General features: G+C 44.0%; 4 protein-coding genes and 2 long non-coding RNA genes across 13 annotated transcripts in view; 4 read left to right on the plus strand and 2 right to left on the minus strand.

Moving 5' to 3' along the window:
• Positions 1–1,068: 1,068 nt before the first annotated feature.
• LOC118084005 (solute carrier family 2, facilitated glucose transporter member 3) lies at positions 1,069–21,014 on the plus strand. Its single transcript, XM_035113214.3, has 10 exons — positions 1,069–1,439; positions 4,657–4,752; positions 8,467–8,627; positions 9,142–9,382; positions 10,728–10,890; positions 12,664–12,851; positions 13,533–13,637; positions 15,241–15,342; positions 16,670–16,873; positions 17,804–21,014. Exons 1-10 carry the CDS (start codon positions 1,425–1,427, stop codon positions 18,029–18,031), a joined length of 1,503 nt encoding a protein of 500 aa, XP_034969105.2. The 5' UTR covers positions 1,069–1,424; the 3' UTR covers positions 18,032–21,014.
• A 3,168-nt stretch (positions 21,015–24,182) lies between these two features.
• Positions 24,183–80,052, minus strand: ABLIM2 (actin binding LIM protein family member 2). Of its 6 annotated transcripts, none has more exons than XM_035112289.3 (21): positions 79,855–80,052; positions 75,630–75,773; positions 69,824–70,007; positions 66,728–66,837; positions 64,064–64,190; positions 61,813–61,906; positions 61,213–61,300; positions 60,292–60,350; positions 57,763–57,855; positions 56,523–56,669; positions 55,253–55,373; positions 53,517–53,615; positions 45,025–45,126; positions 43,815–43,868; positions 37,605–37,657; positions 34,419–34,563; positions 30,489–30,547; positions 27,991–28,045; positions 26,192–26,199; positions 25,914–25,994; positions 24,183–25,257 (listed from the first exon to the last, which is right to left on the minus strand). In XM_035112289.3, exons 1-21 carry the CDS (start codon positions 79,868–79,870, stop codon positions 25,144–25,146), a joined length of 1,953 nt encoding a protein of 650 aa, XP_034968180.3. In that variant the 5' UTR covers positions 79,871–80,052; the 3' UTR covers positions 24,183–25,143. The 6 variants fall into 6 exon arrangements, 1 of the variants encoding a protein (XP_034968180.3); XR_009558199.2 differs by having other exon boundaries at positions 25,118–25,257; positions 26,137–26,199; XR_015946960.1 differs by lacking the exon at positions 75,630–75,773 and having other exon boundaries at positions 25,118–25,257; positions 26,137–26,199.
• On the plus strand, positions 26,575–35,633 carry LOC148687262 (uncharacterized). The gene is made up of 3 exons (XR_015946963.1): positions 26,575–26,630; positions 30,764–30,807; positions 35,521–35,633. It is a non-coding gene; the product is annotated as an uncharacterized LOC148687262 (long non-coding RNA).
• Positions 80,053–98,430: 18,378 nt separating the features above from the next.
• SH3TC1 (SH3 domain and tetratricopeptide repeats 1) lies at positions 98,431–131,907 on the plus strand. Of its 2 annotated transcripts, XM_088657616.1 has the most exons (17): positions 98,431–98,562; positions 102,643–102,895; positions 104,468–104,595; positions 107,238–107,343; positions 109,153–109,293; positions 110,171–110,333; positions 112,129–112,202; positions 113,734–113,944; positions 116,722–116,852; positions 117,570–117,611; positions 119,412–121,103; positions 122,767–122,947; positions 124,774–124,924; positions 126,092–126,214; positions 126,753–126,903; positions 129,536–129,732; positions 131,318–131,907. In XM_088657616.1, exons 2-17 carry the CDS (start codon positions 102,664–102,666, stop codon positions 131,570–131,572), a joined length of 3,978 nt encoding a protein of 1,325 aa, XP_088513742.1. In that variant the 5' UTR covers positions 98,431–98,562; positions 102,643–102,663; the 3' UTR covers positions 131,573–131,907. The 2 variants fall into 2 exon arrangements, with proteins under 2 accessions (XP_088513742.1, XP_088513744.1); XM_088657618.1 differs by lacking the exons at positions 98,431–98,562; positions 102,643–102,895; positions 104,468–104,595 and having other exon boundaries at positions 107,247–107,320.
• Positions 131,908–136,316: 4,409 nt separating this feature from the next.
• Positions 136,317–138,817, minus strand: LOC148687263 (uncharacterized). The gene is made up of 3 exons (XR_015946975.1): positions 138,679–138,817; positions 138,510–138,603; positions 136,317–136,451 (listed from the first exon to the last, which is right to left on the minus strand). It is a non-coding gene; the product is annotated as an uncharacterized LOC148687263 (long non-coding RNA).
• A 4,026-nt stretch (positions 138,818–142,843) lies between these two features.
• HTRA3 (HtrA serine peptidase 3) overlaps positions 142,844–143,857 on the plus strand; it is a 33,215-nt gene continuing 32,201 nt past the window's right edge. For both annotated transcript variants that reach the window (XM_035113591.3, XM_060279055.2), the window contains exon 1: positions 142,844–143,857. This exon is cut by the window's right edge and continues 1,854 nt beyond it. The gene's annotated coding sequence lies outside the window, so the exon portion shown is untranslated.

The following is a 143,857-nucleotide window of genomic DNA, read 5'->3' on the forward strand; positions in this document are numbered from 1 at the left end:
ACACTACCTCAGGCTTTGTGGATCTTTGAAGTGGATCACTGTGGCGCAATCCCTAACAATAAAATTTTTGTCCTCCCACTGCATGCCTTAGAAGCAAAGTCAGAGCTATTTTCAGGAATGCTATTTGGAAAGCTGTTGAATGGGAGGGGAATCATTAGACTTTTGAAATTGAGTTTCCAAATGTCGCTGGATGTGGTATTTCTCTCAAGTGTTCAGAAGCAATCAGTCTGCATAGACTACAATAATTCTATAGTGTATCTAGAACATTATTGAATGTTTTCTCTCAATCAGTTCCAGCCATTAGGAAGATGAAGGAGGCTTCCTCAGGCAGCAGCTTCTGGTCCAGTTAAAGCCCGTAAGTTTAGTTATTGAATACTTTTATAGCTTGGCTGGGGATTTTATTTTGAATTGCATAGGCCGAAATGCCTTAGCTTGCCTCTGCTAGAGATGAGCTCAAACAAAATATTCCTGCACTGCGGGAGGTTGGATTAGATGTTCCTGGGGTCCCTTCCAACCCTACAAATCTAGGATTCCGTGCCAGAAAGAATACGATATATGAATGATGTAGACTGCAGAATCAAAGCAGCTGCAAATTTGCTGGTTTCATCTCCCCTTAGTTTTAACAATCTTTGATTAATCATCCTTTATCTCTTTTATGGTGGCCCCAATGCCAAAAGAATGACGAAATTAGGATGACCAAAATTGCACAAAACAGGGAGCAACCTTTGAGTTTTCCAGGGGCAAAAAAAAAAAAATGAATGAAAATGGATTCAGGCTAAATCTGAGGCTGAGACCATTTTAATAGTATCAGTTCCGAAATAGCAATTCCTTAGTGCTCAGGAACTGTGGGAAGAGTGGCCAGGCATAATTGTAGAACGTTTTAATTTCTTCACGGGTTTTTTTTTCTTCTGTCTCTGATTCTCTCCCCCCACCCCATTTGTTGCAGAAGCCCAGAATGAGAACGCCTAACAATTTCTTGAGCGTTTTCGCATTCCCTGAGAAAGACAAGCGGGCCGAATAATTCACCCTCCTGGCCGATATTTCTGGGCTTTGGGGCGTCTCTGAAACAGAGAAAGGAAAGTCTTCTGCCGTGATGCACACGCACGGAGAAGAAGGGGAGCGTCAGCAGCGCCCCGACGCCGCTCCAGCGAGACTGGACCAGGGCGGGGGCTCGCCGCCCCGTCACCGCCGGCTGCCCCGCCCCCTCCAGGCAGAAGCTTGAAATAGACCCGCGCCGCCTGCCAACCCCAAAAGAGAGCGAGTGCGAGCGAGCGAGGCGGGCGGGTTTTGCGCAGCAGCAGGAAACGACGTGCAGAGGCGTCGCCGCAGCAGGCGAGGCGCGTGGCGGTTGCGCATCCTCGGAGCAGCGCTGCGCCGGCACTTTCTTCTTTGACGGGCGCGGGAGCGGAGGCAGTTTGGCGGGCATGGAGAGCAAGAAGGTGAGGGCGATGGCTCGCTCGGGGCCGCTCGGCAGCGGTGGCGGCGGCGCCTCGGGAACGCGCTCGCGGGCGCACCGGGCGCGACTCCTCGCAAGGCGAGGGACGGGCCCTCTCTCTGCGCATCTCTCGGGGGTCTGAACGGTGGGCTTCGGATTCTGGCAGCAGGAAAGGGGCAGGAGGCAAGCGAGGGAAAGGGCCGCTTGGCTGCAGGCCGGCGGGCCGGAAGGGCCCTAGAAACTGGAGAGGAGGATGGCCCTGCAATTGGTAAATGGGAGCTGGTACTTCGCATGCTTTGGGGATGGAGTGGTCTAGGAAGACGCGCAGAAGAGCCGTTCCTCCACGCCTCTTGCAATACAAATGAATGAATGAATAAGCCTGTGCCTGTTCTGATTATAAAAATAATAAGCATTCTCAATATCTCCCGGTGCTGAGTGTTCGGCGCAGAATATTTTGGGTCCCCGTTATGTGCTGGTTGCCCGACTGGTGTGTGGCGTGTGGGCTTGGGTGAGGATAGGCTTCCAGGAACGCGCCCGGCAGCACAACTGGATGCTTCCCTTTAGCGTTCAGTAAAGATGCCTGGCGGTTATTTGCTTTCGTCAGAGCATTTGGGATGCTCGGGATGCACGCGATGGCTGCTGACTGCTGCCCTGATTCAGGAGGGTGTTCTTACGGAGAGTCTCTGTCAACTTGCATAGCTGCCAAGTTCTCCCCTTTTTTTAAGAGAGAAATTCCCTTATGCTGAATAGGCTTCCTCGCGAGAAAACTTGGCAGCTGTGCTGTCAAGGTCATTCAGAGGATGGCAAAGACATGCCCCACTTGGATGCAACAAGTGATGCCGCTCGGAATAACTGCTCATTGCCCGAGGCGAGTTTTAAAGCCTTTAGTAAAATGTGGAGGCGGAAGCATGTGGAAGGGAGAAAGCATGCATGTGCGAGGGACCAAGCTTGGAGTTACTGTGGGTTCCACCGTGAGGCTGCCAGGCCTCCCCCCCCCGCCCCCCACTGCCTTCTGGACAGACATTGCAGAGGGCAAATACTGTTAGATAGTAGCAACAAAATTATGCTGGATATGGACAGCAGCGGAGATGCTTTTTAGACAAATGTTTCTCATGGAATTGCCAAGGCCTCTGCTGTCCTATGACTTTGCAGTAAGATAAGGAAGCAGCAGAAATCCCACAGTGAAGCAATCTAGATTGTTGCATTTAGGGGTTGCCACAGAAAACTCTGAGGTGCCAGGCAATTCGGAGGAGTCTACAGGAAAGCAGAGCTGTAGGAGGAGAAACCCGGGTGCCTAAGGGAGCCTGGCCTGTAAGGGGGGGGAGTGCACGTGCAAACACTCACGTACATACATGCATGCTAGACATGGTTGAACAGAGGACTGGAAGCGGAAGCCTCTGCCCCTTACAGCTACTCTGTCTTGTGGGTAGTCTAGGCTGATGTAGTCCTGTGATTCAGTGTGGGCTGGTAGACAGGAAGTCCTTGATTCAAATCTCACGTCAGCTATGAAACCAGGGAGTTGGCCTTAGGCAAGCTGGAGCTTCCCATCCGCAACAGAGAGGTAGTAATGACACAGCTTACATTTCTAAGGGTGATGGTTGCAGAGACGGGAAGGGCTTTCAACACTGGAAAAAGTGCCATAATCATTTGACTGCTGGGAGATCTTAACCCTTCACAGCCAGCTTTGGGGTACTGTATTTACATTCTGTAAATGTTTTTGTGTCTCCTTTCCCTTTGCATTAAAGGGGCTGCTGAGAGGCTAAATGGCAGCAGACCTGTGTGCCAGGATCCCATCACTACCAAAATTTGTGGAAAACAGGGTGGAGAGATTTAAAGCACAGAAGCTGTAGACGGGTGGGGCCAGGGTGGGGTTTTTTTTTGGTGGAGATGCTGGGGGGGGTATGAAGTGGGTCAAGGGTTGTTGAATCCCTTTGCCACCTTCACTATTTCCTCCAGAGCAAACCTCTCCCCAAAATGGGGGTGGGGGTGCCTGACCCATGACAGATTCAGGAAATCTGTTTTAGGAGCACAGGAAGTGATGATGTTTATTGCAAGGTGGGAGGCAGGTATATTTGGGTGGGATTTACAGGTTTCAGGAGCTCCCACTGGAGACTGGGCCCACACATGCTGCTGTGCTGTGTCTCACCTGGCGGCACAAAAGAGGGCCCATGCAGTACCTGTAAGTAGATGGGCACAGTTTAAAGGCCTGTGCCCACATAGATATACAAATATGCAGGCCTGCACCACCACTGTCCGTCTGCAGCAACCAATCTTATCTTCTCAGATTTCAGCCCCAGAGAGCCTGGGAGAGTTCTCCAGTGCTCTCAAGAGGTTGCTGTGCTCTTGTCATGTGGCCTGGATCAGAATCCATGCCTTAATAAAAAAACGGTCACAAATAGCAAATCACACATCAAATTAAAACAGCCCTTGGAGGGATTGTGCAAGTTGTAGAAGCTTGACAGTAACAGGGAGGGACAGCCAGGTCATCTTTTTATATCTTTTTCAGTAACTATCCCTCTCCCCCCCCCCAAAAAAAACGGCCTGGGGCCCTACCTGTGGCAATTCCAGTGCATGGGCTGGAGGAAGGGCTAAATTGTCTGATCTGTGAGAGATTATTGTTTTAATTTTCTTCCAATCCTGGATAAGGTAAGGAAGAAAGGTTCACAAAGCATGTACAGTATTGGGCTCCAATAGCCTGCTTTCCTTTGTCCTTCAGCACAAGCGTATTCAGGAAATCCTCAAGGAAGAATGTGTGTGTTGTGTGTCTGATTTGATTTTTACCCTTTAAGTGCTTGAATGTTTTCTCCCAGACACAAGCTTTACCAGCTGTTGCCTAGGGAGGGAGCCAGCCATTTTGAGAAGTTAACATTTGCAGACAGCCATCAATTCAACAATTTCCCACAAGTGTCTTTATTATTATTCTTTAAAAAAAACTTTTGTGGTGACTTAGCAGTGTGTGATGAAGAGCTGAACGAGAAATATAAATGCTCTTGGATTAGAATTTTTCCGTTGGGGCAATGGTTCTCTGTATTTCCTGCACTTTTTTGTAGTGTCTACAAGTTGCATTCTTTCCCAAGGAGAATGGATTAACTTGGAAAGCATTTCTCATTTTTACTCATTGATTTCTAAGAGACTTTGGATTAAGATTGCTGCTTGTTTGCATGGGAAGCCAATTGGGGGGAAAATGTGAATTAATTTTCTCTCCTTCCCTTCTATTGCAGAAGATAACGTGCCCGCTTGTCACTGCTGTGTTTGTGGCTGTCATTGGATCTCTCCAGTTTGGGTACAACACGGGAGTCATCAATGCTCCTGCAATGGTAAGACAATGGCACATGTGCTGCGGGCTTTTAGGGGCTCCATCGCTATCCTTACCTGGAGTGGTGACCAGGAAGTTGAGGAAGCCATGAAGGGTACAAGAAGCAGAGGGGAAATGAATCAAATTGTGGGGCACAGAAATGTAGTGGTCATGGAGACAGGGGAAATGAAACTCAAGAACAATTGCCACCTGATGTATCCTTAACTATTGTGTGTGTGAGGAAGAAATAAAAGTACCGGTAGGATACAGTCTCTCCTGGAAGGAAGAGGGGTCCGAATCCTCATGCCTAAATTCCAACAGCCACACAGGGATTCCTGGCTTGATATCTGGTAGTCCAGACAAACAAAGACTGCAACCAAAGCCCATGTTTTGAGGTATTTCTGGTTCAAATTCATCTGTAGCTGTTAACACCTTTCCAGAAAATGGACTTCTCGTGTGATAAATGTAATGGTCCTTCTTTTTGGTTGGATGGGATGCAAAGGTTTCCCTTCAAGAAAGCAGTTCTGTTAGGGGGATATCAATTTTCCTAGCAACCTATTCTTGCTGACCATTGCCTGAAAGTGGTCTCATAAGTACCAGTCATGCCCATGGAATCCGCATGGCTCATCCTGTAAGGAGGGGAAGAACTGCGAAGAAAAGCTGGGGAAAACTACAGATAAAAACTCATTGTCTGTTTTCCAACCTGACCTTGAGGAAGGGGAAAATTCACAACCTACAAGGGGCATCCTATATAATAAAGTCCCTGTGTCTCTGCATCCAGTCCCTGTGTCCCTGGGTTTGCGCTACTGCGCATGTGCCCCACGGACACAGGGATTGGACGCACACACGCGCGCACTCTCCCCACCGATGAAGAGAACCAGAACCCAGTAAACGAGCCATTGGCAGCTTCTCCTCATGCCTCCCGCTCGAGAGCGGCTGCTGCTGCTGCGGGACAGCCATCTTCCTGCACCCCATTCTCCCGCCTGCTCAGCGCTCGGCCTTTTCAGCTGCTCGGTGGTCTGTCGGGGAATGCGGCGGCGGCGGCGGCAGCCCCGGCTTCTCCTATAGCCGAGCGCCGGGGTTGCGATCCGGCCTTGCCGCTTACGCGGCCGCTGCCGAGACATGCGCTCTAGCACCCGTTATTTTAACGGGCTTCAAGATACTAGTCATAATATAAAAACTGGGTAAGCTCCATTGGTAGAGCATGAGAATCTTAAACTCGGGGTTGTGGGTTCGAGGCCCACATAGGGCAAAAGATTCCTGCATTTCAGGGGGTTCGACTAGATGACCCTCATGGTCCCTCCCAAACTTATATTGCACACATGTGCACGCATACACACACACACACACACACACACACACGTTAGGTGTTTCTGCCCTGCCCTTCAAACAGATTCCCAGGACAGCTTCCAAGAAAATTGGCAAAACTATCAAAAATACACGGAGACAATATACTAAACGCAGCAAAAGCAGCAATATCCCTGCTCTAGGATGGCCAAAACATAAAAACGGCCATACTAGGATTGTTAGTGCTCTAAAGAGAGTTTTGTGGCAGTTGGATGACTGAGGTGGGGGCAGTGGGAGAAGAGCAGATTTGATGCTTCGAATTAAATGATTAACCTCCCGGGGACACACACATCTTTGGGGATTTTTATTTACAGTATTCCATTCATATCCCACCTCTCCTTCCAAGGAGTTCAAGGGGCATAAATGGTTCTCCCTCCTCATTTAATCCTCACAACAACTCTGTGAGGTAGGTTAGATAGAGGCAGTGGCTGGCATCCAAGGTCACTCAGTGAGCTTCATGGCCTAGTGGTGATTTGAATCTGGGTCTCCCAGGTCCAAGTCCCTAGCATTCCACTGGTTGGAGGGGGAAGGTAGCTGTAATAAATGGAGGAGAGCCAGCTGCTGACTCACAGTGAGGGCACATCTGCTTGAAGGGGAAAAAAGCGGGGAGGGAGGGAGGGAGTGCCTGGTGCACAGTGCAGAGCTAAGAGATGCTCTGGTTTCCCTTAAGATTCTCTTCTCCTTCAGCCCCCACCTCTGGCTCCTATCCTGTAACTATCACCCCCCTTCCTCTTACCCATCTTTTATCAATGTTCATATTTTTAATCATAGAATCATAGAGTTGGAAGAGACCAAAAGGGCCATCCAGTCCAACCCCCTGCCAAGCAGGAAACACCATCAAAGCATTCTTGACATATGCCTGTCAAGCCTCTGCTTAAAGACCTCCAAAGAAGGAGACTCCACCACACTCCTTGGCAACAAATTCCACTGCCGAACAGCTCTTACTGTCAGGAAGTTCTTCCTAATGTTTAATCTTCATGCAGTAGCAGAGCAATAGGGGAAGTTCCAAGTAAGACACTTCGGAATTGCGCCATTAGATTAAGAGAGAGAACCAGGGAAGTGTGTGGGTTTGGGTTTTTACAAAACGAATGACTCACTTGTACTGTACCACGTGCACCCGAAATCTTCAAATGCAGAAACCACAGGCAGCTGTTCTTGCACTGTTGCTAAAGGTCCTGCTGCCATCTTGTGGTTTTAATAGTTGTGAGTGCAGAAGATTGAATTTCAGCAGACACAGCTACGGTGTCCTTTCAATGTCTGACTGTATCAGCCAAAAACCTCTTCTCTTTACAGGAGCTGTGCATGTATCAGAATGTAGTTTTGTATGACACTGTTAATTATTAAACGTCTGTTTAATTCAGTGGATTGAAAGATAAGGTCCAATATTACGTGATAAAATATACCTGTTTAAAGCTATAAGCCAATGCACTCTTACCTTTGAGAAGCATTTGAGAACTGCTTGCTTGGGATTTGCCATGCCTAAAAAGGAGGCGGTGTCTCCACTTCCCATTTCTTAACTTTTCTAGACTAGTTTTCACTCTTTGTACCTCCAGGGGACATTTTATACATTGAATTACCTGCAACAGATAAATATTATTATTTTAAAAAAAGAATTACTGTACCTGCAACAGATTTCCTGTATATTGCAGACATTAGAATGCACACTCCGTATTCGCCTGACATATGGCAGGGGTACGGGGCTTTCAGGAAAGCTTGTCTGCCATTGTGTATATTCTCACTGAGTAATTCCTGATTTAAACTTCCAATAAGGCAAGGGTTCCTTCCTCACTTACTGTTGGAAAACTACTGCCTGCCCTAGAACCGTAAAAGGATTTCTCCTGTCTTGAACCAGATTCACTTAAACATTTTTAGAAAAGTATTTAACTTTTATACCAATCTACATATCAGGTGGCGCTGTGGTTAAACCACTGAGCCTAGGGCTTGCTGATCAGAAGGTCGGCGGTTCGAATCCCTGTGACTGGGTGAGCTCCCATTGCTTGGTCCCAGCTCCTGCCAACCTAGCAGTTCGAAAGCACGTCAAAATGCAAGTAGATAAATAGGAACCGCTACAGCGGGAAGGTAAATGGCGTTTCCATGTGCTGCTCTGGTTTGCCAGAAGTGGCTTTGTCATGCTGGCCACATGACCTGGAAGCTATACGCCGGCTCCCTCGGCCAATAATGCGAGATGAGCGCGCAACCCCAGAGTCGGTCACGACTGGACCTAATGGTCAGGGGTCCCTTTACCTTTACATATCAAGAAGCTTTTCTTTTTATTTCTGTGCTCACCTCATTGCTTTAGTACAATTCCAAAGTTTTCTTAACACAATACCCCTGGTATGTGGTTGTAACTCAATACCTATGGAGTGTTTTTTTCTTCTCTCACACACAGATTATCAAGGGCTTTTTTAATGAATCCTGGGTAGAGCGGTCAGGCGCCCCAATGTCCAACACGCTGCTCACCTCGCTATGGGCCCTCTCTGTGTCCATTTTCTCAGTAGGTGGCATGATTGGCTCTTTTTCTGTTGGACTTTTCGTCAACCGATTTGGCAGGTACGTTGGGGGGGGGGAATATTCTGGACTACAGAGCAGTCTCCGCCTCCATTTTGAGGAACAAGGAGGGATAAGAGGAAATGATCTCCATTACAGAATGGACAGAGAATTCAATTCTATAATGATCATTGTGTCACACTTTTGGGGGAATGCCCAGTATGGAAGTACATACTAAGAAGGCAACTTGCCCTCGCTACCAAAAAGCAAATGGGCAGCATATTTTGGGTGCCATTAAGGACAACAAATGGCACAGGCAGAGGGGAACAATGGAGCACAATCCACCAGGAAGAGCTGCTGCACAAGCTCCCTCGAAACGAGTCTGCTTTGTTCTTCAGTGAGGTTTCTTTGCACATGAGAATGTCCCAGTGATGGATTATGACCCATATTAATTAGGGGTGGGTCGTTCCACTTGGATTTTCTGTTTAAATAAGTCACACCATTTTGGGCATATTTATATGGAAAAGCGGTATATAAATTGAAATAATGATAAGATTTTTTTCCCCCTCCTGTGCAGGCGAAACTCTATGTTGCTGGTGAATATTTTGCCCATTTCAGGTGGCATTTTGATGGGCTTCTCCCAAATGGCAAACGCTTTGGAAATGTTTATTGCTGGCCGGCTTGTTATTGGTATCTACTGTGGCCTCTGCACTGGCATTGTGCCCATGTATATCAGTGAGGTCTCCCCCACTGCCTTGCGAGGAGCTTTTGGCACTCTGAATCAGCTGGGCATTGTCGTGGGCATCCTGGTGGCACAGGTAAGACTTTTCCTGGAATGATTACAAAGCCACGCAGCTAAGTGGTGCATTGGTATTGCTGGAAGGGAGTTCATGACCAGGTCCCAACTGTGCACCTGGGAGTAATCCCTGTTGAGGACCATGGACTTAATTATAAATTGAACATGCATAAGATTGGGTTCAAGTTGGCTACTTGGGAAATAGAATCATAGAGTTGGAAGAGACCACAAGGGCCATCCAGTCTAACCCCCTGCCAAGCAGGAGACACCATCAAAGCATTCCTGACAGATGGCTGTCAAGCCTCTGCTTAAAGACCTCCAAAAAAGGAGACTCCACCACACACCTTGGCAGCAAATTCCACTGTCGAACAGCTCTTACTGTCAGGAAGTTCTTCCTAATGTTTAGGTGGAATCTTCTTTCTTGTAGCTTGAATCCATTGGTCCGTGTCTGCTTCTCTGGAGCAGCAGAAAACAACCTTTCACCCTCTTCTATATGAATAGTTTATGGCTAGTTGATAAGGCTGCTGGCAGGGACTGTCTTGTTTTGTTATTGACCACATGTAAGTTACTCTGGGGGGATGCAGGTGGCGCTGTGGGTTAAACCACAGAGCCCCTAGGCCTTGCCAATCAGATGGTCGGTGGTTCGAATCCCTGCAATGGGGTGAGCTCCCATTGCTCGGTCCCAGCTCCTGCCAACCTAGCAGTTCGAAAGCACGTCAAAGTGCAAGTAGATAAATAGGTACCGCTCCGGCGGGAAGGTAAACGGCGTTTCCATGTGCTGCTCTGGTTCGCCAGAAGCGGCTTTGTCATGCTGGTCACATGACCTGGAAGCTGTACATCTGCTTCCTCGGCCAATAACGTGAGATGAGCGCCGCAACCCCAGAGTTGGTCACGACTGGACCTAATGGTCAGGGGTCCCTTTACCTTTACCTAACACCTTGTATTAATTTCTCTCTATATTCCGTTCACCTGAAGGCCACCAGTTAGCAGTCTGAAAGCACGTCAAAGTACAAGTAGACTGGACTTAATTGTCAGGGGTCCTTTACCTTTTTAAAGTTACTCTGGGAGCTTTTTTCAGATTAAAGCTGAATGTGCTTAAAATAAATGAATGAGGATTCATTCAGGAAAGGGGACGCTACATTACAAAGAATCACTCCTTATCATTGCAACCTGGGTGGAGTTCTGTAGAGGTGGGCTAGGGATCATCAACAAACTGTAATTCCTCGTGGGAAGAATCCATGGTTCTTTATGGGAAGCCATAGATTGTTATAAAACGTTTAGTTATGCTGCATGTAACTTTCAGTTTATGGGAACATAGTTCACAAGCGTTTTGTCTTGTCTTTCTCTCCACCAACTGCTACAATCAGGTCTTTGGCCTAGATGTCATTCTGGGAAGTAGAACTCTCTGGCCACTGCTGGTGGGACTCACCGTCGTCCCAGCCGTCTTCCAGTGTGTAGCACTGCCATTCTGTCCTGAGAGCCCACGATTCCTGCTGATCAACAGGATGGAGGAAGAGAAAGCACATGCAGGTAAACACAAAGTAATGAAGGGATCCAGCGTAGCCTCTTCATTATCCTTATGCGTAGCTCATAGGACAATATTCGCTGTCAGAAGCTATAAGCGGAATTGCAACTTAACAGGCCGCACGCTACCACCACCTTTCTTGTGTACATGATGTTCTGTCCACACTATTGGCCATGCATAGCTATGAAGTATAGATGAAGGTACCGCCCACTTCAGCAGCCATTTTTTAAAAGTGGCATTTTGTTGCTTAAATGCTGGCTACTGAGGCAGCATGATTTTAAAACTGATTTTCAAAATCAGCACTCTGATGTTTTTTCATCTGAGCGCTACTGCATAAATAATTGTAATTTTTTAAAGAATTGGTCAAAAAGATTAGTAAAACATTAAAATGGGAGCCATTGGAAAGATAACCGGCAATAGGTTCACCTGCCAAACTGTCACTACCCACATCAAAACCACACCTCTAGGAAAAGGTAGCCTCAAGACACCGACACCTTCCGTGATTGCTGTATTGTTAGAGTCTTTTCTCTAATTATCATATTTTCTGAGAAAAATCTGATTGTCTGAGAAAACAGCACAACGAAAACATAGAAGCATGGAAAGCCTGGCTGCCCCTTCCAATTCCTCTTTGTCTTGTCTTCTCCAAAACTTGAACTGGACTCAATCAAGTTGTCTTGTGGGTTGTGTGAATGGTTTCTGTTTCACAGAGGGACATGAAACCCAGAATATTCCTGGGTCTTGCCCATAAGGTTTGCTTCTGTGCCAGGACCTGCCTGCAATGGGAAAATGCAGAAACTTTACTAGAAAGGGGAAAGTGTGAGTGTTACCCACAGGATTTCTTTGGGAAGGGGAATCTTCCTGAGCATTCCTTCCTGGATCTGTGAGGGTATCAACTTGCCTCAAATATGAATGGAAGCATCTCCAGGTGTGGGAGATCTCGGCCTAATTACAGTCGTTGACGTGTTATAGCAGGCATGGCCAAACCTAGCCCTCCAGCTGTTTTGGGACTCCCATCATCCCTAGCTAACATGATCCCTAGCTGACCAGTGGTCAGGGATGATGGGAATTGTAGTCCCAAAACAGCTGGAGGCCAAGTTTGGCCTTGCCTGTGTTATATCTCTCTCAATGTGCATGAGAGAACAATGTCATAAGCAAGAGAAACTGTCCCCTTATTTAGCCAGTGGGAAAAGCAACAAGGAAAAGTGGAGAGAGAGTCAAGAGGCAGCAAGAGATTTGTATTTGTTAAAGTTGGTAATGAGGATTAATGGGTTAGACCAGGCACGTCCAACAGGTAGATTGTGATCTACCAGTAGATCACTGGACGCCTGTGGTAGATCACTGGCAGATCACTGGCTCCCCCTAAAGAAGCTCAACAACTTTGGTTCCCATAAAAAAGCTCATTTTTTTTTGCCCTGCACCCCCCAAAATGGCACTTTCCTTCTTCCTAAAAAAAAGCTCAACAACAACTTTGATCTGAATGCCTAAAAATGGGCCTTCCTCCTCCCCAAAAAAGCTCAACAACTTGGACCTGAACCCCCCCCAAAAGGGGGTAGATCACTGCAAGTTTTTAACTCTTTAAGTAGATCGCAGTCTCTTGGGAGTTGGCCACCCCTGGGTTAGACCAAAGGCCGGTTAACCTCATGAGTTGAGCAGAAGAATAGAATAGGGAGCTGGCTTCATTGTCATGAAGAAATGAACCCTCAGGGTAGGGACTCAACAGTTTGTGGACTGATGTCGTGTTGTGTGTAATTCAGATGTTTGATTCCTCCTCCTGCCAGTTCTCCAAAAGCTCCGTGGCACCCAAGATGTGTCCAGTGATATTGATGAGATGAAAGAAGAGAGTGCCAAGATGTCTCAAGAGAAGAAAGTGACAATTCCTGAGCTCTTCCGTTCCCCCAGCTACCGCCAGGCCATCATCGTTGCCATTGCGCTGCAGCTCTCCCAGCAGCTCTCTGGCATCAATGCAGTAGGTGACTTTCCTCTTTTATTCCCTGAGCGCTTTTCTCTTGCAGCCAAATACTTCTGACATGCAGAAGGAGGAGGGGGCCATGTTTTAAATTGCTGGCTGTGTGGATGGGCCAGTTCCTGTTGGAACTCTTATTTGAAGCAGAGAATAGTGATTATGGGCTCACGGGAGAACCTTAGTCACAGTAACTCAGGCCCCAGTCCCTAGATATAAAAATAGGAACAGCTGCAATCCACATGAACGGGCTGTTACGAGGCTTAAAGATAGCAGGGAATTTTGTTACCTGCCCTCAGTCTTAGCAACAGTTAAGCAAGGCAGTGGGTGGTCAATCCTGTACACACTTATCTGGGCAGTATTCCCATTATACTCGGTGAGATTTGCTTCTGAGTCAATAGGCACCAGGCAAAAACGTTCCTTTATAACCAGGCCTTTGGTTGACATCCTATGCCCTTTTAAAATGTGTGGGGGGTGTTATTGGGTTGTTGTTTTATTTTTATTATATTGTGGTTTTTATGTTGACCTTTTCTATGAACCGCCATGAGACCTCTGGGTACAGGGCGGCATATAAGTTGAATAAATAATAATTAATAATAGTAAGGTAGACGTTGTATTTCCCTGCTTAGCATTAAGAACAAGGTGAGCTCCAGACACCAGCAGTGACAAATATTTATCTGCCTGTAGGTCTTTTACTATTCTACTGAGGTTTTTGAAGATGCTGGAGTGAAAGAGCCAGTGTACGCTACCATTGGTGCCGGTGTGGTCAACACCATCTTTACAGTTGTATCGGTAAGTAGTCTTTAGCAACATGGCATTCATGTACTTTATAGCTGAGTCAAAGTCTCCCCTCTCCTTTATATTTATCTTTATATCTAGAACAATAGGGAGGGAGGTAAATAAATGGCTAGAATTCAGGGTGGGTACTGGGGTGGGTACTCGGTACTGCAACCCTGCGCTTAATTGTTCTCCCCACTCTAGCTGGGCGACATTTTCTTTTTGAAAAAGAAAAGAAATTTCCTCTCTCCCAAATGGGGAGCGTTGCTTCCTTCTCCTCCTTTCCCAGTTGTGTTGCCCTGAAGCCAAATCTGCCTGTGGGCAGGAGGCAGTTTCCTAGTTTATCCCTGTCATGAGAAAGGATGGAATGTTGCTGCTGTTGCTGCTGCTGCTACTTGGGGAATAACAGGGTGTCGCCCCTGTTTGCGTTGCTCCCCACCCCCACAAGCACAGAAGTGTTCCCCAGCTATAGAACAGCAAACTCTGAGGTGGCATTTCTTGCCTTAACCAAAGTGACTTCAGATACTATAGCAGTACTACTTGAGCTGTGAGTTTTAATTCAGTTCGTCAGTTGGCCTTTGTTCTCATGGGTTACCAGAGTAGAAAATGAAAAGGGCAATTGTTTTTTATATATTTAAATGATCTATCTTTATAATATTTTTTTAAAAAATGACTGGCAGTCTTTGCTTATTAAAGTATTGGGGTACTTTGGGGGATGGAGAAGAGATTTCAGTTAAGTTGGGATGCAAATTCACAGGACACTTCACCAGCCCGATGGTTGTTATGGTCATCATTCAATTACAAAAGGTAGTAAAGGCAAAAGTAAAGGTACCCCTGACCATTAGGTCCAGTCGCAGATGACTCTGAGGTTGCGGCGCTCATCTCGCTCTATAGGCCGAGGGAGCCGGCGTTTGTCTGCAGACAGCTTCCGGGTCATGTGGCCAGCATGGCCAAGCCGCTTCTGGCAAACCAGAGCAGCGCACGGAAACGCCGTTTACCTTCCCGCCAGAGCGGTACCTATTTATCTACTTGCACTTTGGCGTGCTTTCGAACTGTTAGGTTGGCAGGAGCAGGGATCAAGCAATGTGAAGCACACTTTAAAGGTAGTAGTACACTTTATTTTATGCCCAACAATGAGAAATATGTGTGTTCTTTGGGGATTATTACATGAATGTGCTAAATTGGGCAGATTCTTGACGGGTGGGTCTATAATAGTTGACAGCTAAGTGGAGTGTTCATGTTCAGAGGTAGTTCAGAAGTCGTGTGGCTCTTGGGTACAAGGTTCTGGGAACAAACACCAGGGGAGGGTGCTGTGCTTGTGGGCTACACAGGAGGCCTTTGGCTGGGCTCAGCCTCTTCTGGAAGCAGAATGCTAGATCAATGTGGACTTTGATCCTCTGACTCAGCAAAGCAATTGTTAGTTTTCATCCTCTGTGACAAAACAATTAAGACTGCCATCATGTCTCAAAAAGATAAATGTCTACATAGAAGTTTGTTTCTCCTGCCTCTCCTCGCTCACACTTTAAAGCACACAAACTCGGAAGAGGAGGCGGCGCTTAGGTTTGGGGAGAGCACTTGCCACCAAAAGCAACATTTTATTTTTCTTCCCATTTCCCAGCTCTTCCTTGTAGAGCGCGCAGGCCGCCGAACACTCCATTTGATTGGCTTAGGAGGCATGGCCGTCTGTGCTGTCGCCATGACTGTTTCCTTGGCATTGAAGGTAAGCCGTCACCATCTCTGCTTCCTGGTGTGTCCGCAGTGTCTTTGGGGTCCAAATGGATCAGGCATACATGCGAGTGTAATGAGAAGAAAGGAGATGGCTTAGCAGGTTGGGATTATTATAACAGTATTGCAGCTGATTTCTCACAGGCCAGGATGTACACGAGTCCACTAGCAAGCAAGACAGCCACAACCAGATCCCACTTATTTTGGACTCACAGCTGTCCATGGAGGCACAGGTCAATTCTGTGTCCACGGCAGCTGTCTACAATCAGCTCCATCTGGTACGCAGGCTGAGACCCTACCTGCCTGCAGACTGTCTAGCCAGAGTGGTGCATGCTCTAGTTATCTCCCGCTTGGACTACTGCAATGCGCTCTACGTGGGGCTACCTTTGAAGGTGACTCGGAAACTACAACTAATCCAGAATGCGGCAGCTAGACTGGTGACTGGGAGCGGCCACCGAGACCACATAACACCGGTCTTGAAAGATCTACATTGGCTCCCAGTACGTTTCCGAGCACAGTTCAAAGTGTTGGTGCTGACCTTTAAAGCCCTAAATGGCCTCGGTCCAGTATACCTGAAGGAGCGTCTCCACCCCCATCGTTCTGCCCGGACACTGAGGTCCAGCACCGAGGGCCTTCTGACGGTTCCCTCGTTACGAGAAGCCAAGTTGCAGGGAACCAAGCAGAGGGCCTTCTCGGTGGTGGCGCCTGTCCTGTGGAATGCCCTCCCATCAGATGTCAAAGAGAAAAACAGCTACCAGATTTTTAGAAGACATCTGAAGGCAGCCCTGTTTACGGAGGCTTTTAATGTTTAATTGTTTTATTTCATTTTTCTGTTGTAAGCCGCCCAGAGTGGCTGGGGAAACCCAGCCAGATGGGCGGGGTATAAATAATAAATTATTATTATTATTATTATTATTATTATTATTATTATTATGGAGGTCAAGGTGTGGTGTACAGTGGGGGTTCAATCGCTGGTCTCCCAGGTCCTAGTCCAACCCTCTAACCATTACTGGTTCTCATAGGTGTGTTAGCTGCTTATTTGCTTCACGCTGTTGTTTCCCACAGGGCTGGCTCAAAGGTTTTTTGCAGGGAGAAATTGCAACTTGCTTGCACCTGGATTCAAATCTAGCCTCGAGTCGGGGAATTTGGCGGCTGGGTTTTTCTTTCTTAGCTTCAGGCCCCTTTCTGTAAAATAGAAATGGAAGTGGAAATGAACCAGATACAGAGACAGACTCTAAAATACTTTGTAAGACACAGGTGTCTTTGGACTCTTCTGTCTCAAATTTGCTAACTGCTGTCAATTCTCTTTCTCTTTATTATAGGGCATTGTATCCTGGATTGGCTATGTCAGCATTGTTGCCACTTTAGCCTTTGTGGCTTTCTTCGAAATTGGCCCTGGCCCAATCCCCTGGTTCATTGTGTCTGAACTCTTCAGCCAGGGGCCTCGTCCTGCAGCTGTGGCTGTAGCTGGCCTTTCAAACTGGACGTCCAATTTTCTGGTGGGAATGCTGTTTCCGATCCTAAAGGTAGGAAGAAGAGTGTTGCTTTCAGCTATGTGTCACGATCTGTGTATTGGGTGGTTAACAGTATAGCCAGATCCCAACGTCAGGCTCCTGTCCCAAGGAGTTCTCAGTCTAAAATCGAATAGAATGAGAAAGGTGAGAGGGCAAGCAAGGGCAACTGAGTTGGAAATGAGCAAACGAGTTGGTCACACTTGAGAATAGTGGTTCGGAGGAGCTTTAATGAGTGGTTTGCCTAGTGTGATGACATTTGGGAAAGTGTTTTCTTTGCAAGGATTCAGATGCAAATTAAAATAGGCTTGTATTGGCTTGATAGGGACCCAGGTGGCGCTGTGGTTAAACCACTGAGCCTAGGGCTTGCTGATCAGAAGGTTGGCAGTTCGAATCCCTGCAACGGGGTGAGCTCCCATTGCTTGGTCCCAGCTCCTGCCAACCTAGCAGTTCGAAAGCACATAAAAGTGCAAGTACTGTAGATAAATAGGGACCGCTCCAGCGGGAAGGTAAACGGCGTTTCCGTGTGCTGCTCTGGTTTGCCAGAAGCGGCTTCGTCATCCTGGCCACATGACCTGGAAGCTGTACGCCGGCTCCCTCGGCCAATAATGCGAGATGAGCATTATTGGTTACTCAGTTAGCAGCCACACACACACAGGTCAACTTGGGCCAAAGCTATTTGCTTTTCTTGTGAATCCTCAAGAGGCCAAGCCCCCCTGCGTTGACTCCTCCCGGTGGGTGGTGACCTTGTCTGTAAAAAGCCACAATGGGAAGGCTTCCTGCCACAGGACATGCAATAGCCACATCAGGGCATGAAGTAGGAGAGCTAGTGAGAAGCAGATGCTACCCGCAAAGGACTCGGATGGTTGCACCCCATAGCTATGTTTTAAATTTCAGGCCTGTGACCTTACTGAGGTATGACTCTTTCCCTTTTCTCCCTCGCAGGACGCCTGCAACCATTATGTTTTCCTCATCTTTGTCGGTTTCCTTGTCTTCTTCTTCATCTTCACCTTCTTTAAAGTCCCTGAGACAAAAGGCCGGACTTTTGAAGAGATCTCCAGTGGCTTTGAAAGGAGAAGAGAGGACGGCATTCTTCCAGCAACCATGGAAAAGGGGCCAATGGTGGAACTGACTAGCATACAGCCCACGAAAGATGTCGCACCAAATATTTAATAATGTTCTGTTCTTGACACTTTATTGGTTCTGAGGATAATCCTCACAGGGGGGGAAAGCAGAGATACTTTTTAAATTGCTGCTATTTCTTTATTTCCCCATCAGCCTTTCCTTGTGTGCCAAGACTCAGTCAGTCTTGCCACATACTAAAACAAGTTAAATGCAGGGAAATGTTCCTTGCTTACAATGCTGGAAGGCAACACTTTGCTTTATTATTCTCCCTACATTGCTCCCTTCCCTGTCACTCATTCATAGTGACCTAAGAAATGGCTCCTCTGCCTCTTTTTAATGCATTCTCCTTGTATCATTACATGGGGCTAACCCTGTATAAGGGATTTCTAGTCATTTACAGCTTTGAAGCAAATTGCTTTCCTGTAAGTGAACTAATGGCTTCTCCTGTGGGTCCTTCTCTTGCCAGAGTGTTTTCTACAGTGTGGATGTGGGGAATGGCTGTCCAGAATTATTTAAATCATGGGTGTGTATGGGAAAGAGCTATTTATTTCATCAAATGGGAGTTTTCTTCATCTTCGGGAAATAGGGATAAAGAGAAAAGATGCCCCCCTTTTTGTACTATTCAAGAAAAATTGTTTACTAGAGTTTATTTATTCCTGCGTCATTTTGCTTGTAAATATTTATTTTTATGTAAAATAGAAGGTAATGCGGACTGGGAATCACTATGACTGTCAAAGCTTTTTGGTGGGAGGCAGTGAAATACCAAAGAGGAAAGAGGTCACTCTGTATGTAGGTGGTGTACGGCCCTGTGGAGATTGTGCTTCTCCCCTTTTAAGGGTCTATTGTGCCGTTAGGAAAACTGAGCCTTGGACAGAACAAGCCTGTAGTCCTAGGGACACTTCTGTGCTTACCAGACTATTTGGTGAATGTGTTGAATGCCTGTCGTTGAGTATTACTTGAAAATTGTAATGTTAAAGTAAATAAGGCATTGTAACTTGATAAATTCAGTCATCCCATTTACAGCTTCTAGACTGGAGGCCATTTCTTGTAGTGATTTTTGAAGACATGAATGAATTTCCTGTGGCTGCTAACATGTGAACATATTATTCAGGAAGGGGAACATAAATGTCTTATTTCGAGACCCATCCAGTCTTTATGGACATCAGTATTTGTAGGGTCTCCTAATTTGCATTTGCAATATGAGAATAGAACCTTTCCGTGAGAGCACACTCTGTAGTAGTGAGACGTGAAAAACCATCTCCAGGCCTCTCTGGAGGCCTCTCTGTAGGTTCCCCTGCCTTCCTCTTCTTTTTGAAGTAGATGCAATTCTGTATTACATTTTCATGCATATTAGGGTCCTGGAACTCATGCTGTCTCTTAAAGGCATTGTGAAGTAGTAACATGACATTGACCTACTGTTTCTTGTGGCAGACATGATAGTTTAGCGGTTTGTTCTCTCTCTCTCTCTTTTTTAAAAGAGTAACACAACAGATGGTATTTATGAAGTTGAAGCGAAACTAGTTTTCCAAAATGTATTTTTGTAATTAATTATTTTATTATTAAATGAAGTATGTGGCAATTTATTGACAAGAAATAGCTTTTGGGCTGCAGACGATAGAATGTAGGAATAGAGACTAAAGCTACTAAAACTGGATCCTAAAAAAGTTGTAACCCCATTTATCTGAAGAGCCTGAGATTATTTGTTAGCCAGAACTAGGGCTTATTTTACTTGAGATTTCGTTAACTCTTGTCTTGCAGGGAATGTTCTGTTACAGGTACAGATATATGACATAGTGCAATATGCTAGCAGTATGTTTGTGTTAATTCATTCCACTGGAAGAGGAAGCCAGTATGTATTAATGATCTCTTCCCTGCTCATACCCATTAACCCGGTGGGACAGTGTCCATACTCCGTGACCGTGTGGGAAGATGTCTACCCCATAACCTTAAACCAGTAATAAAGATAATACTGTCTTCCCCGCCTCTCCAGGGGAACCCTGGGAACTGTTGCTGTGTGACAGAGAATCTAGAACTCTTAATAGACAGTTGGAGACCCACACCAACCCATCACCCCTAGTATGATGTGGTCTTCCTTTGGGCATTGAACTTTTGGAGGTTTTGAAGAGAGAGTGTGTCTGCTGTTTTGAGAGTACCTGTTACATTCATACAGGCATCCCCAAACTGCGGCCCTCCAGATGTTTTGGCCTACAACTCCCATGCTCCCTAGCTAAGAGGACCAGTGGTCAGGGATGATGGTAATTGTAGTCCAAAACATCTGGAGGGCCGAAGTTTGGGGATGCCTGCATTCATAGCTTGGAAGAGCCTCACTTCCAGAACAACTGAAAAGAGATTGTCATAAACACTGGAAATTGTTACCACCCGTTTATATTGATTATTGTGAATTCTCTTCATGTTGCTTCTTTTTGCTGCTCAGCCTGTTACATAAAACTCTTGAGTGTAATGAGATGGCGGTTGCAGTAGGATGCCTGCAATCACCCTGAAGCAAGAGAAAGAGAGACTGGTAGCCCCCAAACTTTCCCTCATGGCTTGAAACATTTGGCATCCAGTAAAGGCATGAAAAGCCTGTTTTGACACCATCTCCTTGGGCGGCTTCCAAGATGGATGGAAGCCTCTATTTGTGAGGTAGGAGGAGAGGCAGCTTCAAGTGTCAAGCATTCTGGTTACACTCTTTAAAAAATCCATAATTTCTTTACCCAAATATCTATCCCTCACATCCACTCCCCATTTTTGGATCCTGTTTTTTTATCTTATTTTTAAGTTCACTTTTTTATTTTTTGACCTTCATAGCCTAATTCAGTCCCTCTCTCCCTGGCGTCTCTTCCCAATGGGTGGCAAAAGCATTCCTGACCTTGCATTCCAGGCTTCGTGCAATGCCTTGGGTTGAAATTGTGTAACTCACTTGTTCCTTTTTGTTTCCTGTACTGTGAATATTTCCAGTGGGTTTTTATAATTTTTGTTATTGTGAATGTGTTGGATGTTTTTAAAATAAAATGTTTGGATGGAAATACTACATACGTGTGTGTGTGTGTGTGTAATTTCTAGCTTTGTAATTTCTCCCCACCAGACAACAAACAGCAGCTGCCACATGTAGTTCTACTAACATTTAAGCTTTTCCTGCAGATTCGATGGGGGTGGAGACGCTCCTTCAGGTATACTGGACCGAGGCCGTTTAGGGCTTTAAAGGTCAACACCAACACTTTGAATTGTGCTCGGAAACTTACTGGGAGCCAATATAGGTCTTTCAGGACCGGTGTTATGTGGTCTCAGCGGCCGCTCCCAGTCACCAGTCTAGCTGCCGCATTCTGGGTTAGTTGTAGTTTCTGGGTCACCTTCAAAGGTAGCCCCACGTAGAGCGCATTGCAGTAGTCCAAGCGAGAGAGAACTAGAGCATGCACCACTCTGGCTAGACAGTCTGCAGGCAGGTAGGGACTCAGCCTGCGTACCAGATGGAGCTGATAGACAGCTGCCCTGGACACAGAATTGACCTGTGCCTCCATGGACAGCTGTGAGTCCAAAATGACTCCCAGGCTGCACACCTGGTCCTTCAGGGGCACAGTTACCCCATTCAGGACCAGGGAGTTCTCCACACCCGCCCGCCTCCTGTCCCCCACAAACAGTACCTCTGTCTTGTTAGGATTCAATCTCAATCTGTTAGCCACCATCCATCCTCCAACCGCCTCCAGGCACTCCACATCAAAGCTCTTCCTTTGCACCATTTGCTGATCATTTCTGCAGACCTTCCTTGCCTCCTTCCTGCATTTTTCTTCCTGCTGTCCCTGGCAGCTCATACAGACCTCTAAATTTCTACAAGCAGGGTAGGAACACCCTCCTCCTCCCCCCCTGACTGGGTCATAGCATCCTCAAGCATGCTTGTGTGGCCCTTGGTAGAGCAAAGCCAAGTGTTGGTGTCCTGGCTAGAAGCATGCCGCTGACTGGAAGGTCTTGGACCAGTCATCATGACTCCACTGTAACCTCCTGCGCAGGGTTGCTGTGAGGAATTCCTTGGAGGCAAGGCTGAGATAAATGTTACCTATTCAATGTGTGTTTCTAGTGATAGAAAGCAAGACCTTAGAAATACCACCAATTTTCCTCCCTGTGGTGTATAAAATGAATATAAAGAAACCAAACTACCGATAACTGAGCCATCTGCTTCCAGGTCAGAAACCATATACAATACATGTAGCAGAGGATCTGGAAAGGGAGTGTGTTTCTTACTATGCTTTTATTTTAAGTTTTAAAACAGCAGCCATTTTCTCTGAGATGAGCAAGCTTCTATCAAGTTTTTTTTCCAATTAGTGGCTTGAATATTAATAGGTGTGGTCCAGAAGTAATCTGTAGCAGAATGAGACCAATTCGCTGTTGAACAGACAAATGGCATGCTAACAAAGGGGGGGGGCTAAAACTCCCATTGTAAACATACTAAAAAACTGATAAACCATAGGATTGGTTGATTTATTAAAAAATCCTATTAGGCCAAAACCTTTATGAAGCCAACCAAAATGTCACAAAATATTGTGCAAGCTTCCAACGTCTCCAAAACACTTCATCCGGTTAGGCCAGAGGTTTTCAACCTTTTTTGAGTCCATGGCTCCCTTGACCAACTATCATTCTATCTGTGGGACCCCTGTGGGGCTCAGGAGTCCAGTTATGTCACCCCTTGCCTGCAGAGCTGGCAGCCTCTCACCCTTTTCAAACACCCTCCTCTTCCTTCCACTGTATTGGGCAGCTGTTCTATGAGCTGCCCCTCCCCCTTTAAATTCTCCTGCAGTGCTTAGAGCCAGCTGCAATAAACAGCTGTGCAGATAGGTGAAAAGCAGAGACGAGAGAGGCCATCGAAGGAGGGAGGGAAGGAAAGAGGGACAGAGGCCAGTGATTCTCACTGCACCCATGACCATCACTCAAGGCACCCCAGAGTGCCATGGCACGCTGGTTGAAAACCACTGGGTTAGGCAATAAGCAAAGCTGGAGGTGAGGTATTTGCTGGTAGGTATAGCCAGTTGTGGGGCCCAGGTGGCGCTGTGGTTAAACCACTGAGCCTAGGGCTTGCTGATCAGAAGGTCGGCGGTTCGAATCCCTGTGACGGGGTGAGCTCCCGTTGCTTGGTCCCAGCTCCTGCCAACCTAGCAGTTCGAAAGCACTTCAAAGTGCAAGTAGATAAATAGAGACCGCTACAGCGGGAAGGTAAACGGCATTTCCATGTGCTGCTCTGGTTTGCCAGAAGTGGCTTTGTCATGCTGGCCACATGATCTGGAAACTATACGCCGGCTCCCTCGGCCAATAATGCGAGATGAGCGCGCAACCCCAGAGTCGGTCACGACTGGACCTAATGGTCAGGGGTCCCTTTACCTTTACAGTGGAACCTCGGTTTATGAACACCTCGGTTTACGAATGTTCGGTTTACGAACACCGCGGACCCATCTGGAACAGATTAATTCACTTTCCAGTACTGTACTTTCAATGGGAAAGTTCGCTTCAGTTTATGAACGCTTCAGTTTATGAACAGACTTCCGGAACCAATTACACCCATGCTTCGGGTCAAGTACGCTACAGGTTGAGTACTCCGCAGACCCGTCTGGAACGGATTAATCCACTTTCCATTACTTTCAATGGGAAAGTTCGCTTCAGTTTATGAACGCTTCAGTTTAAGTACTCCGTGGACCGTCTGGAACAGATTAATCCACTTTCCATTACTTTCAATGGGAAAGTTCACTTCAGTTTATGAACGCTTCAGTTTATGAACAGATTTCCGGAACCAATTGTGTTCATAAACCGAGGTACCACTGTACCTTTATAGCCAGATGTGAAGCAGCAGCTTTGTCATGCTGACCACATGACCTGGAATCTGTACGCCGGCTCCTTCGGCCAATAACGCGAGATGAGCGCCGCAACCCCAGAGTCCGTCACGACTGGTCCCTTTACCTTTTATAGCCAGATGTGACGGCATCTGGTGAGAATCTGAAGACAGAGAGGAGGAAGCAGGGTAAGCCGACTTAACCCAGCTGCCTCTCAGGATATCATGGCAGACGTTTCTTTGCACAGACTGTGCATGCAAACACACAAATGGTTCTATATTAATGATAGATTCTTATTTTTAATGACATCACATGTGAACTGAATTTCTCTCTATAGCAGCACCTCCTTAAGAGAGGCAAACAGTGGAGTAACAAACCATATAACGTGAGTTACAAAACAATATTTTTAATGTGGACACCACTGTGTGCATAGAATCAAGATTAGATACACATTCTTTGTACCAGAGTGAAATGTAGAAAAAATAGAAATACAGTCAGAATTTGCACAGCCTTAGGACACACAAGAATTTACGCATTTTTGTGATGTGAAAGTTGAATTACTACATGATCTCCAGCTGGGTAAACCCAAAGTAGTTAGAACTTTGTCCCACTGAAGTAAATGGTTCAGGCATTTTAAATCAAGTACTTCATCTAAAATAGGTTGCATGTTGAACTGTCTGAATGGTACTCTGAACACATGTACACCACAATCTATCTTTACTAAAATAAAAGATGGATAGCTATTTTTCATTTGCTACTTTACATGTGGAACAGTAGCTTGTATTTAAGTGACAGAATGAGACTTAAAGTGCTTTATTATAGGTTTGCTTTTATTCCTAGAAGATGTCACACACAAACATTGGCAAGAGTGACTTTCTGACATGCTTTTCTTTGGCCTTCATCACATTTGCTTCAAAGTAGCACATTTTTTACCCTCTTGGGGGAGATTTTTTTCATCAGCATATTTTGATTTTGTACAGGTTTTGCTCACTAGTGCAAAATGTAGAAACAAAACAGTAGCTGCTTTTTTATTTTATTTTTGTCAAAACTACCAGTACACATTTCCTTCTTATTTAAAATTACTTCTTCTTCTTTTTTTGGCAACAGGCAACAGCTAAAGCAATCATTAATTTAAAGCAAGGCTTGTTATATACTTTTGAAGACCCAGTAGCTACTGAGATATTCCTCTGGGTCATGCAAATGCCATGTTTTCCCTCTTTCCAATTTTCTGTCCCTACCCCTAACACAATGAAGCTAGACAAAGGGTCAACAGCAGGCGCGGGTGATAAGCTGTGGCAAGAGTGCAGTTTCTTTTCATTAAGCACATTTTAGTTTGTCTAAAGTGGGCTAGAAAAGCAGAGCTTTTTTCTTTAGCTCGTTTCTTTTCCAAAGTGCAAGTCGTTCAAATTGTTCAATGCTCATTTCGAAGACTTCCTGGAACTGTTCAGGGGACAGGTGCCGCTTGAAGCAGAAAAGAAAGAAAAGGCAGTATAAGTACCTTTTAAAAATCCTGACTTTTATGCATGTATTGTGCCAGAAATAAAAATGTGAAGTTTTGAATCAAATTCACAGCCTATTTTGAAAAACATTTGCCCAAAAATCATGCATTAAAATGTCAAATGTCTCTATTAAATTTGTATTGCATCTTTCTGTCCAAAGCAACCAACAATCAGAATGAAAATACAGTAAGCCATAAAAAGACAAAGCAAGTAAATAGAAGGGCAGGTAGATACCAAACAGGATCAGAAAATAAAATAATAAAATACCAAGTGTGGAGGCTCAAAGCCTGTCCATGGCCTCCATTACCCCATGGTATTTGGAAAAGGAAAATACTTACCAAGTGTTCCTGTTCCACATGACTTATGGAGGATTTTCTAGATCCCTTAGGAGTAGACCCCTTCCCTTAATCCAGAGGCAGGGACAATAACTCTGGTTGCTCCAGAAGGGGAGGAACCTTTCTCCCTAACATGACTAGAAGAGTGGCAGAGTCCTTCAACTCTGGGTGTAGAGGTCACTAACTTGCTACTTTCTGGGCCACTCACCTTCCAAATGCCACACCTGCTCAGGAAATTTCAACACATACAATTCAAAAGTAAATAAGCAAATGCATTCCTTACCTCCAGCCTAGTTCTGTCTACATCCTTTGGTAGCTTCACTCGAACTCTGTTTGTTACAATAAGAGTTTCATACGGATAGACCTAATGCGAAGAAAAAGTGTGACACTAGAAAGATGCGTCCCTCGTAGCAATTTTTAAAAATGCAAAAGGAACATATTTGTATCTATATTTGATGTATTTAATTTCACAAGGACTAAAGAAGAAAAAAAGGAATATACTGAACCTTGTTAAGAAGGGTTGATTCTCAACATTCTCTAAGTGTCAACAGCAACCCTTACCTTGTATTCTGTAAGAGACAGGAAAAAAAATATTGGCAGGTTAGAGCAGAACTGACTGTTGCTTATATACTGCATTTTGAGAACTAGCTCAAGTATTACTTCTGTGGGAGGTTTTAGCAGTCAAACCTAACAATGCATATATGCTAGTTAGTATATGAAGGGGTTAAGGACCACAGAGTTCTAGATCACTAGAATAGGCTCAATGATGTCATGCCCCCTCCTTCTCCTGAGAGAGAAGGCTTGTTTCCTGTTCCAATTTCTCTCCCTCCATCTCTCTCACACTGCAAGCAATGGAGGCAGACATGCCTCAAGTTAGCTCTCTGCCTCAGACATGTGTCTGAGGCTGCTTTGCTGCATTTTTCTACCCAAGAACCTTTGCCTGTACTGTATTTTATTACTGTTGGATAAAGAAAAGTGTGTGGCTGTGACCTTGGATTAAGTAAGTAAAGCATTTTAAAACTTACTTCAGAGTGTGGTCTGTTTCACAGGGGAGGGTAGAAGCGGGGGCCAGCTGCCTCAAGCAGCTGGAATGTATTAAAAGAAGGTTGAATAGCCTATTCCTATGCTTCATTAATCTGCCTAATGTTAAGATTTAAACTCTACTACCGAGGCTCTTTATGTACTAGCCCCGTTGTTTTTAAAAGCAGGCACTAGCTGTTTTTCATTTGTTAGTTAACCCACACATGTGGGTCTGCAGAGGATTAAATATATCCTCTTACCTACACCCATCAACTTCTCCCTGTCATAGGCCCCAAATACCTGAAATACTGCGTCCTTCTCAACAGACCCCTCAAGTGTTAAGATTGGCAGAGGGGGGCCTTTTGGTGAGCTGCCACGCTCAGAAACTTAGGTGGTGGTGGCAGTCTCTGCGGCAGACCCTAAACTGTGGAAACTCCCTCCTCTTCTTTATGCAATACTCATTGTATGCGAAAGACACGTGAGATGTACATTTTCAGGACCCACCCTATTTTTGTGATTACGTTTTAAACTGTTTTGTTTTTTGTTTTTAATATACTGTTTTAGTTGTTGTAACCTATGCTAGGACCTTAGGGTGAAAGGCAAGTAATAAATGATGATGATGATGATGATATAGTGCTCCTTATCATATGCACCAACAAATAATACATATTTAGTACAGGCACTTCATACAACAACACTAACATATCCTTAATGGCTGTTATGTTTTGTACAAATGGGAAAGGGTGGGCTAAAACACACTCAGTATTACCACATAGAAGAGGGGGTTTGTGTGATGCTCACATGATGGCCCTAATCCCTGAACCAGTAGTTTTCAACCTTTTAGACCTGGAACTGAGTTTGGGCTGAAAAAGTCATTTGGAGACCCACTTCCTCATTTTTAGCTTTCATCTGTGTGACCCACATTGCGCGTCAGACTGCAATTCAGTAGCAGGTCCCAGCCCACCAGCTGAAAATACGTGAAATCTCAACCATCCCTGAGGTTGTGAGATAGCGGCACACTCCGCTGACCTCTCTGAGATTAAGATTCTTTGTTGTAAAAGCAATTATGCTGGTAATTTGATGTTACGTTTGCAACTCCTGCACTGATGCAAATGCATTAAATATTAAATCCATTCTACGTTGTGCAAAGCAGCCTGAAGTTTGATGGTTATTAGTGGCGTGCAGAGAGAGTTCTGAGGTTGCCAATTGCTCGGTTTTGGTTAGTGCCTGAAGGTTATGCAGTCTTAGCACAACTCATACAGAGAACAGCAGTTTGGGATCCCTCCCTCCCAACCCCCCTTTCCTTTGAGAGGCAGAAATGGAACAGTTTTGGGGTATACCTCTCATTCCCCAAGTAGAATCCTGGTCGGTGTCATACTGGGCCATATCTGCAGCCTAGGACAGAAAGAAAAGTGGAAAATTTTGTAAATTAATTCAATTAAATAATAAAGTATAATGCAGAAAAATGCCATCTATAGCATGTGCTCTTTAATATAACACTTTACCTGTGATGGGAAAGTGACAAACCAGCTGCAACATGCATCTGGATATGTAGAGTATATGATGAAACTTTTTGAAGAGTGGTCTACAAATATCTATAACCACCATAAAAACAATAGCAATTTTACTAAAGCCAGTTTTTAGTTTGGAATTCTTTAGGCATAGGAATCATCATCCAGCTTTGTTATTACTTAAACTAGGTGTGGTTCAAACCTCGTATTTGAAGGTGCTGTTTTTTCTTGAGGTATTTGACAACAGTTGTGTGAAATATCTCTAGCAATTGTGTCCAAAGGGCCTGTCATTAATTATTTCAGGTTGCATCTTATACACACTTAGCTAAGAGTAAGTCCCATTGAGCTTAAAAGGGCTTAATTCTGAGTAGTTATAAATATGATTTCCCTGTTAATCATCTTACTGAAGTAATGCTCCATTATTTACTTTTATTAATTAATGCCAAGCTCACATTTAGGCTAATGCAATTAATTTCACCTTCTCATTTTATTTTTAAATTTAGCTTGAAGGAGAGCCTATTCTAATGTTTCCTCATAAGTGCAGGCAATCTCCGATTTGCGTGGGGGTTGCATTCCAGGTCACTGCGTGTGACGGTGGAGCGCGCATAAACATGCTCCGCCCCATTATGCTCCTGCCCCCTTTCCAGCCACTTCCGGGTCACTGTGATGCGTGCAGTCAGGCGTCAAACAGTTGTTGCCTGTAATTCTGCTTATGAATTTCATTGGGGTGATTATTTTCTTTCCTTTAAAAAAAACAATGTCAAATTTGCATATTATGCATCATGATAAACACATTCATCAGATTTAAAGTGTCTCTCTGCTCTTAAAAAAAGAAAATCATTAGCCATGGTGGTGCCACATCAAATGGGGAGGGCTTTTTAACCCTTTCCCCCATGTTGAGAGAGAAACAGAGAAAGGAGTAGTGGGAGAATACATCTGTTTGGAGATAGCCTTAAAGAGGAACAGAAGTCTATGGAGCTGGTAGCCAAATATATTTACCCACAGGAAAAAAAATCAACTGATTGCCATACAGAAGTTAAAATCACATTTCCCACCTGAGGACAGCTCAGTTGTGATCAACTGACAGCTGGCCCTTTCTGCAAAAGCATCTCCAGGCACATGTCTTATTGCAGGTATAAAGGTAAAGGTAAAGGTAAAGGGGCCCCTGACCATTAGGTCCAGTCGTGACCGACTCTGGGGTTGCGTGCTCATCTCGCATTATTGGCCGAGGGAGCCGGCGTACAGCTTCCAGGTCATGTGGCCAACATGACAAAGCCGCTTCTGGAAAACCAGAGCAGCACATGGAAACGCCATTTACCTTCCCGCTGTAGCGGTTCCTATTTATCTACTTGCACTTTGACGTGCTTTCGAACTCCTAGGTTGGCAGGAGCTGGGACCAAGCAATGGGAGCTCACCCCGTCACAGGGATTCGAACCGCCAACCTTCTGATCAGCAAGCCCTAGGCTCAGTGTTTTAACCCACAGCACCACCTGTCTTATTGCAGGTATACACAACAACAAACATTTTCAATGCAGATTTGTACTGGCTTTCTTGCCTGCTGCATAAATGTTCTTCAATACTCTTGCAACTTTGAACTGTGCTGTCCTCATTTGACTTCTCCCTGGCCACTGTTTTATGTTCCCTCCATGTCCCCACCACTGCCTTTTCCAGCAGTGGAACAGCAAAAGAGATCAGGCCTGCAGGAGTTTTGTCTCCTCCTTCCCCACACTTTTTATTTAAGCACAGATTGTATGCGCTGTGCCACCGTGCCAGCACCACCCTTTCACTCTCAACAGTTTTAATCTTCAGGCTGCGATTGCTGTGTTCAGTTTCGCAAAAATGTCACCATCAGGTCGGAAGTGTGTGTGTGTGTGGCTCCACTGAAGAACTGACTTCAATTTGGCACATTGCCGTGGTGGCAAAGCGCATCAAAGGTGACAGTTAATAAAAAAAACAGCAACAGGAATATTTCTAGTGTGGAACTTTTTGAGATATTGCTACTTTTGGCATGTGACCATCCTAAAAGTTTTAGAGTCACAAATGAACTTGAACACAAATGAGCACTGGTAGGAATGCAAAGAATCCTGAATGCACAATAAAAAAGAAGTCTGGAGCCCCTGCCCCTCATAAACTGTCAGTTGGCCCAACCCATGCCTTCAAGGGGTCAGATGAAATTCAGCAAAATGCTGAATCTGCCCTCATGCCATAAATTACCCCTTATGCCAGATCAGGCTATCAAATCGCCTGACCTGGCGCAAGCAGAGGGAGCTAGATGGTTCATCAAACTAATCAAATATGTGCATTAAGACATTTTTATGTCTACCTACATGGTGTAACCCATTCTTTCCATAGTCAGGAAGAGAAGCAGATTTGGAATATGGAAATCCTAGAAAAGAGACAGAAGATATATTTTTGAAAAAATGCATTGTCTGATATATGCATAGATCAATAAGCAAGAGGTTACCTCAATAATTTTAAGTTGTACTGTAGAAAACAGACAGGTCTCGTCAAATGAATCAAAATGGAGGCAGAATCTGCCACGTCCACTCTTGAGTTTCTGTGTATAAATGCAGCTGATTTTATGTTATACATTATTTTATAGGACAACAAGCTAACGTATTTTATGAAGGATGAACAGATCCAGCTGTAAGTACTCTATCCATTAGACTTCTTCCAGTCTAAAATTGTGGGCTGAATTTCAATAAAATGTCTGTATAGTATTATACTCAAAAATTAGAGAAGGAACAGGGATAAAGGCAAACCACCAGTCCCTGCAGAGTGCCTCAACTTCTAGAGATCATTTTGGGGTCATGTGGCCTTTTCCAGATACTCCCTTAGATGTTCTAGGTTAGGTACATTCAGAAGTATAGAAAAACCTTTCCATTTGGGTTGGCAATTGATAGCCAAGCAGTTAAACTTAAAATATGTTTTTGATGCACTTTGAAGCTTTCACATGCATTAATTTAATCTAATTCTTGCTTGGATATTTTGTGGTTGTGTTTACATTGTAATCTGCTCTGGCCTCTGGCAGTGAAATGAGACACAAGAAAATATTGAGGTATGAGTGGCTCAGAGAAGATAAGTAGTACAACTGGTTCAGCCGTGCAGATTTAGAACCGAATGCAATTTCTAAGGCTAAAGGAAACACTGAACAGTATTTCAAAACAGAGAAGTGGTCAGAATCAAAAGCAACTCATCGTGTTAAAGAAAATGTCAAATTTCTGTGGGTATAGATACAATTCCAGATGCAACAGAAAACAGAAAGCAGCCATCAGTGAGCGCTGAGGCCTCTCAATCTGGAAGTACCTAGTACTAAGACTTTAAGTGCTGAACAGTGTGATTACAGCTAGAATCCTGTGCACACTTAAAAAAATAATAATTGAAGATTTTATTGGTTTACCAAAGTACATGCCTTGTCTCTTTTTTCAGGTTTTAGAATCTTATTTACATTATATATATATACCGGTATATATATGCACACAAAAGCTTATACAGTACCAAGAACAAACTTAGTTGGTTTCTAAGGTGCTACTGGACAATTTTATTATTATTTTATATATTTCGACTGTGTCAGACCAACACAGCTACCTACCTGAATCTTTTTTACATTTGAAGTGAAACATTAGTGTTGTATACAGAATAAAGTTGAGGAAGAAGAAGGGGGGAAGAGGGTTGGTAAGACTTGGTGTGTATGTGGGGTATTTATGTCAGCGTCACTTGGGTAGGTTGTTTTTCAATTCCTTTATTATATTTCCTAGGTAGTGAGAGAGGTTGTTGGGGGCCCAGGGAATGATTGGATTGAGTGTGGGGAGGGGGTTGTTGGGTCAAGTTAGCCATATTGATTTGTACGCTGTTGGTGGGTTCTTGCTGTTGTCTTGTTGGGCTGTGTTTTCATTCTACATGACTCACACTTCTGAATAAACAAGGGCAGAATCAGATTGCCAAATTAGTTTCAGTGGGACTTAACTAATTCTCACTGGATTGTACTCAGAATGTTTTGATGGCAAGGGCTTCTCTGCAGATCATTTGGGGTTTTATGAGAGCTAGGTGGCATGCTGCAAAAATATATAAACACAACATTCATTCAGTCAGTCAGTCATTTATTTAATTTATATATATAAAAACAAACAAACCCAGAAAAATACTTTCATTGGAACTAGAATTTAGTTGCATTTTAGGTAAACACTTTGAACAATTGGACCACAAGACTACTAAGCATTGGCAAAACAATGCTATTATGGGATTCAGAATGGTTCCCACTATAGCTCTTGTCACAGGGCTGCTGGAATGGTTCTGGCTTGATTAAAGGGCCCAGTTCTCCAGTCTGTTAAGGTCATATTGAACTCTGATTCTGTCTTCTGCAGCATTGGCTACCCTGCCCAGTTTGGTGTCATCTGCAAATTGGATGACCATCCCCTCAATTCCTTCATCCACGTCATTTATAAAGACAAAGAACAACAAGAGAACCCTGCAGCACCCTTGGTGTCTTCCACAAGCTTTACCAATAACCCAGAAGGAGCAAAATAAATCCCCCCCACCATCCAATAGCACCTAAGAGACCAACTTTGGATCCATCTTTGTTATTAGAGCCCCTGGTGACTTCTGTGCTTAGGAGTGCCCAGTTTAGGCTGGGAAGACAGCTATGGCCATTTGTAGACCAGGATAGCCTTACTACTGTTGCAATAAGGGTTAGTAACCTCCCAGATGGACTACTGCAATATGCTCTATGTGGGGCTGCCCATGAGGTTGGCCCAGAAGCTCCACCTAGTAGAAAATGCAATGGCTTGAATGCTCAGTGGGGCAGGCTATAGGAGTTATGCCTGCTTTATATATTGGGGTGGGGGTGCAATATGGATAGCACAGATTTGCAAATATGTGCAATAGGGACAAGTGTTCAATCTAGCTTTACTTTCCAACAGGACACTTTGCAATGAAGTGTTTTAGGAAATGTTGGCAAATCTTGAAAATGCTATTAGTTAGGTGGCCGGAGGTTTTTGGACACTTCGTGGATCACTAGTCATTCTTCTTCTATATTAAATGGATCCCTCTATCTATGAACTGGCGGTTAAGTGTGTGCAAGCATTGCACCTGCTCTGCCAGTATTAATGCAATATATGGTGGCTGTCCCAGTTCCAATGCATTAGTTTGAGGCCAATGCCTCAATAAAATAGGCAGCTTTCAGCCATCTTCTTCTAGACCACCCAGGTACCTTCCAGATATTTTGGACTCCAATCCCCATCAATCTCAGAGATTATGGGAGTTGTACTCCCAACAAGAGCAGGAAGGCACCAGCTTACAGAGGGGTGCCGTATAGACCCTCCCAAGTCTCAGGCCTTATGCCTTTGGCTGAATGTTGATGGGAGACCTAAAACCTCCCATGATGTGCTTTCCATTGCACTTTTTGAACAGACGGTGAATACAGGTGAAACAGCTGAAGTTCAGGGCCGGCATTTGTAGGTTTCTGATGAACCTGTTTCTGATGAAAAACTCCCTGCCCCACTTACCTTCCAAGTCCCGGACTGCAGAATCCGGGACCGGCAGCCGTGTGACACCGGAAGTTGTGTCGACGTAACTTCCGGTGTCGCTTTGCCCTTCTATGGGCACCAAAAATGGCCGCCACCGGCTTCGAAAGTCGCTTGTACGCATGCCAGGAAGTGCGTCGACACAACTTCCAGTGCCGCTCCGCCCATCTATGGGCACCAAAAATGGCTGCCGCCGCCACCGGAATTCGCGTCTATGCACTTCCGGACATGTGTAGATGCGGCTTTTGAAGCCGGCGGCGGCCATTTTTGGTGCCCATAGAAGGGCAAATCGGAAATAAAAAATGGCCGCCAGCAGGAGAAAATAATGGAGAAAAATGGGAGACGAAGTGATATGGGGGACCACCAGGAAAAGGTAAGTAAAAACGGGGGTTTCCCGGGGAAAACTGGGTACTTGGCAGCTATGCTGCCCCACTACAGCTGTGTTAATGCAATAATGTCAGTAACTGTCACCAATCCGCTTCAGTAAAAGGTTAAAGCGGTGCCCACTGATCATATATTTTTTTATCTCATTGCTATTCAACTCCCACCTTACCATTTTCTCCAACTACGATTTCACTTCATGCATCGGATGAAGTGGGCTTGAGCAACAAAGCCTATGCCCATTAAAAAATGTGTTAGTCGTTAATGTGCCACATGACTCTTTGATTGTGTTAATCGGGTCTCAGTCAATTTACTTTACCAGATACGAAGGGGGGGGGAACTTCCAGGACTTACGTAAGTAGGTACTGTTTGCGTTGTTGTGCAAACGCTGAAGCTCTCTGTCGGTTCCAGGACTTTGGGGGAGTGACTGAGTATCCAGATCTGGAGAGTTGGTTCTGGCATCCACCTCCTCTTTCAAAGTCAGCCAACTTGATTTTAGCTGAGAAGAACAAATCCCAGCATTAAAATGAGAAGCTTCCCCGAAAATTCATATAGGTTGGAATTAACCATGTGAAACATGAAAGTAAAGTCAAGTTTTATCATTATTTTGAAACCATTTGTATCAGCAAGAAAAGTATTTCACCAATGAGATGTTAGGAAGGATGGATTTGCTGTTGCTCACATACTGCTTTTCAATTTCAGTAAGATTTCAGGCTATATGAATGAATATGAACAACCTACCAAAAGAGGAAGTAAGGACTAGCAGATCTGACAAGCTGCCTTCATGTCCGTGTGTGTGTGTGTGTGTGTGTGTGTGTGTGTGTGTGTGTGATCAGAAGGGTTTAACATGCCTTAAACCAACACCAGCAGCATGCAAGGCCCATTTACACAGCCAACTCTGAATGCTTTTTGCGAAGATAAAATGCTTCCTCCCTCCAAGTGCTCAAAAAACCTGACCGGTCTTAGAAGCAGCCCTGTCATTCAGTTTTTTAAAAAAATAATCAGTCAATTATCAGAGGTTTCAGCGATTATTCAATTATTTTGTGCATGCATAAAATCAGGTGATGAAAAATGAATTATTCTGAGCAAGCACTCTTAGTATCACAGCACCCTCCACATTGTGAGGTCAGGCACCGTTAATATTTGCATGAAATGAAAGATTATGCATTCCCCCCTGTAATTTACCCCAAGCAACTACACTGTTGTATGAAGGCTAATAAAGAACCTGTGTAGCTAGATCAAAGGTATCCCAGTGGCCTTAAAAACCAAGTCCTGAAAACGATGAACAGCAAGATGCTGGAGATTCTCCTTACTGTGGAATCATTTAGTGCGAAAGTGCCTATCTGGGTTCTTCTTAAGAATACAGAGCAATAAAACAAACTGAAATCTCATTGGCGTTTTGCGTAAACTGAGTGTCAAATGTGTGAGATAATGAAGCTGTTGTCTTGATTTCAAGTTGGTGGATGAGATTCTCACCTTCTGCTCACCCGAGAAAGAGAAAGATCCTGCTCCCTTTCCCTGTCTTCTGGCAAGTGCTGGTGACTCTGAAGAGTGGCGAGGAGCCAACCTTTCACCTCATCTCAGGCCGGGACACGCACAGAAGTGGCAAAAGAAAACCTCAGCGCTTCTGGGTGCTGCCCAGCCCAGCATGAGGCCGACTTTTACCCTCAGAGGAAGCACAGCATAGCTTGCTCATCTTGTGCTGTGCCAGGGAGAACTCAAAAGCAGTAAGCATTTGTCCTGCCCGCCCCACCTCCGTATACCAACTTGATATGATGACATGAATAAATGTCCCTGCTTTGTGAAGTCTGGCACAGCCGCCTGAAGAGCAGAGCAAGGGAGCTTTCAATACCTCTGAGCTTGACTTAACGGATTGAGGTTGAATCCTGACAAGACAGAAGTACTGTTTGTGGGGGACAGGAGGCGGGCAGGTGTGGAGGACTCCCTGGTCCTGAATGGGGTAACTGTGCCCCCGAAGGACCAGGTGTGCAGCCTGGGAGTCATTTTGGACTCACAGCTGTCCATGGAGGTGCAGGTCAATTCTGTGTCCAGGGCAGCTGTCTATCAGCTCCATCTGGTACGCAGGCTGAGACCCTACCTGCCTGCAGACTGTCTAGCAAGAGTGAAGCATGCTCTAGTTATCTCCTGCTTGGACTACTGCAATGCGCTCTACGTGGGGCTACCCTTAAAGGTGACTCGGAAACTACAACTAATCCAGAATGCGGCAACTAGACTGGTGACTGGGAGCGGCCGCCAAGACCACATAACACCGGTCTTGAAAGAACTACATTGGCTCCCAGTACGTTTCCGAGCGCAATTCAAAGTGTTGGTGCTGACCTTTAAAGCCCTAAATGGCCTCGGTCCAGTATACCTGAAGGAGTGTTTCCACCTCCATCGTTCTGCCCGGACACTGAGGTCCAGCACCGAGGGCCTTCTGGCGGTTCCCTCGTTGCGAGAAGCCAAGTTGCAGGGAACCAAGCAGAGGGCCTTCTCAGTGGTGGCGCCTGTCCTGTGGAATGCCCTCCCATCAGATGTCAAAGAGGAAAACAACTACCAGACTTTTAGAAGACATCTGAAGGCAGCCCTGTTCAGGGAGGCTTTTAATGTTTAATAGATTATTGTGTTTTATTTTTCTGTTGGAGGCCACCCAGAGTGGCTGGGGAAACCCAGCCAGATGGGCGGGGTATAAATTATTATTATTATTATTATTATTATTATTATTATTATTATTAACTTGCTGCATCAAATATAATTCCTGATTAAATTAGGACATTAATTTTAAATACGTAACTGGTTTGTTTAATGAAGCAGCTTTACTTACAAGGTATCTTGGTTTGGTGACATTACCACCTAATATCCCTAATACATTCTGAACGTTTTCATCAAAGTGTCTTACCAGTTTTTCATTTTCTATGCCTGCCTGCCTACCTATATGAATCTAAACCCCGCCACACACACCGTGGCAGGCACAAAATGCAAAAGGAGATACTGTACTGGGTCAGCCACACTGTTATACTGACACCAGCCAGGATAAAATGGCACCTTCTGGATCACACAGCATACGCTTGGCTAGGACAATTGTGTGGATGATCCGCAAGTGGAACAAGTTCCATGTGACCTATACTTCTAGGAGTCTGTTTAATTCTTGAACCAGACACTCAAAAATTTATCTGGACTTGAAAAAAGCTATAGTGCAAAAATGTGGAAAGCTTCACCAAGGGCTTCATTATTAAAATTTGTATTTCTTTCCATTGCTAATAGTTTTCATAGCCTAGATTCATTAACACTAGGTGTTATTTTTGGCTGTGGTCAGAAATCTTTGGAACCACTTAACTGGAGCAGCTCTGCCGATTTCAGTTAGACCGTTCTGCTGGATGTGATTCTGGCCTATTCACCACACGTATTTAATCAAATTTCTTGCCACTTCAGAGCAAACTCTAAAACAAAAGGATCAAGAGGGTATCTTGCTTTTTAAGCACCATTTCAAAAACTGTCCCCATGCTGTAGGAAACTTATCATTCTGATGCCTTCGAAATTTACCTTCCTGCTGTCTTGATCACAACTACTGCTGTCATCATCTGATTTTCTTGATGCTAGACAATAAAAAGAATTTCCACAGTAAAAATAGCATTTTGGTTTGTTTGTTTAAAGTGTATTCTGCAAACAACAGCTTATATAAACAAACCTGCAAAAAGAGGGTTATGAAATGCTACATTTGTCAGTAATTATGAAATTAATACAAGGGCCGGTGTACTAGCAAGCATCCAGACCTTGTGTTATCAAGATGGGGGAGACATCCATGGCTAAATAAACTGAGCTACTTCCCCCCCCCCACTGGAAAGAAGCTTGGCTTATTCTCATGAGTCATAACCAAACTCACCCTTCATACCACCATATCCCCCAATTCTCTTCCACGTACCCAGTCCTTCCCCAAGCACTTCATCTGTTTCCATTTGCAGCCAAAGCTAGACCGTTGGCTTACACTGGGTAACATCTAGAAACAAATGAAGTATGTGGAGCATAAATTAAACAATTGTTTCACTTTTCCCACTTCACCAAGTGTCAGGGATTTCAAGGTGCCTTCCCTGTTGATTATTGGAGGCTTGTGATACTTTTTGGAATAAAATACTATTTAGAAATGTATTTTTGTGCAGGGTGGGGTGGGGAAGAGGAGAGAAAATAGACAAATCCTATCCATTAAAAACAAAGCAGCTGTTTTTCAGGAGCCAGGACGTAGCTGAAGAATGCAAACCTACGTGTGGTATCTAATGGCAGTCAAGGTTCAAAATCATGCATTTCCAGCTATCAGCTGCATATTGTAGGTGTAAACTGCATATATGTGGAAGTAGGGAAATCTCCCAGGAGATTATACACAGCCTAAATGTAGCACTTAAGACTTGCTGAACTTAAGGGGACGTGAAAATAAATATGCACAGTTGCACATCTCCATGCTAAAAGACACAGGAAATATGGTATCTTTTTCTATCATATCTTTCTAGCCATTCTATGGGAAATCTGTTGCTATGGCCACAAACTATTTTTTGTTAGGTGAGCCAGTATTCATAATCTCATCAGAGTTAACCTCATAAATAACACTGTGGAGCACATGGTGAGGAAAGTCTTGCAGTGTTTTTTATCCCCACAAATACTCTCTGTCTATCAATCGATCGCATAAATGTCAGTCAGTTTAAAATCCTCCTTGAATCAACATTAGATCTAATGGAAAAATTGTCCAGTCCATGTTGCAGCTTTACCATGGCAGCAATTCCACATTAAACAACACAGACAAGTCTCTTTGTACAACACAATAGCTGCAATGCTCGGAAAATTCAGCCTAGCAGGAAATAATTCCTGGAAACGCCACATGACTGCATCAAATGGTTATTTTTGTGACACTAGGACAGGCATCCCCAAACTGCAGCCCTCCAAATGTTTTGGCCTACAACTCCCATGATCCCTAGCTAACAGGACCAGTGGTCAGGGAAGATGGGAATTGTACTAGGAACTGCACTAGGAGCTAGAACTAACCAAAACAAATTGAGAATCTAGCATATGGCTTATTTTAAGCCTTAAATTCAGCACAAAAGAATTACGGTAAGCAGAACTCTCATCTCAAGGTGAAATCATTATTGCCTCCATTCTTAATACAACAGGAGATGAACTCCTATGGACTCCCAGGGCAGATTTTGTAGTAGAGGAAGAAAACGAAAAGCTTTATAGGTCATTTGAAAAGATAGCCTGTGCCTCCCAACTCTGCAGATAGTAAATTGTATTGAAAGTCAAAGTGCATTCACTTGCTGAATTCTGAACTAATTTTCACAATCCTAAAACTTGCTTAATGTAAAATAAAAGATGGGGAGTCTTAGGGTAGCTACGTAAAGCAGGCCAGGGAAACAGCAATACCAAGTCTTTTGGAAGTTACTCATTCTGGTTTTAAAATGTAGCTGCACTGTTAGTGAAATAATCTTTTTTTGCTGTCCTACTCTCCTGCCCCCAAGTTCTGTTGCAAGGTTTTTAAAGTTGGCACTGCATTTGCTAGCTTTAATTCTTAGAAGATTTGTGCGACTTGTTTTGGGATTTATTCAGTACAAATGACTGTTTCCATGGATCTTTACACAAAGATGGACTTTGTTTTCTTCAACAAGACATACCAGTAGGATGGTAGCTAACTTTTCAGTTCTCTGTTTACATACAAATAACTCCATGTACCCAGTGTTCCTTTTGTGCTTTGAGACAGCCATCTGGTCTGCATATTTGTTTCCTGTGAATGAATTTTCTCTCTCTAGTAAATATGATGGTTAGCATCATGTATGTAAATATGAAGCATTAATGCTATTACTTATTAAATTTATATACGACCCTTCATCCCTTGTGAGAAAGGCCAGCCGTCAGGGCTGTTGAGACTTGTAGCCAAACATCTGGGGACCCAAGGTTGAGAAAGGCTACTCTAGAGCCAATGGTCAAGGAATAAAACACAATTTTGAGGGTGCTAGAAATTGCTATCAGGTCCATCAGGGCTACAATAAATTATTGGCTTGTGTAGGACTGTTGCAATGTAGTTGAGGTTTCTCTGAAACATGTTGCTAGTTCCATCTCTGACCTCAAGACTTCAGTTCTGGCCGTTATGTGATTCTGTACCTGTTGTGTTCCCCTCTCCCTGAAATGACACTAAATCCTCTATGGGAAGGATTTAGACAGGGAAAAGGCAGAACAGGAAGATAAAATGTTCCTACCCCAATTGTACTTTCCCCGAGTAAATTAGCAGGTCCCAGCCCCCCAATTTCCACCATGGCTGCAATGAGATAACAGCCGGAGATAGTGATCATGGCTCTTCATGCCATGTTTACCTGAGCTCTAATTCACCGGCAACATCCTTCTCTGTTGACATGATCTGGGTTGATTCAAAACTGACAGCATGTCTTAACCTCAGCTTTGGAAGGCTTTGCTCACAATCACTGGAATACTCAAAAGCAGATGCGATGCAATGGAAATGTCTTGAAACATGTCATAAACACACTGCAATGGATTCTTATCCTTTTATGACAATGCATGATTTAGCCATCTTGAGTGCATCCAGTTCAATCAAATAACAACAAAGAACAAATTCCCACAATGATTAACTCTTTCTTGTGCTAATTGTCACTCCAAATACCATTTGATGTATTGGGGGCTGAACCACTCTTGTTTTGTGTTATAGAAATACAGGGTTGGTTTTAGACTTAAGAATGCTTAGAATCAATGGGATCTAAGCTAGTCATTAATTTCAAGGGGTTTACATGAAGCACGATTAAGTCTGGATCCAAGCCACTAACACTAACATAAATAATGGGTCTTCACTTTCCTCATTTTTAAAAAGCTGTCTTCATTTTCCAGAGGTTCAGCAATTGCTTTGAATCCGCCCTATATGTGTGTGCCCTACACTTGGGATTAATATTTAGATCACACTAACCTCCTTACAGTAATTTATTGTGTGCTATAGCAAAATATATAAACACTTTTATGTCTCCAACAATAAAGCCTTGTTGGCATTCGTCTGTCTTGAAAGACAATGAAGTACGCCTCTGGGGGTGAAGTCAAAACATGTCATTGATGTGACCTCCCCAGCATACAAGCCTGAGCAGTGTGTATGGAAGTCCTGGGCTGCCCAGATTACAAGACTCCCCCCTTTCAGCCTCGCCGAGGGGAAAGGAAAGCAATGCGCTTGGAAACAGGTTGGCTGCAGGAGTTGCCAGAAGGAGGCATACAAAGCGACATCTAACTGTCTTAGGGACTCCACTCAGATTTGTGTAGGGTTTGCTCCTTAGCCCTTTGTCCTCCTGAAGATATCCCACAAAGCAGCAGAGTTTACAAAGAGTTTTCCTTTTCCTGGATGCCCCCCACTTCCTTTTACAGTATGAGCAGAAACCACCTTCTTGACTGTTGGACCCTCTTGGTCTTGTCTGCTCAATCTGCTGGAGCCTGTCTTCACATGCATGGGAAGTCCCTAACTCAACGAGGGTTTGAGACCCATCTGCTCCCCCATCTGGTTTAGCTGACCAGTTGTTGAAGCTGTTTCTCAGGGTGGAGCTGCTGTCACCTGCTGATAGCTCCTAGCAGCCTCAGGTACAGCTGAGTGCAGGGTGGGGACCAAAGGTGGATAAACTACCCCAGAAGGAGCATGACTTCTCCCACACCAGAGGGACTAACCATCCCCTAATGCTCCATAAACCACAGGGGCAAATATCATGTAATTAGCCTTCTCTAGTATTTATTAGTTTTCAAATAACTGAACAGAAGCACAGACTTTTATTCTCTCAGCACAATATTGTGAATATCCAGAATACCACATTATTATGTAAGGATAGGCTAAGAAAAAAATGGGGAGGAAGCAAACAGTGAGTGACCTCACTGAGATGTGTGGCTTATATGAAAGTTTTATCTGTGTCTGGCATGCAGAAGATATTTAAGAGCTGGCGAATAATGCAGAATTCAACAACTGATTAATGCATTTTTATGTTTGCCTCATAACGACAATGGATTTGCAGCCCAAATGCATTTTGGTAGAGAGTCTAAATATTCACTGGAGCTCCACGAATGTTTTTCTACTTTAGTTAGAAATGCTGGTGACATCTCTCTTTTTACAAATCTGACGGTATCTTTTGCACTATATGTATCTCCATATGTACCTGAGACATGCTCCCCCTACAAGTGCATGATTGATTTTGGAATAATCTGATGTGCATCTTTCCTGGTCAAAGTTACCAATTATCTCCACAAGAGATCCATAAAAGCAATAGGTTGTCCTGAGGCACAGGAACAACTGAAACATCCTTTCATCACCTTCCTATTAGGGGCTCCAGGGCTTGAAGGAGGACTTTTGTGACAATTCAGAGGCCTGCCTCAATACGTTATCCAAAACCCTGTGTGACACAATCTCTTTCTCCACATTGCTGGGACTAGTGGTGTGGCATTTGTCTCTGAACTGGCCAGGCCTGGAGTATATAATGAGCCCAGTTTCCAGCAGTGATCAGGATACTTAAGTTGGAGGCTATGGTCTCACCGGCTATGCTAGGTTCGACTGGTGATCAAGGGATCACTGAACCTGAGGCTGGCGGCAGGAGCCCACAGAACCAGTTCCACAGCATCAGGGTCGCTCACGGTGCTTTCATGGCCCAAGGATCCAAGTGCCTCCCACACTACTGCAGGAACCCAAGAGCACAGGAAATGCACCAGGGAGAAAACACATGGGACACTGGGGGAAGTGCCCATCTTTAGACCAGAGGGCCGGCCTAATTCTCCACAAGGCAGCAAAGCCTAGAAGAGGCAGACTGGAGGAGAGATGCTTAAGAGGCCTCCATTCTCTTTCAACCCTGGCCAGAGCAAGCTGCTTGCTAGCAGCTCTCCATAATGCTGCCTTATCACGATTTCAGCTCACGGCCTAACCTCTAACAACTGACTTCCAGGACCCTGAGCTGGAGAACAACATCACCCTGTTTCAGATGCAAAGGCAGTGGGAGCAACGAGCAGCATGGGACCTGGCTCTGAAACAAACCTAGATATGTACCTTCCCTGCCAGCACACAATCATTTCTCTGAGCATTAGCATCTGCAAAAGAGCTACTGAAGTGGATCTGACCTGGCCTGACCCTGACACTTTCCGTGTCACCTTGCTTCAGCCTCTCGATGGTTTTGTCAACAGCAGTATTTGTTGACAGGCATTTCCCCAATTCTTTTCACTTCTTCATGCATGCCACATGATTATTATTTTTACACTTTAATCCTCATTAAGATGTTTGAAGATGTTTCCAGGCAAACCCTAAACTGCATTTTGTAGCAGAGAATTGCTAAGAATTTGCAGCAGAAACAGGATACCTCATACAGGAATTAAAAGGCAATTTACGGCATCGTGACTGTAAACTATTTTACAGCAGGCACTGTTAAGAGAAAAGAGGGAAATAGAAGCCAACATCCAGGTGAATCCCACTAAAAATGTACTGTATTGTTTTGCAAAAAGCATAAACAACAACAAAAAAACACCCTCGGAGGCGTAGGACACAATAGCGACCGATCTTTGGGAGACCAGCACCAGTGTCCGAAATTGTCCAGTAACACAGAAATAGGAACCCGTCTGCCTGGACATACATTCATGCAACTGGAATAGCGACAGGGACAAATGAGCAGAGAGTGGTGGCACACACTCAGAGGTAAACATGCATAAGGAGGGAAAAGGACCTGGCTAGACCACACGGCAGCAGAGAAAAGCGGACTGTACCATGCTGTCTGTAGATAGGGGGTTTCCTATAGATGTTATCTTTTATTCCAGTGTCTGAGAAGAAGGAAAGAAAAAGAAGAAGACCCAAACAGTAAGCAAGCAGTTGAAATAGGCTTCCTCTTTATTAAATACCTCCACCACCACCACCCCAGATATTGAATAATGTACTGCTTAATTTTGAGCATATAAATAAATGAGACATTAGCATTGGCTTGTTGCCGTGTTCATGGAAGGAGATACAAATCCCTGTGTATACAGTATAGATTTCCTGACCATGGAGCAGAAAGTTAGGAATCAACTCAGCAACAGATTTATTTATACGTGTGACCCTTCTGCAGTTCAGCCAGCCAGCATTAACATATAAATTACCAGCTCTGATCAATTTTTTCCAAACTTTTTTTGCAGTAGCTTTAAGTCCTTTAAAAAAAAGTTTGTCAGAGTCCTAAGTTCTCAGGGTTCCAGACCCCTCCCAGCTGATGTTCATGCTATATGTGAAGATGCCAGAGGGAGAAGCTACTCTGTGCATCTATCATGAGACCATAGCTGCCAAGTTATCCCCTTTTTAAAGGGATTTTCCCTTATGCTGAATAGGCTTCCTCGCGAGAAAAGGGAAAACTTGGCAGCTATGCATGAGACAGATTAGTCAGCACAGCTCTCCCTCTCATGTGATTGTTTTACTCACAAGTATAAGGCCTGAATAGGGCTCAGGGCTAAACTAGATGTGATGCATGAGATCTGATTGTTTTCTGTGCTTAAAAGTTGCCATGTCAGGCTCAGTTTGAAGTATTAAAGGCCAAACTAGAGATTATTTGAGCTCTCCCAACCAGAAGTGATGTTAAGATCTCCCAAAATTCTTTTCACTTTGTTCTTTGTAGGAAGCAAAGCAAGTGTAACTTAAATCATGGTAAGAAAAAGTATCCCAGTGCTGCTGCCCCAATAAAAAATTTGATTCCAGATGCTTGCAAGCAAAGGAAAAGATGGCTTGGATAGCAAAGGAAAATATTCCAGTTTGGCTCTTAATTTGATGGCCTAGAAAACTGTTGTTAATAGATGGAAATTAAGATTTATATATTAGGCATAAAATGCAATTAAGTGTAGCATTAAAATATTTTTGGTTTATATAAAAATAAATTGGTTTGTCTATTGTTTATACATGCAAGCATTACAGATGATGGCAATTAAAGATCAAGACAAAGCAATGAATGCCTACCTGGGACATGGAAATGTCTAGGTGCTTGCTGATATAGCGATGATGAAGATTTGCTGTCTGAGCACATGGATAAGCTTGGAGTGCTTCGACCACTTTCGCTGCCTCCAAGAGGAAGAGCAAAACAAAAACAGAAAGCATAAAACAAAAAAGCAAGCAAAATAGAGATAAATTCAAGCATAAAAGAAAGGCTTTTTCAAATGACTTCTTAATCCAACATTTTTTAAAAACAAAACAAAACAAACAAACAATGGCTTAGGAAGCCCCAAATTATTTCAAACACCCCAGCAGCTTCTGATTCTGTAAGTATCTGCAATCACTATGGCTCAAATCTTAAAACCTATACTGTATAGGTAAGTATTTAAGATTTTTGTACTTGTTAACAACTATGCTTTGCAGAAGGGTAGGAAATGGCTTCACTTAAAGTTTAGCCCAACATCATTTGCACCACATACAGATCTTATCATCAGAGTTGCATCCTCTCCCAAAATCTACTGAGGTGGACCATATCAGCCCACATGAATGAATGTCTGAAGATGGCTGAGTGACAACTATTCAAACTAGTGGTGGATCCCAAAATTCTCAAAGAAGGAGCTAGTCTGGGTCAAACATCTTGGAAGTAAGGGCTTGTCCACATTTTCATCCGACCTGAGCTTTCATTGTATTATTTATCAATTTCTTATTCCTGGTCTGAACTCAGCCCCCCACCCCCACCCCGCGCTTGATCCAGTTAAAGCTGCAGCATAATTGCTGAGGTGAAGAAATTCCTTGCTGAGCTGCAGAGCAAATTCACAAAGCATAAGTGAAGCATTTACTGAAGCTGGTAGGCAATGCATGCATGAGGCAAAGCTATCAGTGTTTATTAGAATAAGAAGGAAGATAAATTAAGAAATAACTGGACAAGGTTAAACCTTCGTGTAAAACCCTGAGAGTACTATAGATTGAGTGATTAGCTCCCATTAAGCCTTCACCTTTTTCGATAAGCTCCCAGCTGTTCCCGCTTACCGCTCTTTTTCTCTAGCCTCCCACCCCTAAATCCTGGCCCCACCCACCTTTAAAATTAGGTAGTTTTATAGGGGCTTCCTACTTGCCTTCTCGTCTAGGATTATTTAATATGGATTTTCCTTTCCCTCCTATGTTTTCGCTTTACTTTTTATTCAGTTTTACCTATAGTGACCTTAGATTTGTGACATGTACTCTTCTTAGGTTTGTTACAAATTTCTTCCTGATTATTATGTAAAAAAGGAATGTATTTTTAAGGTAAATTTTATTAACACCGTCTTAACTGAAACAGTGGGTTTATTCTCTGCAAAATATTTTATCTGCGTTTTGATATTGCTTTGTTCCTGGCACTGGACATAGTATTTTTCTCTTTTAAAATGGTTCAGATTAAAAGGCCTCCCTTGTGATATTTGTTTTGAATTCTTTGAACCTGAAGTAAACAGACAATTGTGAATATATCAAAATTGTCCCATTTCCACATATTGTCCCTCCATCTCCTTGCAGTTAATTAACTGCTTTTTCATAGAATAGTACAGTACAATATTACAGTTTTGGAAACAATGTAATGAACAGCTACACCCCCAACAACTGTTTATTTACAAAACTGCAATTTTCTTATGCCACAGCTTCTGGGGAAACTGCTTTCAGTATGGGAAATCCCGTTCACAGAAAGTCTCGTGACATACATAGCTACAGGCTAGATTTGCTAAAGCAATTTTTCAGGGTGGGGGATATAGCTTTGCTGATGTAATTGGTCATAAATTCTACTTTGCCCCCCCTATAATCCCTCTCGACCCTCTGATGTTGGTCTCCATACTATTTTACGTGTGTGTTGTATTATCAAGTCATGGATATATAATGCCATATTCAAGGTATTATGATGCAAAATGTATTATTTATTATGTATACATTCAATTCCTCTTTTCTTTCAAATCATCTTGTAATGTGGAACAATTACCAGTGGCATTTCTTATGGCATTATAAAATAGTTGAAAAAGCAAAAAAAGTTCAAAAAAAATGGGGGGGGGGAAGAAATTTAAACTATTATTAAGCAACCAGAAGCTGAAAGGACATTCTAAATCAGGGGTCAGCAAACTTTTTCAGCAGGGGGCCGGTCCACTGTCCCTCAGACCTTGTGGGGGGCCAGACTATATTTTGGGGGGGGGAGAAATATGAAAGAATTCCTATGCCCCACAAATAACCCAGAGATGCATTTTAAATAAAAGCACACATTCTAATCATGTAAAAACACCAGGCAGGCACCAAAAATAACCCAGAGATGCATTTTAAATAAAAGGACACATTCTATTCATGTAAAAACATGCTGATTCCCAGACTGTCCGCGGGCCAGATTTAGAAGGCGATTGGGCCACATCTGGCCCCCAGGCCTTAGTTTGGGGACCCTTTTCTAAATACTACGTAACTGATGCTAATTTGGAGAAACCACTTTAGCATGGAAAGAATGGGAGAACAATTATGGAAATTAATTATCTATTATTAATTATGGAAATTATTTGGGAGAGGACGTAGCACCTTGGGATTGGCCAAAGTTTTGTGGGCGGCCTGGAAGGACATAACCCTAGCTGTTGATAGATGCAAAAGGGCTAGGCCTTATTAGTGTTTATTTCTTTGTGGGGCATATTTTCTGTAATATTTCCATCCAATTCTTTATTCCCTTCATTTGTTTTATTATTTCTTTACCCACAGTCCTAGCACTGGACATCTGCATTGACCTTTCGGGGCTCTATTCCCTTTGCTTTTTATTTCTCTGCTGTTGCTGTGTGGATTGTGCATCAATTAACCTGTTTCAGTTTCAATTTTGTTTTGTTTTTTTATAATAATATTTATTGAATTTTGCAACAATACAAATCAATATACCTTCACGTCAATTTTATATCTTCAACAAAGAAAAAGAAAAACAAAAATAGGAAAAAAAAGAAGAAGAAGAAAAAGAAAATACAAAAAAAGAGAAAAAAAGCACACTGAAAAAAAATATTAATAATAAAAAATAAAGAAAAAAGAGTTAAACATCTGATATGAAGACCACTGTAGTAACCTTAGACTTCCCCGTTCCGTCCTTCCCGAGTCTTGTTAATATCCCATTTTGGCAATTTTTCTAATTCTTTACATTTATCCACATATCTCAATTAAATCCTTATAATATCCAATTACATACAATCCCTTCAATTATATTCCCCACACTTTAAATCTATAATAATTCCCTTCAGCCTCATGTTTTCCCTAAAAATCTCCTCAAATCTCTATTTTTAACAGTCTCTAACAAAAAAGAACATTTATTATTTTACAGAAGATCACCCTCCTTCATCCGGGTGCCCTTCTCTGGATGACCCGACCAGCATCTTTAAACAGTCCGATTTTAAACCGTATTATCCGTCTCTTATTTGTAATGTCCTCTGGCAATCAACCTATTCCGTCTCTCACCCACTCCAACCCCCTCTCTTCTTCCCAGCAACCCTTCTGTCGCCCCCATTGTTCATGTCCTTCTCCCGGACCTACCCTCCCCTCTCTCACTGAGGAGGTTCGAATCCGGGCCATCGCTTGCTTCTTTTTTCCTGGAGCCAACTCTCCTCCTCTCACTAGGAGAGACAGCTCCTGGATTTTTTTAGGCATTGGAACTCCTTGGTAACAATCTGGATCCTGTGCAAGCTCTCTCACCGCTTGCACTTCGGTCTCAAACTTTTCCTCTTCTTGTTCTGTCAACTTTGTATCAGTATTCTTATCATCCTCTAGTTCGTCCTCTTGTTTTTCTTCCTTGTCAATGGAGAGAAGTCGTTGCTGTGTCTCAAGGCATGACTTTGTAATCCTTTTGTATTCTTTTACTCCTTCAAAGATTTCATAGATTTTTTCCCAGACTCTTTGTATCCCATTCTCTCCCATCTTGTGATGTTGTTTTGTCTAGGGATTTCCTTTGTCCTCTCCAATTTCAATATGGCGATCAGGCAGAAGTGTCGGAGACGTATCTTAAACTTCGCCAGCCGGGGCTCCAGATTCCCGCCCCCGGTTTCCAAAGGGGTCGTCAATTAGAAAAATAAATCCAATTTTGCAGAAATACAATCTTGTGGCATAAAATCGTCTCCCCTTGGATCTGCTAACCACAGGGGAGAGCTCCTGCTTGCTATTTTTAGGGAGATTCCAAGTCCCGTTCCAGCTTAGTGGCTGCAGGCTCGGTAATTGTGTCTAGAGAGTCTCAATGAAGGGGGGGAACGACCTCCGCCATCTTTAAATTCCTCCCCCAAGTCCGAATTATTTTCAATTTAAATGTACAATCTTACTTGATAATCCAATTTTGATTCTGGAGGCATCTGGTGCGCAGTTGGTGTCGGCTCGGAGCTTTGCGCCGCAGAGTGAGCGTATTGTCCCGAGGCTCCGTCGCGCGCCGCCTGCTGACTTCGCCCCCTAAAAAAGAGGGGTTACTCGCAGCGGCCGCGACTTCAAGGAGCTCTGCCGGGTGCCATGTCCCTGGACAGCCCAGTCCAGGGGTTCTCTGGGGGGCCACCTCGCTCGGGTGACCTTCCCCCCCTCTGCGACGCTCGGGGATCTCGGAGATCGAGAATCCCCCGCCGATCCCAATGGCTGCCAGACCGGAAGTCTTCAGTTTCAATTTTGAGTTGGTGTTATCTATTCTACTGATTTAGCTTTACCACTTGGGCGCAATTTCAAAGGCAGAAATTTTACATCTGGGGGGGGGGAGGGGGAGCCACTGTCTTATGTGAGAGTGCAGTGCAGGGGCACCTGTGAGGTGGGTATTAAATGTGCCTCTCCTTCAAAGATCAACCATGGTGATGAATGGGAAGGATGTGGCTCTGGGTAGGAGAATATAGGACCTTCATCCACTGGCGACTTGTGCCATTTGAAAGTCAGATATTGCCCCACTTTTTCCTGTGGCATGTAATGACATCCATTTACAGTCATCCATAGATCTCAAAGTTGGGCCAGGCCTTAGCTGCACAGCTTCACCTTTGCATCCTGCCTGCAATTGTTTCTCCTGATTCTGTTTCTTGGTGTGATGCTACAATGGGATACTGAAGCATGACTGCATGTGTGTACATGCACATATACTTCTTCTCAAATCCCTGGCATGCATAAACCGCAGCACTGACTCCCCCTTGTTTCCTATTTGTGTATATGAGATGAAGTATGAATATTTATCACATCAATTATACTACATTCAAATTAGATTTCCACCCACTCTTCAGCTTAAGAGGGGAAAGGCAAGGCCAGACCTTAATAAATGTATTTTGTTCTGCCCTTTGATATTTCCACAATAGTATACACCCACTGACAAATGAGAGGGAAGGGTGAACCTATTTTTGCATTCCTGGTCCTCACTCAAGCTCACAACAGCCATTTGCTAAAAATGAAGGTAAAAAAAGAAAAAGAAAGCTTTCCTTTGAGGCTGGAGTGTCAGAAATGCACCACCTTTAAACTACAACTGTTTTGAGAAACTGCCCTGGGGATTTCTATTGATGTCTTTATTGATGTCCAGGTGTCTTTATTCCTTTTGCTGTCTGGGTGTAATGGTAGTGCTGATTCTGTGCCAATGAACACACCCTTTGGGTGGAGGTAGCATGCCACCATATCTTGGTTGGTAATTAGTTGCAAACTAGAGAAAAGCAGCACTATTTGACTAGGTCTTTGTGAATATATCTTGGATCATTTTGACGGCTGATTTTAGGATCTCTGATCTGCAGCATCTCAGAGATGGATCTGATCTTGTACTTGTCAGTCACCTACAACTTATAGCTTCTATGGTGCAGCAGATAATTGTGACTGATGCCATTTGCTTGGTTCCAGCTCCTGCTAACCTAGCAGTTCGAAAGCATGCCAAAGTGCAAGTAGATAAATAATAAATAATAAATACAGCGGGAAGGTATAAACGGCATTTCCATGCGCTGCTCTGGTTTGCCACAAGCGGCTTTGTCATGCTGGCCACATGACCTGGAAGCAGTGGCGAACAGTGCCCCTTGGCTGCCTGGGGCGGCACCCCCTGGGGGCGGGGCGTTGCTCTGCAGCATGCATGCGTCATGACGCATGTGCCAGTACAAACAGTGCATGTGCAGTCCATCCAGGCTGGCGCTGCTGCTTCTGCGGCAACCGTATAATCCGCCGAGCAACCAGCAACTCTTAAGGCTGCCCTGTCCGTGCTGCTTTTCGCACACGACAGCCTTACGAGTTGCCGCTTATAAGGTTGCTGTGGGAGCAGCAGCGTCAGTCCGAATGGACTGCGCATGTCCACACATGTGCAGTCCGTCCGGGTTGGTGCTGCTGCTCTGCTCGGCCAGAGCGCTCTGCTTCTTCCTGCTCGGGCGGAAGCAAGGGGTGGGCCAGGGAGGGGCCCCTCTCTGGCCTGCCCCTCGCTTCTGCCTGAGCAGGAAGAAGCAGAGCGTGCTATTAAGCGGGTTGCTAGCGCAACATCGGGGCGTCTCCGCGATGGTGGTCGCACCGCGGCAGCCGTCGTTGGTGGAGGGTGGGGAGGGCCCGGGGGCACTGCCCCCCTGCCAGAGTGCTGCCCGGGGCACCCCACCCCTATCGCCCCTCCCTTGCTATACACCTGCCTGAAAGCTGTACACCGGGTCCCTCGGCCAATAACACGAGATGAATGCCGCAACCCCAGAGTCAGTCACGACTGGACCTAATGGTCAGGGGTCCCTTTACCTTCACCTTTAAGTCTTTAATTAAAAATTAGAGTAGGGCATGCCTGCCTGAAATCTTCCTGCATCTGCTTTAGTCCATTCACATACAGCCACTTTTGAGTGCTGGAGGGTATTTGTGATTTTGTTCCCAGGAAAACTGCCCCCTCCCCTCCCCCGTCCATGTTCAATAAACAGTTCAATAAACAGTTGAACCAGGAACCCTCTTGGGCTTAAGAAGTGTACCCCTTTGCGGGCAACCAGTAGCGAGTGACAGGGCCAGAGGCAGAGGGAGAAGGGTAGTGGATGTTTTACTCTTACCTTTGTACAGTAGGCTACATTCCAGCCATGCAAAGTCAGAGGCTTCCACATCTCTCCACAACACACACATCTCTCCATCCAGGCAAGCAAGAGGCATCATCATCATCATCACAGTTCAAGGACACATTCCAGTCAGGCAACAGCAGACGAGGGCACTGGGCAGGGCGTGGCCAGAAGCAGCCATCGTGACCTTGCCACCACCCTGACCCACATGCTCCGGAAAGCAGCAGCTGGGAAGTCAGCTTCGTGGCATCACTCAAGCCACTCCTGACCAGGCCTGGAGGCCACACCCACCCCTGCATGAGACTCCTCCTCCTCCTCAAGTTGAAGAAATCTATTCATTTTACTAGGATTACTACTTCGAAATTAAGAGTCTGCCACTTGGTCTGCTACTTCCAGAAGACAGTAAGAGGTCAATGCCCACAAAGCCCCGAGTCTCATGAGCACAAAGCCCCGAGTCTCATGAAGTTGTCTACACTGAGAAATGTGCCAAATTGACAAGAGTGTGCTCCTAGAAGAAAGAGGCTCAAATATTTGTGGTAGGTTGCCCAGAAGGCCATGGAATACATTCCTTAAAATGAAACTTCGCCAACTTTGAGCTGAAGGGTTAGTTTCATCTCACAAGGGCATAGTACTGCTCTAATGCACAACAAAGAAACTTGACTTCACTCAAGATTTAAAAATTCAGTGTATCAGAATATGACAAGCATGTTAGGCTGCTTTTATCTACAGATTAGTGGAATATGGTACAAATTTCATACATTGATAAGAGTTAACCCCCCCAAAAAAACAGCTATTTTCTTTCCTGTAAGTGCTTCTTATGCCATTTCACTTATTGTTGCCTTTTTAAGCTTCCCGTTATATTTTATATTATCAATAAAATTAGCAATTTTGTGGAAGAAATAATGTTTTATTAAGCACCTCCAATGTTTTAACTACAGTATTTGGGTAATACGCAGGAGAAAAGGATTCTAAAGATTTCCTCGGCATATATTTCCTGCTTGCCCTCTCTCTGCACAAACACACACAAACACATGCACACACATACACACAGAATCAATCAAAGCTTTTGTGAAATATTTCAAGATGCCCCCAATTTTATACACAGTGCACATCTCAGGAGATCAAACCCAACTGTTGCAAGGCCTAAGGTTATAAACTAATGAACTGGAAATTAGAAGGGCAGCAATGTTGGAGAGACTGGATACCTGTCTAAAAGGAAGGTAGGGGAAAATAATTTTGGGCATATATTTGATTTAGCCATTCATATTTCCATGGGCTTTGTACATTTGATCTGACAAAAAACTAAAAATACTGTAAACATGTTTGTAAATGTCTGTAATATTGTGAAGTTAAATAATTTTGCCTTTAGTAACCACAGAAGAAAAGGTTTATAGCAAGAAATAGCCACAAAAGTTAGAGGAAAAAATTATCTATTAGAGAGACATGCAAACACAACAGCGAAACACACTTGGAGATGTCTACAGTAACCACATCACAAATGGCATTCCTGGGCCTTACCTTTGAAGAAAGGGATGTAATGATGTCTGAATGTAGATGTAAGGCTTGTGTGTTGGGGCAGGGAGATGCAGCTACTGGTACCAAGACTCTGAGTACCAGCTAGGGGGCAACAGAAAGTTAAATGAAAACAAACTCCTTCATTTACTGACTGAAAGCTACAAAACACTCACAGCAATGACATCTTTTCAATTTTGGAAAACTGTCATACTAATAATGCAAAAGCTTGTTTGCACTGGGATTGATTGGGGTGAGTTGAGGAGGAATAGCGCCTTCTACTCTGCCGTGAAGCCAGAAGCCCAACATCTCTTGAGAAGCAGGAAACTCTATTCTAAGACTTGGATCCTACAGGCAAGAAAGTGTAACACAGTTCAGACTGTGTTACAGCAGGAGTTGTATGGTGAAAATCACCCCTACCCTGCTACGCAAGTTTTCTGCCTACGTTTGGGAGTGGTGTTGAAAGTGGGTCTGGACAGCCTTGAAGCGGTACTTTGACTTCCTCTGCCAAGGCATCACCCATTTCCCAGATGGGCAACTTGGCATCCACACCCAGGTATGTAACTTTGAAACCTATCTATACATGACACAGTATACCTGAAAGAGCATCTCCACCTCCACCTCCATCATTCTGCCCGGACACTGAGGTCCAGCACTGAGGGACTTCTGACGGTTCCCTCATTGCGAGAAGCCAAGTTGCAGGGAACTAGGCAGAGGGCCTTCTCGGTGGTGGCGCCCGCCCTGTGGAACGCCCTCCCAACAGATGTCAAAGAGGGAAAAAACTACCAGATTTTTAGATGAAGACATCTGAAGGCAGCCCTGTTCAGGGAGGCTTTTAACGTTTAATAGATTACTGTGTTTTATTTTTCTGTTGGAAGCCGCCCAGAGTGGCTGGGGAAACCCAGCCAGATGGGCGGGGTATAAATAAATAAATAAATTATTATTATTATTATTATTATTATTTGTCTCAACAGGAGTTTGCTTCCAAGCCTCAGAAGGGGAAAATACCATTCTCTTTCCAATAGCAATGGCACAGCTTTATTTGGAGTATTAGGTTCATTTCTGGAGACCAGAGTTCAAAAATTATCTTTTCCGGATTGGGTATATTGTAGGAGGGTCTTGGTGGCGCTTACCCAACATATTTTACCAGTTGCTTTCGAGTGACATATCAATATATTTATTATTATTGCTAGAGATGGATTTTTCTTGTCTCCTGGATGACAAATAAATCCTACTGAAAACTTTAAGCTTCTCCCACTTCCCTGCAAGGATAACAGTGCACCTGGAGGTTCCTGTAGTGGAACCCTGAATCAGTGTTTAATCCAGTGAGGACTGACTTTGTGTAGGAGGAGGATGTGGAGTGAACATGTTCTTTGGGGAGAGCCACTACCAAAGGAGGGGGGCTGCTTAATATTTTAGAGTTCTTCTAGAAGACTTCCACAAATCCCTCATTGCTCACACGAGTGTGCAGGCCTTGTCACTGTGGCCCAATGATGCCATTCTTCAACGGCTGCATAAAGGTTACATCCCATGGATTTTGAAGTGTGTGAGCTTAATGCTCTCAGGATGTCAGCATTTGACAAAATATAAACACCTTGTAATAAATTTTAGAGCGATCCTGAAATTGCAGCTATTTCTGTGCAAGGTACGTCTAAAAAGGAAGACTGTCTCCTCTTCCACAGGTCAAAGGTGAGAGCAGGAAAGCCATGAGAGTCTGTAAAGGAAAGCTGCTCGTCAGTTACCTGGTCGGCTGTAATTCTGAGGAGAGTGACAGGTTGGGGTGTTGCGGCCATAGCCAAGTGAGCTAGTAGAACTAGGGCTGGATATCCTGTACTGCTTGAAAGAACGGTCATCTTGGTCACCCTAAGGATGAGAGAGGGAACTCATCAGGGCAGAAGAAATATGAACATTCAAGAAGCCTACAATCAACCACATTTTGTACCCATGCCATCCAAACTTCAGGTTTCGCTATTACTGTATGTTTCTTATTCAGTTCCAAAGACACAAAAGCAACACACACAAAAAAACCCACCCAGAATTTATTGTCACATGATCTCTACTGGTACCTAGATGAAAAAAATGCAGTACAGTCGTTTAAATAGATTCACAGAACATTGTAACTGCATTGATGTAAACAGGGATGGCTACACACGGCCTGTGGGAGGCATCCAAGAGGTTTTCTATGCTTTCTCAAGACCCCCTCATTATGTGTGTGTTTTTCCTACTTACAGCTGAGTTTGTGAAACCCTTTCTATGTCCCTCCCTCCATATTTTATTGTTCTCCCTTATTTATACAAGAAGCAATGTTCAGCAGTCTCACCCATCTCCCACAGAAGCACCACACATTAACTACGTTGCATTGCATTTATCTTTTAAGTCCTTTCAATTTCAAACAAAGGCATCACCCCACAAATCAATGTTGTTTATGTAATAAAACTGGCCTAGAGCTGGTGAAATTCCTAGATGGGAGATGCAGGTGTGCAACCTCACATGTCACTATAAGCTCCTTAGAGGAAATGTGAGGTGTGTGTATCTCAGAATAAACCTATATCCGTCTGCTGGTGACACTGTGTGCAGCGGCTTTGTGTTGGGAATTTGTGACCATTATAAAACAATCCACTCTATTTTCCTAATGAATGAGGTATGGTGGAATGAAATGGAGAGTGTTTTAAGAAAAACTTTGTATTTTATTAAAGTGTTATTTCACACACTGACAACTGTTTGAGGTTATGATATGTGGGGGACGATATACATGGATGACATGAAGATGAAAGATGTTGAAAGACAGAAGAGAATCTACAAAGCAGAAAGAGCTGCCTATATACGGGCACTAATATAATATCACGTGTGTAACAAAAACATGAAGTTATTTTGGCCTGGTAATGGATTTTGAAGTGGAATTTAGCAAGGGTTACTTCTTAACTATGACATGCATGTATACATTCTTTCACACAAAAATGGCCGTAGCAATGCTCAATATTTTTTTTAAATATAGAAACACACACACATTACCTCCCCGTAACTATGCCTGTCATCTGTCAAATAGCTGATATATGGGGAATAGGAGATCATATCTGGACGGTCTATGTTATAGATAGCTTTATCCTTAGGGAGAGCAGCCAAATCTCTGTAATCAAGGATTTCGACTCCAAGTTTTGCCTAAGAAATAGAGGGGAAAAAACAGCTGTGAAGAAGCAGCTTAGAAAACAAGTATCACAACACACGTTTGGTACTGAGAACGTAAGGAAACTTTTGAGATACCCCAAAGGGGACAATTTCATCTACTTTCTCTTCAGCTGCTATGGTACAACTAATGAGTTACGCTTGAATTGTTGGTCTCAAGATTGTTGGTCTCTGTCTTTAAAATGTTTATATAAAGCCACTGAGCAACAGCACAGAGAGGCATAGTGTGGTCTCATCAGTATACCGATGGCAACCACTTCATGTTTTTCCTTTTCTACTGATCTGGGATAACTATAGGGACAATGAGTCATTGCCTTGAAACTGGTGTCATCTAGATGGGAATAACAATAATATTGACAGTCAAAAACAGAAACTACCGTATGATGGTTAGAGGCCTGCTTGATTGTATTCCTGTAGACCAGGGGTCCCCAGACTTACCGGCGTTTGGGCCGGTTCCTACCGCGCCGATCGCGCGGCGGGGCGGAGGACGGGGGAGCGCGCGCCTGTGCGGGCCGGCGGGCGGGGGATATTATTATGCAGATATTATTACCGTGTCCGTCTACAGCAGGGGTCCCCAGACTACGGCCCGGGGGCCGGATGCGGCCCAATTGGCCTGCCAATCCGGCCCGCGACGACCCCCGCCGCCCGCTCTTACGGCACGCAGCGCGGCGGCACGCTTCCAGGGTGGAAAAAGCGCCGAAAATCCGTTGTGCGCATGCGTATGGGCCTCCCCCGACCCGGAAGTGCACCAGAAATGACCTCTTCCAGGTCGGGAGAGGCCCATATGCATGCGCACAAAGGATTTTCGGCGCTTTTTTCCCGACCCGGAAGAGCGCTGCCGCGCTGCGCGCCGTAAGAGCGGGCGGCGGGCGTCGTCGCGGGCCGGATTGGCAGGCCAATTGGGCCGCATCCGGCCCCCGGGCCGTAGTCTGGGGACCCCTGCTGTAGACGGACACGGTAATAATATCTGCATATTATTGTTTCTTAATATTTGCTTTCAAAACTAATTCCCTCCTGTCTGCTATCAATGATTTTCTTAGTAATTTCCCCCTATAATGAATGTACTTACATAAATCACTCGACTTGGGGAACCTGAAGTATTTGAAGTATTTGAAGCAGGTACTGAAATTATACTCTCAGATGATGTTCTAGTTTCCTGGAACTGAAAACATGTAAGGTGAGTATTGTTGAGTAATTATTAAAGGAAAATGTAAAATAAAATGTTTTGTACCTCAATTCAAAAAGTAACAGTTCGAAAACTCCTGCCCTGTTGAAAATTATTTATCTGCACAAGCCTAGAATTTGAGCTTAGCATTTCGTCCCAGTTCTGAGTTTCAATAAAACTGCAATGTTTTGGTGTGGGAAATTTTGGTGTGGGAAATTGTTGTGGGCCCAAACCCCTATGATCCCCAGTCAGCATTGGCCGTGGCAAGGAATGATGGCAGTTGAGTCCAGCAACATCTGGAGGGCCACAGCTTTCCTACTCCTGGTTTAAAGCAATTACATAAGAGTAAAGGATCCCTGGACAGTTAAATCCAGTCAAAGGTGACTATGGGATTGCGGCGCTCATCTCACTTTCAGGCCAAGGGAGCAGGTGTTTGTCCACAGACAGCTTTCTGGGTCATGTGGCTAGCATGACTAAACTACTTATGGCGCAACGGGACACCGTGACAGAAGCCAGAGTGCATGGAAACGGCATTTACCTTCCCGCTGTAGCGGTACCTATTTATCTACTTGCACTCGCGTGCTTTTGAACTGCTGGGTTGGCAGGAGCTGGGACAGAGCAACAGGAACTCACCCCATCGCGGGGATTCGAACCACCAACCTTCCAATTGGCAAGCCCAAGAGGCTCAGTGGTTTAGACCACAGCGCCACCTGCTCCCACTACACACCCACCCACCCTTCCATTTAGATGGAGAACCCTTTTACTGGTTTGTTATTCATGTGCTATTGCTTATTATAATTCCTTAGTTCAGCACTGCTGTAATACATGTTACTGGGCCATTTTGCTTGTTCACAAACAAGGTATTAATTCAAAATGGGTGATATGTTTAGAGTAAAATGCATAAGCTGATTAAGTATTTAAACGATTAGGAAAAGCCTAGTAAAATTGTACATGAGAGAGAACCGAATTTAAATGTTTGGAAGTTATTTTTTAATTTGTAGTTTTCTTTTTAGCTTTCTTATTTTTGTTTTTACTTTTTTCCACTTCTGTTCTCCCTTCTTTCTGTCTATTTTCCTTTTTATTTAATTTTTTTAAAAAAATTATGTTTGATTATATTTGATTATGTTCAATTGGGTTCAATTAGGTTTGATTATGTTACGTTCTATGTTATGTTATGTTTTGTAGATTTTAATTCGAAATAAAATAAAGCTTTTTAAAAATCTTTAAAAAACAAAAACTGGGTCATTTTGCAAACTCCTCCTTTCTGTGCTAGCAGCTTAATTGTGCAGATGTTTTCTCCTCCTTCTTTTCTTCATGTGGGCGTGTGATAACTTTGGGAAATCATTTGCTGATCTACGATATTTATCCATTACTGAAAACATGTGATCTTAGCTTTGGAAAGTGAAAATTACAGATTTTTTCCAGTATTGTATTCAGTTCTGCCTGCCCGGAAGTGAGGTAACCTACTGCCCATGCAGGACTGCCTTTCCTCTTACTCGTTAAGGGAACTCTTAACCATACAATCTAATACTGGCAGTTTGACAGGAGTTAGACTGGGTCTCTTGCTTTATCCTGAAAATATTAGGTAAATATTCAATTGCTTCAGAAGGTTGTAATAAATAATAATAATAATAATAGTAGTAGTAGTAGTAGTATCCCACCCATCTGACTGGATTGCCCCAGCCACTCTGGACGGCTTTCAACAAATATAGAAGCATAATAAAACACCCAACATTAAAAATTCATGATATAGGGTTGCCTTCAGATGTCTTCTAAATGATGTCTATTTACTCATCTCCTTGAAATCTAATGGGAGGGCATTCCACAGTGTGGGTGCCACCACCGAGAAGGCCCTCAGAGCTAAATCTCAGTGTCCAGGCGACAGGGGTGGAGACACTGCTTCAGGTATACAGGTCTATTATTTCAAAAACTATTTCCCACACCATTCTGAAATATTTGATAAGTGATCTCTTTCTAATAGAAAACTTAACCAAAAGCAAAAAACCCTCAACTGCACCCCCCTGCATTTCCCCCTAAAATTCACAGGCTGATTTCTGACATACAGTGGTACCTCGCAAGACAAATGCCCTGCGAGACGAATTTTTCACAAGATGGAAGCGTCTTGCGATCTGATAGTGACTCGCAAGATGAATTCATCTTGCGAAAAATTCGTCTTGCAAATTGCGGTTTCCCATAGGAATGCATTGAAATTTAATTAACGCGTTCCTATGGGCAAAAAAAGAAATTTCAATGCATTCCTATGGGAAACCGCGATTCGCAGTACGAATTTTTCGCAAAACGAATTGACTCACAGAACGAATTAAATTTGTCTTGCGAGGTACGACTGTACAGGATTGCAGAGGCTAAAGAATTCTAGTAGCCTGGTTGTTTATGACAGTCAATGGAGCACATTTGAACTGGGGAGGGTTTTACCTTGGCTTTTTCTTCAGCTTTGGCTGCCTGTCTGCAGGCGGGATGCCAGATGGAAGACCCTGAAAATAAAGAGTCAGCACTCTAGTTAATTCCTGATATTTCTAACAGTTTCCCCCGAAATGCTCTATTTAGTGGTGAGAGAAAGAGAGAAATGGCTTATTCACATTTCTGTTTGTTCTGTGATTTTTTCCCCATTTGTCCCATGGTTTAATGTCACAAGTCCAAGAGGTTTTCTTCCATTGCTTTCCCAACAAAAACCCACTGAATTGCAAAAAATGTCAACCCACAGAAAACCTGATGGATGTTTGTTCCGATTCAGCAGTAAACAAGGTTTTTTCCCAGGGAAAGCAGTGAGTAGGTTAAAAGAAAATCCTCTTGGACAGTGCCTAGACACCACGGGATAAATGCAAGTCTAGAAGAGTCCAGATTCTGAGAAAAAGAGATTGTGCAAAGCCACGCTTTATATGTGAACTGCTTTAGTTTAGAGGAGGTATGATAAAAAACATAAACATGTGGTATGCTCAAGACACAATACTTTAAAAATGGCTAGAATCAGGATTAGATTAACCAGTATACTAAATTAGATGCAGAATTAGTGGTGACTCCTGCAGTCTAGTTGAATTGTTTGAGCAATCCCAAGTGTAGACAACGTAGCTATCATTTTACATTACCCATAGCTCAAAACATAAACGGGTGTACAGACATCACAAAGCTACAAATATGCAACCATATTTGCAACTGCAAACATTTCTTTAAAAATGCTGCATCTTGGAAATTTACATCTCCTCTAAACAAAGACCACAGTGCTCTGCCTATCATAGCAAAACCACAATAAAAACAAAACCGGTTACAACAATGCTGGCTGTTTCTCTATGAATAAAGCTCAGCAGTGCCAGTAATTCCAACCTGCTTTTCCTTTACCTTGAAGATACATCTCTTCTCCTTCTGCAAACATCTGATTGCACTTGATACACAGAGCACAAGTTGGGTGATAGTGTTTTTCTCCAGCCTGTTGGGAGACAAAAGAAAATAAAGATGAAGGTGTTTTCAGACTACTACGTCATCCAGGTCACTCTGTAGTTGAGACAAGGCTGGAGGAGGGGGTGCTAGTTAAAGTAGTCACCTCCACTCCAACCTATGAAACGGAAAGAGTATCTCATGTGTAATCCCCGGTGAAGCATGCAAGTCATTTTAAAGTAGGCATTTGAGCAAGTTGATGCTTTAGGGGTAAGGAAATCCCACTTTCCAGAAAGCGAAGCGAGTGTCGAAGACTGACAAAATATCAGTGTTTCAGTTCTTGTAACTCAGCCTTCCTCAACCTCGGCCCTCCAGATGTTTTGAGACTACAATTCCCATCATCCCTGACCACTGGTCCTGCTAGCCAGGGATCATGGGAGTTGTAGGCCAAAAACATCTGGAGGGCTGAGGTTGAGGAAGCCTCTTGTAACTCATGATTTAAAGGTCAGTTCTCAGGGAGCTTCTTCTTAGGACACAGACATTAAGGGCAGAGAGTTGCCTTACCTCCAGAACTCTTCCTGTGATGTACTTTTCACAATTGTCACATCTTATTCCAAATTTAGCGTGATAGTCCATTTCACAATATGGAACACCATCTCTAGAAGAAAGAAGATATCCAATACATCATTTCAACTACAAATGTAAAAACTGTTGATTTAGTTGGAACAGTTTATAATTGTATATACAGGGAGTCCAAGCAGTTCCCTAGGTGTGGCTCAGTTGATAAGAAGCAAAGTTATGTGTCCCAGGTTGATTTAATAACACCATGCCATCAAAGACTACAAATGAAATAAACTGCCCAACTTTTCTGTGGCACATTATTATGCATAATGAATCAATTAATCTACTGGCAATTAACTGTTCAGTTGTAAGGGTTGCAAAGTAACCTTTTACGATATACTTCAAATGCATTAATGTACTGTACTGGCTCAATACTTTGGGTGGTATCCATTGCTAATTATTCACATAGTAGACCCATTCAAGTTAATGGACAGGAGTGTAAGAGATCACCCACATTTCCTTTGCCCCATGATTTATTTCTTCTTCTTTTGTCCTATCGCTTCCCCTGGGAAAACCTGCTGTTTACAACTGAATCAGGACAAAGTTCCATCAGTTTTCCTGCAGATTATTGTTAGTTGTGATTCAACAGTAAACAGCAGGTTTCCAAGGGAAAGCAATGGGACGAAACTAAAATCTTTCGGACCCATTGCTAGATTTCTACCGTAGAAGTGTGGATGAGCCCTAACTTAGGTTCCTTAAGTTCAATGGGTGAATTAGCCTTAGTTGAATACAACACTTTAACTGTAAGCAATGCAGTCACTAGTTTGTGACACTGCTGTTTATAGCATCCCAGTCTTTTTGAAGAAAGCTGTAGTCATTTTATCTCCTGCCTCCTGGGCCAGAGCATCTTAATGTGTTTCACACGTAGTTAAAAAGACCGATGATCGCAACTTCACCAGGTAATGAAACTGACAAATAAGGAAGCTGCTGTGTCAGCAAAAGGACTAAAAGCTGAGCCCTACTCAAGTCAATACATAAATGCCCTACATGCAAGTAATGCATGATCTAGGGCAGGTATAGGCAAACTCCAGATGTTTTGGGACTACAACTCCCATCATCCCTAGCTAACAGGACCAGTGGTCAGGGATGATGGGAGTTGTAGTCCCAAAACATCTGGAAGGCTGAGTTTGCCTGATCTAGGGCAAGTGAGACCCCACCGGAATCCCAAGTCTGAATTCATTTTCCAGCTGCTGGATGGAAGACATGGCAAAGGTGGTACCAATTCTATGTATTGCTGCCATTTTATCCTCCCATCCTAAATGCCATGTTTGTAAAAGAGCACTGATCAACTGGAAGATGTCTAGGGGATAGTAACCAGGAAGATGAGGGGTCTATGGTGAATGATTAGAGTTGGATATGTTCATCCAGGAGAAGGAAATATTAAGGGGAAAGATGAGAGATGTCTTCAGATAGCTGAAGGGGTGTCATTCAGAAGATGGGGTAGGTCTGTTCTGTTGCTCCTAATGGCAGGACTAGACCTAATGAGTGGAAATTGTGGGGAAGAATCTGCTTGGGAGATGGTGGAGGTGTTTAAGTAGAGGCCGGTCACCCACCGGTCAGGTAACCTGTAGTTGCGTCATGCATTGTACGTCATGCATTGACTAAGGGTCCGTTCCAATTCTGCAACTGTCAGGTTGGTGCTGCACTGATCACTTAGCTAGAAAAAGTTGTACTTAGACAGGATTGGATGCCTCGTTCTGTCAGGTCTTGATGATACAAACTAGGTCAACCTCTTTCATCCAGGACCATGTCCTGGATTAAAGCTGTTTTATTAATAACTGACCTGGCATTTAGCAGCAGTAGCTGTAGGTAGGGCGGGTGGGTGGGTGGGTGGGGAGTTAACATGGCATTGAGAGATTCTGGAGCTAGCTTCCCCATTCAGTTGTGAGTAGGCAAGCCAGGCAGGAAGGATGTGTGCACTGTGAAAGCCACATAAGTCTCTGGAATAGGGTAAAAACATTCAAATAATCACAAAATCATGGGAAGTCCAAGACATGTTAAGAAATGACAGAGGAAATCAGGCAGGCGTTCCATGAGATTTAGTGTGTCCTTCGTTCACTAGGCCTGCCTAGTTAAAACCATTTGACATTCCACAGAATCACTCACACATCACAACATGCCAACAAAACACATTTTGACAACATAGCACTGAAAAGTGTCTTAAGAGAAGATGGATCCACTCTACCCAACATACTTGCTGATATATTCAGCATTCAGAAGTTTGCCACATATCTTGCACTTAAAACAGGACAAGTGCCAGTGTTTGTCCAAAGCAACCAAAGACTGTCCATTTTTTATTTCAGAGCCACAGTTCCCACAATCTGTAAAAAAAGAAGAAGAAGAAGGCACAAATGACTTTAAAATGGAAGCAATATACTCCATGAGTCATTTAAGAGGCTATAGAAAAACAAATGCATCCTTTGGGTTTGGGGCATATACTCAGGATATACACAGCCATGATCAGGTTTCAGAATAATGATATATACTAGGGCACCTGGGAAATTTCAGGAAAAATATACAAACACGTTATATCTCTAAATTCTGCCCCCATTCAAACTGATAGTTGTATTTTGTTTGTAGGATGCAAGCATTTTGTCTAGTTCTACTATTTGGGCATTCCTTTGCCAGAGAGAAATGAAGACGTGACCTTCATTGATTCTCTCCATCTCTCTAATGCTTCTATTTGACAGCCAGGATTTGGGAGAGAGGGATTTGTGCTGTGTCTTTTGCAGATTTATTTCTAACACATTCACTCACGTGCTCAGCCCAGCTAAAACCAAACAGAGGCCTGCACTTGCTTTGCCACCCGCCTCTTACTTGTGTCAGCAGCTTGCCTGCCTTGAGCAAATATGGTTTGCGTTATCTAATTTATGTTTGGCATTTTAAAATTAATTTTCAATACAAATAATAAAACAATGGATTAAATAAAAGTTATGCAAAGAACTGCAACATGGGAAAACATACATGAAGGCATTTTCCTGAAATTTCCAAAACACATTAAAAACAAGTTATTTTTTTCAACAAATTTATCCATATGTATCCATAAATATATTTTTTAAAGAAAAAACCTATTTTGCCTAGCTTCTAAACTAATCAGAGAACAGTGATGCGGCAGCTGGTGCCAGAGGGGCCACAATGCAAGTTTTTGCAGCTATCAAAAAAAAGCCTGCTATTTCAACATCATATTTAAAGTAGTGTTACCTTTGTAGGTTCAAAAGGTATAAAAGGGTCCCATAGTTCATGAATTAAACTAAAGTGCTCTCTTCAAAATCCTGCATGACAGGGCAGAACCAAACATGTGCTAACATCTCCAGAAAGACAGATAAATACAATGAAATCTATGACAAAGCCAGGTACCCCTATACATATTTTAAAAACTTATACTATAATGTTGATGCAGCCAGTCTTGTTAAAGTGTTAATACAGATCCAAGGCCATTCTTGATACGATGTGTACTGCCTTTCTTTGAAATATAAAATGCACACAACTGGGGTGTGTGTGTGTGTAGTAGATTGTTGGGCTTAAGACTCAAATGACTCCTCAGTAGCAGAACTTGACATGAGCCCTGCCATTATCTCTCAGCTAAAGGTTGCTGTGTGTTTTTTTAATATGCAAATACAGTGATGCCTCGCAAGATGAAATTCATTCGTTCCGCGAGTCGTTTCGTATTGCGAAAATTTCGTCTTGCGAAGCGCGGTTTCCCATAGGATTTAAAACAAACCAAAACAAAAAATATGCAAAAAAGTCTTGCGAAGCACAGCCATAGAAAAATTGGTCTTGCGAGTCACCAAAAAAATCGCAAAACACTTTCTTCTTGTGAGTTTTTCATTGTGCGAGGCATTCGTCTTGCGAGGCATCACTGTACCTTTTATTACAGTTGAGCTACAGTATTTAGAAAAAGACCAGAACATGATAAAAAGTATAGTACAGATAAGCATCCCACCCATTCCCAGGGTGGAAAGTCATCAGACCTCACCCCTTGTTAGGGCCAAGTAAGTGAGCATTTACTCCCTGCTGTTGGGATTTTTTAATAATAATGAAAAAAGCTTGAAGCCTACAAAATCCATGGCAGAGCTACGTAGTGGTGCAGCAAAAAGATCAGAATTTAGTGTTTCTTAAACACTAAAGTTAGACTACAAGTCCCATCATCCATAGCTAGGAGGACCAGTGGCCAGGCATGATGGGACTTGTAGTCCAACAGTTGGTAAAGGTTGCTGTGTTGAGGGAGAAAGAGGGGGGGGAGGGGGAACCACATTTGCCCCCCTAAGCTTTTTGGAGGAAAAGTAGGGGAAGAAAAGTAATAAATAAATGAATAGTTTAGATAAAAGATGAAAGTTCTGAGACTCCCAGTTTCATTTTGCCACTGATTATTTGTTTAAACAAAAAATGCCAACACCAATATTCACAAAAATTTAAACTGGAACAGAATTTCACATTTTGCCACAGAAAATTTATTAACTTCATCCATTAAGATTTGAGACATCTCTTGATTGCTTTGATCTTGGCATCTCATGCATGAAACCTTATAGATTGCAAAACAGTGTTGCATGGCATCAAAAGCTATCAGATACTATTGCATGTCAATAGTTAAATCCTGTCAAAAGCTAAATATTCCAGCTGTCACATACTGTATTATCAAATACTAGCTACCAAAAATTAATACTGAAATCAAAGCACTGTATATGAAATAGAGAAATCAAATATTTGATGAATAGTCAGTTAATATTCAAATATTCAGAGCACATTCATGGAACTATTTAACACAAAACTGGAGACTGAAGAAATGAATTTTAGCAAGATTTGGAGAGAAACCATTTTTCAGAAGCTCAGTCATATAATTTTTTAAATCTGCCCTTACTTCGGAGGACTGGGAAATTGCTGTTGCTTCCAGCAGGCGGCAGAGAGCATTTCTGACAGATACAGTCTTTGCCATTGAAAGTTACACGGTCCCCAGCAGGAAAAGGTTGCCTGCAGCAAAATAAATCGAATGCATTAGAAAATGAAGAACCTTGCAAATGTTTCAATTGCATTTTTATTTTTATAAAAGGAACTCCTTTACTTAGTTTCAGCTCTTTTATCATTCATTTCCAGCTGGCACATCTGACCATTGACTTGAAAGCTCAGCATTTTAAGAGGCGTCATTGAAGAAGTATGGGATTTTTTCCCCTTGGGAAAGAATTGAGGCACCATAGCAGCTTAAAAAAATATTCTTCTCAAGATATTCTTCTCAAAATACACAACATCCTTTTGCAGACCTTTTTCCCCTGAAACATATTGGATTGAACTCAAGCAAACCTATTTAGAACTGGCTGCATGAGCCTTATCCCAGCATATACGGTACAGTATATAGAAGAGCCACATTGTATTTCAGCCTCTGTTGCCAAAGCATCTCTACCCTAGCAAATACTCCCTCCACAGATGCCCCTACCTCACTCTCCCTCATCTAAGGGCCCATCCACACTTGCATTTGTCACATGATTTCTAGAATTTGTATCAGGGGTCTGAGAGGGTTTCCCCCCTGGAAAAACTGCTGCTTATTGCTGAATTGGAACTGGGGGAAACCAAAATAGAAATTTGTTCCTCTTCTGAACTGGTCCTAAAATAGCTCTGGGAACTGTGTTGGGGGCGGCAGTCATGACTCCTTTTGTATACGTCAAAATGATTGTTTTCGGATTCTCTGGTTTTTTGATCATGTAGTTTTCTGATTATCTAGTCTTCTGGTTCTCTGACTCTTTTCCACAGATGGGTGGAGCTGGAGACAACAAGAAAAGTTGGCTATTGATTCCAGGAAGAATGAATGCGAAAACACAGGGTTTAAGGGGGCTTTCACCAAGTAAAATGTGAGGCAAAGACCACAAGTGGGAACACCCAGCCCCAAACCAAACTAAAAACGTGGCGAAGAGGTACGGACTTAAGGAAAAGTGTGGCCCTCTCTGCTCTTTTCACGGCTCAGTCCATCATCTAATTGTTCTTCCACAGACATACTTCAGTATCCATTGTGTATTCTATTCACTTTCTAGAAGTGACCAGCAGCTTCACTGAACTCAAAAACCCAGTTTTATCCCTCAGTATAACAGTAGGGTGATCAAGAATGGTGAAGGGATCCTTTCTTGCCGCAGGCAGAAAAAATGTGGTTTTTAGTTAGAGGGAGCCTAACCACGTCAGAAAAGTAATGCGGGGAATCGAATAATGCACACAGAAACTCTTATTCCAATATAGTGACTAATACCAGTGGGGACTGAATATTAACCAAAGCATCAATTCAAGGCAACCATCTTGGATTCCAATGACAAAGCCAACTTTGAATGAACCAAGCAGACAAATCATGTTTCCAACATCCTAGTCCCATTCGATACAAACAGATTGTTTTGCTCCTTACTGGATAACCAACAGGTTTGCAAATTTGCTAGATAGTCTCTTGTGTCTCAGATTATCTCAATGTGAAAACTTCGAATGGAGATTGCTCATACAAGATTTCCCCTCAAGAAAGCATTGTATTGCGAGCGTTGAGGCCAATGAAGCACAGAAAGATAAATTATGTTTCTTTAAGGAGGCTCACAGCCCAACAGACAAAGTATCTTCTATGGCTATGAAGCTCACTGAGTGACCTTGGGCTGCTCACTGCCTCTTACCTCACAGGGCTGTTGTGGGGATTAAAGAAGAAGGTGAGAACTATTTATTCCACCTTAAGCTACTTGAAGAAAAGGTTGTCTATAAATACAGTAAATACATAAAAAACTGGTGAAAACCTATGCACATTTCACAAGTGCATGAGTGGGTGTCATGATCCCTGAAGCTACAGCATGGTGGCAGGCGTGAGCAGAAACCTCCTGCGTGGTCTGAGGCTGCCACTCGATGTACAGTGGTACCTTGGTTTACAATCTGTTTTCTGGAGGTCCGGTTGTAAACCAAAACAGGTTGTAACCCAAGGCACGCTTTTGCCAATGGGGCCTCCCCCCCCAAAAAAATGGGTTGTAATAATAAAAAAATGGGTTGTAATCAAAAAAACAGGACACACACTTCTGGGTTTGATGTGGTTGTAATCCAAAATGGTTGTAATCCAAAGCGGTTGCAAACCAAGGTACCACTGTATCTCCAGCATTGCCCATGACACCTGCAATATCTCCAGAGACTGTAATGGACATATGGAGATGCCTCCTGGGCAGGGAAGCCACATTTTGTCACACTAGCAAATTATTTATTTATTTATTTATTTTATTTATACCCTGCCCATTTGGCTGTGTTTCCCCAGCCACTCTGGGCGGCTCCCAACAGAATATTAAAAACATAATAAAACATCTAACATTAAAAACTTCCCTAATCAGGGCTGCCTTCAGATGTCTTCTAAAAGTCAGATAATTGCTTATTTCCTTGACATCTGGAGGGAGGGCGTTCCACAGGGCGGGCACCACCACCGAGAAGGCCCTCTGCCTGGTTCCCTGTAACTTCGCTTCTCACAGTGAGGGAACCGCCAGAAGGCCCTTGGAGGAGGACCTCAGTGTCCGGGCTGAACAATGGGGGTGGTGACGCTCCTTCAGGTATACTGGGCCGAGGCTGTTTAGGGCTTTCAAGGTCAGCACCAACACTTTGAATTGTGCTGGGAAATGTACTGGGAGCCAATGTAGGACTTTCAGGACCAGTGTTATATGGTCTCGGCGAATAATAATAATAATAATAATAATAATAATGGCCACTAAGCACACACCGCAAGGCCTGCAGTGTCAAGGAAGCCTCCAGAGATCCTAGGGCCCACTGGAGAGTGGCAGGTTCTTAGTGGGGCCAAGGGCACCTGGAACCTGGAACCTGGAACAGTTCCTGGAGCAAAAAGTCCAATAGCTGTCAGGAGAGGAAATCTGGTGAACGGAAGCATTCCTGGAGTTGAACTAGGTCCATTCTCACCATCTCATTTTTTAAAATAAAGGTAGATGTTAAAGCTTCAGAGAAATAAACTCACCTGCAAGCTACACACACAAAACAATTTGGATGGTAGGTTTTCCCCAGTGCTGAAACCACTTCTCCCTCAATAAACTGGTCACAGCTGAAGCACCGTGTCCCATAGAGGCGCTGATAGTCCAAAGTACAGATATAGTCTCCTTGTCTTACAAAAAATCCTCCTTGAGCCAAGTCACATCCGCATGCTGTGGGCAAAACAGGAAACAATATATGACAAAAGAAACTCCATCCCTAAGAAGGCAGAGCATCACTTTTTGAGTTATTTTAAGCTGTGTATATGACTTCTTCTTTTTTTTCTCACGAGAGGCCAAAAGGTCTTTTTACCTTTTACAGATACAGCGTAACTCATTGTAGAATGAATGATGCTGATATCAAACATATTTTCTGGACTTCTCCCAAAATAAAGAAACTCTGGCACATAGTGATAAATGAAATATAAACTATGACAGGGCATATACTGGTTATTCGTTTTGGATATACTGAAGACCATACTCAAACAGATGATAAAGACCTGGATCCCTGCTGTGGATTTTAGCACATGACATGCTGCTGGAATTTTTTTTTTAAGGACTTTTCCTTCTGTGCCTTTTCAGGCAGGTAAAACTGCCAGGAAAATGTTTCATCTTTGCTTCATCTCTCAAGGGAGTGTTCGCTGTGGTGGCACTCCAATTGTGGAATGCCCGCCCAGCTCAGATTCGGCTGGCGCCAACCCTGATGGGTGTAAATACCTATTTATTTACTGAGCCATTTGGTAAGTTGAATGGAGATGTTTTATTGCTCCCACAGCACTGTGATATAATCCGATTTATTACGGCTGTGGTTGGGTTTTTTAAAGATTTTTTTGAATGCATTATATACTTTTACATCGTAGCTCACTCTGAGACTGGTTTTAAACAAAGAGCATATTATAAATCACTGAATAACTCATCCTCTGGCTGGTGTCCTGCAAATGGCACCTCCTCCTTGTGTAATCTGAAGCACCCTTACTTTACGCTATGTTCTTATGCAGGCACTCTCAGATTACACACAGTAGCTTTTAGCAAATTTATTTATAGACTAGCAAGTGGAGTTGATCTGGTATATACGAACTCCTGTTATTAACTCACACATGGCTTAGCGTATTCCTTCTTCTTTCTTTCCGTTAACTATGGAATAGTTCGTTTCCAATCTTAGTATTTTCTCAGTTGGTTCTGATAATAATACTGTCAGCCAACTGGTCTGCACAAGCATGTGGTCTACTCATGTGAGCAGTATAGCCTGAGAGCTATGAGCTCACACAAGATCACAGCTCCTTTCCCTGCAAGAGGGGGATCTTTCCTGCATTTTTGACAGCTCCATTACAGTGTTCAACACAAGTAGTACATGTGCTTTTTACATACTGTATAAGCATTCTCATTGTGGGGGAATACTGTACCCAACATTTCCCCAAACCAGGCAAGACTAATGGCACCTTCAGCAGAGGGTGCAGCAATTTAGACTGGGGAAACAGCACAAGAGAAAAGGGCTAAACATTTCTATTATCAGATTAGCAGCCAAACACCGCTGTGTGGAAGAAAACTGCATTGAAGAAGACCACAGTGCATGCACACGAAAGCTCATACCAAAATAAAAACTTAGTTGGTCTTTAAGGTGCTACTGAAGGAATTTTTTTTATTTTGCTTCGACTCAGACCAACACGGCTACCTACCTGTAACTCTAACTATCCAGTTACAGAGGCCTTTGAGGTTGCTTTCTTTTTTCATTCTTTCCATCGCCACCCAGTGACTGTTTTAGGGGGTTGGAGGTGTCCTTTTAATAAAAAAAGACCCTGGCATATACCAGCAATAAAGAATATCAAAACTAATTGAAAAATATTCCTTTGGGTGATTCAGGCAAGGAGAATTCCTTCAGGCACATGAAGAGATGAGTGAAATTAGGAAATTCACTCTATCATATCCCTGTCATGGAAGAGATGACAGACAGAGTATCTATTTTTCTCTAAGAGAAGGCCTGGTCAGCCTGGATTCAGTGTGTACAGCAGTAAGCATGATGTACCATTCAAAGCTATGATTGTTGTGAGCAAAATGCCAAACCAAATCCCTGAGACACCAACGTGCCTGACTTGCAATCTCTGTTAATCACCATTTACTTCTTCCTCTCAATTACTATCTATTATAATAACCTACTATAAAATTATGGTGCTGGAGGAGACTCTTGAGAGTCCCATGGACTGCAAGAAGATCAAACCTATCCATTCTTCAGGAAATCAGCCCTGAGTGCTCACTGGAAGGACAGATCGTGAAGCTGAGGCTCCAATACTTTGGCCACCTCATGAGAAGAGAAGAATCCTTGGAAAAGACCCTGATGCTGGGAAAGATTGAGGGCACAAGGAGAAGGGGATGACAGAGGACAAGATGGTTGGACAGTGTTCTCAACGCTACCAACATGAGTTTGACCAAACTGTGGGAGGCAGTGCAATGGTCCATGGGGTCACGAAGAGTCGGACACGACTAAACAACAACAACTATAAAAACTCAATAATAAGAATTGATTGCAGATTGCCATCAGGCTTCACATCAACATTCTCCTATTTGCCATGAGATGACTATTAGTTGTCTAGAAGCATAAGGAATATGAAAACTTTACTCCCCTGCTAGCTCCTGAAATAATCAATGCGCATTGTATGAGAAGAAACACATCAACAAATTTGAAGCTGAGAAAAAACAAAGCAAAAAAGTTTGCAAAAGTTTGAAGTCGCCCTGCTGCTGCACAAATTGCACCTGGTTTTGGTAGTTAACCATTATAGCGTGGTAGCAGCAGTGAAGTCCAATACTACCACAAAAAACTCAAGAACAGCTGCTGACCTATGGAAAATGTGAGTCTGATTGCACACAATAGGATGTTCTTCTGAATAAACATGCATAGGATTGCAATGTTAGGGAAGAAGGGGGGGATGCAGACCTGCCAATTACTTGGCAGTGGTGAAAGCACTCTGTATGTGCTCTGTAGAAAGGAATGATTTAAAAATCATGATCTGGGCAAATAATTGTTTACATTAGTGTTTTCCCCCCTTTAGTACTTCTCATGACTATGATCATCTAAACAACTCAAATAAATGTTATAAAATGTTGCTTGGAGCAAATGTGGGGAGACCTGTGATAGGTTCACCTGCCCATTATCAAAACCACACCTCTTTAAAAAGATGGAAGAGTAGACCTAATGGCATCAACACCCGTGGAGTGACTCTATTCTTCAGTCCTTCAAAAAGAAAAGAAAAAACCCCAAACGTTGGGCTTTCTGTGGGAAGAACGAAGCAGCACTGGGAAAATGCAGAAGGATTACAATGTCTATCCCCATGAAACAAGAGGGAATGGTGTATGGTGATTCCATGCTAAATATCTTGAACAAAATAAAATGAGATATGGCTTAATGCTCAAAGCCTGATTTCTCATACAGCAATGCTGCAGAAAGTTCACATCATCCCTCTTTCCTAATTCATGAACAGGTGGGAGAGAGAAAATAATGTCCACCTTCACTCAGCAGATCACCAGCAACTCTGAACTGCTCAGGTTTTGCAGCCACCTGAACTAGACAACCCAACCATTCAACAAGGAAAATCTTGCCACTTCCAAAGCTTGTTACTGCACTCCAACTTTGGTTGGGGGGTGGTGGTTCTACCCCCAAATTGGGCTGTGGGGAGCATAGGAATGCCAGGGTGGGGAGAGAGAATAACAACAAGCACTGAGTGGATAAATTCCTGCCAGCCCTCATTCACCTTCATCTTCAGTTTATGTAAAGGTGCCCGTTTCCTGGAAATGAAGAGAGTATTCACTAGTGGTCTCTCCAATGGCGGCTTTGTTTTGCAGGCAGCAGGAGTGAGAGAAGGGTGCAAATCCATGTGACTTGGCACCCACGTCACATGGAGGATGATGAAAGACAAGAGCATGCAAGTGCGTAACAGTGTCTGGCCCTCCTTGCCCCATCTTACAGAAGAGAAGCTGTCTGTCCCCCCCTTCCTTTCAATGGAGGAGAGGAGAATGGCTTCTTTCCCTCACTTGGAGTTTTGGTACGACAACGCCAATAAGGGAGATTTTTGTGCTGGTTGTGGGCAACAGAAGCAGGGGTGTGGCGTTCACTACTGGCAAGAAATATGGGCACCACAGTAAAATGGGGGAGTATCTTAATGGCAACTGTTGGCATGAATTAAATTCTTTCCCTCTCCTCAGCTGCCACAGTCTCAACAGAACATTACACCTAACAGAGCAACAGTATAGATTTTAAAACATTACTAAGTACCAGAGACATTTTTTAAAAAACAAACTACCTAGTTGGATTAGAATTAGCTTATTTCTCATTCCACAGGAAAATACAAATTGAGCCTGCATACAAATTCCATGGAGACCAAGAGTATTACAAGTTAAGACAGAAGCCTGTGACCCTCCACATAAACTCCCATCAATCCTGACCATTGGGCCAAGCTGGACGGAGCAGACAGGAATTGAAATTCCAGCAATATCTGGAGCCCCCTAAATTGCCCATCCCTGCTGTTATTATCATGCACCAACTGTGATTTGTCCTTGCTGGAGGAGACTCTTGAGAGTCCCATGAACTGCAAGAAGATCAAACCTATCCATTCTTCAGGAAATCAGCCCTGAGTGCTCCCTGGAAGGACAGATCGTGAAGCTGAGGCTCCAATACTTTGGCCACCTCATGAGAAGAGAAGAATCCTTGGAAAAGACCCTGATGCTGGGAAAGATTGAGGGCACTAGGAGAAGGGGACAACAGAGGACGAGATGGTTGGACAGTGTTCTCGAAGCTACGAACATGAGTTTGACCAAACTGCGGGAGGCAGTGCAAGACAGGAGTGCCTGGAGTGCTCTGGTCCATGGGGTCACGAAGAGTCGGACACGACTAAACGACTAAACAACAACAACATATGTAAGACCAACTCCCACTCTTACCATGTTGGGCGCAGGGGATAGCAGTAAGATCATTCCAACCTGGAAGATGTGATGCTATGACCAGTGCTGCCTACTGCTGCTGGCTACTGGATCAAAGGGTTATGAGGGAATGTGCCAATGATGAGAAGAGGGCCTACGTGGCGATATTCAGGAGCTGAAAACCTCTGTCTGGGAGGGACACCGGCCATGGAACTGCATGGGGAAATGGCTGTTTGTTACAAGAAATAAGCTGAACCATGTATCAAGACAAAGCTGGGGCTGTAAGTGAATCAAGGTCTTGACATTCCATTCAATTTCTGGAACCCATAAGCTGTGACCCAGCCATCAATCAGGCAGAAGTACTACTCTGCAGGGGCATGGAGGTTAGACAGGGGGGAGCACAAATAAGGAAAAGGTTAAAGATTTATCTTAGAGGACCACTTTCCTACTCTTCAAAGCTTGAGATGTTAATTAGATTTTTTTTTACAAAAGTGGTAGACCTTAATCATAGATCTTCTCAATCTGCTCCACTTCTTTTATCTTCTGGATTTGTCCAGTATGCTGCTTGTTGTCATCGTTGTAAATAAAACAAAATTAAGTGCCAGTTCTCTAATCTTGCTAAAAGTGCCATGGGTGCCACCACAAAATGGCTGCCATGGACAACAACAAAAAGATGTGCTAGTATTGCATACTGATGTTTCCCATCACAGAAAAAGCACTGCATTTTGCCTAATATCTGAAAGTGCCTTTTTAGACAGGCAAAGTTCTTCTAGGATTACAACATACCAGAAGAAAACGGCATGTGCATTTCTCTGCCTATCTCAATGGCTTTTAAACCTAAGTTTCCATGCCCATACATAGCAGACAATATGAAAAGTGAATTCCTACCTTTGCAAACAAAACATTTAATATGGAAATACTTCTTTTGCACTCTTAGCACCTCTCCTTTGCATGGATTCCCACAATTATTGCAGAGGATTGCAGCACCAGAAGGCTTTTCCAAGTGGCTGTGCACAGCCTGGGGTTGAGAAGCTGCAAGAAAGAAAGGTTATGCCTGTTATTCCCGTTAGAACAATGCAAACTTTAACAAGCATGCCCCAATGCAATAGTGGTGTGATGTCATTGCGGCAATGCTACATGCTCCAAGATTAAACGTCAGTACATACAATCAAGTACAATACCAGAGAAATTAATGACTACAGTGCAAGTATTTAGGAAGAAAATAACAAAGTTAAATTTTAAACCATTGGGTGCGACTTCAGTGCTTTTATAGCAAAATCAGAAGACCCCCCAAAACATACCGGTAGCAGTATTGTCTGTATTTACGGCACATGGGATCAACAATCTTCAGAGTAAAGATCCATTTGATGTGTAGGTACAATGAATAGTTATTTATTAGACATGTGTGTAGCAACAGATAATATTCTCATGTTTATTCTACTTTTAAATTTATCTTTATCTTTAAATTTATTAATATCTGTAGTTATGATTAATGTAAGTATTATGGAAAGTGGTTCTGGATTTTTTTCTAGCTGTTTGTAATTATATATACATATCTTGTTTTATTTAAGGAATTTTCTTTTGAAAGTGAGAAGGAAAGACATTACCCTGACCTATTCTTTTCTAAAAGAGGATTATCAGAACTGCAGGCCACATTCAGACAATTTCCTAAACTATTTTTCATTATTAAATGATATTAAGGGAGTACTTCTGACCTTAATTGAAGTCTGTCCTATATTATTCATTTAGAAGTGATTATGTATGATAGTACTTGGTTGATTTCACCACCTTTATGAACACAAACTGAGCATGGATGATGCCAGGGGAGGCAAGTGCTCCCCACCCCCACCCCACCCCGGAAGGAGCTTGCTCCCAACTTACCCCTTCATTTGCTGGTCTCCTGTCATTAACACATACTGTTATTTTCCTTTCAGAGATCTTAATATGTGGCACACAACTCCCCTACCTAGAAATATGCTTTGGCACTTCTGCGCCCCACCCCTCCAAAAAAATTTCTGATGCCGCCACTGAAACAGAGCTGTGCTGCGCTGTTTATCATCATGCCTTCCTATTGCGTTGCAAGCCAAAAGGAGGCTTGTGGTTTTGATGGGCAGGACTTTGTTTGCAAGTATTCCTAGCTCTTTCCACCAATGCCAGCATGTGCAGCGTGTCAATGGGGAAGATGTCATGAGTGGGTCTCCCCATCTGCCTAAGACGAGTGGCTCCTTTTGTCTCTGGTTGGCTGACCAGGGACCATTATGGCTGAAATTTGGGGATATGCTGGAGGGTGAAACTTCCCTTCTGTTTATGTTTGAAGGAAAGCAAATATAAATGTGGCTGCACAGTAAATCAGTCATTTGATATAACCATGGGATAAGAATATTGGATCAGCCCACACTAGCTACTAGGGCCAAGAATATCATTCCCAGAGTGTTCTTCACATTGGGGATGTGTCCTGCATGTTGGTCCCCTGGAAGACCCCTGGAATCGCTACAATTCCCATCTTCCCCAACCACTGGTCCTGTTAGCTAGGAATCATGGGAGTTGTAGGCTAAAACATCTGGAGGGCCGCAGTTTGGGGGTGCCTGCTCTTGGCCAATAGGAAACTCCTAGATAAACATAGGTAACTTCTGTTCCTGCTAATGCATATGTCAAATGTGGCTGGTTGCATTGGGAGACGCTACACCCCTTGATGTATAAATTTCATACACTACACCCCTTGATGTATAAATTTCTACTTTCTCTTATTTTACTGCCCTTATTTTAGTGCTATATTATAAACCAGATATAGATAATTGTGGCATTCCAGTTCAAAACCAGCACCTAAAGTCTGCCAGCTGGATCCTAAGTGTGTTTCCTTAGAAGTGAACACACAGTGAAATGTGGCATTTGTTAAATAAACCATGAAGCTACTGAACTGTGTTGGTGCTATCACTGCTATCAGCACCTAATTTTAAGTAGTCAGCACTGCTCTTGGCACATGAGGATCTTTTAGGGATGCTGAATCTTCTGCAATCAGCAAGAAAGAAGTGAATGCTCCACACATGGCATGCGACATAAACACTACTTTCCCCACTATGCTCCTCAATGCCCATTCCCACTGCAAATGAAGAGTGAAAGGCGCACTACTAGGCCAACACATTTGAACACTCACTGTTTGCTTTTTGTTAGCATACACGCACTTTAACAAAAAAATAAAACAGAAAATTAAATAAACTTAAGAAATAGCAAGGAGGAACGATGCTATGGAGGGTAAGAGTTGGATTTAGCCCTCTATCATATTTTTGTCCCACCTTTCCTCCATAAACTGGGCAGAAGTTGTCCAGTAAACTCAGTGACGAGGATCTGAGCCTACGTCTCCCTTGTCCAAGTCCAACATTCTACCGGCTAGACTATACTTCTTCTCCCAAATATCTGATCTGCATAATTTAAAGCTTTTTGAAATGGCACCACGGGTGCAGATCAGGAAATCCCAGCGATACAACCAGGAAAGACAGGCAAAACAATTCAGAAAGGTGGGATTTTGCCACCTGCTTCACTTCTCTGCCAGGTGAAGCAACGGCAAGTTCACACAAGCAGAGGCGTAACGTGGGGGAGGCAAGGGGGACCCATGACCCTAAGCGCACATTTTTGAGGGGGCGCAATCAGGTGCCCCCACGACAACCACGCAGCCCTGGCAGATGAGACGCGACGGCAGTTGGGTTGGTCTAGTGGGTGGAGGCAGAGGGCAAGGAGCCTGTTGTGAGAGGGCTCTGTTCACCATTTGTGCATCCCACTGGCATGTGCCCCCACCCCGGCCATGCACAAAACTGATACTGAGCTCCACCTCTAAGGGCCTTCTGGCAGTTCCCTCACTGCAAGAAATGAGGTCAAAAAGAACCAGACAGAGGGCCTTCTCGGTAGTGGCACCCATACTGTGGAACACCCTCCCATTAAGTTGATGAACATATTACTTTCCATAGACATCTGAAGGCAGCCCTGCATAGGGAAGTTTTTAATGTCTGATGTTTCAATGTGGTTTTATAATTTGCTGGAAGTCAGAGTGAGTGTCTGGGGCAACCCAGTCAGATGGGTGACATGTAAATAATTTATTATTATTTTAAAAAACTGGACTCAAAGTCAGGGGCGGGGGAATCACCAAAAATGGGAGGACACAAAATGCCATGTTTTATCAGCAATGTCATTTGTAAGAATGTGAGTGAACACATGACCTCAATTCCAGAGATATGGACCAGGGTGGAAGCAGTTGAGAGTGCATTACTCCTTTTTGTGGCGGCCCCAGCAGGTAGCAGCCTCAATCATCTTCGCCAGCACTGCATTCCGCCGCTCACGCTAGCTAGCAGATACAGTCATTTCCATTAAAATCTACCGTATAACCCGCTTTTCCTCAACGCAGCAATCAAAATGCAGCAGAAACGTTGGAAGCTACGAAGAAACAGCCGCATGAGAGCAGAGCGGCAGAGCGGCAGAGCAGACCAGGAGCAGCCGCCCGCCCCTGTCATCCTCCGCGTTCCCAACGCGACACGAGCGGCTCGTTCTGCAGCAAAGCGACCGCGGCGGCCCCTCCCTGAAGCGGAGGAGCCTCGGAGGGGCTGGTCGGGAGGGGCGAGACGGAAAGCCGCGAAGCCGAGCGAAGGCGCCCAGCCCCGAAATGCGCCAAGCGGGCGCGCCGAGCCTGACCCACATAGCTGCGGCTGCAGCCCCGGAGCAACCCGAAGCAGCCCCTGCCCGCCGCCCCGCCTCGCCCCACCGCAGCCTCGTCTGTGCCCGGGCGCCCGCCGAGGATGCTCCGCCGCCTCGCTCCCGAAGCGCCCTGGCGCACCCTGGAGCGAAGCCAGGGCGGCCGCAGGTTCCCCCGGGGAGGAGGCAGAGAAGAGCGGCTCCCACGGTACCGCCGCAGCACCTCCAGCCCGCCCGTCCGCCTGCCGAGGAGCAGCCGCCGCCGCCGCCGCCGCCGCATTATAACGTGACTCCAGCGCCGTGGCGATGGCGGGCAAGCGCCAGGGCGCTTTCCTCCCGTGGCCAAGGCAACCTGCCCGGCAGGCGGGGGACGTGCCCCCCTCTCCGACGGCCCCCGCTCCAGACCCCTCCGCAGTCCCCGGCGCTTGCCTACCTGTGCCGGTGCTCATGGTGCGCCTGTTCCCCGCTCCGGGGCGCCGCCGCAGCCGCCGGCCTGGGCTCGCTGTCGGGCTGGCGACGCTGGCATCCCCCGGGCAGGCACCTGTTGCGCGGCTCGGGAGGTTCCGGCCGAGGCTCTCCTGCGGCGACGAGGCGCCGGCCTCCTGCGTCCTTCGCCTCCTCCTCCTCCTCCCACGGGCTCGGCAGGCCAGGCGGGGCGCTCCGGCGCTTGAAGGCGGGGCGTGCGGGGCGGGGTGGAGGCTGCCGGGACGGGCGCGCAGCTCTCGGCCCCCCCTCTTTGCCGCTGCTGCCGCTGCCGCCGCCCTCCGAAGCTACAGCCCACAGGGGCCGGAGGAGCAGCGAAGCGCCCGGGGTTGCTGCGACGTGTTGCCGGGGAAAGCTGCAGTCGTCGATCCGGCGCCGGCGCCCACTTCTGGCCGCGTTGAGAAGACCTTTCAACGCCGCAAAATGTTACAGCCAAATAATTCCTGAAGCTTCATTTGTGGTGCCCCCGCCACACATTCATTACTCATGTGTAGGAGCGCTGGGCAGTTTCCTTGGGCAAGGCGCTCTTTCCTGGAGGTGTGGACTTTTGCTTGCGAAGCCCAGTTCCTTATGCATTCGTACATAGAATCATAGCATTGTAGGGACCCCTAAGGCTCATCTAGCCAACCCCCTACAATGCAGGAATCTCGACTAAAGTATCCATGATAGATGGCCGTCCAACTTCAGCTTAAAAAACGCCCAGGAAGAAGAGACTACCATTTATATGGGCAATTACTGAAACGTGGCCGGTCTTTGCCAAAAAGGAAGCTCTAGGCCAGATATAATAATGCCATGGTGGGGGGAAGTCTGTCCACTGGCTTTATCTGGGATGACCCAAAGCTTAGTTGACCTGGGGTAACTGATAAACATGTTTGCCTGTAGATCAGAGCTTTCTAAACTTATCATGTTGACAACACACTTTTTAGACATGCATCATTTCGTGACACATCAATTCAGTTTTACTGGCAAACCACTTTCCAGACCCCGGAGGAGACAGGGAGCGTTCGCACGACACACGCATGTTGTTTTGGGCATGCAAGGGGATATAATGGCGACTCCTCGCCAATACGTTCAGTCCAATATGCTTTGCTGCCTGAGCTGGAACAGTGGATATTCCATCCCTATGTCGAAGTACACATTACTCACTCATGGCTGGTCAATTCATTTAGGTACCTGAGGCAGAAAATCCCACATGTGCCTCTTGCTCCCTGGCAGAAAAAATAAAACAGCAATGCGTTAAATAACTAACAATTTGCCGCTCTTTCGTGGCAACTAAAATCTGCAGAATGAGGCAGACTGCAAACAAAAAAGTTGACAAAACCAAGTCTCCGGCTGGATCTAGATACATTAAAGAAGCGTTTCAGTTAAATGCATTGCAAAGTTTGCATGAAAAATCAAGTCAGCAAAAATGGAACTCCACAGCGCCATCTGGCTTCACAGTGTTAGAATGCATAAACAACACACACAGATAAAGCACTTTTAGCTGAGTCCTCTGTCCCTCATATCCAGGCTTCCTCAAACTCGGCCCTCCAGATGTTTTTGGCCTACAACTCCCATGATCCCTAGCTAGCAGGACCAGTGGTCAGGTATGATGGGAATTGTAGTCTCAAAACATCTGGAGGGCTGAGTTTGAGGAAGCCTGTTCATATCCCTCGCATAGTAATTGCATAGCCCCATCCTGGCTTCTTTTGGTTATACTTAAGCGTGACAGTAGGGACAGAGTGGAGCAGAATGCTAGGAATATTACAGTGGTACCTTGGGTTAAGAACTGAAGGTCCGTTCTTAACCTAAAATGTTTCTTAACCTGAAGCACCACTTTAGCTATTGGGGCCTCCTGTTGCCGCCAGAGCATGATTTCTGTTCTCATCCTAAAGCAAAGTTCTTAACCTGAGGTACTATTTCTGGATTAGCAGAGTCTGTAACCTGAAGCGTCTGTAACCCGAGGTACCACTGTACCTATTTCACATCTTGATGACAGTACCTGTTGTGGTGGACAATGGCTTGTACACAATTGAGCACTATTTAGTTGTTAATCCACCTTTCCCTCAAATATGATCAGCGTTGTCCACTACCTCACGTCACATATTTGAATATTTGAACCTTTATAGGCCCACGACCATAAGTGGAAGGAGGTTCAAGGACATACAAAATGCTAGAACAGGCCCTGCATATTACCCTCTAACACAGGCATCCCCAAACTGCGGCCCTCCACATGTTTTGGCCTACAACTCCCATGATCCCTAGCTTACAGGACCAGTGGTTGGGGAAGATGGGAATTGTAGTCCAAAACATCTGGAGGGCTGAAGTTTGGGGATGCCTGCTCTAACACCTCCAGAGTCTAAAATTATCAAACTTTGCTTCTGTACATCCTATGCATAATGGAACAGGATCCATGTTATATATGCTGCTATATTCCAGGGTCAGATAACAGACAAGCCGCCCCATTTTGCATATGTTGAAGTTTCCAGACTGTTTCAAAAAGCGTTCCCATGTAGAGAGTGTTGTAGGAATCTAGTCTAGAGGAGGGTGGAGGCCCAACCCCTATAAGAAAAGCTGCATAAGAACATAAGGAGAGCCTGCTGGATCAGGCCCATGGCCTCAGCACCCTGTTCTCACAGTGACTGAATAGTTGCCTATGGCAAACCAGCAAGCAGGATTCGAGCACAAGGGCACTCACCCACCCTCCTGTGGTTTCCAGCAACCGGCCACAGCCTCTAAAAGGCACTCTGTGTGGGCTTCCGGGTTCAGCGCCAGCGCCGATCGGCGGGGTTTCGTCTCGTCTCCGAGACGGCCCGTCCCTGCTAGGAGTGGGGAGGGCAGCGAGAGCGACGCTGCGCCCCTTAGAACCTCGGGAAGGGCGTCCCGGGGGCAATTTGCTCGGCACAGCCCCAATCCGGACTCCCCAACTCTTCGGTTAGCTCTAATAAGAGCTCCGGAGCGAGGAGGGTAGAAGTCGCGGGGGCCATTTTGAGCGGCAACGTTATTCTAGCAGGGAGAAGCTTCAAGCCGAAGGCGGAGAGCGCTGGATTCTTCCGAAAATAAAACGATTGGAAAAGACTGTAAGTAACCTCACGATTTGGATTATAAAACAATTTGGATCTGGGAGAGAGGGGAGAAAAGAGGAAGCCACCCCCCCCACGGCAACAAAAGAGACAGTAAATAGAAACCCGAAGCCATAAACAGAAGATTTGCAATTCAAAAGGATCCCTCAAAGGCATCAAAGAGAATCTCCCCTTTGATGCAGGGTGAGAAGGGGAGAGAGACTGTGGTTTATGACTGCCCTGCAGCAAGAGGTAAAGACTGAGAAAAATCTTTCTTTTCCTCGGGAGCCGGCAGCCCAGACAACCCAGTGAGTTGATCAGGATTTATGAGTCAATTTTTATTTCACTTTGTATTTCTGGACTTTGTGGAATTTCTTTTTTGGTTTAAATGTTTGTGAAATGTGAGTTCGAACTCTATTGTTAATAAGACTTGAAGAATGCAGCCAGCTTGTTAAAATGGAGTTGAGAAAATAAACTGTGATCATATTCCACCCCACGTGACAAGTTTTGACCTTGGCAGGATTGAATTATGTCAACAAAAAAGTGTTCCCCTGAGTTCCAGCGGTCTGTTTTGACCTTAGTGTGGGAAACAAGAATAGAGCTATGTCAAGAGGAGACACGACGGCAAGAGTTACAGCAAAAATTTCAGATGGTGATGGCAGAATATGATTTTTTAGGAGATGAAGCTTTTGACACTGAAAAAGATGAATGTGAGAATGACAATGATGATGACTGTGATTTGGAAGGAAAAGATGAAGATGAGGACTGTGATGATTCAACACAAAATGAAGCACACCACGAAAAAAATGATGACTTTACTCTACAAAAAGTTGGATGGAGTGCCCTGCTTTTGAGGGGGGCACGATTGGTATTATTGGAACTCCAGAACGCCCACAGGGAAGAAGGAAAAAATATGCAGAGAAGAGAAGAAATTCAGGGGTCCTGTATGGTGGCCTGGATGGCAAAAGACTGTAAACAGGGGGTGGGGTGAAGGGAAAGTGATGTTGTGATTATATGGATGGATTAACAGGTTTATAACTGGTCTGCTGATTATGGAATTTGCTGGATTGGGGGGGTGGAGCCGGTAATCGGGGATGTAAGGTTAAATTGAGAATAGTTATAGTTTTAAAAGTGAATGGATTTTGGAAAATGTGAAAATATGGAGGCTTATAGAGGGAAAAAAAATTAGGCACGGGAAGATAAAATGGGAGTTTGATTTTTCAGTGATTTGAATATTAGATGAAAATGTTAACAATTGATTTATAAGTTGTATAAGATACAAAGGTGTATTTTTATAAAGTAAGAAACTGTTGCAGATGATAAAAAAGGGATGAAAACCGGGGAAGGGGGGGGAGGGGAAGCCCACAAAATATGGTTTTACAATCATGAATGTAAGAAAAAATTTTCTGTTTTGTATTGTTTTTTTCTCTTTTTTTGCCCTTTCTTTTTTTTCTTTTTTCCTATTTCTATTTTTCTCTTTTTTTTGGTATGACAATAGATGGTTGGATGGATGGCCTCCTGCGTACTGCCCTGGTTTGCTGGAGCTCCCTGGTGGCAGGGGGGGGGGCTTTGGGGTCAGGGGAGGGGGAGGAGGACAGAAATCCAAGCATAAAATGGACCATCTCTGACTGTTCACATACATGGGATACTTCTGTGGCAGGGGAGGACCCATGTGGGTGGGTAGGAAGGAGGTGGAAAAGGTGTTTATGTATGTACCTTTTTTTTGGTTTTTTTGTATTCTGTAAAATTAATAAAAAGTATGTTTAAAATAAAAGGCACTCTGTGTTTCTACCAATTCCACCAGCACATCCAGGGAAAGGAACAGATGAAGACCTTCCAGTGCCATACCTGAAGATGCACACCTGGCACTTCAGAAGAAGTGTAACCTTTCCCAGAGCACAGTGATATATCCTCACCCAGATTGTCAGAGCCGCTAACAGATAGTACGTATCTCTGCCTTATCAGAAGTAAGTTTCAGTATGTTCACCCACCCAATCCATTTCTAAAAAGATTTTGAGCTCTTGTGCATAATGTATATTCCTGAGTTTGTACAATGACTATGCTGAAAGGCTATTTTAAGCAAATTTCTGAGTGCTTTATTAAGAACTTTGTGTCTGAATCATCTCACTCAGGAGGAACAAAACCTTTTCAGTTGTTCCCTATGTTAAGTTGCTGGGTTGGGGAGATAATAGTGGCCTTTTGTGGGAAAGGACTTGTGAACTTGGTTCTGGGCTGATTGCAAATTCCTGGGCTGAGCAACTACTCAGCGGGACCCTGTCCCTTAATTCTTAGCATGCATGCATCTACCTGCTACGATGAGTATTTTTGCACCTGGTTCTAGCGGATGGACATGAAAGCCAAATCAGATTCCTCTAGCCTGAAGTTTTCTCCCCCTGCTCTGCACATTGTAGTAGTGTGGTGCAGTTGTCATAGTGTTGGACTAGGACTTGGGAGACCAGGGTTCTAATCCCCGTACTCGGCCATGAAGCTCACTGGGTGATCATGGGACAGACATCGCCTCTAAGCCTAACCTACCTCACAGGGCTGTTGTGGGGATGAAATGGTGGGCAGAACCGTCTACACTACCTGGAGCTCCCTGAGGGGGGAAAAGTGGGATTTTAATCAATCAATTAATTAAATGCATGGGAAATGACCATGTGGGTTATCCTATAGAGCAGGGGTCCCCGAACTAAGGCCCGGGGGCCAGAAGTGGCCCAATCACCTTCTCAATCTGGCCCACGGACGGTCCAGGAATGTGTCCTTTTCTTAAAAATACATCTCTGGGTTATTTGTGGGGCCTGCCTGGTGTTTTTACATGAGCAGAATGTGTGCTTTTATTTAAAATGCATCTCTGGGTTATTTTTTTTCAAAATATAGTCCGGCCCCCCACAAGGTCTGAGGACTGGCCCACTGCTGAAAAAGTTTGCTGACCCCTGCTATAGAGTTCTATTGGATATTTCTAGTTTGAATGCTTGTTGCTTTGCGATGGGATCAGACAGTTGTGACTGTTGCACTTTCCATCAGGCTGGTGATAGAGTAAATGAGTGAATGTATAGATTTGACATGTAGATCTGCATCATAAACTTCATTATTTAGCTTCTATTTCCTTGCTGGAATTATGAATACGGACCAAATTTTGGGCTGGCAACAAGCAGCCGTGAGATATTCCTTTGACCTTTGTAGACATTGCTTTATTATAGCCACGTTTGTCAAACAGTTTATAATAATCCCATTACTTAAAAATCCTTAGTGATCAGAAATTTGTTCCGAGCCATGTACAGGAGTGGCTATACTTTGATTTATGGTCCTGAAGAATGCCATATGGCAGAAATAGCCAGCTGTCTTTGAAGACAATGAAAAACATTTCTCCTCCCAGATCTGGAAAATAACTGTCATGAGCTATTCATAATGATCCTCTGAGGGACTATTAACACGATAACTTTTATTTGTTTTGGAAAACACCAAGAGACACCCAGTGACGGCTTTAAGGCATTCAATGATAAAAATTCAGAGAGGTATGAGGTTATCCTTTTTTTTAATCTCATTCTCACAAGTTCTGGATTATTGGTTTTAAACAGTGTTTAAAATGGTTGGTTCTAACTACTGTTTTAAATTTTGGTATTCTATTAAGGTTTTGCATTGCAAGTCTATATTTTTATGTGAGCTGCCTTAGAAGAGCTTTTTGCCTTGAAAGATGGCTTAGAAATATTTAAAATAACAGGTACAAAATACCGTAGTTCTGGAGCTTTCAAACTGCACACTACAGCTGCTTAAAGGGAAAGTGTATCCAGTGGACATGCTATTACCTCCCTCAAATTATTGGACCAAGTTCTCACCACCACTTCTTAATTTTTATGACTGTAAAATACAGTTTGGACTACAGCTTTGTGGGGACACTTGACATTCTCCATTCAATTGACTTCTGTAGATGGGTGTCTTTCTCTTCCCATCTTGGATTATGGTCATAAGCAGTAAATAAATCTAAGGTTGCCACATTTTCACCAGCTCTGTTACTGTTCAGATTATGATAAAACACATAGGTTCAGGCTGATAAAACAACAATCTGGTAGCCTTATTCCAGTCCCCCACCCGCTGCAGGTTTGTTTGTTTTTTCGCTATGTTTTAAGGACATTTACTTTGACTGCCTTCGTACACTCCAAAGCTACAATGCATCTATTAATTTTTCCCTCTTTAAAGTTAAAAATAAAATAAAATAGGGGACCCAGGTGGCGCTGTGGTTAAACCACTGAGCCTAGGGCTTGCTGATCAGAAGGTCGGCGGTTCGAATCCCTGTGACGGGGTGAGCTCCCGTTGCTTGGTCCCAGCTCCTGCCAACCTAGCAGTTCGAAAGCACATCAAAGTGCAAGTAGATAAATAGGAACCGCTACAGCGGGAAGGTAAACGGCGTTTCCATGTGCTGCTCTGGTTTGCCAGAAGCGGCTTTGTCATGCTGGCCACATGACCTGGAAGCTGTACGCCGGCTCCCTCGGCCAATAATGCAAGATGAGCGCGCAACCCCAGAGTCGGTCACGACTGGACCTAATGGTCAGGGGTCCCTTTACCTTTAAAGTTAAAATAGGACACCAACAATGGCACTTATATGTTCCATCTAATAACATTTTGCCAGACATCTGCAGTTAAAGATTTAGCTAATTAGTTCAGGCCAATAACTGGAATTCAGTCAGTATCTGGGTCCTCTGCATTCTGCCCCCCCCCCACTCCCGGCTCCTGTGTGATCATCCACTGACATGCTTAGAGGCCTTCCCTAGCTCCCATTTTTTGTTTGGCCTGTTTTTTCCCTTGATCCTCTCACGTATCTGCTTTGCAACCCACTGCTTACTCTGTTTCCCACTTCCTTCTGCAACTCCACTCCATTCGGGCGCCCCAATTTTGATTTAGTTATCTGGAATTTCCCAAGTGAAAAGGGATCTGTGTCTTGCTCCCTCTCCTGGGCTTCTTCAACACTCCAGCCGTAGTTCCCACAAAGCATCCTTATGCTCCCACCTGAAGATTTGTACCTGAGACAGGTTTGCTTCAAATCAGTAGATTCCCTTTCAACACAGCAATTGTTAACAATCTTTCCTGCATATAAAGAACATGAGTGATGGGCCAAGGGAAAGTTTGGACGTGAAGATGCCAAAACAAGGAATACTGGCGTATGGAGCCTGCATTACCCTTTAAATTCATCCACCTGCCCAATTTACTGGCTGAAGCCTCCCATTATTGGCCTTCTCACAGCTGGATTGCTTTGCTTTGCTTTGCCTCTCCTGTCAGGTGAGTGTCTCCATCTCTTTCTGTGACTCAAGCTTTCATGAAGTACGTACGAGCTTCATTCTGTTCTCTGCATTAGGTGCCAGATATACAAGGACAAAGCATTTAGTTAATATTTTACTTTGTAACCAAGGCTTTAATCCTAACCCCATTTACCTGGGAGTAAGCCCCACTGAATTCACTACGGTTTACTTCTGAGCATGGATTGTCCTGTAAGGCCCTAAAAATGAAGAAATAAAATAGGGTATTATTGGGGTGGGAGTTAAACTAATATTTCCATGACTATGAATTATTAGCTATTTTTAATTATCCCTACATTTATGAAGTCAAGAGGCAATGTTTTCTTATTATGTGTGTGTATGTATGTTTGTTTGGTAATTTTTTGGTAATTAAACTTCATGCTGTTACTCTTTTAGTTTGGTTTTAAGCTGAGGTGCATGTTATTTACTCTCTCTGTTAGGGAAATATTCATGTTTTTATTTGTTTTTAAATCATTTTATTTTGTACTTTCAGATTTTTTTTTGGAGGAGTAAGTTCAGTCTGTGTCAGGGTCATTGGGTTCACTTCTGAGATAATTAACTGTATTTCAGCTGGTAATTAATGTTTGATTTCATATTCTTTATAAGATGTTATAATTGCTCCACGGTTTCAGCTGCAGGGAAAAGCCAAGTGAGTAAAATATGGTAATTGCACATCAACTGCTTTTTAGCCTTTAGCCTTTAAGATTAAAGTGTTCCTCCTTTCACAATTAAACAAATATAAACCCCTTAGCACAAGATGTGAAGATAGAAGGCTAGCAAGGAAACATGTCGGGAGCATATATGATGTGTTTGGTACTTCTCCCTGTTGGGCTGCTCCAGGCTTAGCTGGCTTTTTCTGGCTTTGAACACCATTTAGGTAAAGGTAAAGGGACCCCTGACCATTAGGTCCAGTCGTGACCGACTCTGTGGTTGCGGCGCTCATCTCGCATTATTGGCCGAGGGAGCCGGCGTGCAGCTTCCTGGTCATGTGGCCATGTGGCCAGCATGACAAAGTTCTGGTGAACCAGAGCAGCACACGGAAACGCCGTTTACCTTCCCACTGTAGCGGTTCCTATTTATCTACTTGCACTTTGACGTGCTTTCGAACTGCTAGGTTGGCAGGAGCTGGGACCGAGCAACGGGAGCTCACCCTGTCGCAGGGATTCAAACCGCCGACCTTCTGATCGGCAAGCTCTAGGCTCAGTGGTTTAACCCACAGCGCCACCTGCATCATTCTCTTCCAAATAATCAGCTGGAGACGAGTAGTTTGGAAGTGATGAGGAGAACTGCCTCAAGACATTTTGCTGGCTGAGACAACAAGCAAAATACTAGCCAGAGAATGTCAGTTTGTTAAGGTTTGCTTAGAGCAGGGAGCAGCAAACTTTTTCAGCAGGGGGCCAGTCCACTGTCCCTCATATCCTGGGGGGACGGGGCGGAATATATTTTGGAGAAAAAATATGAACGAATTCCTATGCCCCACAAATAACCAGAGATGCATTTTAAATAAAAGCACAAATTCTACTTATGTAAAAACACCAGGCAGGCCCCACAAATAACCCAGAGATGCACTTTACATTCTACTCATGTAAAAACAGACTGATTCCTGGACCATCTGTGGGCCGGATTTAGAAGGCGATTGGGCCTGATCGAGACCCCGGGCCTTAGTTTGCCTGCCCATGGCTTAGAGTTTACCTCACAGGGATAAACTACAGTGCCCATGTGTTTTTTTGGGGGGTGGCAGAGGGATTGTGCTTTAAACGTATAGTGTGTACATGGCTTTTCTTTGACAGTGGGAATAGGACAGCAGGCTAACATAGCAGGGAGGCCACATGTCATATAGAGCTCCTTCCTCCAACACTCTTTAGCTGCCACTCTCTCTAGTACCTCTCACCTGAGATAGCTGCCTCTCTCTAACACCGGGAACAAGACGCAGGAGAGCTATTGTTTTCATGTCCTACTTGTGAGTTTCCTCAAAGCACATGGCTGGCCATACTCGTGTCATCTGATTCAGCAACCCAATTATTAGGTTCCTAAAGGTAAAGGGACCCTGACCATTAGGTCCAGTCGTGACCGAATCTGGGGTTGCAGCGCTCATCTCACATTATTGGCCGAGGGAGCCGGCGTACAGCTTCCAGGTCATGTGGCCAGCATGACAAAGCTGCTTCTGGCGAACCAGAGCAGCACATGGAAACGCTGTTTACCTTCCTGCTGGAGTGGTACCTATTTATCTACTTGCACTTTGACGTGCTTTTGAACTGCTAGGTAGGCAGGAGCAGGGACCGAGCAACAGGAGCTTACCCTGTCGCAGGGATTTGAACCGCCAACCTTCTGATCAGCAAGCCCTAGGCTCTGTGGTTTAACCCATAGATAGCCTTAAAAGGGTCCCCCTTTTTCTTATTTTGGATGTGAATAATGAAAGTGCAGCTGAATTTAAGATTGGAATGGGACTTATTTCCAGATATTTGCTTGAACTAGCATGACTGGATTAATATAGTATGGATTAATATAAGGGCTGATGCCATCCACTGCTTTTAGGGTTTGTGGTAGGGAGCATTGCAGATGGATTCAGATTATTTTGCTTCCAGTGTGCTGCTTGCTTTGTAACTGCTACATGGTGAAGTCTTTAAGAATCTATGGTGCAATGGTAGCCACTTGGAGCAGTTCCTTAAACTACTATAAAGAAGAAGAAGTGTGCATGCACACAAAAGCTCATACCAACGACAAACTTAGTTGGTCTCTAAGGTGCTACTGGAAGGAATTTTTAAAATATTTTTTTTACCATAAAAAGTGAGTTGCTAGATGATGCCAGAGTTATTGCCTGCAAGATTTCTGTGGTGAGAGACCCGTAGCAGATATTTTAAATCACAAAACATGCAGCAAAGTAAAATACAGTCATACCTCGTCTTGCATTAGGTTCATGTTGCGTCTTTTCAGCTTGCAAACCCAGAAGTGGTTTCGCCGTGTGTGCGCGCGCGTAGAAGCGTTCTGCGTGCTTCACACATGTGCAGAAGCGCTCTATTCCACTCTGCGCTTGCGCAGAAGTGTCGCTCTAGTTGCAGACTTTTTGGGGTGCGAATGGCACCCCGGAACTGATCATGTCCGCAACTAGAGGTACCACTGTACTGGAAATATATGCTGTTAGACTTTTAAAACACCCCCTTCTAAGTTTCTTTCCTAAGTTTCTCACTTTCCTTAATATAGAAAGAGATCACGTGCTTGGTAAGTTAAAAATGGTTCACTGACAATTTTTTTAGAGGTCAGATTCATGTGCTTTTCCATGCAACAGCAAGAAAAAAACAGGCAGTGCAACAAAGTTTTTAAAAGTGGTAAGAGTTTCTAAACTTGTATAGAAACACAAAGATACAGTAGCTTGCTAAAGCCATGTGGTGTGAGCTTGGGGAAACCAGCCCAGATGTCCTTCCTGGTAGGGTGACATGGTGGAAGAGAGTAAATGGAAGAGAACAAAGAGTTAGGTAACCTGTCCTCCCGAGGTGAGGGGGTGTGACCTAGCTAAGCCTGACAGAACAGCTTACTCTATGGTCTTAACCCCTTCAGGCATTAATTAGAGTTAAACATGTTGGTTATATGAGGCTGGATGAATTCCACAGTTTTAAGGGACAACTAGACAAGATGTTGGTGTGTCTATAATCTCTATTTTCCATACAGATACTTGCATGGCCTTCCAGATGGAGAAAATAGCAGCTTGTATGGAGGGAGATCTAGATTGGGGAGAATTGATGTACCCCAAACTGCAAACAGTTTGGTACTGGTTTAATATGCATTCTATTGACATGCATTGAATGCACATTGTTGTGGAACATCACAAGAAACATTATTGTATCTGACTGCACATCCTTCAGCTTCAGTACTGAAAGGCGTACATCTTCCCCTTTTTATTTAAAAAAATGGATTCAGAGGGGAAATAAATGTTTTATGCCACACATTATCTCCCTACCCACCAATAATTAAATTACACTACAGTATATTGAGTGAGAGAGCATTTCTTGTGACATGTAGAGACTGCCATACTTCAGTTTTCACAGTGGCTTCCTCAGATGTTTATAGAGCATGGTGAATCGGAATCAGCCTTTGTGCCTAGCAGATAGCATTCAGATTGATGCTGAAGCATAGTGGGCAGCCTTGAGCCATAAGCCTTGGTCCAATAGGTTTGGTGAAGGAACCAGAGGTGTTGGAGACTGCTAGAGGGGGTGCATTGGTTCCAGGCACACTTAATTCTCCTCCACCCCCACCTTGCGGATTCAGAATCTCAAAGCTTTGCAGATTATTATTATTTTTTAAAGAAACGTTTATTACCTGTTCTGCACTCAAGGTCCCAGGATGGGTTCATAGCTGCCAAGTACCCCGTTTTCCCCGGGAAACCCCCCGTTTTTACTTACCTTTTCCCGGTGGTCCCCCGTATCACTTCGTCTCCTGTTTTTCTCCGTTATTTTCTCCTGCCGTCGGCCATTCCCCCCCCCCCTGATTTGCCCTTCTATGGGCACAAAAAATGGCCGCCGGCGGCTTCAAAAGTTGCATCTACGCATGCCCGGAAGTGCATAGACGCGACTTCCGGTGTCAGCAGCGGCCATTTTGGGTGCCCATAGATGGGCAGAGCGACACCGGAAGTTGTGTCGATGCAACTTCCGGTGTCACGGGGCTGCCGGTCCTGGATTCTGCAGTCCGGGACTTGGAAGGTAAGGATGGGTTATGTATCTATATCTATATATTAGAAGGTCCATGTTTGTTAAAGTCCACTTTTCTCCGAAACCGCTTGACCGATTGCGTTCAAATTTGGACACAACATTCTATTCCACTACCTGAGGGTTTCCATAATCTTAGATTATACAGATCTCACACCTGTCACAGTTAAAACAATGTATTTGTCTTTAAAAAACATAGCGCCCTCCAGTGGACGTCAAAGGAACAGACGCCATAATCCTGCCCCCTCCTCCTCCTACCTCCCCATTGAGGCCTCTCCAGAATCTCACTCCATCAAGAGCCAGGCCGGACCCCGCAGGCACCGCCGCCGACGGACCAGATGCCCCGGGAGCCAGGCCGGACCGGAGGCCGCGCCGCCAACGGAGCCCGGCTGCCCAGGAGGCCGCGCCCACACCCTGCGAGCCAGGCCGCCCCAGAGGCTGTGCCAATGGATGGACCACACTGAGCTGAGTGGGGGTCTGGGCTCCCCTGGGTGGGGGGGTGGGGGAGGACGGGGTCGGGACAGATCACATGGGTCGGGACGGGGTGGGGAGAGTCACAGGGATTAGCCACAGCAACGCATGGCTGGGTACAGCTAGTATCATAATAAAAGAATTAAATTAAATACATAAATAATGACTCTCACTAAGATAGATAGATATCTTTATTTCGGCTATAAGCCCACAGAAATAAAAATAGATCAGAAACATAAAACGCACATACACATTTCTGATACATATATAAAATGTAACTATAAAAATTATAAAGCTAAAACACATATAGGGGCCGCAATCTTTAAATATCACATATGATTACTGATAATAAATCAAATAATGTGTTAGAATTCAAAAATTGTGGAGCATTCCAGTTCGCCTTTTGTACGAAAGAACTGAAATCAGAAATCTTGCTACCTGCAATGTTCTGTGTGGGTCATTGTCTTGAAGCACACATGCTAAATGGGACTCAGATAGTTTATCCACCATCTCCAAAATTATTGGATTTAGAATGCTGGTCCGAGCAACAGTGTGCAGGGGGCAGTTAAACATTATATGGTAAAGGGATTCTATTGATTTATTATCGCAAGCACATAAAACGGAAACTCGGCCTTTGGAGAACCTGTGGCTTAATACATTAGATGGAAATGCATTGAACCTCACTTTGATGAATGCAAATCTATGTGATGCAACGGAAAGGGAGGACAGATATATGACTCTCACTAAAAGGACAACCAGTAAAATGATGAACAGAGGATGTACAATAATCAAACATTTCCAAAAGCCTCTGTAAAGAGGGATGCCTTTGGATGTTGCCTTAATATCCCTAAATTTGGGTCTTAGCACACATCCAGGGGCAGAGAATTCCAGGTTCTGGGGGGGGGGGCACTACTGGGAAGGCCTGTTTAGGTGCCAGCATCTCACTGACCTCTGAGGAGGACAGAATTGCCAACAAAGCCTCCCTTCCTCCTCTTAATTTTCCCGGCTGGTCTATAAAGGAGGAGGCAATATTTCAGATGTTTGGGACCCAATATGTTACAATGCCTTGGATTTCAGGCTACTAGTCGTTCATTTTCTGTTGAAAACAGAACTTCCATTTTATCCTCACAACAGTCCCCTAAAGAAGCCAAGGATGAGAGCAAGTGACTGGCCCCGTATCACCACCCAGCGAGTTTTGTGGTTGAATGGAGATTTCAGGCCGAATCTCCTTGCTCAGCCCAACGCTGTAACCACTGCACTACACAAGGGTGTTTCAGTTGGTTGCATCTGAAAATCCGCTGCGCATTCAGCTGATCATGCAGACACAGTGAAGCAGGAAGCTGTGCTGGCCCTGAAGAAAACAATAAAAGGAAATGTTCTCTTTCCCCCGCTCATATGTCATGCTTCCTTTCAAAAGAGGCCTAAATGCACCAAACTATCCAAAAGGGATTGGAGGTGGACATGTTTTGAGTATTTGTTTTGTAGGTAGAAAGAGCCAAGTGATAGCTGGATCTGGAACCTGAGTAGAATGAGAACGGAATTATCACATACAGCTTGTGATCTTAAACATAAAGGGGATATACATCTTGCTAATTATATCTCTGTGAGGGGTCAATGATAGTAGTGCCCAGAATTCTTTGAGGTGGAAAATGGTAATACAAATGTGATTTCTAGGTATAGTGTGTGTATGCTGTTTTGCACATAATGCCCACTGAAATCAATGAAAAAAGATAGACCTGACATTCTTTTCACATTGATTTCATTGGGCCTAAGGGCAACAAACAGACTACAATCCTGTAAATAAATGCTTGTAATTGAATACAATTGAACTCAATGGGGCTAACTTGTACTGTTAGGGTTTGGCTGCACTGGACGGTTTGTATTTGCATTTAATTTGCATAGTCCATCTTATGTTACCCTCAAACGCAAATCTTTGTGCTTCCCCCCTGAAAATTTAGGTTTACCTAATGCAGGGTTGATGGGACCCAGGTGGCGTTGTGGGTTAAACCACAGAGTCTAGGGTCTGATCAGAAGGTCAGCGGTTCGAATCCCTGCAATGGGGTGAGCTCCCGTTGCTCAGTCCCAGCTCCTGCCCACCTAGCAGTTCGAAAGCACATCAAAGTGCAAGTAGATAAATAGGAACTGCTCCGGCAGGAAGGTAAACGGTGTTTCCGTGCACTGCTCTGGTTCGCCAGAAGCAGCTTTGTCATGCTGGCCACAAGACCCGGAAGCTGTCTGCGGACAAACGCTGGCTCCCTCGGCCTATAGAGCGAGATGAGTGCCGCAGCCCTGGAGTCGGACACGACTACTCTTTCCCTGCCCACTACTTGCTCAATTATTTCTTTTCTGGCAGTGCTTGTAACTCATCCTACTTCACTCCCCCTTTCATTTCATCTCTCAGAAAACCACACAAGTGAATTTACTATTGCCTATGTGCAATAGTAAACACACACACAAAGCCCTCTTTGCATGCCCTCTTGGTATTTTTGTAGGCACAATAGAACCAACACCTTAGAACACAAAGGGAAAGCCTACTGTTATGAAGGGAAATTCATGTGAGTGTAGATCACTCTTGTCTAACTCAGATAAGGGCAAAGTCAATCAACAGCTAAATAATGCTTGAATGTAGACAAGCCCCAAGTCTGGAGTTTTTAAATTGTATTCCTTCTAGTAGTATTTATGAAAGCAGAAGATGCGGTAGTTGCAAGAAAAGGTCAAAATCAATCATACATGTGGCAAAAACATGTCTAATTTAAATTTTCTTCACACCTGCCCCCTTCTCAGGAACAGCATAACTTGACCAGATTACCACCTGACAAAAGCTGGAATTTGGATGAGATGGCAATTCACTTAAAATCAAATGGTTTTTGGAAAATGGCCTTGTGGGTGAAATTGGGACCCCTGCTGGGCCAAATATGACCTATGAGTCAGAAAATTATAGAGTAACATAAATTTGGGCTGCAATTAACTATTATACATTCTATTGTAGGTTAGGTAACCATATCTATATGGATCAGTCAAATTAATTACTTTCAGTGACATCATTATGACTTGTATATTCATTGACCACTAAAGAAGACCCCTGTGAGGGCTCACCAACACTTCTGCTTGTTCCATGCCTAGAAAGCACAACTCTGTAAAATAGTGGGTAGACGACACAGCGATTCTTCAAAAGCAGCTCTTTATTTGGAAGCTGGAACAGAACTGAACTGAATTGCTGAGCCAGCCTGCTTTTATAGATGGCTGGCTCAAACAATGTTGCAACCATAATTCAAAGTTCCCTCCTAAAGTTCTCTCCTAAAACAACTGCCAAGGACCTGAGGGAAAACTATATTCACCAATAAATAACAGTTTTCCCCTTGCCCCACTCCTTTCCCAGGGGAAACTCACTCTTTTGTGCTAAACCAGAGCAAACCCGAATCGCTGTTTGCTCCAATTGAGCACTAAAGAGTGGTTTCCCCCAGAAGAAAGCAGCAGGAAAAGATTAAGGGTAGATAAGCCCTGAGTTGAAATGAATCTGGTCTTCAGCATTAATTTTATCATGGTCACCAAGGAGTTGGTCACATGAGCCTGATGTTTAGGCATCAGCTTACATTGTTGTGTTAATAATGACTCAGTTTAACCTAATCAAGGGGAGGGTTTTCAAATGCGTAGTAAGTAACCACACCCACCCATGTGGACTCAATCTAGATGAGCATGAATGGTTCCAGGCTGAGAAAAACTAAATTGGTCAGGAAGACTGATTGCAAAAGCCCTGGGTCACAGTTTCTGTGCTCCTGACTGGGGAAGCCCAGGTAATGTCAACAACAACAACAACAACAACAACAACAACAACAACAACAACAACAAACATTACCTGGGCTTCCCCAGTCAGGCGCACACAAACTATGATTATTATTTGCACTCCCCCCCCCATCTGACTGGGTTTCCTCAGCCACTCTGGGTGCCTTCCAACATACATAAAAGCATAATTAAACATTAAACATAAAAACATTTAAATCTGGTAGTCAGGATTGTTTAATTAGCTCCACCCAACTGCAGATGTTTCTAGAGAATGTAGACCGAGCCACAGGGATCCATGCTCTGGTCATGTTCATACTGCACTCCTGCAATGCATTCTATGTGTGGCTGCTTTTAGAGGCAAACTGGAAACTTTGGCTGGTTCAAATTGTGGCTGCCACAGTCCTGATGGGTGCACAACAGCCAGCTTCATGAATTCCTGTATTATACCAACTATGTTTTTTGGCCCATTTTAAAGTGCTTAACATATAAAATCCTAAATGGGCCTGAGCTATGTGATGGACCATGTGCACCCATACCAGCCAGACGGCGTACTGAGGTCTCAGTCAGAGAGGCCATCTTGGTGTGTCCGCTGCCTAGGTCTATGAACCTGGTGACCATGTGTCAGAGAGGACCTTTCGTGCAGCGATTCTTCCCTTGGCACACCCAGTGGAACTGTGCTAACTTTGCTGAGCTGCTTGTGTGTCACCCTGACTTGCACATTTACTTTACTATGGAGACAGTTGTGACTTGGCTGGATTATAGTCAGTATGTTAAATGTTTTTAACCATTGTGGTATCATCATTCAGCCTATTAGGGCTGAATTTGATCCAGGGCTCAGCACAGTGCCTGTTTTCTGTGCAAAGGCTTCCACCCTAGGATATATGAAGCGAGAAAACAGGTCCCTGAACACTGGCATTTTGCTCACCAAGGAGTAAACATGGGAGTCCCCACTTGATGGGGACTGGGGGAAGGGCTTCCAGCCTGAGCTGTTGGTCAGGAAGACTTGAGCCCCACCATTTATTCTGCTGTTGATTGGAGGCAAAAGCAAAGCTGAAGTGAGTGATGTGCTGGTTCTAAAAGCAGAAAGCAATAAAAAGAATATAATCTGCTAACATGGAGTTCAGGATTTCAACAGGCAAAGAGCAACAAGTCAATTTTAAAGAAGAGACTCTCAAGATTAGCAGTGTCTGTTAATGGTCAACTAACTTGCAGAGTTAGCTAAACTGTTCAGATCCGATGTGAGCCAACAGGAAAAGAGAAGTGGGGGGAGGTTCAAACAGGAAAGGATGTATCGGGGAATTGGTTGGAACAAAAGTGGTAAAATGTGCCTTATGTTGCTGAAGTGAAAATTAGGAACCAGCAAGACTGGGAGGTAGGTATACTCTCAGACATTTTGTTTGTGTGTTTTGATTTAGTTCTGTGTCTGTCATAGGGCTGACCCTATCATTAGGCAGAGCGAGGTGTTTACTTCAGAACAAGGGCAACAAATGGTTAGCTATTCTAATTTTGTTGTTGTTGTATTTTGACTGTCGGGAAGGCACTTGTGAGATTTTTTTTCTGCCTCAAGTGCCAACATAACTTTCCCTACTATGGTCCTTTGACCTTAACGTGGGGTTGGGGTGAAGCACCATTTGGCGTTCTGCTTCAACTAGCAAAATGTCTTGGGCTGGCCCTCTCTGCAGCTATTTCAAATACTGGGCAAGTAACACAGCTTTTTGCAGGAAGACTGAATGCACGAGAAGAGAAGAGAAGGGGATTAGTCTGTAAAATAAAATAGTTACGGTGCCTGGGGGGGGGGAATGGCAAACTGATGTAAAACAGCTTTTCAGGAATTTGCACAGGATAGATTATTTTCTCTTCCTAGAATATGAAGTCCAATGAACCCTTAAGTCCTAAGTCCTTTGTCACACACACCCCACACTTCCACATGTACACTTTACACTGTCTTCCCCCCTTTGCATGTAGGTCAAAATGACAGCTGGTGTAGTTTGGGGGTTAACAGAATGAAAGCTGAATGTCAACTGTAAACAAGAGCTTCCTGGCTGGTGTCTACCGTGGGTGTTCAAAGTGGGGGTCATTTTATTAAGGAGAAGCAGCAGGAGGGGGTAATTTACTACTGAAAGTTTATTTCCCTTGCACTCCTTTCCCTGGCCACTTTCTCCCAGTTGTAGGTTAACAAGGGGGAAAAGTGGGGGGGGGGGATGCAAAGGGAAAGCAGCAGCCGGGAAAGGACGAAACAGCCCCTCCCAGCTATCTCCTGCTTCTCCCCTCCAAATGCACCCCAGCAAATGCTTGGCAATTGATGGCATACATTGAGTTGAGTTTCTGGTGCTTGCTGCTTAAACGTAGTGCAGGATGGGGCGCCATAAATATGAATATGGTTATGAGCCTTGGTTGTATCTCTCCTTTTCTTTTGATTCCAGAGAGACAGCAGAAGTCTTTTTTTTTCTTTTTCTGGGAGCAATGATTAATTGGATGTGGATTAACAAGCTGAGGTTTAATCATGTAAAGGCAGAGAGGTGCAATAGGAAAACTAATCCAGGATTAGCTCTGCAGCCTGTTCTGGATGGGGGTTGCTTACTTTAAAATATACGGGAGGTTCCGGTTTCCGCCTGCAGGAATGGCGGACCTGTTTTCCATCCCTCTGACCTTCGTAAGGAATTTGGCGGTTGCTAGGGGAGTAAATGGCAACCCCCTACCCTCTCCGGGGGTTACGGAGAGGGGCCGCTGGCCCGCGATGCCCCCAGACCCACTCCGACTGTTTATGGAGTGGGGGGAGCTTGGGCTGAAGCACTTACGAGGGCCAGGACTCCCGGACGCTAATCTGCATGGCGGGGATTTCCATGATTAAAGAAGATAATTAGGCTTAAATCTATGGACATACTTCAGAAGGAGGGGCAGAAGCACTGTTTACTGCCGAGAAATCTATGCTGCTGAGGGTGAGGAGTTAAAAGCTGTATTTCATCTGGAAGAAGGATTGATGGGGACGGAGCGATAAGGGAAGCGAGTCTTTCTTTTTTATTTTTTTTCATATGAGTTACTTCGTACCTTCCCAGACGTGATGTCCTGGCTTGTTTGGAGTGAAAGAGAAGCAAAAGACTGTGTGAGTTGAACTTTATAAACTGTTGTTATTGAGTATATTTTTTGAAGATGAGGAGTTGCTGACGAGAAAAGCCCCCCTCTAGTTGGATGGGAGGAGTGCCTGGACGCGTTCGGAGGATTTATGAGTTGTGACGCACTTTGAATTGGAGCAGCGACCTGAAGCTAAGTTCAGCTATAGGGCAAGGAGATCCATTAATTTACCAAGAGTCTATGCATGGTGTGAGGTCTGGTTCTTCTGCCTGGAAAAGCTGTAAATTTTATAAAGATCGTTAATCTATGAGAGAAAACGAAAGTGATTTGAGTTTTTTTAAGATGGCGCTGCTTCGTGTTGAGAGTCGACGCAATAGGGACGCTCCAGACCAAGAAGATTTATGGGGAGGCTGGACTGATTAACTCACACAGGAGAAAGAACATTTGTGAAACTTTGTTTGACATTTATCTCAGCAGCTGGGAAATAATCGGTTGAAAGAGGAAAACATCTATGTGACTGTAAGGGAAAGATCTGGATTATTATGAACTCGGAGAGACGATTTGAACTTTAGAAAAAAGACGGCAGTGGACGGTTGCGAGGAATCCCCAATTTCTTGAAGCATGGGAACCCAAAAAAAATTCTAGATGATTTGGCATAACATTCGGTTTGATTGATATATATGTGTATAATTTGAAATAATGAATGTGATATAATTGGTTTTAATTGGAAAATTAATAAAAATATATTTAAAAAAAATAAAAATAAAATATACGGGGCTTCTTGAAAGATCAGCGGCTTAAGGGTGCTCCTGGATCCTGCCTTGGTCCTGGGTGGTCAGGTGGCAACTACTGTATAACAAGGACTGTGTCCATACTCCCACCCAGTGTGATCCAAGCACTGCTTTGGGAAGATGTGTACCCACAATGTTAGCAACAACCCATATCTTGTATCTTATGAAATACTGCATTTTGATGTGTTTCCCTCCAAACCAGCTTTGATCCAAATTAAGAAGAAGCACCACCTATTATTATTTTTAATGAATTTTAACCATTTTAATTTTACCTTTATTAATTCCCCCCATCATTACTCCATATTGAATAATACTAAATTATACCATCCATGTCCATAGTCCCTCCGCTAAAATCACACATTGGACCAGTATTCCATTTTTGTTTCTCATTCTATATCTGCTTGTTCATATCCAGATCCATATGTTCACCTCCATGTCCTGTTGTGTTTACGATGGTATCCCAATCTCCACCTCTTAGACCTTCCATTTTTATTTTCCCCAGTCTTTTTCCAGAGATAGTGCCATAGTTTTAATAGCAACATTCTCTTATTTCACTCCAGATTGTATGCAAAGTACTTTCTTTCTGCTAAAACTAAAAAATGGCCAGGAATGAAGACTGAAAGCTTTTTTTCTGCTCTTCACTCCATCAACACTACATCCAGATAGTTATCCAAATAATTTGTGACTTTATCTTCTACTTCTCCTCTAAATCCTTGTGTGGAGGTCATCTCCATTTCCTTTTCCCTTTCCACATGACCACCTGGTTCCTTCCATTTGATCATTTCTTGATCTAGTCCTGCCCACTGTCAGAGGTAGAGGAGTGCGGGGGGGAACCCCCCCTGGCAGCGCGATCCCGGTGGGGTTCCATTGTGGCTGCCCCCCCACGCTGGGCACCCCCAGAATGCACGCCATGCCCCCAGAACGTGCACCAGCCCCGCCCCCACCTGCTCTCCCATTTCAATTTTCTGCCTCATATTCCTCTGGCTCCTTTTTTCCATTAATATCTGGTTCATTTCTTAATTTTCATCCAACATTGATCAGATCATTTTTAATTGTTCAGCCATCAACTGCTGAACAATACCAACAGTCACTGATTGGTCCAAAGGTACCTTTACCATAGTGGATGGGTTTAATGTTCTTATTATTAGCCACTCAATCCACCTTAATGAAGCCTGTTTAAAAACTACAGTGGTACCTCGGGTTACAGACGCTTCAGGTTACAGACTCCGCTAACCCAGAAATAGTACCTTGGGTTAAGAACTTTGCTTCAGGATGCGAACAGAAATCGTGCGGCGGCAGCGGGAAGCCCCATTAGCTAAAGTGGTACCTCAGGTTAAGAACAGTTTCAGGTTAAGAATGGACCTCCGGAACAAATTAAGTTCTGAACCCAAGGTACCACTGTACAGTCTTGGATTTCTGCAGCTGTGACTATTATCTCAAAACAAATTCTTTTCCCCATACCTAACTATGATTAGGTATGAGAGACATTTTCTTGAGTTCTTTAGTGACAGTGGTCGCTCAGTCTCATGGCAATACTATATCAGGTCAGCTACACCAACAGAGTTTGTATGGTACTTTGCTTTTTATAGTGCTGGTCGTACCTGAAAAAGATGGAGTCCTCAGTAGCAACAGGAGGAGAACAATTTGCCACATCTGTTTCTGAGTATGATGCTGTCACAGAGGGACAGAATCCCTGCATCTCTCCCTCATACCTGCAACCCAAGCAGAAAACCAGCTGGGAAGAGAATGCCAAGCTACTGGGAGAGAGCACCTCTCCTTGCAAGCTTGTGCCTTTGTCCAATGTGAATGAGGGAGTTGTATTGCAGCAGCAGCAGCAAAAAGGTAAGGCCTATTAACGCCCTCCAGTTGTTTCGCCTCTCCTCAACCCTCAAACATTTAATAATAATAATAATAATAAGTATCTATATGTAGATGTGATGAGTGTATCTGTTTTGTATTCTTATTTGTTCTGTAAATCTGTGAGGATAAGTTTTGACGAAATATTGTAAGAATAAGGTTTTTCTTGCCCTTTTTCTTCTTTTTTTCTTTTTTCTTCTTCTTTTTTTATCGATCTTCTTTATTGTATTGCTGATTTTCCCCCCTCCCTTATTATTCTCCCCCACCTTATTATTCCTTTTTATACGTAAGTGTGTATTTGTTGCTTTGCTGATTTTAAACAATAAAAACTATTTAAAATAATAATAATAATAATAATAATAATAATAATAATAATAATAATAATAAAGCTGTCAAGTTTTCTCTTTTCTCGCGAGGAAGCCTATTCAGCATAAGCCTATTCAGCATAAGGGAATTTCCCTTAAAAAAAAGGGAGAACTTGACAGCTATGATAACAATAATAGTTCAACCTGCTTCAATATTCATATGTTGCCAGTGAAACAATGTCAATTATGGTAGCATTCAGGGCCATCTAAAGCCCATCCAGCGCCCTGGCGCTAGGTCCCTCCAGCGCCCCCCTCCAGAGCCTCTCCAAGGGCCCGGGAATGCCAAGCGGACCGCGGCAGCAGCGGGAGGCCACCTCTGAGGACTCCGCACTGCGCCTCCTTCTCATTGCCCCAGCTCAGTCAAGCTTCGCCACCAGCGTGCGCACCACGGGACCAGCAAGAGGTGCTTGGGCACTGTGCGCACTCTGGTGGCGAAGCTCGACTGAGCGGAACCCAGCGCTGGGGAAACGAGAAGGAGGCGCAGCGCGGAGTCCTCGGAGAAGGAGCGCAGTCCTGGCCAGATCGCCGGAACCCTGTGCTCACTTGGCACCCTTCCAGCGCCCTCCAGCACCCGGCGTCGTGGTTCTCCGCGCCACTAGCCTCTATGTCTAAAAGGGAAAATCACAGGGATAACTATGTATTATTTATTTGGTTTTGTTCTTATAAAAAGGAGTGTCTAATGAAAAGTTCTGTTAAGTAAGGGGATAATTCGCATTCTTGAATGCATTCAGCTTGCATTCATCTGTCTGTGGTTCAGGAGATTGCTCTGCGAAAGAACATATACGTCATTACTTAAATTCCCAGTATTTCCGTTCATAATATTATTCAACACATTTTTAACAATGGAATATTTCTGCTATATACATATGATGAAAATATCTTTTTGACATTTCTGATGTTTTAGGTAAGTACACTTACTTGGGAGTAAGCTCCAAATTGGTACTTACTTTGAGTTAATATGCATAGAACTGTCCTACTGTTGGTATTCTGAGTTTTACCACATTTATTTATATTTGGTGTCGTATAGTATTTATTCCTTGTCTTTTTCATAATAAAAAAGTGAAATACTGCAAATATTCACATACCCTTCTGCAAAGTAGACAGTTCTAAACTAGATGAAGTAATCTGACTTCAGTATAAGGTAGGTTAATCATATGTTCATATTCACAGTCTACCAAACACATATTTTCAGATTTACCCCTGAAGATAACCATGGTGAAATGTAAGACTGGGCTTCCTGACTCTCAGCTGCAGGGTTATCTGAGAGGACAACTTCGTCTTCTGGAAAACGATGACAAAAAAGCCAGGGCAGTTTTCTGTGTAAGTCATTTACAAACAATTATTATCCACAATTGCCTTCAGTGCCACAAAATTAAGCTTCCGGGATCTATAATAAGCTATGGGAATTGTGTTTGCACAGCCTGCTATCCTTCATGTAGAGAATAAGGCTGGGCATCCCTTGTCTCTGCTACCTGAAAAGCACAAAATGGTCCCAACTTAAGGGGGGCAATAATTTTAGCTCTATAGCTGTAGCCAACCTTATTTCTTGATGCTTTATGATAAAACAAAGCTGTCAACTTGGCTTAGAATACTATAAAGCTGAAATAGCAGCATCTGCTGTTATAGTATTATTCTTTGAAAGCCCTAAATGGCCTGAGAGGAGGGATATTCACATGATCACCCGCTGCTTTCAGGCGAAATCTCTTTCAGCCCACTTTGCTTCCCAGGAGGTGTTTCCACACCCCACCCCACTTTCCTCACAATTATACCCAAGTAGGATTATTGTGATGTGCAATCTGATCAGATGAGCAGCAGGAAGAAGGTCTCTGGATGAAGATTAGCTCCCCCCCCCCAGTCCAGCTCCCTTTCCCCCCACTCTCAGCTGCTCCCCAGTCAGCTGAGCCACACAAGGGGAATTGCGGGGAAAGGAAACTTTAAATCTTCCCTCCACCTGCCATCATTCTGATTCATCCCCACCACCGCTGCTATTAAATTAAATTCCCAATTATCATGGGAAACTGCAGGGGAGGGGATATTCAACCAGGCAAGAGGACTGGGAGAGAAAGGGTGTAAAGTACCTCTAATCCTGCCCACTGCCATTTCTGGCTCAGTCCACTGCTGAAAGATTACTCCAAAAGTCCAAGTCCAGCCTTCTTTTCCTCTGCTGGTGAAAACTTTCCTTCCTCTTCAATCCCCCCTGTGCTGCTCAGTTGAGGGCGGGCATCCAGCTCAGGTTGGTGAGAAGGGACCTGGACTGCAGACAAAATTTAGGATTTATCTAGTGGATTTATCTAGGATTTAGGATTTATCTAGTGGGCCCCCACTTGGCTTGGCTGGGTATGTTGTGGCCCATGTAAGATTATAGATTGGCACTGAAGCAGCCCAGGGAGTGCAGATTGCACACGTCTGAACAAGAAATAGAGAATGGCATGTTTCTTGGAAACACTGCATACAAACCGGACAATGTGCATATTACCCGACAAATGTACCAAATGCAATTGACACATGCCCAAATCCCTTTGGAGATTATGCATCGTATCCTGAGAATGTATAAAACTCAGTAAATATATGCTCATGTCCCAAGGCCTGTTGGAAATTATGTATATCGACTGGGAATATGTAATTCTCTCTTCATGAAAGGTTTGTTTGTTTGTTTCCTACAATTTATATACCACTTGATTATAAAATACATACATACATACATATATACATCTCAAAGCAGTTTACAAAACAATACAATAATCAGTAAAAAAACAGTTAAAGGAACTATTTAAAGTGTTCCAATAAAAATTAAAACAGCAATAGGCTAAAAATGGATGAAAAAACATATGTGAACATTCTGCATATCTGGTTAAAGGTAAAGGTAAAGGGACCCCTGACCATTAGGTCCAGTCGTGACCGACTCTGGGGTTGCACGCTCATCTCGCATTATTGGCCGAGGGAGCTGGTGTATAGCTTCCAGGTCATGTGGCCAGCATGACAAAGCCGCTTCTGGCAAACCAGAGCAGCACATGGAAACGCCGTTTACCTTCCGGCTGTAGCGGTTCCTGTTTATCTACTTGCACTTTGACGTGCTTTCGAACTGCTAGGTTGACAGGAGCTGGGACCGAGCAACGGGAGCTCACCCCGTCACAGGGATTCAAACCGCCGACCTTCTGATCAGCAAGCCCTAGGCTCAGTGGTTTAACCACAGCGCCACCTGGGTCCCTGCATATCTGGTTAGGCTTGTCTAAACAAAAATGTTTTTTAGTGAGCACTCAGAAAAGCACAATGCAGGTGCTCGCCTGATGTCAGTAGGCAGACATCTTGTGAGTGCTGGCACGCTCAAATATTGATTTCTTTCGAACACTGAACAATTATTATGCAGCACCTGCAGCAGTGCCAGTTCCGCAAATCGAAGTGGTCTGGTGGCAGATATGGCATAAGGTGATCTCAAAGACCAATTCGCAGGATTATGTGCACATTCTCTGAAACTTGGTAACTGTGCACAATGGCCAGTTGTGCACATTGACCACTCAACTTACATTCCTCTTAACACAGCTTTTTTCCCCCACCTGGAACTCACCAGAACTGAGTTCTGGCACCTCTTTTTTTTTTTAGGAAACAAAAGCCCTAATTGCCAAACACATGTATGGTTTTTTGCTTCACTCAGTGCATCTAGGTTGCTTTTTCTCTAATGTAGCTTCTATAGGTCTGTTTCTCTTGGGGCAAACTTGTGGTTTAATTATTCCCACCATGTTTTTTTCTCTCTTTTAGCTCAAATATGATTTAACTGGTTCCTTCCATAGGACTCACATATATGCATTGTCTTCATCTGTACTAGAACTGTTTTTAAATATATATATTTCAAAGATGTTTCATCACTTGTTCGCTGCCCTAGGCTCCCTTGGGAGGATGGACAGGATATAAATTTAATCAAAAGCAACAACCAGCAACACACGGGTGTTTTTTGCCTTTCTTAGGAGTTGTCTGCCAGGCTGCTGTCCATTCACAGTGAAGACCAACTAATAGTGGTGACATTCTGGACCTTTGAAGAAATCTGGAAGTTTGTAACTTATTATTCCCTTGGTAAAGCACTTCTGCCTATAAGAAAGTTAAGATTTTTGTTGAGATTGTTGATATTATAAATATTAAGTCCTCACAGTACATTTCTGCACAGTAAGAAATATAAACCAGCTTTTTTCAATGCTTGCTATTTTTTCTGCTTTCTTTTCTGGAAACATGCTGTTGGGTTTTTGCAGATAACAAAGGGCTTGAAAATGGAAGTGTTTTCAACATCTTTGGTCATTACTCAAAGTGAAAACACTTGTAAGGATGAAATATTTATCAGCATAGCTTCCACTAGATAAAACTGAGGGCTCTCCATTTCTGTTTGGCTGAAGATAGGTGTCATAAACTAAAAGTACATCATTGAGCATTATGATGATGATGACAATGACAAAGATTCTATTTTATTTTATTATACTGCCCTTCATCTGTAGATCTCAGGGCGTTTCACAACATAAAATTACAAAATAAAAAGCACAAAGTACATAATAAAAGTAGGGAAAACAAACTAACAGTTCCCCCATCCAACAACACATTTAATAGGGCACCGGTTGTTAATCAGCCAAAGGCCTGATTGAAAAGGAATGTTATTGCCTGGAGCCTAAAGGTGTATAATGAAGTCACCAGGCGAACTTCCCTGGGGAGAGCCATTCCACAGAGAGCCACTGCAGAGAAGGCCCATTCTTGGGTTGCCACCCTCCAGACCTCGAGAAGGCACATGAAGGAGGGCCTCAGAAGATGATCTCAGGGTCCGGGTAGGTTCATATGGAAAGAGGTGGTCCTTGAGGTATTGTGGTCCTGAGCCGTTTTAAGCCTTTATAGGTATGAACCAGCACTTTGAATTGGGCCCAAAAACTAATTGTCAGCTAGTGCAGTCCAGCTAGGATCGGTGTAATGTGCCCGAACCATCTTGCCCCAGTGAGCAATCTGGCTGCCAAATTCTGCACCAGCTGAAGTTTCAGAACCATTTTCAGAGGCAGCACTACATATAATGTGTTGTGACGTGGGGTTCATGATTTCAGCTCTCTTGACATAATAGGCTGGAGACAGTTCTCTAGTAACTGCCTTTTGGAGGAAACCATTAAGACAGAGGATCCAAATACAGCAGCTTAAATAAACCAATAGTACGGTAGCTGTCCCTTCTGGAACCAAAAGGCAGTTACTTTACCCTAATGCAAATACATACAATAGTAATACAGATATAAAATCCTTTGACTCAATACACAACATAACAAGGTTCAGCAATCTAACCTAGAGGTTACCAGAGCATAGAGCATATAGTTTTTATTCTCCATGCTTGCATTCAAGTCCTTTTTCTTTAGTTTTAAAAAGTTCATTTCATCTCTGTTACGACAAATGAACTGAATTCAAAAATGCATCAAATAGGTTACATGCACAGCCCTCTTGCCCTAGTTTTCAAAATATGCCCCCTAAAGGGTTCATATCATTGAGGGTGGGCAGAAGCCGTTTATGAATGAAATGGGTTCAAATAACCTTTGCTGTCTTTGCAATATATACAAACAGTATGCAGATTAGAAAAAAATGTTATCAATCTTACTTCCAGCGATAACATGCCCTGGCCAGGATATTTTATTTCAAGGTCATCTTTTAAGGCAAAGATCTCGCAGGACAGTTCACATAAAACTGTTACAAAATGATAAGATGCATTTAAATAAATAAAAAAACCCAGCAATTTAAAACTGTGATCTTGAAACTACTCACAGGTCAGCTAACACCTTGTTACCAGCCCTTGTTTCTGCTATTATTGGCTTTATGAAAAAGGGACTTTAAAAAAAAAAATCCTCTTACACTGAAAAATTTCTTCGGCAGGTTTTTTAAATCATTGTGTGGAGAATCTGTTGCTAGATGACTATTTCTGGCTCTCTTCATCAGAGGAATCAGTTGGAATTGATGTCAGTCTCGATGAGGAATGTCTTGGTATGATATACAGAGGCCTCTTAATTCAAGAAGGTAATTGTCCGGAAATACTAAATATTCATGGAATTAAATTACATGATGATCTCTGGGAACAAATGTTGAATTTTCCATATTACAAAATGCCATGGTGTATGGGCCCCTCTCACTAGAAAGAGATGCTTCTAGCCAGGGGTCCAACTCTTCAGGGCAAGGGAGTTAGTGGAGAAAGGGGGAAAACATTTTCCTCCCTGGTTTTCCTGAAATCCCTGTTTGCCCAGGACTTGATAGTGGGGTGAGAGAGAGCTGAAAATAATGCCAAGACATTTCACATCTGGCAACCAATGCACCCCCTCGGTTTCAGATAGTACATGAGTAGATGAATTTTAAAAGCCTGGGACACAAATTTTCACGGCCCTCTAGTGGCTCATTTACCAGAAGTAATGTATTTAGCATTAACTCTGGAAGCATATACCGTATATTCCGGCATATAAGACGACTGGGCGTATAAGACGACCCCCAACTTTTGAGAAGCTTTTCCTGAGTTAAAAAGTAGTCTTATACGCAGGAATATGCCCAAACTAAGCCTCCTAGAGCACAATACTGTATACATCAGGATTACCCCACCCCACCCCCCAAAAAAACCATAGAACCACTGAATAATAGAATTTTAGAGTTGGGTGGTCCACCAAAGGTCATCTAGTCCAACCCCTGAAAATATGACCATAAAACCTTCACCACCACCCCTTATTTGAATTAACAGCATCAAACATAAAAGAAAAGACAATGCTCAGTGTACTTCACGTTTCAGAGAGAGAAACAGCCCTCCCACAGGGTCTGGGGGGACTCATTTGGGGTTCATTTCATGTGGCTCATCTTAAAATGACTGCAAAAATACTTGATATGTTTTTAAATACAGCTTTCCCCCCCTAAGGTACCTTCTTTGTATATCATAATGAAAACGTAAGTGAGAGAAGAGCTGCAGATTGTGGAGTCGGAATTCACCAGTTGAATTGGTCCGCTACTGAGAAAGCCCCTGAAGAAATGGGGGGGAACCTGGCTAAGGGCTTTCCAGAGCCCCTGATCCCTTTTCATCAGTAGGTCTCTGAACTTAACTTTCAGTTCCACCTGTGTGTGCACGTGTATTTGCAAATATACACCAAATGACTGTTCTATCATCAGAGTACATGCTCATTACTTCATAATTTCCGCCGAGTTCTACAGCAGGTGGAGAAGGATTGATACTTAAATATTTTGATGTCTAGTGAAAGTGATAGCATTTTCTATGTATGGCAAGAATTGTTACCGTGTTTCTCATATTATAAGACACGTCTTATATTTATTTTTTCCTCAAAAAACACACTATGGCTTATTTTCAAGGGATGTCTTATTTTTTTCCTCCTCCTCCTGCCGCGGCCGGCATTGCTGCTGCTCCTATCACTATGTCTTATTTTCGGGGTATGGCTTATATTCCTTGAATGCTTAAAAATCCTGCTATGGCTTATTTTATGGGGATGCCTTAAAATATGAGAAACAGGGTATTTCCTTGAACGTATGCCATATCCAACCGGAACACAAAATACTGTATAGCCATTTGTCTAAGAAGAAGAAAAGAAAAAGATTGGCCAGCTTACCATACAAAACAAACGCTGACTATATGAAAACAGTGTGCAACAGCAGGGGTGTTCAGAAGACTCAGACACCCTGGATTTGTTTAATAATAATAATAATAATAATAATAATAATAATAATAATAATAATAATAATAATATATTATTTATACCCCGCCCATCTAGCTGGGTTTCCCCAGCCACTCTGGACGGCTTACAACAGAAAAATGAAATAAAACAATTAAACATTAAAAGCCTCCCTAAACAGGGCTGCCTTCAGATGTCTTCTAAAAATCTGGTAGCTGTTTTTCTCTTTGACATCTGATGGGAGGGCGTTCCACAGGACAGGTGCCACCACCGAGAAGGCCCTCTGCTTGGTTCCCTGCAACTTGGCTTCTTGCAACGAGGGAACCGTCAGAAGGCCCTCGGTACTGGACCTCAGTGTCCGGGCAGAACGATGGGGGTGGAGACGCCTCTTCAGGTATACTGGACCGAGGCCATTTAGGGCTTTAAAGGTCAGCACCAACACTTTGAACTGTGCTCGGAAACGTACTGGGAGCCAATGTAGATCTTTCAAGTTATGTGGTCTCGGCCACTCCCAGTCACCAGTCTAGCTGCTGCAGGGGCAAGGAATGTTTGAGGGCAGCAGTAGGATCATGTGACTGTTGGCCATGCATACGGCACCAGCATGAAGAGGGCAGAATTCCACCTTCTGAAAGCACAGCCTTCCATGTGTGGTCACTCACTGCAGGCAAGCATGGCTTGCAGGCATGTTCCAAATGCCGTCTCAATAATTCACTGAATGCAACGGGGAATTGTTTTGCATAGTCCTGATGTTGCTTTGCTTTTTTAATTGATGTCTTCCGATGATGAAATGAGCGGTCTTGAAAGCTCTGCCATTTTCCATTTGGAATAAACATTGCTATACAGAGTAGTACATAGGGCTTTAGGTAATCAGCTTTATATGCTAAAAACTAAGTGTAACATTTCACAGTGAATATTTTAACATAGCTCTCTTGCAAATCTAAATTTAGCAACAGCAGTTAGATAATATAGCAGCCACAATCCAACAGAGTTAAGTGTGCCTTGAACAGTGGTGTTTTGCATCACCAGGAAACTGTTAACATGCTTCATCATTTCTCTATATTTCTGCCTTTGGTGCAGTTTCCCTTTCTTATAACCAAATGAACGTTGAAATTGATCTGATGCTTGAGGCGGTGTTAAGATTCCTATTACTGTTACGGCAGGCCAAACTAATTTCCTTGAACCTTTCCCATGCTAGATGGTTTCTGAAAGAAAACACAGAGCCTGCTGATTTTGCTGTAAAAAATGAATCTGCAGTCACAGATCAAATAGGTAAGTAGCTGCTATCAAGACTGAAGCTGTAATAGTTCTGACGAGTTGTGACGAGAATGGAAAGGAGAAAACTCCATTTTGTGCCATTGCTATGAGGTAGGCAAAACCATAGCAGAACCATAGCCAATCCGTCTGCTGATAAAAAAATTCTCTCGGGCCCTGAGAATCAGCGACCAAGCCAGAGCCCTGTCCCTGATTGGTTCCCTGGTTTGGGAAGTCCCTTCCCCACAGCCAGGCAAACCATGTGGGGAAAGACTGTTGTCCCTCCTAGTGCTGTGTTCTGCTGCAAATTGGGCTCACTGGTAAGTTGGGAATTTATACCGACAAAAATGGAATGGCAGACGAAATTATCTGTGTATGCTGAGATGGCAAGATTGACAGGGAAAGTTAGGGATCAGGAAGATCAAAAAATGGGATAAATACAGACAATATTTAAAAGATCACTATAAACATGTAAAATCTTTGGCAGGCTTTGAATGGCTTCTGCAATGTGATGTAATTCTTGGATGTGCTGTATTGGATAACTGCAAAATAGATGCTGTTTAATATGCAGTTGATACAGAAATGTAGAGAGCCCAGGTTAGGGAGGAGGGAAGTCTCAATACAGGAATAACTTTACCTTATTCCCAACTTTTTTTACTTCTTTTATTTACACTACTGATGGAGAGTTACAACTGTGATTCATTGCATAAAATCAATAAAGATTAAATAAAAAAAATAAAAAGTTGGGAATTTGACCTTGTGGCAATGCCTATGCTTTGAAACCAGTTTGCCCAGGACAACCAGCTGTGTTGCATCACTGTTTACCATAGGAGTCCCCCTTTACATGGAGGACTTGTCCACTTGTCCCATTCTTCCCAGGCATGGGTCCAAGCGGTATTGCCTTTGCCCCACTGCTTTCCCCCAGGAAATCCTGTAAAATCAGACAATTCCTCTCTGCCAGCCGTCTCCAAACAACGCCTAACTTAGAACAGCTCAGGAACATTGTGTTGCTGAGAATGGGGAGGGGAATCAAATCACTTACCATAGATCACATAGGAAGATGAGCAGGTGAATGAATCCTGGGTGTGTTAGCTGACATTTCGGGGTCTTTTAATAGGGTTGCCTAAGTAAATACGGGAACAAAGTTGACCTCTGGGTTTGTTGGAGGGTTTGGTCTCTGTGTTTATATCTCTGATATATGGCCTGTTGTTGCTGGTGTATGTAACTATTTTAGTCCACATTGGGGCAGGGGAATCCCTACTTATAATTATTGTGAGTCCCTTCTCACCTCCTGCAAATGCTACTGTTTGCTGTAACAGAGAATGGCTGTGCTGATACTAGATTGCACCTGTAGCATCAAATTAAGGCATGCATCAAGTCCCACCACCCAACTAAATCATTCTCTTGCCTCTCTTTGTTGCATCAAAATCTATTGACTATTATTTCTCATGTGACATTGTTAATACTAAAAGTAATGATGTTGACAACATATTGCCTTGATACCTTATTTTAAATAAGTTACCGATTTTCCCAATTCTTTGTTATTCAGCCACAGGATTTTCTGTAGCAATTGTTAGCCATGAAAGTGCTGTGCCTGAGGAAATTGGCTTCCAGAAAGGAGACAGAATTGAAATTATTGGCTACTTTATGAAATGCATGAAGTGGTTTGTGGGAAGACATGCCCCTACTGGCCAAGTTGGTTTTGTGCAGAGTAGCCATGTCAAACCTGAAGACTTTGAGACGACTGCAGCAGAGTACCGGTAAGTACTATGGATGCCCATAAAGCCAGGCAGTTACATCTATCCGCCAACAAATTACACTTTTAGGAATGTTTCTACTGCTGTGCATCGGAGGTCATGAATGTACATCTTTGACTCCAAGTTTGTACCCCAAGTTTGTGCATTGTATCTTTCTTAGGGTCTTGGGGTCCTGGAAGACAGGAAGTTCTGAGTGACTACATCAAGGACCTGTTCCAAGTAACGGTGGACTTTGAACTCAAAAGCTTTCTAGCTAACTATATTGTAATAGACACAGGAATATTCTGTTCTCCAGTTATGCTTACTGCTCTCGAAGGCTAGAAGTGACTTCAATGCATGGGTGTAGCCAGGATTTATGTTAGTGGGGAGTAGGCTTCATGTTGGGGGGGGGCAGAACCTCAGTTAAGTATTTTTATTGATTTACTTGATTTTGGGGGAGCAGCTGCCCCCCTGCCCCCCCTGGCTATGCCCACTAGGTATGTTTACTTGAGGAAAACTAGAGAGAATATTGGAATAATAGCTCTTTCCAAGTGGCAGTTGAGACTGGAAGCCTTCAAGCAAAGAACTGGCAGGTTAGGTCAAAGCAGTACAGTATGAGAGACGCATCCCTGGGTTTGGTTTTGGTGCTCTTGTTGCATGCTTAGGGTTTCCACAGCAGAAAGGGCATCTTAAAGACCCAGCACAACTCTGTGCCCCATTCCCTTTCTAACAGCCTCTACGTTCTGAAGGCCAAAGGTATAAGTTTGTTCCCCTTGTTTTACTCCTCTTGTTCATAGCCAAGGACAGATTAAGGTAGTTGAGGGCTCTGGCACCATTCCCAAAATACCCTCCCCCAGGAACACATGAAATGTTGTTGTTGTTTAGTCGTTCAGTCGTGTGCGACTCTTCGTGACCCCATGGACCATAGCACGCCAGGCACTCCTGTCTTCCGCTGCCTCCCGCAGTTTGGTCAGACTCATGTTGGTGGCTTCGAGAACACTGTCCAACCATCTTGTCCTCTGTCGCCCCCTTCTCCTTGTGCCCTCAATCTTTCCCAGCATCATGGTCTTTTCCAGGGAGTCTTCTCTTCTCATGAGGTGGCCAAAGTATTGGAGCCTCAGCTTCAGGATCTGTCCTTCCAGTGAGCACTCCGGGCTGATTTCCTCGTGAGAAAAGGGAAAACTTGACAGCTATGCTTTCCTCACCCCCACTTCCTGCACCAATTAGTACAACTCCAAGGCTTAAATTAAATCATAAATTGGCCTGATTATTGTGCATTTTAGGCATTTTGGGTAAGTGGGATTGATTCCTAAGCACAGTTATCTTAGGTATTTAGCCACTGGGGTGGCAGACAGTGAAATAAATGATCTGCTTTCTATTTTAAATGTGTGTTGTTGTTTCTTAAAAAAACATTTTACTATTTTACGTATAGGTTAAATAATAAGGAAGTCTGTCTTTTTCTGAATTGCTCAGTAAAAAAATAAAATAAAACAGGCTCCCACTTTCCAATGTTCTGCCTTAACAGCACAACCACTAAGGTAATTAATAGGTTTTTAAAATGTTGCAGAATTGTTTTCTTATTTTATGAATACTAATTTCACTGTGTTAACATTATTATTTTACTTTATATAGCTCTTCAAACATAGTGGGCTGCCTATATTTAAGTTCCCACCAAAATTGCCTTCGCAAGCTAGCACCTCTGGTCTTAACAGTTCCCCTACAAAAAATTCCACATCCCAGGCACTGGCTTGATCTCAAGTGAATCCACAGGAAAGATGCGTCCTGGTTGCTAGGAAGAAATGAAGGGATTCCAAGGACTAGAAAGCGAAACGGAATCAGTAAAGAAAAAGTGCACCTGAAATATACTTGGAGTCGAGAGTGAATTTCATGCTCTTTATTCAGCTCATATCAAGGAGAAGAAGAGAAGAATGGCTCTTTTCCCAAAACCATCTGCTTATATACATTATTTACACAATGGGCCTTGCGTGATTGGCTACTTCAGGGCTACACCTGTGGGCCAATCAGGTTGTGGATTGACTTCTGCCTGCAGCCTGATTGGCTGCTCCTACAGGCCAATCAGGTTGCAGATTCACTTCTGCCAGCCGCCTGATTGGCTGCTCCTGCAGTCCAATCAGGTTGCGGATTCACTTCCACCTGGAGTTGGATTGGGTGGCTCCTGCGGACCAATCAGACTGCTGATTCTGAATCCTATTGTTCTAGGATTCAGCTCAGTACATAACAGCACCAAAGGGGAGGGGAAAACAGTGGCACTTTGAGACCCCAGGGTTTCCTGTAATCTGCTGTCAAAAAATTTACCCATTATTCACAATTCTTACTTCACCATAGCTGCCAAGTTATCCCTTTTTTACAGGGATTTTCCCTTATGCTGAATAGGCTTCCTCGCGAGAAAAGGGAAAACTTGGCAGCTATGTACTTCACCCACTGGCAAAAAGGACTAAAAGGAAAGGGCAGTTGGACTAGATCATCTCACAGGAATTGCTTATTTTTCACATTTTGTTTCATAATTTTCCTTTTAGGAGGGTATAGAGACTTGGGGGTTTGGGGTTTGTTTGTTTTTAATGAAAACTCAGAATTTGTTGCTATTTTGCACCATTATATTGGTCATGTGTTCTTGGCTCCTCCAGGTCTCAAGGACATTATTTCCTCCTGCTTGTCCTTGTCAGGCTACTGCTTACTTTCTCCCTCTTTCTTTAGTCACCCGAACAGCTTTCCTACCACTCCTTCTATGTCCTATGTTGTCTTCTATGTCCTAACTCCTCTGTATCGTGTGCTTCCTTCAGACCACCATGCCTGGCTTTCTTTGAAGATGAGCATTCTTTTTCTGCAAAAGAAAATGCCCTTTTGGAAGAAAATGTAGTGAACCTCTTGGCACAAACATCACATTATAACATTTGCAATTTATATCAATTAGGTAAGCAACTTTCAGATTCAGTAACTTGAGTTCTTCTGGAGAAAGCTAAGGTCTATTACAGTTACCGGGGGGGGGGGGGATATTTTTCGCAAAACATCCATTTATAAAGACAATAACCATCCATATGCCAATTAATATACAATAAGGATAAAATCCTCATTAAATATAAAAACTGCTGTTTCCTGGCTTTGACCTTTCAGCCTTCCTTGTGGCTTCTTTTTGCAAAAATATCACATCAAACAACAGGCAGAATCCAATGTTTTCGTTTTCATTAGAGCCGCTGATAAGACTTGAAATCATGAGCAAGTTGTTCAAAATTCATATTCTGCCTTGCCCTACGGCAAGGCTGGGTGGCGCAGGGCCGCCAGACAGCAGCTGCACTGGAAAACGGGGGGGTGGGGGTGGGTGGGCGCCGGAGGGATCTTCGCACCGCGGCGCCAGGGCACCAGATATGCTTAAGACGGACCTGCTTCAGCACACCACATATGAATTACAATTTCTACTGGCTTCATTCTGTGAAATTTCAGATTCTTATTTACAAAATATATGCAATATGGCTATTGTGATCCAGGGTTGTGCTTAATACGCCAGAAAATGACCAGGTGCAGGTGGATTTAATGAAGAGGATTGTGTTCACATTGCATATTTTGTGTAGTTTCATTCTCTGCAATAACTACAGCGATGGGGTGGCTTAAAAGTTTTCCCTTCTATTATTAGATTGCCAAGAAGATTTTGAATTTGAGAAATCTACCGAGCGAGGTAAAAGGGCAAAGCAGAGGGATTATCAGTATGTGTGTCTCCCCGCACCCCCACCCTTTCCAGACAGCTGCACTGGATTGTGGAAAAGGCTCTGCAGGAAGCAGCTCGATCCTTTCCTGATGCCTTTTCCCTGATTGAAATCCTGTCCCGCTCTTTACTCTGTTTTCCCTAGTTTGTGGTCCAATGTTTTTTCTTGTAGTTTTTGGTATGTCTTCTTGTGCGGTGAGATAAATGTATATCAACAATGTAATGCAGTTTACTTTTTCCTCTGATAAGCAGATTTTGCCCTTTGTCGAGCAGGACCCGACCGGATCTTATTATTTCTGTTGCTATTTTCAGGTGGGGTTCAGTTCCATAGTGGCAAATCCCAGGTTGTGCCATTGCAGTTGATTGCGATGTCTTACACAACAAGCCACTTTCCCAAAATATCAGACTTTTTGCAAAAAAAGAAAGAGACTGAGAAATGCAATGGGAAGTTTGAGATAGCACTTGATTGTATGCAACACCCTCTAGTCTTCCCCATAAACAAATCAGAATGAATGCTCATTAAAGAGCAAACATTGTCTAATCTCTCTGCAGACAAATCAGGATAAATATCCCATAAGCAGGTCATCTGCAAGTGCTCTGAGAATGTTATCAGATGTTGCTTGTGAACTCTATCTATCTATCTATCTATCTATCTATCTATCTATCTATCATCTATCTATCTATCTATCTATCTATCTATCTATCTATCTATCTATCATCTATCATCTATCATCTAGACCAGGCATCCCCAAACTGTGGCCCTCCAGATGTTTTGGCCTACAACTCCCATGATCCCTAGCTAACAGGACCAGTGGTCGGGGAACATGGGAATTGTAGTCCAAAACACCTGGAGGGCCGAAGTCTGGGGATGCCTGATCTAGAAGTACCTCAGGCCGACATGTACCCTTGTTCTGCTTTGCCTATGGAAGTCCCTCTCTCTCATACATGGTTCAAAAACTGACTTCTAACCTGGTAATTAGACTTGGGATGCGGGTGGCACTGTGGTCTAAACCACAGAGCCTGGGGCTTGCCTATCAGAAGGTCGGCGGCATGGGGACAGGAGGGGGCAATTGCCCCCCTAGAAGCAAAAGGCTGAGGGGCGCAGGCACGGCATCCTCAGGCTCCCTCTCCCGGCGCGAAGCTCCAGAGGCGCGCGGGGAGCGTAAGCGGAGGAGCGCTAAACAGGAGTGGGGAGCGTAAGCGGAGGAGGCATCCACAGGCTCGCGTTCCCCTCGCGCTTCTGGAGCTTTGCGCCAGGAGCAGGAGCCTGGGGCCGCCTCCTCGGAAGACCAGGGAGGCACAGGCAACGTAGCCCCGCCCACATTCCCACGGTGGCCCCTCCCCTCCCCTCCCGCCCCTTGCCCCGCCCCTTGCCCCCCTAATTTTTATCCTGGGTACGCCCCTGGTCGGCGGTTCGAATCCCCGCGACGGGGTGAGCTCCTGTTGCTTGCTCCCTGCTCCTGCCAACCTACGGTAGCAGTTTGAAAGCATGAAGTGCAAGTACATAGATAAAAAGGTACCGCTCCGGCGGGAAGGTAAACAGCGTTTCCGTGCACTGCTCTGGTTCGCCAGAAGCGGCTTAGTCATGCTGGCCACATGACCCGGAAGCTGTACGCCGGCTCCCTTGGCCAATAAAGCGAGATGAGCGCTACAACCCCAGAGTCGTCCGTGACTGGACCTAACAGTCAGGGGTCCCTTTACCTTTACCCATTTATCACAATGTGTTCTTATGCTTTCCTTACTTCCTGCAATTCTCTGTCTTTTGTATTTCAGAGATGTCTCATTCCTTCCTTAACAAGCATTCTGGCACAATGAAAGACAATATGGTGCAGTCCTTGATAAAAGTGAGAAGCTCGCAGTTTCACAGGGAAGAGGTCAAGGATGAAAAAAGGCCATTCTCTGCTTCGGATGAGGAGATGCCTTCTAAATCCCAGGATCCACACTTCTGCATATGCCCAGAGGATGGAGTTAGTGGGCCAGAAATCCTGGATTCCTTACTGTTGTTTCTGAACTGCAAAGGATATGAGAGCAGTTTCAAAAACATATATGACCTCTCATTTTCCTTTCTTAGCACCCTATTCCATGGTTATGCCAGCGAGGAAGATCTGGTTGATTATTTTGTACTGGCAAGGGAAGCGGCAAAACGAGCAAGTCTGCCAAGGGCTTTGGCGAGGCTCTGCTATCTCTTGGGGAGAATGAGCGTCCGGAAGTTCAAGCTTTCTCAAGCTCGAGTTTATTTTGAAGAAGCTTTGGCGACAACACTGGGAGATTTTAGTGACCTCTTCCTTATAGCTTCTCTTTATACAAATCTAACTGGCATCTACCTGAAACAAAAGAACAAGGAAAAATGTGCTTGCTTTTTTGAAAAGGTTGCTTCTTTGCTGATGGGAATTCCCAACTACATCAGCAGCACCAGAATGGAATCAGATATTCTGAAGTACGCTTTAAAAAGGGCAGTGCTTAGTCAAAGCAAGTATGCAGAAGCTAGAGCATGCTTCCTTCTAGCAAAACACTATCTGAACTTTCGCCAGGGTGAAGAAGCCCTGCCATTTCTAGAAAGGCTGCAGCTTCTGAATAATGCCTTGGGTTTACAAAATGGCTCATTGTCAGCTGATTGCTATTTTAAGCTAGGTCCACTCTACAGTCAGAAGTGTTTGCCCCACCTTGTGCTAAGCTGTGTTAAGGTTGCCGCCTCTTGCAGCTCATGTAGTTTGCTGGAGTTATTCAGAAGCATTGACTTAGTATTTAAAAATGCTCCCAAAGTCCATTGTTTGAAAACTGTGGGACAAAGACATCCCTCCCAGACTGCGTATTATCTCAGACAAGTACTCCACTTGCTAGAGACCAGCAAAGAACACCCAAAGTTGTGCAGCATGGTTTGTTGCAATCTGTCTCTACTCTATAGCCACCACAAACAGTACGGAAAAGCAATCGACTACATGGAGAAGGCAATAGATACAAATGCACATTCAAGCAGTGAGGAACTTATTGGTCATTTAGTCTCCCTCAGTTGGTTGTATATTCTCCACCAACAAAACACTGTGGCTCTGGACATTTTAAATGTTGTAGTAGAGTCTACACAGAGCAGTCATCAGCAGTTAGGTATTGTTTATAACATGATTGCCATTGTTTTAAAGAGAATGAACAATACCAAGCAGGCAGCTGAAAGCTACTATAAAGCCCTGAGCATTTCAAGAGAGATGGGAATAGTACATAACCAGGCTGTGGCTTTGGCCAACCTTGGGATTCTCTGTCTGCATTCAGCTGCCAGAAGTCTTGGAGAGCATTTCTTAATTAAAGCAGTCACACTGTTTTCTGAACTGCCAAGTGTTGAATGTGGCAGAGATTTTATAGACATCCTTCTCAGGCTAGGATGCTACTATGCCAATGGATTTTATAAAGATAAAGGGAGATGTTGTTATGAATGGGCATTTTTGGTAGCAATGGAAGCAAACCATTTGGAAGGTACGTATATTATCTTGCTTTCAAAACTGGGGTAACTTGTATTTCAGATGCTTAGATGAGAAGTTATCTCCGCAAAGGGAAATATGAGAAAAGTTGGTTCCCTTATTTCCTTTGCAAACTCATTTGCTACTTTTGAATTAGCTTGTTCATTCTTTGTCATAATTATCAATTAAGTGTCCCTTCCTGTGTCCCTTCCCTCATCCTGCTAGAAAAGCTTCTCAGGACAGAGATTGCTACCTCCAAATTCTTCATTTGTTATAATGAGCTGGAACAAGCAATGGATGTAAATACCAGGGTGAGGTGATGAAAACGGCCACTTTCTATCAAACCCCTAATTGGGGATGGGGGAAGAACCTTCAGAAGTTGGGATTCCTAAGCCAACACCTGGTCCAATCAAGGTGCATTGTGACCGGGATCAGATCCTGAGTCCTTTTCAGAATCTGCAGTCCTGTTGATTCCTTTATAACAGTGATGGCCAAACTTGGTCCTCCAGCTGTTTTGGGACTACAATTCCCATAATCCCTGACCACTGGTCCTGTTAACTAGGGATGATGGGAGTTGTAGTCCCAAAACAGCTGGAGAGCCAAGTTTGGCCATCACTGCTTTACAAGGTATCTGAGGGCTGCAGCACTGCTTCCATCTGGTTTAAAAAAGAATGTATTTCAAAACAAAACAAAACAAGACCATAACAGAACTAGACAAAACCATTACAAAATCACAAGACCATTTACAAAATACATCCTAAAACGCATCACGGCAATTGGGGGAGACAAAGAATATACAAGAGAGTCAAATTTTTGATTAAGATTAATATAAATAAAAACTTTCAGTAATCAAACAGCATTCCAGAACGTCTCTTGTGCGAGAGAACTGAGGTTAAAAAACCTTGCAACCTGCAAGGTTCTATGGGGATCCGTGTCTTGCAGCATGTATGCAAGGTGAGACTCAACTGGCTTATCAGCTAGTTTCTGGATTATCGGGTTCAATATACTAACCTGAGCCGCTCTATACATGGGGCAATTGAACATTATATGCTGGAGGGATTCAGTTGACTTGTTGTCACAACCACACAAAACAGAGACCTTGGTAAATCTGTGTCTCAGCACATTTGATGGGAAAACATTAAACCTCGCTTTAATAAAAGCAAATCTGTGTGACGCCACGGAAAGGGAGGTTAGATAAGATGGAACCTGGTAAATTGGGCTAATGCCAATGTTCATCGGTGAACATACCCCTCCGCCCGTTAGAAGATTTTGTTGTATGTGTATGTGTTTTGTTTGATTGATTGTTGCCATAAACACTGAAAGCGGCCATTCCCCCCCCCCTGTACAATTTCCTTTGAGAGTGGCAGACTGACAGCTTGCCCTGTTCAATGTATGTGTTGGCCACTTCAGCTGGATGACCAAGATTCTTAGAATGAAAGTAATTATAGACCAGTGGATAAAAAATGCAGCATTTTTTTATTTGTCTAATTCATCAGTGTCAATAAGCCAGGGAGTTCTTGTGTACGAAGCATGAGTTCAGCCTATTATAAATTACTCTGAACCTTCAGGAAAACATGGGATATCCAAGCCATATCTCTATGCAGGGGCCTTGCAATAGCAAGTGTGGTCCCTTGGAACCAGCATGTTCCATTAAATCATTTGTTCCCTTTTCTTTATAGGGCAGCTACGGGCCGTTCAGCATCTGTGTCAGTTCTACAGTACGGTTCTTCCAGACGAAGCTCTGTGTGTCGTCTACAATGAGTATCAACTCTCCTTAGTTAGGAAAACATCCGACAAAGTCATGGAGGGGCAGATACTGGAAACGATCAGTCAGCTGTATCTATCTTTAGGCACAGAAAGGTAACAACAGGCAGAACAGGAAGCTGATTTGTCTCAATTTGAAAGCTTTTTAGTTACATTGCTAGTTTTATGTCAGTGAGCCAGACCCCAAGGTGCCCTTCTGCATGCAAAAAGCCACCTTCCACTCGCGGGAAAACTTTTTTACACCTCGTGCTAGAGCTTTATGCAAGAAAAGTGAAACGAATGCAAAGAGCTTCTGTTTGGCCTTGAGCTGCCTTCACCAGCCTGGGACTGTCCAGAGCTTTTGATCTACAACAGTTTTTGGACTACAATTAGCAGGGGCTAAAAGGAGTTGCAATTCCAAACCTCTTGAGGTCAGCAGGTTGATCTGCCCTAGAGCAGGGATCCCCAAACTAAGGCCCGGGGGCCAGATGTGGCCCAATTGCCTTCTAAATCCGGCCCGCGGATGGTTCAGGAATCAGCATGTTTTTACATGAGTAGAATGTGTCCTTTTATTTAAAATGCATCTCTGGGTTATTTGTGGGGCCTGCCTGATGTTTTTACATGAGTAGAATGTGTCCTTTTATTTAAAACGCATCTCTGGGTTATTTGTGGGGCATAGGAATTGGTTCATATTTTTTTTCCAAAATATAGTCCGGCCCCCCACAAGGTCTGAGGGACAGTGGACCGGCCCCCTGCTGAAAAAGTTTGCTGACCCCTGCCCTAGAGCTTGTGCAGCCTCTTTCTCAAGTGGATATGTAAGAGCTGCCACAGGCTATATCAGGCATCCCCAAACTGCGGCGCTCCAGATGTTTTGGCCTACAACTCCCATGATCCTTAGCTAACAGGACCAGTGGTCGGGGAAGATGGGAATTGTAGTCCAAAACATCTGGAGGGCCGAAGTTTAGGGATGCCTGGGCTACATGTTAGCCCTGTAAAGCTGTTGTGCAGTGTGCTTGGATGTTTTCTTTTTTGACTCTTAGTTTTTTTGTATCCTACCCATTTTCCCCATATTATTTTGATGCTCTTAGCTGCAGCAGCACAGAGGTGCAGAGAGGCAGCAACTAAAGATGCCGGTGAGGCCCTGCTACTGGGCCACAACTGGAAAAGAACTTCAGTGCCCTGTTAAGTCTGACTCAAAGGAGAGGCAAGCTCTATAGGTGCCTGGATCTAGCTTGGATAGAAACTAGAGTCAGAAAACAATTGCTGACTCCCAGTGTGCCAGGTGTTGCTGAACTACAACTTCCATGACTTGTGTAGCAAGCGCCATTTCTTTCTGTTATTCTGTTTTGGGAAATGGGATGCCATTGATAAGAAGCAAATCCCCGTTTCTCATGCCAGAAAATGGAATGATCAGGGCAGGGAGCATGTTTAGGTCTGCAGTCTGACTCTTAAATAAGTGAATGGCTGCCATGTGGGGGACCACACGCACTCAGACACAACATTGCCACAAGGACAAGCCCCCTTCATCACTGCTCCTGGTGAATGGCTTGACCACTATGGATCGGAAGTAATAAGGGAGACTTGCACAATTTGTTAGCCTTCCCTCCATACACGCAGCCATCCTCAGGGCTGCCCCAGGATGTTTTGGAAGAGAAAATGGCACACACACACACACACCTGCTGCTGTCCTAGTCTAATGTTTGATAAATAGCCATCTGATATTTCATCTTAAGCTTCAAGTAAATTATTAGTTGAAAGGTGTTTGTGTTTTACTTGGACCATGAACTGTCAGTATTAAAGCAACCTATGGATATATTATGATGGTCCGCGGTGACTTTGACAACAATAGCATGTGGTAGCTGGAAGAAGCTTCCTTGAAAACAAAGTGGCACACAATGTTAGTGGGGACAGGTGTCTCCTTTCCTTACTCTGATTTCTTTTAGGGCATACAGATCTGCCCTGGAGTACACCAAAAGAAGCCTTGGAATATTCATTGATCTTCAAGCAAAAGAGAGGGAGGCACAGGCTTGGCTCCAGGCAGGAAAGATATATTACAAATTGAGGCAGAACGAGCTTGTAGATCTTTATATCCAGGTAAGATTAATGCTGCCTTGGGAAGTGAAGCTGTAATGGGATACAATAAGGATACAAGGATAGCCTTGTTAAAAAGAGATTGCATAGGTTAAAAATACAGTTTAATGTCATCTTTGTCTTCTGTTATTTTGCCTCAGTGATAGAGCAACTGTCTAACTCTGTCGGGAGCATATAAATTAGGAACATGTTAATCTGATTAGAAAGCAAAGGGAGAGAACAAGTGGTGCCAAATGAGGGATCTGCAAAGAGACGTCGTCATACTGAGATATTTGCAAGCTTTATAGATGCTATGTGTGTTTGAAGCATAGTCCAAGTGGGTGGGTGTGCAGCTGTTTTAAAAGGTATCTTCACATCCTCCCAGAAACAAGAGGCAAGCTCTGTGAGATCACCTGTAAAAGTATTGGATAACAGAATAGAGGAAATGAAAGTTTTGGAAGGGAACTCTGGTGTTCAGGTGAGCCCCAGTGAACTCTGGTGTTCAGGTGAGCCCTGCCACTTTCCCTCGGGAAAACCTGATGTTTGCCACTGAATTGGAGCAAACGTCACTTGGGTTTTATCCAGATTGACGCTTGCTCCAATTTAGTGCCAAAGAGTGTGTTTCCTGGGGTAAAACGGCAGGACAAAGGCAAAACTGCTTGGACCCGTGTTTCCTAGGCATGCGATGATCAGAACGGTGGACAAGACAAGTTACTGACATCACCTCCGATTTGTTAGAGCAGGAGCAGCTGGTGTGGCCGGGTGATGCCTTGGATTGCTGCCAGTTACTTGGGCAGGCCAGGGCAGGATGGCAGCAAGGTTAGGCTTGCATGGGTCCAATCCGGTGCTCATCCTGCTCTTCCCTGACCTCATCCAGGCAAACAGCAGTGATGCTGGTGTTGGGCACTGTCCCACCACAGTGACTGCTCCTGCTTTAAAGCCAAGAAAACCCTTAATAAAAACTTTTTAAAAGAAGAAAGAAAAGAAAGGTTGTATTGAAATACTCCAGGAGTAGCCAGTGTGACACCCTCCAGGTGCGGCTGCCACCAGTCCTGGCTACAGACCATTCTGGCTGGGCTGATGCTCTCTACCCGATGTAGTGCTTCTGTTTGAAACAGTCACTATTGTTGCTTTAGAGGTCCAAAATTATGAAATCTCTCTCTCTCTCTCTCTCCTCCCTCCTCTCTCTAGGTTGCCCAAAATGCTGCTCTGTGTACTCACGATCCTAATTTGCAAATGGAATTGTTTGAAGCTTCAGGAGACATATTTTTTAATGGAGAATGGGAAAAGGAAAAAGCAGTGCCTTTCTACAGGGTTGGTTTTGATTGATTGATTTATTACGGTTCTTGACCAGCACACATAAATATGCAATACATAAAACAATAAAAGAAAAACAGTAATAATCTAAAAAATAGGCAATAAATATAGGTTTTAACAATTGTTTAAAAGAAAACTGATTAAAAGGAGTGTTACTACTTAGGGAGGTAGACTACAGCAGTTAATAACACTGGGTCCTCTTTAGCTAGTCCTCAAGATGTTCTGAAGATATTTGGACACTGCTAATTAGATTAGACCGAATTTTTATGACTCTAGCACAGAATTTGGCTACCTTCGCTGACACATTAGAGTTAGCATCGGAAAGAAGCCACTCTATATAGAAATTATCCGAGCGTGGGTTGGTTTTCTGTTCTTAATCTTTCTAACTCTGCGCTGTCCGCTCCTGGTCGGAGGGATGAGGCTGCAGTTGTGGCCCATATGAAATAATGCAGTGTGGTGATCTTCTTTGTGGAAACACATTTTCCAGTAATTGTTAAAAAAGTTTTTGGTGGTTTTTTTTTTGTACTCCTTTTAGGACAAGGCTCTACCACTTGCTATTAAGATGAAGAACAGCAGTGCTGAGCTCCGACTCTTCAACAAACTGGTGGGATTGCTGTTAACTCTAAAGGTGTATGAGGAATGTCTGGAGTATGCACAAACAGCGTTAATGCTCAGTGTCAATTTAGGTAAGGAGAATATCTGGAAAACTGTATAGAAGTCTTTTAAAAGTCACTTGGGGCCTATTCAGACATGCATATACATCGCTGCATTTCATGGTGCTTAAAAATGGGCAACTCAACAATGTATGAACTATCTGTTGAAAGCATGTTGAAGGGGCACCAATCTTCTCTTTGTGGATGATGACCCATTTAGAGACTGCCTTTTCCCTATATGAGTCCACCTGCCAGCTGAGGTCATCTTTGAGGACGGTAATTCATGCTCTTGTCAGCTCATGACATTGAAGCATTTGCAGCAATCAGCAAGGCCTTCTCTGCAGCTGCCATGATGTCATAGGAGGATTTCCAGAAGGGAAATGTGAGCTTCTTCCTCCTGAACTCTCGGAGTCAGATGTTTTTATGGTTATACCACTGCTGGTAGTTGTTTCTGTGATAGGCTTTCAACTAATTTTGCTTCTAAATTTGTTGTATGCTACCTTGAGGTTAGGGACCCAGGTGGCGCTGTGGGTTAAACCACTGAGCCTAGGGCTTGCTGATCAGAAGGTTGGTGGTTCGAATCCCTGTGACAGGGTGAGCTCCCGTTGCTTGGTCCCAGCTCCTGCCAACCTAGCAGTTCGAAAGCACGTCAAAATGCAAGTAGATAAATAGGAACCGCTACAGCGGGAAGGAAATGGTGTTTCCATGTGCTGCTCTGGTTTGCCAGAAGCGGCTTTGTCATGCTGGCCACATGACCTGGAAGCTGTACAGCAGCTCCCTCGGCCAATAATGCGAGATGAGCGTGCAACCCCAGAGTCGGTCACGACTGGACCTGATGGTCAGGGGTCCCTTTACCTTTACCTTTAGGTTAATGGGCAGTATCCAGCAAAGTAGTTTCATGCAAGGATTTCTGTGTGTGCAACAAAACTTCATCTCCCCAGATCTGCTCTAGAGGGTTGAGGGAAAACCCAGAAAAGATTTGGAGGCATGTGAGAGAGGGGGAGGGGAAGCTGTGTTGTGCCACCAGAAGTCATTGCACTAATGGATCTACTTGGTTGGTTTACCACCTAATTGCAATACAATAGGTCAGTTGGAATATACTAAATTAAAAACAAGCAAATCAATAAACGAGGTTGCATATTCATCACTTTGTGACTGCATATGTAAACCAGTCCTTAGATTTCTCTGAAATGTTTCCATGTCTCATGCTGTGAGCACAATCTGTGTGCTACTATCTTTATTCCTTTATACTAGAACAGATGTTCCTCCTCTTGCTACAACAGGATTAACTCAGGGTTAAAAGAACTTGAAGTCTACAAGGCAAACTGAGCAATCCTCGAGCGACCTTTTGCTTTTAATTTAGTGTTTACCCAGTTTTGCATAGTTGGATATTAATCTTTAGTTACAATGTTTGTTGACTACCGTATAGTTGGGAGCTGTCCAGAGTAGCTGGGGAAACACAGCCAGATGGGCGGGGTATGAATGAATAAATAAATGAATAAATGATAATAATTATTTTAGTATAACAGAAACCACCTATGCACTTCCGCTGGGCTGCTCTGTGCAGGGAGTGAGGGAGCAGGAAGGCGGGTGGGGGAGGGAATATTGAGGGGGACTGTTTCCCCAGAATAAAATTATTGAGGGGTAGGCCCCAGCCCCCAGTTGTTTCCTATGGATGTGACTTGCCCTTTTAATGGCTGGAATGGAGTAGGCTGCACATTCAGAGCTGTCTATACACACATGCATGTCTCCATCTAGCCAAGCAAGACACATTATCAGAATCCAAGGACGCATTGCAGACAGGAACAGGAATGCCCCATAGGCAGGAACAGTGATGGGTCTGGCCTGGGGAGAGTCGCAAGGGCTGGATAGACCACCTGGAAGGCATCATTTGGCCCTCAAACTTCAGGTTCCCAATCCTTGTTCTGGGGCCGTGTCAGGCTGTTATCGTATTTATAAAGGAGCAAGATAATGCTTGCCTCATTTCAAAGGGGCTTCATGTAGCCAGTGGAATTAGCCCAAGGAGCGAGAATGACCACCTTCTCTTTCGATTCCCAGTAACAGTTTCCATCTTTGGATTACCTGTGTCTTTTAATCAAACTAGTAGTGAAAGGGGATCTTATAGGTGTAAGAGGAATACATGCCTATATGTGATATTGGTGCATTTCTCTTTTAGTATAAGCAGCTGGCCAGATTAAAAAGACTCCCTTCTTCTGTCCTAAATGAATCCACAACCTCATGCAGCCATAAGGGGGCAAACAGATAGTGCAGGTTTTACTTCACAAATGCAGACTTTGAACCTTGCGAGGGGAAACAGATGTATGTGTTGGTGGCTGGGGAAAGCTGAAAATGGTTCGCAGGACAATAGTTAACCAGCCGCTTCTCACCTAAGGCCCCAAATACTCTTTTATGAAGATGACAGAGAAGGGATCAACAGGTTGAAGTTTGACCCTGGATGTTTGAATGCCAGTCCACTGAAAAACTTGTGTGTTAATACGATACTTAAGTTCTGCCTGCAATGGCCCCTTCACACACGCACATGTGGAGCATGTATGTGTGAATCTGGCTCAAGTCATTCATAGATGCATACAGTGCTGTGCTTGTTTGTTTTAACCTTTCTTTCTTTCTTTGATTTCCATGCTGATTCCTTTGCTTACCTCATTAGGGAATCTGTTGAATGAAAGGATAGCCTATCACCGGCTGGCTGTTGTCTACCATCATCTAGGGCAATGTGAGCTTACTGAGCACTTCTTCTTAAAAGCCTTGTCTCTCTGCCCCTCACCTCTCGAGTTCGATGAGGAAGCCCTATACTACGTCAAAGTGTACCTTGTTCTTGGAGACATTACGTTCTATGACTTAAAGGTGAGACACTTGGATGGAATTGATATATGAATACGGAAAATATTTTTGCATGCTCTGGATTAAGTAACGGCACCAAGATTATACAGTCCTGCCATGACTAGGTGGGCTGGATTCCAGTATTCTAAATCAAAAATATCCTACGAGGTGCTACCTTAGGAATAGTTTGTCTATTTGCTTGCTGGTGTGAAATGAATTGGTCCATTTAATTCCCTCTTCAGATGATTAGTGGGTGAAAGGTTAGTGTACGCTCCTACAACTGGCTGCTGTTTCTGTCTTCCAAACATTTGTCACTTGTTTTTCAAGTTCAAATTTGCAGAAACACATTTTAAAAAGTGAAACAATCAGTTCAAGGTTTGGGGATTTTGCTTGCAGCCACTTTTTTTTCGTTGCTGAGGATTGGAGTGCTGTCTTGGTCTCAAAGATGATGAATAAGGGGATGAGAGAGGAGAGTGGGGTGGCCTTGGTTTTAGTCTTATTGCTGGGTTTTGCTTATGTTTTCATAACATTGAGTTTCTGAGCTGTTCCATAATTTTATGGAGCAGATCAGATTCAACACCAAATATGACAGTCAGATACAGCGCCGGTGCTAGGGCTTTTTGCGCCCTAGGCTAAATCACCTTCTGGTGCCTCCCCCGGCACATGCGTCATGATGCGTGCATCGTGCGTCATGACGCGTGCACAACGCCGCCAACGCCGCTGCGTCCCCTCCATAGGCGGGAGGGCGCTGAGCTCTCATTTTGGCTTGCGCGCCTCCCGCCTATGGAGGGGACGCTGTGAGTTGTTCAGCAGCCGCGGCAGCGAGCGAGGGGTGGCGTCGGCAGCAACAGCGCCCATAGCTGAAGGTTTCAGCTACGGGCGCTGCCGCCGCCACCGCTCGCTCGTTGCTCCCGGTTCTGGCTCCGGCAACGCGCGTGGAGGCGTCGGCGGGAGGGCGGGCAGGCAGGAGGCTCGACAGCGCCCCCTCCATTTAGGCACCCTAGGCCATTGCCTGGTTTGCCTAAATGGAGGCGCCGGCCCTGGTCAGATACCATCCTGTCACTAAATACAGCGGGAAATATAACAGGGAGAAGCATGAAGTTTAAAGCGTCTGAAAGTCTTTGTGTCCCCTAGGGCATCTCTGTGTGTGCATGGGTTGCAGTTTCTGTGTGCACGTTCATGTGCCTTTGTGACCACATGAATGTAGTCATTTTTATGGCTCCAAAATCTATTTTGATTCTGAGGTCCATTGTAGGCATGAACCTGGGTCTTTGTTTACCTGTTCTGGAGAACCTTTAGAAAAAATACTATATTGCTTCCTTTATTGGATGGAGAAAATCCAAATTTAGTGAGATAAAGTACAGGCTGCTACTTGGATGATGAGGCCATAAAGCAAAACAAAAATAGGCACAACAACTTGCCCTCTTCTAGGAATTGGAGTGGCTACTACAGTTATAAAAGGGAACAAATAGTTGCCACACTTCACAAAAAGTAGCAATTCCACTGCCTACAAGGTGTGATGGTTATTCGTAGGTATTATTTAGAATATTTGTAAATTGTTGCTGGTATAAAATTCCACCGTGGCTCATATTTTGCTGCACTGTTTCAGGACCCTTTTGATGCTGCCGGATACTATAACTTGGCCCTTGCAGCTGCCATGGACTTGGGAAACAAAAAGGCTCAACTGAAGGTTTACACAAGACTTGCGATAATTTACCACAACTTCCTGGTGGACCGAGAGAAGTCTCTCTACTTCTACCAAAAGGCAAGAGCCTTCGCCACAGAGCTTAATATTCGCAGAATAAATCTAGCCCCTGATCAACGTCTGAGGGCATCAAGGGCACCGTTGAAAAATGCCAAATGAGGACTTGACATCAGGGGACTTTGTGCTGAGAGCAAATTGTAACATAGTCTTTTGCATGTGAAATGGTACACGGCGCATAGGGTTACTGACCTGAATGCGGCTACTTTAGCTCTTGCATACAGAAATGTGTTTGCAAATGTGTCTTCTGTCCCCGAATGAGCAGCTGTATGGGGTCCAGTGAAATGAGAGCAAAAGGTTCCTGGAGAGCTTTGGCAACAATCCATCCTACAAGCAGATTTTGGACCAAATTGTTCACATACTAACTGTTGGAAACAGAGGAATCTTAAAATACGATTAACTGAAATAATAAAGATACTGACTGACTAATCCTTAAACTTCTCATGCTCCCTCTGTAATTAGTATGAATGTTCTGGGATGTGATTGTGAAATATTTGTTTCCAAGTGGGGCTCGGGAATAAAATGTTGTAATATATCCCATTCACATCTATACCTGAGCTAGTGTGTGAGCGAGCTGAAAACAAGTTGACATGAGACAAATGTAAAATGACAGAATAATGAAGGAGTAAGCGAAGGAACAAGGCAAATTTTGAGCTGGTGCAAATTGTCCCTGTGTCTCTCTCCACTGCCCATAGAGAAAGTTCCACCACCGTTTGTTTGTTTACTGGAAGTGGGTTTGTTGCACAACAGCACCAAATCTACTTTAATTGCACAACCTACATTTTCCAGTCTGTGGCCAAACTTCACTTACCAAAGAATACCAGTTGGGAGGCAGCCCAAGTATGTACACAGGGTTGTACACATTTAGCTAAAAAGGTTTATAACTTCTCTGCCCGTGAGAGGGTGCTCTGTGTCTTTAAGACAGGCTGCTGAATGCAAGAGCAAAAAGAAAGTTTCCCCATAACATTAAATGTGTTAAATACATTTGATAAAACTAGGCTTAGGAAGAGCCGCTTCAAATAACCAGTCCATCTGCTACGAAATACAGCTGTGTGTCATAAAGAAGAAAGAAAATCAGGGCAATAGATTTTGTGTGTTGTTGTTGTTGTTGTTGTTTTGCAGAAGTAGGAACACAAAATAACCTATTGTAGGTGCCAGGGCAAGAACAAGGTTCCATGTGGCTGGGAACTGCAGCACTCACAAGGAAGCCTGAGTAAACAGAGCAAGATCCTGTTGGCAGTAGTAGAGGAGAGCTGTGGCACAAAGTTTTGGGCAGATTAGGTTAAACCACAGAGTCTAGAGCTTGCTGATCAGAAGGTCAGCAGTTCGAATCCCTGCAACGGGGGGAGCTTCCGTTGCTTGGTCCCAGCTCCTGTCCACCTAGCAGTTCGAAAGCACATCAAAGTGCAAGTAGATAAGTAGGGACCGCTCCGGCAGGAAGGTAAACGGTGTTTCATGCGCTGCTCTGGTTCACCAGAAGCAGCTTTGTCATGCTGGCCACATGACCCGGAAGCTGTCTGCGGACAACGCCGGCTCCCTCGGCCTATAGAGCGAGATGAGCGCCGCAACCACAGAGTCGGACATGACTGGACCTGATGGTCAGGGGACCCTTTACCTGAAATTGCACAAGGAAGACAATCAAGCTGCACACTCTACATGATAGATGACAAAGAAGCACACCCAAGAGTGGGGGAAAAATTATAGAGTATCTTAAAGACCACTGTAGAGATCTAAAAACGCTAGTGGGATTATTATAACACTTATTGTTGTTGTTGTTTAGTCGTTTAGTTGTGTCCGACTCTTCGTGACCCCATGGACCATAGCACGCCAGGCACTCCTGTTTTCCACTGCCTCCCGCAGTTTGGTCAAACTCATGTTCGTAGCTTCGAGAACACTGTCCAACCATCTTGTCCTCTGTCGTCCCCTTCTCCTAGTGCCCTCCATCTTTCCCAACATCAAGGTCTTTTCCAAGGATTCTTCTCTTCTCATGAGGTGGCCAAAGTATTGGAGCCTCAGCTTCACGATCTGTCCTTCCAGTGAGCACTCAGGGCTGATTTCCTTTAGAATGTATAGGTTTGATCTTCTTGCAGTCCATGGGACTATCAAGAGTCTCCTCCAGCACCATAATTCAAAAGCATCAATTCTTCGGCGATTAGCCTTCTTTATGGTCCAGCTCTCACTTCCATACATCACTACTGGGAAAACCATAGCTTTAACTATACGGACCTTTGTCGGCAAGGTGATGTCTCTGCTTTTTAAGATGCTGTCTAGGTTTGTCATTGCTTTTCTCCCAAGAAGCAGGCGTCTTTTAATTTCGTGACTGCTGTCACCATCTGCAGTGATCAAGGAGCCCAAGAAAGTAAAATCTCTCACTGCCTCCATTTCTTCCCCTTCTATTTGCCAGGTGGTGATGGGACCAGTGGCCATGATCTTGGTTTTTTTGATGTTGAGCTTCAGACCATATTTTGCGCTCTCCTCTTTCACCCTCATTAAAAGGTTCTTTAATTCCTCCTCACTTTCTGCCATCAAGGTTGTGTCATCTGCATATCTGAGGTTGTTGATATTTCTTCCGGCAATCTTAATTCTGGCTTGGGATTCATCTAGTCCAGCCTTTCGCATGATGAATTCTGCATATAAGTTAAATAAGCAGGGAGACAATATACAACCTTGTTGTACTCCTTTCCCAATTTGGAACCACTCAGTTGTTCCATATCCAGTTCTAACTGTAGCTTCTTGTCCCACATAGAGATTTCTCAGGAGACAGATGAGGTGATCAGGCACTCCCATTTCTTTAAGAACTTGCCATAGTTTGCTGTGGTCAACACAGTCAAAGGCTTTTGCATAGTCAATGAAGCAGAAGTAGACGTTTTCCTGGAACTCTCTAGCTTTCTCCATAATCCAGCGCATGTTTGCTATTTGGTCTCTGGTTCCCCTGCCCCTTCGAAATCCAGCTTGCACTTCTGGGAGTTCTCGGTCCACATACTGCCTAAGCCTGCCTTGTAGAATTTTAAGCATAACCTTGCTAGCGTGTGAAATGAGCGCAATTGTGCGGTAGTTGGAGCATTCTTTGGCACTGCCCTTCTTTGGAATTGGGATGTAGACTGATCTTCTCCAATCCTCTGGCCATTGCTGAGTTTTCCAAACTTGCTGGCATATTGGGTGTAGCACCTTAACAGCATCATCTTTTAAAATTTTAAATAGTTCAGCTGGAATATCATCACTTCCACTGGCCTTGTTATTAGCAATGCTTTCTAAGGCCCATTTGACTTCACTCTCCAAGATGTCTGGCTCAAGGTCAGCAACCACACTACCTGGAGTGTACGAGACCTCCATATCTTTCTGGTATAATTCCTCTGTGTATTCTTGCCACCTCTTCTTGATGTCTTCTGCTTCTGTTAGGTCCTTACCACTTTTGTCCTTGATTATGGTAATCTTTGTACGAAATGTTCCTTTCATATCTCCAATTTTCTTGAACAGATCTCTGGTTTTCCCCATTCTATTGTTTTCCTCTATTTCTTTGCATTGCTCATTTAAGAAGACCCTCTTGTCTCTCCTTGCTATTTTTTGGAAATCTGCATTCAGTTTCCTGTATCTTTCCCTATCTCCCTTGCATTTTGCTTGCCTCCTCTCCTCCGCTATTTGTAAGGCCTCGTTGGACAGCCATTTTGCTTTCTTGCATTTCCTTTTCCTTGGGATGGTTTTTGTTGCTGCCTCCTGTATAATGTTACGAGCCTCCATCCATAGTTCTTCAAGCATTCTGTCCACCAAATCTAAATCCTTAAACCTGTTCCTCACTTCCACTCTGTATTCATAAGGGATTTGATTTAGATTGTATCTTACTGGCCCAGTGGTTTTTCCTACTTTCTTCAGTTTAAGCTGGAATTTTGCTATAAGAAGCTGATGATCTGAGTTACAGTCAGCTCCAGGTCTTGTTTTTGCTGACTGTATAGAGCTTCTCCATCTTTGGCTGCAGAGAATATAATCAATCTGATTTCGATGCTGCCCATTTGGTGATATCCATGTGTAGAGTCGTCTCTTGTGTTGTTGGAAAAGAGTGTTTATAATTTAAGTTTTAAAAGGATATAAAATTAATTTGAAAAATGTAATTAGATGCAATAGAAAGAATAGAAAAATTGGAAACCAGGGGAGGGCGGGGAAGACGGGGGATTTAATTAATCTCAGATGTGCAAAAATTGAAAATGATTTTAATGTGTAAAAACATTGTTAAAAAAACGAAAATAAAATATTTAAAAAAGACACAAGAAGCACATACAGGATTCCGACCTGCCCAGAAAGCACCCCAAATATTTGTTTGTCAACAAAATGTAAGAGACCATCCTTCACAGGGCCTTAGGGGAGGGGTAGGACCTATAATGGGGTAACAGGTGGTTCTGTTTAGGGTAGTTTGTCCACCTTTAGCCCTAACCCTAACACAAACCGTAACCTAGCCCTAACCCTTTGGCTCCTAGAGGCTGTCATCATGTGATGGTGGCCACACCCTGGGAACAGCTTCGACTACCTGGCTAAACCAAGAGAGGGTAGCTGATGCCTCTTAAACCCTTGGTTAGTTATGGACTTCCCCTGCATTGGAAAACAAGCTCCAGTGGATGGAGTGGACAAGACCAATAAGGAATGCTGGTAAATTGTTGTTTATTAATTATTGTTGTTTAATCATAATAATAATAATAATAATAATAATAATAATAATATTTATACCCTGCCCATCTGGCTGGGTTTCCCCAGCCACTCTGGGCAGGTTCCAACAGAAGTATTAAAATACAATAATTTATTTAACATTAAAAGCTTCCCTGATGTCTTCTAAAAGTCTGGTAGTTGTTTTTCTCTTTGACATCTGTTGGGAGGGTGTTCCACAGGGCGGGTGCCACTACCGAGAAGGCCCTCTGCCTGGCTCCCTGTAACTTGGCTTCTCGCAGCGAGGGAACCGTCAGAAGGCCCTCAGTGCTGGACCTCAGTGTCCGGGCTGAAAGATGGGGGTGGAGATGCTCCTTCAGGTATACAGGACCGAGGCCGTTTAGGGCTTTAAAGGTCAGCACCAACACTTTGAATTGTGTTTGGAAACATACTGGGAGCCAATATAGGTCTTTCAAGACCGGTGTTATGTGGTCTCGGCGGCTACTCCCAGTCACCAGTCTAGCTGCCACATTCTGGATTAATTGTAGTTTCCAGGTCACCTTCAAAGGTAGCCCCATGTAGAGCGCATTGCAGTAGTCCAAGCAAAAGATAACTAGAACATGCACCACTCTGGTGAGACAGTCCGCGGGCAGGTAGGGTCTCAGCCTGCGTACCAGATGGAGCTGATAAACTACAGCTGCCCTGGATACAGAATTAACCTGCACCTCCATTGACAGCTGTGAGTCCAAAATGACGCCCTGGCTTCTTACCTGGTCCTTCAGGGGCAGTTACCCCATTCAGGACCAGGGAGTCCTCCACACCTGCCCACCTCCTGTCCCCCACAAACAGTACTTCTGTCTTGTCAGGATTCAACCTCAATCTGTTAGCCGCCATCCATCCTCCAACCGCCTCCAGGCACTCACACAGGACCTTCACCGCCTTCTCTGGTTCTGATTTGAAAGAGAGGTAGAGCTGGGTATTATCTGCATACTGATGAACACCCAGCCCAAACCCCCTGATGATCTCTCCCAGCGGCTGCATATAGATGTTTAAAAGCATGGGGGAGAGGACAGAACCCCGAGGCACCCCACAAGTGAGAGCCCAGGGGTCTGAGCACTCATCCCCCACCACCAGTTTCTGAACACGGCCCAGGAGGAAGGAGCGGAACCACTGTATGACAGTGCCCCCAGCTCCCAACCCCTCTAGGTGGTCCAGAAGGATGTTATGGTCGATGGTGTCAAAAGCTGCTGAGAGATCCAGCAGAACTAGGAAACAGCTCTCACCTTTGTCCCTAGCCCGCTGGAGATCATCGACCAGTGTGACCAAGGCAGTTTCAATCCCATGATGAGGCCTGAATCCCGACTGGAAGGGATCCAAATGGTCCGCATCTTCCAGGCTTGCCTGGAGTTGTTCAGCAACTACTCACTCAATCACTTTGCCCAAGAATGGAAGATTTGAGACTGGGCAATAGTTGGCCATATTGGCCACATCTAAAGATGGTTTTTAAAGAAGCGGTTTAATAACCTCCTCTTTCAGCGGGTCTGGGAAGGCTCCCTCACAGAGAGAGAAGCATTCACCAACCTGCGAAGCCCATCACCCAGCCCTTCCCGGCTAGCTTTTATAAGCCAGGATGGGCAAGGATCAAGGAGACAGGTGGTTGGTTTCACTCGTCCAAACAGCCTGTCCACATCCTCGGAGGTAACAGATTGAAATTGATCCCACACAACTTGACTAGACAGGACTCTAGCACTCCCTCGCACCAGCCCTGCTCCCACAGTGGAGTCTACCTCTTCCCGAATCTGAGCGACTTTATCTGCAAAAAACTTTGCAAAATCATTGGAGGAAATCATGTGGCCCGTGCTGGGCCCTGATGGAGCAGGTGGTTCCACTAAATTGCGGTATTTCTCCTATTGTATTGGGGAATGGGAAAGAGCCATTTGTGGGATTTTCTGGCTCAGGTGCCCAAATAGCTATCTTCCACTGGGATGAAGGGCATTTGATGCCCAACCTCAGCAGCAAGATTTCTTGGGCTGGTCCTGCAAAAAGCAGGAGGGCATTACACATAAATCACAAAATAAATTTATTCATTCTCAGAAAATATATCCTTAGGCATTACACACTGTGGAGGATAGTCTTTTAGGGTTCTGTGTGTTTAAATTACACTGTGAGAAAACAAGAATAGGATTTTTAAACAAATCCATACACACCAAGACATACAGCTGAACAAACAAAATTCTCTATAACAGAACAGTACGTGATTTAGGCTTCTGCTAGTTTTTGTTAAGGGGAAATAGTTTTGGCTAGGGCTATTGGTGGATTCCTCTTCCTTTCTTCCAGAGACTGATATGGTCACTTCATCTGACACCAACATCTGCACTTGAACTAGGAATTTCAAAGTCTGACTTACCTCCTCAGATATTCAGTTCCTCCCACTAAGATTTATGAAGAAAGTTGTTTTAGGCACACAGTGTTACGTTGAGCTCATAGCTGATGGGTGCTATCTGCAAAGAAACTCAAACATGTCAGAATATGTGTCTGTGAAAATATGTCAGGGCTGTAATCCTATGGTTACTTACCTTCGAGAAAGTCACACTGAACTGAATGGGACTTCTGAGTAGACATCCATAGAACTGCCCTGGTCAACTCTCTCAGCTTTCTGTCCACTGAGAGTGGCCTATCAAATGCACAATGGAAGTTCATAGGCATCTCACGTTGTTTGAATAGATAGTAGAGTGAACCTAGGGAAAGATAGCAAAACAGATTAACTCAGGCATCCCCAAACTGTTTTGGCCTACAACTCCCATGATTCCTAGCTAAGAGGACCAATGGTCAGGGATGATGGGAATTGTAGTCCAAAATATCTGGAGGGCCGAAGTTTGGGGATGCCTGGATTGACTGAACCCTTTGCAGAACTCTGAATCACAAGATGCTGTCAGAAAGGTTTACACCAAAATGATGACCCCAAAAGTCAATGCAAAGTAGAAGAGCCTTAAATGCCATTGGGAGGAATTTGACACAAGTGCTTTATTTGCCAGAAGGCTGATCCACATTTGCTGGCAAAATCCTGACGTTTCTTGTCCGGTGGGTCCATATTTGTATCTGGGGATGGGGTTGCTTGTGACTTTGGCCTGGCAGGCCAGAAAGGAATTTGTAGGCATTAATGACCAGCTGATTAGCAGTGCCTGAAAAGTCCTTAGCAAGGCATTTTAGATGCTCCAAGAGAGTTGGATATGTTTAAGAAGAGGAGACTGAGAGGAGTCAAATATCTCAAGGGCTGTTCCATGGAAGAGGGAGCAAGCTTGTTTTCTCCTGCTCTGGAGGGGAGGACCCGAACCAATAGATTCAAGTAACAAGAAAGGAGATTCTGTTGAAAGATAAGGAAAAGCTTTCTGAGGTTAAGAGCTGCTTGACAGTGGAACAGGCTCCCTCAGAAGATCTTCCTTCCTTGTGTGGGAAGATCTGCAGCCAAATCACAAATGCATGATTGCTAGATAGTCACAGACAGGGGGCTCTTCTAACCACTACACCACACTGCCTCCCCCATGCTTTCTCAAGGAGAGTTAAGATGGTGGTGGTGTAGCTATCAAGTGATAAGGCTTCTTTGCATTTGCCACATAGTTCGACGCCCAGGGCAGGATAAAAGTCAGCATGGGTTTCTGAAAAATAAGTCATGTCAGACTAATCTGATCTCATTTTTTTGACAGAATTACAAGCCTGGTAGATGAAGGGAATGCTGTGGATATAGCCTATCTTGATTTCAGCAAGGCCTTTGACAAGGTGCCCCATGATATTCTTGTAATGAAGCTGGTAAAATGTGGGCTAGACAATGCTACCATTCAGTGGATTTGTAACTGGCTGACTGACCGAACCCAAAGGGTGCTCATCAATGGCTCCTCTTCATCCTGGAGAGAAGTGACTAGTGGGGTGCCACAGGGTTCTGTCTTGGGCCCAGTCTTATTCAACATCTTTATCAATGACTTGGATGATGGGCTTGAGGGCATCCTGAGCAAGTTTGCAGATGACACCAAATTGGGAGGGGTGGCTAATACCCCAGAGGACAGGATCACACTTCAAAATGACCTTAACAGATTAGACAACTGGGCCAAAGCAAACAAGATCAATTTTAACAAGGAGAAATGTAAAGTACTACACTTGGGCAAAAAAAATGAAAGGCACAAATACAGGATGGGTGACACCTGGCTTGAGAGCAGTACGAAAACTTGACGAGTCAACAGTGTGATGCAGCATCTAAAAAGCCAATGCAATTCTGAGCTGCATCAATAGGAGTATAGCATCTAGATCAAGGGAAGTAATAGTACCACTGTATTCTGCTCTGGTCAGACCTCACCTGGAGTACTGTGTCCAATTTTGGACACCACAGTTCAAGAAGGATACTGACAAGCTGGAACGTGTCCAGAGGAGGGCAACCAAAATGGTCAAAGGCCTGGAAACAATGCCTTATGAGGAACGGCTTAGGGAGCTGGGCATGTTTAGCCTGGAGAAGAGAAGGTTAAGGGGTGATATGATAGCCATGTTCAAATATATAAAAGGATGTCATATAGAGGAGGGAGAAAGGTTGTTTTCTGCTGCTCCAGAGAAGCGGACACGGAGCAATGGATTCAAACTACAAGAAAGAAGGTAGAACACTAGGAAGAACTTCCTGACAGTAAGAGCTGTTCGACAGTGGAATTTGCTGCCAAGGAGTGTGGTGGACTCTCCTTCTGTGGAGGTCTTTAAGCAGAAGCTTGACAGTCACCTGTCAGGAATGCTTTGATGGTGTTTCCTGCTTGGCATGGGGTTGGACTGGATGGCCCTTGTGGTCTCTTCTAACTCTATGATTCTATGATTCTATAACTGGCTGCGATTCCCTAAATCCGCTTCTGTGGTAAGTGGTAAGTACTTGCCTGTATTCATTCACTCACTCACCCAGGGAACAACTATCACTCTGATCTTCTGAGAGGTGTTTGTGTTGGGTGAGTTTTGCCTTGCTACAGTCCTTGTGGTCGCTCTCACCATATAAATCAAACTCATGTGCAATTATGATGATATCTTCATACTCCGTAATCCTCCCTGCACCTTTCATCCTCGGGAAACTACTGAAATGGAACTGCTGACACAAGAAAAACTCCCACCCACCAGAAAGATTTTTGTCTGTCAGTGTGGACATTCTCCGTCTAGGGCAACCTGGGACACAGCTCTTTCAAGTGGCGAGACATCATGGCCGGGGGGAGGGGGAAGAGGCTATTCCTTCATGAACTTCTAAAGCTTCTTACCATCATTAGATGAAGGATCTATTACATTGAGACAGAAAATCAAAGTTAGCTGGAGGCTCAGAAATGAGTTATGACCCGAGTGTGAGATATTTCTCTGTTTGCTTAATGGATCTTTCCCATTGCTATTTTCTGAACTTTTAATTATTTCACAAACTGTTTCAAAGTGCACATAAATTCCGAGGAGCTTTTGATGGAGACGCTCCTGTTTAAGATTCTAAGTCAGAGAGGCTTGGAGGTTAAAACCCAGCACCAAGCATTGAAGCCAAGCCAGGGAGAGTAAACAAGCAGCGTGCTGCAGGAAATGGCATTGGGATGAAGTCAGAGAGTGTGTGCAACAGTTTCAAGTATGCCATGGTTGTGAGCCAAGAAGAAGAAAGAAGGGTTGTGCATGATAGCAGCACACACAGATGCACTGTCTGGGACCGCTCAGCTCATTTATTCTATTCTGAAAGAAATAGATGCCTCTTGCTGCCGGCATGGTATCTCCTTCCCCAAGCTGTCAGTGCGCAAATATTTAGGACCTGTGAGCCTTGAAAGACCAGCTCCCTGCCTTGCAGGCCTTTCCCACATGGGACTGACTCCAGCTACAAAAGCTGAGGCTGCTGAACAGGACTACTGGGCTGGGGTATTATTTAGGGGGCATAGTTTGGTGGGGATTGCTACTGTTATTGATATTATTTTTCATATCTTTATTTTAGATCTTATGATTTTGTGCAAATTGCTCCAGTTGCGTGCACATGAGCAACAAACATTCTGAGCATGCAACTTAAAGGCTAGAGCATGAGAATTTATTCTGGATGTAGCACGGTCATGCAATGACTCTAGTGAAATCCAGTTACAGTGGACCCTTTGGATACGAACTTAATTTGTTCCGGGATTCCGTACATACCCCAAAACATCCGCATCTAGAGGTGCTGCTTCTGCGTGCACGGTGCAATAGAGCGCATCTGCGCATGTGCGTGGCGCGCAGAGTGCTTCTGCACATGCGGTGAAACCGTGTTCGCAACCCAAAAATAACGTTACCCAAAGGTAACGTAACCTGAGGGTCCACTGTACCTACATTTTTGACTCCCTGAAGATTCTCATCATCCTTGAATCTCATCTCTAGCAAACAAAGTTTTCACATTCTCCTATATAAGATGGAAATGATAACATGACTCTAAAAAACCCTTGTCCCTCCTTATATCACCTGTGTGAATTAACCAACAGCTACGTATTGTTCTAGATTTAGGGTAAATCCTATAAATTAATAAATGTTATTTTAGTTATTTCTGATATGGAGAGTGCATGCAAAGGAATTACTGGGAGGCCTGGAGGAATCCAGGAAGCTGGAGATCGCTTGAAGATGAACTGTTACTGTGTTTTTAAATGTGCCACTGTGGTATTCTTTGCTTTTAGTAAATCTGCTGGACAGTTATGGAAAACTGTTTTTTTTTTGTTTAGTTTTTTTGGTTTTTTTTTACGGGAGTGGTGGTGTTATAGATTAGCAGGCATCCAGATGTTTTGGACTACAATTCCCATCTTCCCTGACCACTGGTCCTGTTAGCTAGGGATCATGGGAGTTGTAGGCCAAAACATCTGGAGGGCGCAATTTGGGGATGCCTGGATTAGAGTAAACCCTAGAAATCAATAAATGCTAGGACATTTGTGATATGGAGAATGCAAGCTGCAAAGGAATTCCTGAGGTAGCTTATGCAAAAAAACTGGCTGAGCTACGGGAATCAAAAGAACAACTGGAGGCTGTATATCCATGTTTCCCAGGGCAGCAAAATGTCCTGGGCCTGCTCTGTGCTGAAGTCTGCTGCCTTTCCTTATTACAAAACAACAAGGCAAGGAGGTGTAATAGTTATAACATTTTCTCTCCTCTTGGTACAAACTTGCAGGTAGATGCACACTGGAAGAGAGAATATTCAGCTCTCTCACAAAACTTGCATTCCCTTGAGAATGGAGGGAGGGTTGGAGTGACTCTAATAATTAGAAACAGGTTTGCATTTATAGTTATAGTATTTCCTAAAGGTCTGTGATGACAGTACTTCCCCCACCAAAAGCACAAACCTGCTTTCACACTCTAGCTCTGAACCAGAAGTGTGGGGAAACAGCAGAGAACGAGGGCATGTTTAATCTCAGTAATGCTTGCATTGCCATATAGATCCTGTCAGTCTCAGAACCATCAATCTGGCCAGCAGAGATTACAGAAATTGCTGTGATCCCTGAGGATGTCAGGTTCACTTGACTCAGCACAACGGAAAGCTGCAAAATCAATTATACACTCATTTTTTGCATTGGTGGCTTTTGGGTCTGTGGGGCCCTGTCCACAGCACTTTTGGGCGACCTCATTTGCCCACCTAAATAAACATGACTACAGTATGTTTGAAACTATGATAGGGCTAAATGCATAAGAATGAGTTGATTAATAACATGGATTGTCTTTTTATGGTCCTCCAGATCCTCTGGAGAATTGTTTTGTTAAAAGAAGATGTAA

The sequence above is a fragment of the Zootoca vivipara genome, chromosome Z1 (assembly GCF_965207765.1).
Source record: "Zootoca vivipara chromosome Z1, rZooViv2.hap1.1, whole genome shotgun sequence".
Taxonomy (NCBI): domain Eukaryota; kingdom Metazoa; phylum Chordata; class Lepidosauria; order Squamata; family Lacertidae; genus Zootoca; species Zootoca vivipara.

Excerpts from the sequence above, each read along its gene's own strand:
- LOC118084005 (XM_035113214.3), top strand. Across the intron at positions 8,628-9,141 it reads TTCGTCAACCGATTTGGCAG|GCGAAACTCTATGTTGCTGG; the intron begins GTACGTTGGGGG and ends CCTCCTGTGCAG. Across the intron at positions 10,891-12,663 it reads GGAAGAGAAAGCACATGCAG|TTCTCCAAAAGCTCCGTGGC; the intron begins GTAAACACAAAG and ends TCCTCCTGCCAG.
- ABLIM2 (XM_035112289.3), bottom strand. Across the intron at positions 57,856-60,291 it reads AAGCTGAAGAAAAAGCCAAG|TTCCAGGAAACTAGAACATC; the intron begins GTAAAACCCTCC and ends ACATGTTTTCAG. Across the intron at positions 25,258-25,913 it reads TAGACAGAACTAGGCTGGAG|CGGCACCTGTCCCCTGAACA; the intron begins GTAAGGAATGCA and ends TTCTGCTTCAAG.
- SH3TC1 (XM_088657616.1), top strand. The coding sequence starts at position 102,664 with ATGGAGTCCTCAGTAGCAACAGGAGGAGAACAATTTGCCACATCTGTT. Across the intron at positions 112,203-113,733 it reads TGCAGTCACAGATCAAATAG|CCACAGGATTTTCTGTAGCA; the intron begins GTAAGTAGCTGC and ends TTTGTTATTCAG. Across the intron at positions 113,945-116,721 it reads ACGACTGCAGCAGAGTACCG|ACCACCATGCCTGGCTTTCT; the intron begins GTAAGTACTATG and ends TGCTTCCTTCAG.